General features: G+C 36.3%; 1 protein-coding gene across 1 annotated transcript; it reads left to right on the top strand.

Moving 5' to 3' along the window:
* Positions 1–26,206: 26,206 nt before the first annotated feature.
* Positions 26,207–124,785, top strand: ABCB5 (ATP binding cassette subfamily B member 5; the record flags this gene model as incomplete). Its single annotated transcript, XM_081079703.1, has 27 exons — positions 26,207–26,259; positions 28,895–28,952; positions 30,551–30,701; positions 33,318–33,372; positions 42,717–42,908; positions 42,993–43,164; positions 48,491–48,615; positions 48,700–48,877; positions 50,357–50,470; positions 51,054–51,164; positions 53,298–53,423; positions 54,829–55,032; positions 63,437–63,607; positions 73,195–73,356; positions 74,902–75,042; positions 86,640–86,783; positions 87,699–87,803; positions 87,983–88,060; positions 93,130–93,213; positions 100,837–101,040; positions 104,027–104,127; positions 104,974–105,114; positions 114,271–114,427; positions 116,162–116,359; positions 118,177–118,383; positions 122,991–123,137; positions 124,591–124,785. The coding sequence occupies 27 exons, from the start codon at positions 26,207–26,209 to the stop codon at positions 124,783–124,785; spliced, it is 3,774 nt and encodes a 1,257-aa protein (XP_080935829.1).
* Positions 124,786–144,179: the final 19,394 nt, after the last annotated feature.

Below are 144,179 nucleotides of genomic sequence, written 5' to 3'. Positions count from 1 at the left end.
TTACACTGTGGGGAAAAGGTAATGGGTTCCAAGCTGCACAGTGAAGGAGCAGGCAAGTGGGCTCAGGAACTCTGACTAATATATCTCAAAATAGCTACATTTATGTAGCAGTTACTATGTGCCAGCACCTTAGATAACTTTATCCTCTAATCCTCACAAAACATTATAAGCTGAACCTTTTGCCTCCCTTCACAGATAAGGAAAGGGAGTCTTGGATATATTTCTTAACTTGACTAAGTCCGTACAGGTAGTAGATGGTGGAGCCAGGCACTATGTGAGTTCCTGAGTGTACAAAGATTGATGAGACAAAGATGAGTAATATAAGGATGAATGCACCGAGTGGTATAAGCATCAGACATTTAAATGGATCCTGACAGTCCAAGTGGCTAGGATTGGTACCTAGGTTTACACAAATAGGCGGGACATTTGATTAAGGATTAGAGAAGACTTCCTATAGCAATTAACACTTGAGTTGATTCAAAAAGGGAAAGCAGGCAAGTTAGACAAGTGGGAAAAATGGGAGAGAAAAGAAACAAAAGAGTATTTCAGACCCAAGGAACAGAATCAACAAAAGCACAGAGGGAAGCTGAAACAGAATGGTTTACTCCCTATTTAGGACTGTTTCTGCAATTACCTACTGTTGTATAACAAGTTATCTGAAAACTTAGTGTCTTATAACAGCAGTTACTTGCTTATGAACCTGCAATTTGGACAGAGCTTTGTGGGGACACCTCATCTTGGCTCTTTCCAGCGTGGTCTGGGAGAGCTCAAAGGCCAGGGCTAGATTCAACCAAAGGCTCACTCATATGTGAGTTGATAACGGCAGTAGCTGGCTCTGTGGGCTGATAAACCTACCCCTGGCCTGTCCTGCGGCTTGAGTTTCCTCACAAAATGGTGGCTGGGCTGCAAGGGTGAGCATCATGAGAAAGACTAAACCAGGTGAAAGACATATCACATTTTTGACCTTGCCTTGTAAGTCATGCAGTGTCAGTTCTATCACATTGTCATTGTCAAGATAGCCACAAAGAGAGGAGAAAAGACTTCAATACTTGGTGGCATATGGCAAGGTATTAGAATGTAGAACTGGAAATATGGTTGTGATCATTTTTTAAATATACAGTGTGACACAACATTAAACAAGAAAGAACAACATAAAATGCAGCTAGCCATCTCCCATAACAATGCTCTTTCCTGATCTAATCACACTATTAGCTGCATGAGATCACTGATTGACTCATTATTTACTAGGAGGGGGTTACCAGCGTAAAGCCAAGAAAAGAACTTTTTGTTCACAAGGCTTCAATATGACTTACCCACCCAGCAGGCTGGGCACAGGAAAATCCTGTCATCACAGCACAAAATACTTGTTGTGTTATCTGGGCCACATGGTACAAACAATACATTCATGACCTGTCTGCAACAAAGACTTAGCTAAAAATTATGTCCAAAGGCTTCAATTTGATTCTAGCAATTGAAAAACCATTTCAAGCTATTTATCCCAGGCTGTTATAGATGCCTCTATTACTCTAGGCAGTCTTGACCAAGAATCCCTAAAGATTTTGCAGAGTCATTTCAGGAAAAGTCTTATTGTTTGTGGAAGTATCCTCAGAATGGCTGAAACACTTTTAGCTTCATCTCATTTACTGGGTACAACAATCAGAGCTCCATGACATTTAATTGTAACAGATTGCAAGACAGTAACATTTCTATGTCCTATAAGGCCCAGAGTGCAAGTGACTCAGGATTGCATGTCATGTTAATAAAATGGAAAGTTTCTTTCTTCAGGTAACTTGGAATGAAGCTAAAAGGATTAGAACCCTCTCATCTAGAGAAAAATAACTCTGAATTTTCAGCTTCTTAATCACCTCTCCACCACTCCCACAGGAGCATACGAAACAGAGTAGAGAAGCAATGATTTTTATTGTCTCTCATAGTGATTAGAGTAGAAATAATGGTGACCAAATGTAGACAGGGACCCAGTTACCAAAGAATTTACATTCGAGTAGGAGGGCCAGAGGTTAGTCAAATAGTCACACAGATATGGGATAAAATAAAGAAATAAATGCTACAAAGGAAAAGCACCTGATTCTATGAAAGCATATTATAAAGAAACTGACATATACATAGGGAAAGCTTCCCTGAGGAAATGACAGTTGAGCTGAAGAATGAGTATGAATTAACCTGGCGTCGGGAGTGGGAGGGGGAAAGGGATTGAGGGGAATTCCAGACAGAGAGAACAAACTGAGGAGGGGACCTCGCAGGCCAGAGCAGGGTGAACTCAAGGAAGCAACAGAAGAACAGAAGTACAGCACACATGCCTGTACTGATGCCCAGAAATGTGGGCCGAGGTGAGGCTGGCGGGCCTTTGTCCTGAGAACAGTGAGAAACCATCGCCAAGGTTTAAGCCTCTAGATTTTTTTCAGTTCATTCTGTTCAGAACTATGTAATCTAGTCAACTAGAGTAAACCAAATGAGAGTACTGCAGTCATTTTCGTGTTGGCCCTTATGTTTTGTGTCATAACGTGGTCCTCGGGCACTGCAGATCTTGTCCACTTTGTTTAGCAATTAGGCTGACCCTTTAACAACACAGGAGGTGAGGGGCGCCAACTGGCCACGCAGTGAAAACTCCGCACATAGCTTAAGTCGGCCCTCCGCATCCACAGATTCCCAGCCAGAGATCGAAAATACGGCGCATGGTCTCCTTACCAGGAACTCCTCCACTCATGTTTCCATCCTCCATACCGCTGTGAGGAAATTAAGGCCTTCCAGGACTGCTGGGCCCAGGTCGCAGTAGCCGGAAAGCAGACGCCGGAAATGACTGGGCGTGGCCGGAAGTGACTGTGCTCGGCCCGGAAGACGCGGATCTGGAGGACCGAAACCTCGGTGAGAACGCAACCGCGGTTATGAGAAGGGCTCTGTTATGCACTTCTGTGCATATGAGTCATTGTCTTGTCTTCTCCACCGTCTTGGTCTTTGGCAGCACCTTTGTGCCTTGTCTGCCTGATGACAGGATGCAGGCCTGGGCCCGCCGGGAGCTGAGAGGCTTATGAAGTACTGAGAGACCAATGGCCTCCCAAATTCCAACTGCTTCGCTGCCAGCAAGATCCAGCCGCCAGACGGAGGATGAGGACTGACTGGTTGCGGAAGGCAGCCTAAGAAGTGCCACCTTTTCACCCTCTGCCCACCATTCTGCCCTCACCTCAGAGCATCTGTGGGGACGGAGTCCCAGAGAGCAGTTTCCAGGCTCTCAGCCTCACGTCGAAAGCTGTTGACTCGGATAGTAGATGGCCATCAGCTGTGACTAGTTGGCCATCAGCTCTAACCAGTTAATCATTAGCCACTGATAGAACTGCCATGGCCATACTGGGAGATTGGTTGGTTGGTAGAGGAGGGCAGGTTGCAGACCATCTGGCTCCTGCTTCCTGTGTCTCCAACCCAGCCGCCAGCAAGAATAGAGTGGTATGACTCTATGGCTCCATGGGTGTTCCTTTTTGTCCTCACCATATCCTGCAGTCTTATGTGGGGAGCGGGACCAGAGACCCCCGCATGACAACACCTAATAAGGGTACTGAAAGTCTGAAAGTTTTTATTTTTGTTTTGGGTAGGTTTTTCTTTATGGGGGGAGGGGTGTTTGTTTGTTTTTATGCTGTCAGAACTTTATTAGGCGAGTTAGGGGCAAAAGAAATAACCCCTGAAACAGTCACTCACCTAGATCAGAACAACTGGAGTAGAGGACCCTTTGCTTGGAGACGTGCTGTCACTGAGGTGAAAGCATTTTATATTTTTATTTTCTTTAAGGGGAGCTGACTGGCAGAGCTTCTCTGAGCGCAAATTGCAGATTATTTTAAAATTGAGCAGCCAGAGGAAGACAAGTCTCTGAAAACGAGACCAAACCAGAAGTGGAAGCCGACGCCCCTGCTCTGCACGAAGACAAACAGGTGCCAGTTTTGTGTTGTGGAAGGGGTGGATATCTTCCTACAATTAAATTTTTGTCGCATCACTCTTTTGCTCAAAAAATTATAGAGGCAAATTCACGAGGGAGAGTAGGTTCCGATGCCTGTCTATGTTATTTCTGGTTCTATAAAATCTGTCTCCTCTACAACCAACCCTTACTCGTCTTAAAGGAATCTTCAGTTTCATCTGTACTCTGTATTTATGTCTGCCTGTGTGCTTGTGCTCATTTCATTCCTCCTCCTTGGAATGATCTTGCTCTCTTCCTACCTTGGCCATTTCTTATTCTTTCATTAGAGCATCACCCAAGTTCCATATTAGCAGGACCTTCCACAGCCATTCCAGTTTACAATTGTTGCTCTCTCTCAGATTCTATAGCTGCTGTTACCTCTACACTTCATATTTACAACTAATCACAAATAAATGCACACTCTGTAACTATTCACATAGGTTCGCCTTGTCTCCTACAAAGACAAGTTCCTTATCAGGAGCCATGTGTTTGATCTCTTTTATATCTTTCATAGCTCTTAGTTGAAGGTTAAATTTCAAGGAAGAGGATGGGAAACTTTCAACATACTGCACTTAAAAACTTGAGTTCACCTGAGAACGGCTATTCTATTTCATGAGCAACAATGACATCTAGCGGTTGAAAGGTTGCATACCTTCTGACTTTTTAATAGTTGGAAAAGGCATTCACAGAGTGCTGCTGATTATTTAATGAATCCAAATTATTCCTTTCAATTATGCTTGCTTTTGAAGGGATTTCAAATGTAGATTTATGTGCTCTGCCTTCCCAATGCCTTCCCCACCTTCCTGTGGTCCAACGGCCCACAAACTGCTGGTAAAGGGTCCCAGCGTGTGCTCCTTACAAACCACAGCTTCCCTTTCCCGTAGAAAGATCACCAGAAGCTTTCGTGACGATTATGCGATTTTTAATTCTCTGCTTCCTGTTAAGATAGAGGTTTATGTGCATAAATATTTATTTTGGAAATAAAATATGTAATTGAGGAAGAAACTTGAGATGATAAATATGATAACCAGAGTAGAAACTCATTTCAAAGCCAAATGGGAGAAAGGCAGTGTGGTATAGAAGAAAGCTGTGGACTTTGGCTTCCAAGGGACTTGGGATCAGATACCAGTTCTTCCCATCAAAGTCACGTAGTAGTTATGACAGGGTAACATCGCTTGGACTCAATTTCCTAATCCCAAACAATGATGACATGTTCCTTGCAAGACTGCTTTGGGAAGGATTAAATAGAATCGTGTACCATAAAATGCTGGCCCAGAATAGATAGTCAATAAATGATAGCTATTATTATTATTATTTACATTTTGCTAAGAATAATTGTCCTCGTGTTTCTAATTTAATATTTTTTTAAATAAAACAAATACTGGGTTTTAAATTTAGGATTGTCTTTAACTTTGATCCTGATTAAAATTACCTAATTTCTCTTGGTTTCAGATGCTTCAGTTGTAAAATGATGAGTTTGGGAAAGCTACTTTAAATCTTCGAAAATGAAATAGGAGTTATAATCTGTAGACAAAATTCGAATAGTTATGAAGGTTTAAAAAAACTTGAGGAGACTGATACTATCTTTATATAGGGAGCTTGAAAAATGACCTCCTTAACTCAAGTCATAAATTGTGCAAACAATCTGGATTTGTGGAGGAAGAAAAAAGTGTTAGGAATAAATATGTAAACAAATTTATCACAAGAAAATATTGTGAAGTACTGATTTGTGAGGCCCCCCTGTGGGCAGAATGTGAATCACAATTATCCTTTTAAAATATATATTATGGGGCCGGCCCGGTGGCTCAGGCGGTTGGAGCTCCGTGCTCCTAACTCCGAAGGCTGCCAGTTCGATTCCCATATGGGCCAGTAGACTCAACCACAAGGTTGCTGGTTTGAGTCCTCAACTCCAGCAAGGGATGGTGGGCTGTGCCCCCTGCAACTACCAACGTCAACTGGCCCTGGAGCTAAGCTGCGCCCTCCACAACTAAGACTGAAAGGACAACAACTTGACTTGGAAAAGTCCTGTTCCCCAGTAAAGTCCTGTTCCCCAATAAAGTCCTGTTCCCTCCCGCTCCAACAAAAAGATTACTTCTAAAAAATAAAAATAAAAAATAAATAAATAAATAAAATATATATTATGTTAGAAACATCTGAGTCTTATAAGTTTTATCCAAACCCTCAGGTAAAATGAGATCTTGTTTCAAAAGTTGATTTATTTTGCCAATTATTTGGAACTTGGCAAAATTTTTTCCATATAAGGAATGTTGTATACTGTGGTATCTTTACCAGTCAGTCCCACAGATTAATGCCACAGTTATGCCTCAACTGCATAACTCCACAAACAGGACCCTAAGTAGCATCGGTGGACAGTGATGTTTCTTTGGAAGTGTCAGAAAACAATAGAAGTTTGAGGTTGGAAGAAATTTGAGATCTCTATTCTAAATTCCAGTGGAGTATACCAAAAACACTCCTTCCGCCAGCTTGGGGCCCAGCAGTGGGAGTCAATAATTCCCTCCCCACCTAGGATAGATGTAGCTGTCTTTTTTTCCTATCGAGTATGATGAAAACAGCAAGGCATGATCAGTCCTGGATTCTAATTCTCACTCTTCCATCTGTTACATGAGAGGGAGTAGGGGGTGGGGTCTAGTTATCCCAAAATCTCAGAGGGTTAAATAAAGTTTTAACCAATTTTGTGCTCACATTAAGGACCATTGCAGGTTGGTCGCAGCTCTGTTCCAAGTCTTTGTTCTGCAACCCAGGCTGAAGTAGCTGCCACTAACTAACAGGGACATACTAGTCTGGTGACAGAGGGGAAAAATAATTGACCAGTGAGATGACTCAAAATCTAAGCTCAGGATTGCAGTAAAGATCAAAAAAGACTGTGATGCTAGATAGATAGAGACATGGATACATAGAGGTGTGTGTTATTATATCCTTTACTAGAGATTCTGTGCAGTGGGTCTCATGTGAAATCCTGGTTCTCATGTGGAAGCCTATATTGTTTAAATGCTGCAGGATTGAGAGACTTGGAGAGGCATAGTTCTAACCCGAATCTGGCTGTGCCTGAAGCTAGCAAAGGCCAAGACTTTGTTATTCGTTTACCTATTTGCCATTGGATTTCTGTCCACTTGTAACCTAAAGAGTTCTAATTAATACACTCCCCTCAGGCATAGTCAGTGTTGTTGCTGTTGTTGTTTAATACATACAATTTGAAGAAAAACCAGGTGTTACCTTATGGAGACTACTAGTACTGAAACAATTGGTGCCATCACTGTGGGCCTTCAGGTTGATGCCTTTCAGTCAGATCCAAAGTTTCTGTGGTACAGACGTCTAAGAAATTTGAAATCTTTCATAGATGTTCCAGGAAGGTAAAAGGAAAACCACCTTTCTCAGCAGATAAAGACATTTAGAAAATGGGATGATGCTGTGCTCCAAGAGCCTTCCTTCTAAGCATTCCCTGACTCCTCCCTCCTGTCCCTTTTGTCTACAGGCTGATCACTTCTACTCCAGAGCTGGGCCCTTTACCCAGCTTCACTTTTCTCAGAACTTCAGACAGCCTTGGCTCTGTCTGGGAAAGTATCCTTTTTATCAAGAAACCAATGGAATCTTAGCTAACCCCTGCCTCCATGCCTATAGTGGCAACTGTTGAGATGTAGCAGTTCAGATTTACAAGTTTCCTCAGGTCCCCTCACTCCCTAATTCATGATATGCAAATGCTAGGTATTCTAAAGAAGAAAACCAATTATTTCTTCTCTTTGGACACACACAGAATTTTTGAACAGAAGGACCTGATGCCAAATGTTGCTACAGAGTTTAAATTTTTTCTTGCTCTAAATAAAAAATGTCATTGTAATAGTTTATTAAGAAGTTAAAGCTATTTTTCAAAAATACCTTTTCAGTCTTTGAGATGTGATAGAACACTAACACATCATCTCAGAATAGTTAGTATATAAGAAACGACCCACCCACACATGCTACAAGTACATGTAATGTATGAATTCAAGAATTTGTCCTGTTTTATAGTCAGCAGAAGAACTTCCCCTATGTTGATCAGATTTTTTATTTTCTGTACTTTATTATGCTTTGACATCTTGGGGCCTTGCTGACTCTGGAGGGACTTCCCCTCCCAGGATTAGCTAATTCCTGGAAATAGCAAGCAATTCATCCTGGAGTGTTCCTTTAAAACCAACCAGTCCAGAGCCCATTCCTTCTGCCATCTCCTTTGTTAGGCTATCACATGCTGAGTAAGCCACTATCCCCCTGCCCTGATCAGTCCGAGGTCAGGTACCAGACAACTAGAGACGGCCCTCAGACCCCAAGTCCACTGAAATTATTCAAACTAGCCAATTCTAAACCTGCTTACCCAGCTTTGTTTTGCCTTTCCTATGGAAACCACAATAAAAGCTCTTGCACATGGTTTCTCCTGCTTCCTTGGTCTCCTGGCCAATCCTGGTACTTCCCTGTGTGGCCCGGTATAGAATGGCATACTTCGTGTGTCTAGAGATCTGTGAGTACAAACTTCTTCCTTCATGGCAATCATTTCTGTATCTATATGTCTTACCACATATGATTAAAACAAGTCCTGGGTACGTTTTAAAACTTTGGCAATCTCATTAACTACTTGGCAAAATAGCTTCTATTAGTGAATATACTACTAATCTAATATTTTTTACAATATTCAGAGGTTTCCTTGAGATACATTTTTCTTTTTAAGTAAGACTTCAGGGCCAAAGAAAATTCAACTCCATTGAGACTTTTAGAATGAATCACTTCTGTATATTTTAGGAAAAGTTCAGTAATAAAGTCAAAGCTGAATTTGTGGTCTACAGAAGTTTCTATAATATGTTTTTGATCTGAATAAAATACTGTGAGTCATAAAAGGAAAAGTAATTTTCCCTCTTGTGGATTAGAAATGATTTCAGAAATCTTTATAAAACTCAAAGGAGAAGGCATTGCTTCTAACTTGCCTAACTGTTCATTTAGATCTGGTGGTTTAATCTTGTGATTTATTTTCACACGGATCTATTAACAAGCAAGTAGCCCCCACATGTGACTGGCTGGTGTTTTTTCTGGAGGAAATTAATTTTATGACCTTCTCTTTTAATTATACCTTCTCTTTTAATTGATGTTTAAATAAGAAAGGAATTGATGGCCTGTTGGTGGACAAAGTACATTTATGAATGCCTTACTGCCAGGCTAGGAGATTTTACACACCAGATCCACTGTCATACAATCTTTCATAATTCATATTATGAAATAAAAACATAATTGTCCCTGAGAAGTTATTTTTTCTCCATTTAGAAGAGGAACTTTAAAAAAGATTCTGTATATAAAAACAACCAGAGATAGAGCCAGAGTACCCATTACTTTAAACAATGGATCTCAAGTTCTAATTTGAATAAAATCACTTGTACTTCTTAAAATACATATCCACGGATCATACTCTCCAAAGATTCTGACTCAATAGTTGAGAAGAGACTCAAGAATCTCCACTTTTATTAAGCAGTCTGCATCCTGACACAGGTGTTCCCAAAATCACAATTTAGTAAATAGAAACCAGTGGCCTACTTTCCCTGCTTCTAAAGGCTCGTTATTGAGCCATGTGTGGTGTCAGCTGTCAGCTTTGGGAGTCCTAAAGTATCTCCTAGTAGCAGTTTCTCTCTAAAAGTTGAGTTGGTCATATTAATTTCACACATATACAGAGGGTGCCAAAAAAATGTAAACACATTTTAAGGAAGGAAAAAAACGATTAAAATTGTAATACAATGAATGGCGCTCGCATTCATTTGATTAATGCCATCTTTTGAGTGAACATCATACTACACATTGCTACTGTAATTCAATTTAATTTTGAAAAGTAATACATAGGTAATGTATCTTAAAATGTGTACATTTTTTGGCACCCCCACTATATTATATATACATTTTTTTCAATTAAATTTATTGGGATGACAATGGTTAGTAAAATTACATAGTTTTCAAGTGTACAATTCTGTAATACATCATCTGTATATCACATTGTGTGTTCACCACCCAGAGTCAGTCATGTATGAAAATATATTTTTATATAGATAGATAAATCTAGATACAGATATGTTATTAATGCCCACTTTTCAGGTCCAGACATAAATGGGTAAAAACTCCAGCTCAGTTACTGATTGACTGTGTTAGTTAGGGCAAGTTAAACATTTTGAATCTCAGTTTCCTCATCTTTACAATGGGATTCCATTTCACAGAATTACAGTGAGGATTAAAGGGGCAAGTGTATATAATGCATTTAGCCCAATAACTAGCAAAGATAAGGGTTCAGGAAGTAGTAGGTAGTATTATTAAACTATAGGGGTCAAGTCCATGCAACTCATTGATTCTTAACATTTGTGAAGATTGCTAAATGGTTTCCAGAGCTCTTTCACACACATCATTTCATTATATCTTCACAATTTGCATGTGAGATAAGAGGGTATAAGATATTGTCCAGTTTACAAATAAAGTTCAACTTCAATCGGCCGCCATGAACATTTGCTCACAGACTCGGTGTGAAAATATCAACATCAAAGCAGCTGACAGGATAGGAGTTTCTTGTGCCTTTTGAAGCCAAGGCATTAGTGTGCCCCAGAATGCTCCTGTAAACTTCAGTTCTCACAGTGAATTTCAAATTTGTAGCACAGTGGCTAAGAGGATAGGTTTTGGCGTAAATAAATTCAGCTCTGCCACTTTAATGGTCGTGTCAATTTAAGTCTTCTGAGCCTCAATTGCCTCTTGTAAAAATGAGGCTAATAAAGCAATGATTAAATGAGATCATTTGCATAATAATGATAATATCTAATATTTATTGGAACTTCCATAAAATATTTTTCATCATGTATAGCAGAGTACTTTTCTGCTCAGAATAGATGTAATATATACGAAACCACCCACCTTCACATGCTGCAAGTAATACTAATGTATGGAAGCTATTATTACTATTGCTAACTGAAAGAACAAAGCAATACATTTTTTTTCCTAATGTGAAGAGATAGCTAATGGACAAATGATTAGTCACCATTATAATCGCTTACTTTATTAGGAAGCAAAGTAAACATGAAGAGACTGTGTAGCGAGGCCCAGGTCACAAAATGACTCCATTACAGGGTCAGGTTTCTGCCCTGTCCAAGACCTTGTCTCTTCAGAACAGACATTCATTCATTCGTTTCATTCAAAAGAAAGACTTCCACTCGGGGAATTCCCTTGTAGCGTTCCATGGGTTTTATCCCATGAGCATTTGGGTTTTATCCCAAATGCTCTTGGGTCTGGAAAATTACTTTGTATTCTTATGTTTAATATTCTGTGTTTCTGTTAAAGATGGAATTTTTGCTGAGTTAAAGGCCCACACAGTTGTTACAGGTTCCAATTTGGAACTGATCCTAAATCTTTTGTGGCTTTGAGTTAGTCTTGGCAGAACTCTTTCAGAGTGGGAGGATTTTTAATGGGTTTCTTTAAAGAGTCACTTTAAAGTGTTCATTTAGGCTTAAACCAAAGTAAACTGACCACTTTATTCCCATGGATTTTAGAGGAACAAGGGTTAGAATTCAGGGGAAATGTGGTAAGCAAGCCTACTGAGAATTTGGTTGGTACTGTGGACCATAAAGCAAGATCATGGTGTCACTAAAAGAAACTTTCTCACAAAGTCTTTTCTTAAAACTTTCTACTACTGTATTTCCTCAAAAATAAGACCTAGCCAGACTGTCAGCTCTAATGCGTCTTTTGGAGCAAAAATTAATATAGGATCTGGTATTATATTATATTACATTACATTACATTGCATTACATTACATCACATCACATCACATTATATTATTATATTATTATATTATTATATTATATTATTATATCATTATATTATTATATTATACCCGGTCTTATATTAAAATAAGACCGGTCTTATATTAATTTTTGTTCCAAAAGACGCATTAGAGCTGACCATCCGGCTAGGTATTATTTTCAGGGAAACATGGTAAGAGTAGAAGTGTTTTGAATACAAGTAAGTTGTGAAGAATTCTAAATGGGACTTTTTCTTGAGAGACCTCATGGCTCAAATATATTTTAAAGGTTAAAAATTTAATATATCTTATAATGGTGACATTGTTTAGTATTATGATAGATGTTAGTATCCAAAAATTCCATAAAGATTAAAATAATACTACTTTATTTCTACTGTACTCTCTTTCAAATCATGTAGTAATTATTTTTAATAATCTTCCTAAATCTATCTAGCTAAAATATTTTGTCTTCTATTAACACTCTATCAAATTTCTTATTTTGTTGACTAGTTAATCGTTTTTATTGAGATATGATTGATATAACATTGTATAAGTTTAAGGAGTACAAGTGTTGTTGGTTTGATACATTTATACTGAAATATGATTAGCACTGTAGCATTAGCGAGCACCTGTATCACATCATGTAATTATAATTTCATTTTGTAGTAGGAACATTTAAGATTAGTCTCTTAGCAACTGTGAAGTACATAGTACGGTATTATTGACTATAATCACTTTAGATTTCCAGAACTTATTCATCTTTTAATTGCAAACTTGTACCCTTTGACCAACATCTCCCCAATTTCTTCCACCTCCCAGTCCCTGGAAACAACCACTCTACTCTCTGTTTCTATGAATTTGGCTTTTTAAAATTCTATGTATTAGTGAGATCATGTAGTATTTGTCCTTCTCTACCTGACTTATCTCACTTAATGTAATGCCCTCAGGATCTATCCATGTTCTCGCAAATGGCAGGATTTCCTTCTTTTTCGTGGCTGGATAATATTCCATTTTATACGTATACCACATCATCTTTATCTATTCTTTCATTGATGGATACTGAGATTGTTTCCTAATCTTGACTATTGTGAGTAATGCTGCAATAAACTTGGCAGGGCAGATACCCTTCTGATATACTGTTTTCATTTACTTTGGATATATAACCAGAAGTGGAATTGTGGGATCCTATGGTAATGTGATATGATAATACAGGCATACCTCATAGATATTGTGGGTTTAGTTCCAGACTGCTGCAATAAAGCAAATATTGCAATAAAGCAAGTCACTCAAATTTTTTGGTTTCCCAGTGCTTCTAAAAATTGTTTACACTATAGTCTATTAAGTGTGCAGTAGCATTATATCTAAAAAGAACTACGTACATACCTAAATTAAAAATGTTATTGCTAAATAAAAACTTATTGCTAAAAAATGCTAACCATCATCTGAACCTTCAGCAAGTCGTAAACTTTGCTCATGGAGGGTCTTGCCTAGATGTTGATGAAAATGCAGTATCTGTGAAGCACCGTAAACCTAGGTGCAACACAAGGTATACTTGTATTTTTTTTGTCCGTTTTTTTTTTAATTTCCGGTGTACAAAATAATGCAATAGTTAGACATTTCAACCTCACAGTGATAACCTGCCTCCCCCAATCAATTGCCCCTCTGATATTATATATATCTATTACAATTACATTGACCCTATTGCCTGTATTTTGAGAAGCTCCGTGCACTTCTCCAAACAATTTACACTGGCCAAAACAATTTACATTCCCTTCCTTGTCTTGTTCCTGATCTTAAAGGGAAAGCTTTCAAACTTTGACCATTGAGCATGATGTTAGCTATGGGCTTAACATATATGAATTTTGTTATGTTGAGATATGTTCCTTCTATACCCAATTTGTTGAGAGCTTTTATCATGAAAGATACTCCGTTTTGTCAAGTGCTTTCTCAGCATCTGTTGAGCTGATCATATTTTTTATCATTCTATTAATGTGATATATCATATTTTTTGATTTGCATATGTCGAACTATCCTTGAATCCCAGGAATGGATCCCATTTGGTCATGGTGCATGATCCTTTTAACATGTTGTTGAATTTGGTTTACTAGTATTTTGCTGAGAATTTTTATGTCTCTATTCAAAAGGGATATTGGCCTTTAGTTTTCTTATAGAATCCTCATCTAGCTTTGTTATCATGGTAATGCCAGACTGAAAAATGAATTTGGGAGTGTTCCCTCCTCTTCAATGTTTTGAAATAGTTTGAGAAAGATTGGTGTTAATGCTGTAAGTGTTTGGTAGAATTTACAGGGAAACCATCTGTTTCTAGGCTTTTTGGGGGCAAGTGAGAGCTTTTTGACTATTGACACAATCTTCTTACTCATTATTGGTCTGTTCAGATTTTCTGTTCATGACTCACTCTTGATAGATTGTATTTTTTATCAGAATGTATTCATTTCTTCTAGGATTCCTAATTTGTTGGTGTGTTCATAGTAGTCTCTTTGTATTTCTGTGGTATCAGTTGTAATAAGTCCTCTTTCATTTCTGTTTTTCATATTTGAGTCTTTTCTTTTTTTTTCATTGTCTAGATAATGGTTTTCCAATTTTGTTTATATTTTCAAAAGACCAGCTCTTATTATTTTTGCTTTTACTTTACTATTGTCTTTCTAGTCACAACTTTATTTATTTTCATTCTGATCTTTGTTATTTCTTTCTACTAACTTTGGGCTTGGTTTTTTTCTTTCTTTCCTGTTCCTTGAGATGTACAGCTATTTATTTGAGATATTTTTTTTCTTAATATAGTCATTTATTGTTATAAACTTTTAGAACTGTTTTGCTACATCCTATAAGTTTTGGTGTGTTGTGTTTCCATTTTCATTTGTTTCAAGATTTTATTTTTATTTCTTAGGTCCATTGGTTGTTTAGGAGTGTGTTGTTTAATTTCCACACATTTGTGAATTTTCCATTTTTTCTCCATTTTTGATTTCTGGTTTAGAACCATTGTGGTCAGAAAAGACACTTGTTATCATTTCAATTTCTTAAATTTGATAAGACTTCTTTTGTGACCTAACATGATCTGACCTGGAGAATATTTTGTGTGTATTTGAGAAGAATGTGTATTCTGCTGCTATATACATGGAATGTTATATATGTGTCTGTTATGTCCATTTGGTCTAAAATTCTATTCCCGTGTTTCCTTATTGATTTTCTGTCTGGATGATCTATCCATAGTTGAAAGTGGGATATTGACTTACTGTACTATTTATTGTTATCTATTTTTCCCTTTATATCTGTTAGTATTTGTTTAACATATTTAGGTGCTCCAATGTTGGGTTCATAAATATTTACAAACTATTATGTTCTCTTGATGAATTGACCTTGTTATCATATAATGACCTTCTTTGTCTCTTATTACAGTTTTGACTTCAGATCTATTTTCTCTAATTTCACTACCCCTGCAGTCTTTTGATTTCCATTTGTTTGAAATATCTTTTTCCATCCCTTCACCTTGAGCCTCTATGTGTTCATAAAGGTGAATTGGATGTCCTGTAGGCAGCAGATAGCTGGGTCTTGGTTTTTTTTTGTTTTTGTTTTTTTAATCCATTCAGCCACTGGGTGACTTTTGATTGGAGAATTTAATCCATTTACCTTTTAGTAATTATTGATAGGTGAAGATTTACTAATGCCATCTTATTAATTGTTTTCTGGCTGTTTTGTAGTTCTTTTGTTCCTTTCTTCCTCTCTTGCTGTTTTCCTTTGTGAATAATGACTTTCCATAGGGGTATGCTCTGATTCCCTTCTCTGTACCTTTTGTGTATGTACTTTAGGCTTTCGCTTTGTGGTTACCATTGGGCTTACAGAAAACATTTTACAGCTATAACAGTATGTTTTAAGCTAATAAGAACTTAACTTTGATCACATACAAAAACTCTGTCCTTTTACTCCTCCCCCACTATTTTGTTTGAATGTCAAAATTTACCTCTTCTTATATTATGTATCCATCGACTAATTATTGTAACTATAGTTATTTTTAATACCTTTCTCCTTTAACCTTTACACAAGAGTTAAGTGATTAACCCACCATCATATTAGAGTATTCTGAATTTGACTTTATACTTACCTTTACCAGTGTATTTTATATTTTCATGTTACTACTTAGCATTTTTTTATTTCAGCTTTAAGAACACTTGTCAGCGTTTCTTGTAAGGCAGGTCTACTAGTGATGGGTTACCTCAGCTGTTGTTTCGGAAAGTCTTTATCTCTCCTTCATTTCTAAAGGACAACTTTGCCAGGTTAAGTATTCAACTTTGACTTTCCTTCTTTCCTTCTTTCCTTCTTTCTTTCTTTCTTTCTTTCTTTCTTTCTTTCTTTCTTTCTTTCTTTCTTCCTTCATTCCTCCCTCCCTCCCTCCCTCCCTCCCTCCCTCCCTCCCTCCCTTCCTTCCTTCCTTCCTTCCTTCCTTCCTTCCTTCCTTCCTTCCTTTCCTTCCTTCCTTCCTTCCTTCCTTCCTTCCTTCCTTCCTTCCTTCCTTCCTTCCTTGCTTCCTTCCTTCTCCCTCTCTCTCTCTCTCTCTCTCTCTCTCTCTCTCTCTCTCTCTCTCTCTTTCTTCAGTTTGAATATGTCATCCCACTCTGTCTTGGCCTACAAGTTTTCTGCTAAGAAATTTGCTCATAATCTTATGGGGTTTCCCTTGTATGTAAGGAATTTTTGTTTGTTTGGTTGGTTTGGTTTGGTTTTTTGTTTGCTGCCTTTAAAATTCTCTTGTTGTCTTTGATTTTAGACCATTTTATTATAATGTGTCTTGGAGAAGGTCACTTTAGTTAGAAATTGTTTGTAGACCTATGAGCTTCATGAACTTGGATGTCCAAATCTCTCCCCAGATTTGGGAAGTTCTCAGTCATTATTTCTTTAAATAAGCTTTCTGCCCCATTCTCTCTGTCTTCTCTACCTATGATTCCAATAATGCATAGATTGTTTCTCTTAATAGAATCTTATAGTTCATGTAGGGTTTCTTTAGTCTTTTTCATTACTTTTTTCTTTGTTTTCCTCTAACTGGTAATATCAAATGACCTGTCATCTAATTTATAGATTCTTTCTTCTGTTTAATCCAGTGGGCTGTTGATGCTTTCTATTACCTTTTTAAATTTTATTTATTGTATTCTTCAGCTCCAGGATTGATGTTTGGTTCTTTTTTATAATATCTGTCTCTGTTATACTTCTCATTTTGTTCATGTATTGTTTTTCCTATTTTGTTGAATTGTCTTTCTGTTTTCTAGTAGCTCACTGAGCTTTCTTAAAATAACTATTTTGAAATTTTTAATGAAGCAAATTACAGCTCTTCATTTCTTTGGGATCAGTAACTGGTAAAGTACTGTATTCCTTTGGCAGTGTCATGTTTCTTTGATTTTTTCATGTTTTTTGAAGTCTTGCAATACTGTCTTTACATTTGAAGAAGCAGACACCTCTTACAGTCTTTACTGGCTGGCTTAGGGAAAGCAATACTTTCCAACAACCCTGTTAGGGATTCTGAGGGATTCTCAGACTTTTTCTATGAATATGTTGCTCCAGATTATTTGTTCCCTCTTGGAGGGAAATTGTTGAATTTGCATGCCTGCTCTTGATCCTGCAGAGCCAGGCCATGTGTTGACAGGTTCTCATTTCCTTGCTTTTCCTACAGCAGTGCTCAGTTTTGTGTGCTTTCTCCCAATCCCACAGGGTCGGGTTAGTTTTCTACCTATGTGCATGCTCACTGGATATCTTCAAAGGCTTGCCTCCACTGCCCTCAGAGGTACACACAGGGAGATAATCATAAGGGGGTGGAGGTGAGGCATACAGAATGTTGTGGGGTGTCCATGGTCCAATGGGGAGGATCTGCAGGCCTGGCATCCCCAGAAGCTCATGAATAGGCTTTCTGATGGAATCCACCATGGGGTTGGTAGGATCTGCATCCCTTTGATATGTTCCATTCCACACCCTGGCTAGTGTTCTCCCAATTGCTCCCTGTCCCCCAATCACACAGCATACCTCAATATTATGGGTCAGATGAGAAAGAAATAGCTATCTTTAACAGCTTCCCATCCAGCTAGAAAAGTGAAACTGTTCCTCTTACCCTTTTCAATCCATCCAAATTGGAATATTTTGCTCCAACAGTGTGCCAAAACTTCTTTGCTAGGCTCCTGGACTTCCATAAAGGCACTCTTGTCTGTGAGTGATTGTCTGAATCAGTGTTCTTATGAGGAAGACAATAGAAAGCTATTATTTCACCATTTTGATCCCTGTGTAATATGACTTTGCTTTTTTCTTTTTAATAGTGATGTTACACTCACATCTTGTAGTTGATGTGGCTCATTTGCCCTAAATTGACAAAATGAAGCAACTAGTTACATAATTCAAAAAAGAAAAACAGGTATATTGAGTTGTAGTCACTGTGCTTAGTACTATACAGTAAGGAGTAAGTGGCTTGCCCAAAATTATATGTGTCATAAATGGGGAATCCAGAATTGGAGTGTAGGCAGTTTGATTCTAAGAACTGTGCTTTACAACACAATAGCCATTAACCACATGTGGCTACTTAAATTTTAATTAATTGAATCATATGAAACTAGAAATTTAGTTCCCTCACTCACTACATTGCAAATGTTCAATAGCTACACATGCCCACCGGCTACCATATTGGACAGTACAGAGAATATCTCATTTTTGCAGAAAGTTCTATTGGATAGCACTGCTCTAAAGGCAAAACTCTTGGGCTGTAGACTACACTACTTCACCTGTCCTTTTATATACCATTGTTAGATTATTAAAGCAAAAGTATTGTCCAAGTTTTAATTATTCCTTCTGTGCTGGTAACCATTACAAGTATGCATCTAGCTTGTCAGTTTTCCTAATTACCAGTGCCACATTTCCATCTGTGTCAGATATGTTCACTTGGACTTTCTAATATCAACTCAATCTTGTATTTTTAAACTGAATGTCACCTTTTCCCCAAAACCAACTTTCTCTCCTGATTTTCCTATTTCCATCTTTGCTACTCTTTTATTTCCAGTTTCTGAAGTTTATTCATTAAACTTTTATTTTTTTTAATTTCTTTTTTCTTGTCCTCTGAATCTATATCCTATCAACCTTCCTTTAGAAACATCTCTCAAATCTGACTTTCTTACTGCTATCAAACTAGACCATAATGGGTATACCTGAATCTTATCTTTCCCCAAGTCTTTCCAGTCCACTCATGACATCAGGTTAATTGTACCAAATACCAATGGCCCTGTCTCTGTCATTCTCAGAAAATTACAGTTGTTTCTCTAAAAATTGGATCAATGCGTTCTACAATCTTATCTACCTTATCTCTTTCTCCATTTCTGTGTGAACTGTCCGTTCTAACTAGACTCATCTTATTCTTCTATTGTGAGATAATTTACCTTTGCATTCCTGAAATTATGTTCTCGTTCCTCCTCCACATATCTTCACTTACTGAAATCTTAACATGCTTTAAGGACTAACCTCAGGGCCCTCCTCATATGTGGGATGAAACCATTTAGATCATAATGTTCTTTTCAGATGCTAGAGTAGTCACTCTATGTACTGTTCATCACATAACTTCCTGTCTTTCCAAGTGTATTAGTTAGGTTTCTCCAGAGAAACAGAACCAGTAGAGTGTGTGTGTGTGTGTGTGTGTGTGTGTGAGAGAGAGAGAGAGAGAACATAGGTAGGTAGGTAGATAGATAGATAGATCCATACATGGATAGATATAAATTTTGATTGATTGACTGATTGATTTTAAGGAATTTGCTTGCATGAGTGTGGTAGTTGGCAAGACCGAAATCCTCAGGGTAAGCTAGAAGATTGGAAATTCTGGCAAGAAGTTAATGTCTTGAATCTGAAAGCAGTCTGGAGGTAGAACTTTTTCTCTTTATAGAACCTGTCTTTCTCTTAAGGCCTTTAACTAATTAAATGAGACCTGTTCACATTATGAAGGATAATCTGCCTTACTCAAAATCTACTGATTTAAATGTTAATCACATCTAAAAACTACCTACACAACAACATATAGACTGGTGTTTAATCAAACAACTGGGTATCATTACCTAGTCAAATTGATACATAAAATTATCCGTCACATGGAGTACATAGGTATATTTTTAGACTCTTATATATAATTCTTAACTCTGCAATCTTGCTAGACATGGGAAGGGAAGAAGAAGACAGCATTTGAAGAGTTGCAATACATCTACCTGTTAATATTAGAGGGTATAAAAACAATTGGTGCTTGTGAAGAGTATAGAACACTCCTCCAATTCAGAAAGAATAGCTTTACAGAGAAGAGAGAAACAAAAACTTTTTGTGAAATTTGTCCATATTCAACAATGGTCTTCCTACTTCTAGTTTGTTCCTTTTAGAGCTTCTATAAAATTCATATCTTCCTTCATCTAATCAAAAATCCCATGCTTTCCATCCAACCTGTCTATCTTAGCTATGCATCAGATTACTCTTACAACCATGTTTCAAGATTAAGCAACTCAGAAAATTTCCCACAGTGGTAGTTTGTCATTTGACTCTCCACCTTGGCACATGAACTCAGAAATTTTTTAAGCAAGAATCATGGTAAACAAAATATTTCTAATTTTATATTTCTTTGTATCCTGTATAGTATTTGCTATTACTTCTACATAGTTATTAATTAGTAAGGACTGGCTGACTAACAGATTTTACTTAGGCCTAGTAAGATATTCAGAGTTCTATTCACATTACCTACATATTGTTGGGTATTACTGCCTGATTATCTCATCAGTATCTTACATTTGACATGTTTCAAGCCAAACTTATTTTCCTTCCAAAACACTGAATGATATAAAGGAATGAGGGGGTAACCATCATGACCAACCTATATCTTCCCATATAATGATGGGATTTTCTTTCGTCTTGTGTCCCTTTGTCTCAATGCACTTTTCCTCTCCACCATATAAAGCATACTCCCTCTGCCTGGGATACTCTCCTTGATCTTCATATGTCAACCTTCTTCTTCTAATTCATCTTTCATCCTAAACATTAGCTTCTAGAAGAGGTTTTCCCTAACTGAACAGTATAACTACCATATTATTCTTCATCATGTTGCCCTATTTTAGTTCTACTTTAGTTCTATACATAAAACTTACCACTATCTCATTTTTCTTATTTATGTACATCTTTTGTTAAAACTGACTCTCCCTAAAATTGAGTGTAAGCTCTAGGACAACAGGAACTTCTAGATTATTCATTGCTTACGATACCTGGCAAAATATACATTTAAAGAATGAAGAAATGAAAAAAATTGTTTAAGTTTGTTAAAAATGTAGGTTTCCCAGCACATCACCTTAGCTTCTCATTCAGTACATGCGAGGGTAAGGCCTAGGAGTCTGTTTTTCTAACATGCACTCTGGGAGATTCTGATGCCAAGAGGTCCTTGAATCATATTTTAAAACTATGCTTTTGGACAGTGTTAGCATTACACTGTATTTTGAACTTTATTTTTATATTCTTAGATTTAGCAGAAAGAAAAATAAAACTTCCTCTAGAGAATTAGTGCCTTCTGTTTGCCAGGACTTTGTGCTAGGTGCTGTAGACTTGTTTCTCAAATTTGATATGCATAGAAACCACTTGAGAATCTTGTTAAAATGCAGATTCTATTCAGTAGTTCTAGGGGTAATCCAAAATTCTGCATTTCTGGAATAGATGTTTAAGAGGTATAATCCAGTACAGTATGGAAAACAATATGGAGGTTCCTCAAAATACTAAAAATAGCGCTACCATATGATCCAGCAATTGCATCTATGAGTATGTACATGAAGGAAATGAAATCACTATCTCAAAGAGGTATTTGTACCCCCATGTTCATGGCAGCATTATTTACAATAGCCAAAACATAGAAGCAGTCTGAGTGTTTATCAGTGGATGGCTGAATAAAGAAAATGTGGCATCCAGTCATGCACCACTTAACACAGGTATGCAATCTTAGAAATGTGTTAGGCGATTTTGTCGTTATGAAACATTATAGAGTATACTTACAGAAACCTAGACAGTATAGCCTAGGCTCTATGGCACACAGCTAGGCTATCTGATATAGCCTATTGCTCCTAGACTACAAGCCTGTATGGCATGTTACTGTACAAAACAAGAGATTCAATCAAGCACAAGAGAAGTTGATGCAATCAGGAGATGCAGTAAATACAAGATGTATGAAGCTGCTACTAGCAAAATGGCACGCTGTTTTGAAACACACTTTTTTTATAAGTAGAGTACACTCTAAAATATAAAAATATAGTATAATAAATACATAAATCATTAACAGTCATTTATTATTATTATCGAGTATTATTTACTGTACATAATAACATGTGCTATACTTTTATTTGACTGGTAACACACTTGGTTTGTTTACACCAGCATCACAAGCACATTAAGTAATGCATTGCCCTATGACATTATGACAGCTATGACATCACTAGGCAATAGGAAGTTTTTAATTGCATTATCATATTACGGGACTACCATTATGTATGTGGTCCATCATTGACTGAAATGTCATTATGGGGCACTTGGCTGTATATACGTAATAGAGTATTATTATTCATCCATTAAAAAAAAGGAAATCCTGCCATTTGCAGTAACATGGATAAACCTGAGGGCACTATGCTAAGTAAAATAAGTCCGACAAAGACAAGTATCACATGATCTCACTTATATGTGGAATCTAAAAAAAAATTGCTTTTCTGTACACTAACAAGAATCAGCAAATAAAATTAAGGGAACAGTTTCATTCGTGTTATCAAAAATAATAAACTACTTAGATACAAATTTAGCCAAGGAGGAGAATGACTTGTACATTGAAAATTACAAAACATTACTGTAAGAAATGAAAGAAAACAACCTATGTTCATGGAGTAGAACACTTAATATTGTTAAGATGACAATATTACTAAAAGTAATCTACAGATTCAGTGCAATTTTTACCAAAATCCCAGTGACATCTTTTTGCATAAATAGGAAAACCCATCCTAATATTCCTATGGAATTTCAAGGGACCCCAAATGACAAAAACTACCTTAAAAAAGAACAAATTTGGAAGACTCACACTTTCTAGTTTCCAAATACATTACAAAACTACAGTAATCAAAACAGTGTTTTAGTAGAATAAAACAGACCTATAGGCCAATCAAATAGAATAGAAAGCCCAGAAATAAACCCTTGCATATATGATAAAATGATAATTCAACAAAAATGTGAAGACCATTCAATAGGGAAAAGACAGTCTTTTCAACAAATGATGCAGGCAAAATTGAATATCCACATATAAAGGTATGTACTTAGACTCTTTATCTTACACCATCTAAAAAAAATTAACTGAAAATCTGTCAAAGGCCTAAAATATAAGTGCTAAAGCTGTCAAACTTTAAGAAGAAAAATGGGGAAGACTTTGTGACATTGAATTTGGAAATGACTTCATAGCTATGACACCAAAAGTCCAGTCAATAAAAAAAAAATTAGATAAATTTGACTTCATTGAAATGAAAAACTTTTTTTTTTCTTTTTTTGAAATTAAAAACTTTTGTGCATCAAAGGACACTATCAAGAGACTGAGAAGACAACCCACAGAATGGGCGAAAATATATTCAACTTCTATATCTGATAAGGGTTTAATATCCAGAATATATCAAGAACTCCTATAAATCAACTATTAATAAACAATTAAAAAATGGGCAACTGACTTGAATAGACATTTCTTCAAAGAAGACATACGAATGGCCAATAAATGCATTAAAAGATGCTCAACATCACATTAGGAAAATGCAAATCAAAACCACAATACGAGTAAAAAATACCATTTCACATTTATTAGGATTACTATTATCAATACACCAGAAAATAAGTGTTGGTGAGTATGTGGAGAAATTGGAATCCTTGCATTGCTGGTGGGAATGTAAAATGGTACAGCCACTGTGAAAAACAGTATGGCAGTTCCTCAAAAAGTTGAACGTGATCCAGAATTTCCACTCCTGGGTATATACCCAAGATAATTGAAAGCAAAGACTCAAACAGATACTTGTACACTAATGTTCATATCAGCACTATTCACAATTGCCATAAGGAAACAATCTACATGTCCATCAACAGATGAATAGATAAACAAAATGTGATACACACAAGTGCACACACACACACACACAATGGATAAAAAGCCTTAAAAAGAAATGAAATTCTGATACGTGCTACATCACAGATGAACCTTGAAAACATGCTGCGTGAAATAAGTCTAAAACACAAAACACAAACATTGTTTGATTCTGCTTATTTAAGATACCTAGAATAGGCAGTCCATAAAGACAGAAAATACGGTGGTGGTTACCAGGGACTGGGGAGAGCAGGCAATGGAAAGTTATTGTTTGATGGGTACTGAGTTTCATTTTGGGATAATGAAAAACTTCTCTACTGGTGATCGTTACACACATTGTGTAGGCTTAATGCCACCAAATTGTGCCTTAAACATGGTTAAAATGTTAAATTTTATGTGATGTATATTTTTCCACAATTCAAAAAAAAATTTAATTCTGCATTCTAGTAAGGTACCAAGTGTTGCTGATGCTTCTGGTCTTGGGACCAGGCTGAGTAGCAAGGCTGTAGTATAGAGAAAAAAAATAAGTCATGTGAGCTCCTCAGGAGAAGGGAACATATCTTTTTATTTTTGTAAACTAGTAGCTGACACATAGTATAAGGTCAATACTTTTTTGAATGAATTCATGAAGGAATAGATAAATAAATATAACCTAATAGGGTAACTAGGGATTGTAATATAAGGCAGAATGTGTTAATGAACATAATACAGATATGAGTAAAGTGCAAAAGGAGGTGATTATTTTCAGATAGCAGCAATGAGGTAATTGAATGAATGCCTTGCCAATAGTAGTACTCAATGATTATTTGTTATGCAAATGTACCATTGATGTATTAAAGAGATCTATTTTAGTTATCATAATTGCTAATTCAGCTAACTAAAAATATTATGGGACTAGACAATAGAAAAGTGGGTATTTAGATACTACAGATCTTTAAACAGAGTGTTTATTTGGCTCAATAATTTTCTTTGCTTGCCTTGTTTCCCAAGTGCAGTATGACATGAAGAACACAGTGTGCTTTAATTGAAATTCACATAATATCTGTTGTAATCCGATACAGCATGATCAGAAAATAAGCTTGGTATGAAATTGCAGTTAATTATTTGTTGAGAAGAGACACCACATAGGATTTTGATGTAAATGAACAGATCATGCACTTAACCAAGGTGAGCTTCATTTTTTAAAATTTCTTTTTATGAATATATGAGTTTTATTATATAATTGCTAATTTCTACAAAATGCAAACTAATAGAGTCCATTCTATTACTTTTCTTATGTCGTATACATATGTCAAATAACTGGAAATGGTTTAAAGGTAGTATAGCAATTGTAAAGACTTCCTCTGTAGAGTTACAGCCATTAGTTCCTGAAAAAGGAAGACTATGCCAATGTATTTGTATCATGCCTTCTTTCTCAGGCGCTAAAAGCTGACCCATTAGAATTCATTTCTTCATGGAGAAGCTTACTATTTCAAAGTGTATTGGTTTGTTGTTGTTTTTTTTCAGATGTTTAGGTATTATTTAATTAATTCATAATTCTACTCTAGAATTTAAATATGTGTTCTTAATAATGATCTCAATATAGGTAATATGTTATATGGCCTAACAAATTAGATTGAGTCAAAACATCTCTATACATTTGCAATGAAATGATAACTTACATAAATAATTGGTATCTTAAGCTAAGATTCTGAAGTGTCATCCAAAGGAATCTTAATTATGCTTAATATACTTTTAGTGATGAGTGGGTTTTCAAATATTCTAATCTTTTTATAACTATTAATTTATAAATGGTAGAAGCTCTGACTTGCTTATCTTTGATGAACTAGAAAACCCTCCTCTGTCAAACTGCTGGCTAAGAGAAACTGCTTCATTTTTTTAAAGAGAAAACTAAGCATAAGATAGTTTAGAGATTTTAATCTATTACAGTCAAATCAGTGGTATAGAGTAGAAATATTCTGAAAAACAATGCATTGCTATCGACTCTGGCTTTCCTTCTTTTATTCCATTTCCAGAATTTTCATTAACTCCACATATAAGCCCAAAATGAGACAAAGAAGCTATAAATTCAATGATAGAATCTGAACAGATGAGCTACCTAACCAGAAACTTCAGTTGAGGTGGGGGCTTGGAAAGGCAGGGTGAAACTTAGCAGTATGATTTTTAGAAACTCTTAGGAATGTAAAAAACAATTTTATGTCAACAATTTTATATCACTTAAAATTCTAAGTGATAGAATTTTACATAAGTCATGATATATTTGTTACTATTTTATTTCAGAATAATTAAATTGTAAGTATGATGGCAAATTCTGAAAGAGCTGAAGACATGCAAGAAAATTATCAGAGAAATGGGTAAGCTTTGCCTAAATTCTAAAAAGTGTTATGCAACCTTATTTCACAACTATAGTAAAGAAGTTTATTTTTTTCCCAAAAATAGCAATGCTATTTTCATTTTGCTGGACTTCAACATAATCAGTGTTATAACTGGTTTAATAGTAATTTTATGAAGTATAACAACTACAGGATTTATTGATTTTTACTTCAGATATCTCCTCTTCCAAATTTCTTGTAGCTTACCAGTACATAGAGGAAAAATACCTGAATATTTCCATTTCAATTCTCTTTGGATCCTTCATTCCACATGGTACATTTAATAAAAGAAAATACTGAATTCTGGTTATTTTTTCACTGAAGTCTGTGTGTATATGTATGTTATAAAAATTTCCTACACCTGTATAATCCACTAATTTAGAGATTTAAATGGAAATGGTATAAAATCTATTTCATTTTCACTTTTACCATAATCATTGTGTTACATTTCAATGTATGAACTAAGAAACTCAAGAGGGCCCCTCTAGATCACTTGGTTCATTAAGGCAGGGCTACAGTAGCCAGACGGGGAGCTTCCACCATACCTGCCCATGTGCTTTTCTTCACTTTCAATTCTAGTAGAAAAGAGCCTTTTAAAAGATTACCCTACCCATCGTTCCAAGGCTTTCCATGAAGGTCAATGGGAGACATAAATGTTTTCATGAAACAGAATTTATCAAAATAGAGTTTACTAGGTTTTAGGCTTCAAAATCTGTGTTTAGGGTGGGAGAATGGCTTTATAATCTTAAAACATATTTTGTCATCTATAAATCATCTCTGAGCAAATTGGCCCAGTTACGTAAGTAAATTATTAACCTCAAGTGGAATAAAATTAAGTGGCTTGTTGTTTATCAAAACTGATGGAACAATATGTTAAAAAGCTGGAGAGAAGAGTCAGAAATTCATCCTTCTGTGACATCTTTTTTAGAAAACTTAAAAAATCTGATCCCTTCCAGTTTTCCATTAATGTTTAAGAATTGGGTGTGGATTTAGTTAACAAATTTCCCTGAATAAATAGATAAAATTTACAGTTTCAATCTGGACCTCCTTGAAATGTGAGTTACAAAATGAAATTTTCAGTGGGCGACAAAATTTGCATACACTTGTTCAATGTATACTTATTAGAACTCTCTTCATTTAAAGCTCAGAGTTGCTCTTGGACAATTTGTTACAAAAGGTTAAAAATTCTAATCAACCACGTCATATCCATTAGGATGACTGCTATTAAAAATAATAATAATAGGGTCAGCCTGGTGGCTCAGGTGGTTCCAGCTCTGTGCTCCTAACGCCGAGGTTGTGGGTTCCATTCCCACATGGGTCAGTGAGCTGCCCCCTCTACAGCTAAGATGGTGAACAACAGCTCTCCCTGGAGCTGGGCTGCAGTGAGCTGCCGGAGGTTGGCATGAGCTGCCTCAGGTTGCCTCCAGCTGCTGTGTGCTACAGTGGGCTACCCTGTGCTGCCATGAGCGGCTGGCAGCCAGTGTGAGCAGCCGGCATCTGGAAAGAGCTGCTGTGAGCTGCGGTGAGCGGCCGACCAACTGCCTCAGCTGGGGGGAGTGCAAGATTTATAACACCAGCATGGACCATGGAGCTTTGTCCTACACAACTAGACTGAGAAACAACGGCTTGAACTGGAGTGGTGGGGGGGAGGCGGCAGAAGGGGGAAAATAATAATAATGATGATGATAATAATAATAATAATAATATAATCAAACAGAAAATAACAAGTATTTGTGAGGGTATGGAGAAACCTTGTACATGGTTGATGGGAATGTAAAATGGTACAGTTCCTATGGAACACAGCATGATGGTTCCTCAAGAAGTTAAAAACAGTTACTATGTGATCCAGAAATTTCATTCTTCGTTATATACCCAAAAGAATTGAAAGCTGGAATTAAAGAGATATTTGTACACCCGTATTCATAGCAGCATTATGCACAATAGCCAAAAAGTAGAAGCAACCCAAGTGTCCATTGATTGAGGAATGGGTGAATAGATAAAATAAAAAAGTGGTATATACATACAATGGAATAATATTCACCCTTAAAAAGTAGGAAGATTCTGATATTTGCTACAACATGGGTGATCCCTGAAGATATTATGCTAAGAAATAAACCCATCAGAAAAAGACAAAATATTGTACGGTTCCACTTACATGAGGCACCTAGAGTAGTCAGATTTATAGAGACAAAAAGTAGAATGGTGTTTTGTCAGAGGCTGACATAGTTGCAGTGTTTTAAGATTCGTGTTGTTCTGTGGTGGTGATGGTAGCACAACAATGTGAATGAACTTAGTACCACTGAACAGTACATTTAAAAATAGTTAAGATAGTAGATTCTATGTTATGTGTATTTTACCACAATAAAAAAATTCTACTCCAGATGTGTATCTTCAGTTGTTACTTTAACTAATGTGGACAGGCAGTGACCACTTTCTTTCCCAGTGATTATGCCAAAAATTTTTATATTGTCTATCATTAAGTTTGTTTTTTAAATTTCAGTGTTGGTATAAATTTCTAGCAAGGGTGAAATTTGGCACTTCGGCACAATTATAATTGGAAAATGTTGTAAATTACATTCACATTGTAACCTTTACATTTTAAACATTTATTTTCCAGAAAACTGCAAGAACACCTGCCTAAAGTAAGAAACCAAGTTGTTGGACCTATTGAGATAGTAAGTGAAATCAGAATGTATGTGTATCAAAAAATTTTAAGGAATTGTCAGAAGTGCACAGAGATTGTTTGATAGTTTATACCTATTTTAGGGGGGAAAGGAATTTAAAACAAGTGATTCACCAACATATTATGTCCAATAGAAAAATATATAATCAACCCAACATTTCCACAATAAGCAATAAGAAAAAAACACAATATGCATACAATGATCCCAATTTTTCAAAAAAAAAAAAAAAAAGGTGTGTGTGCACACGCTGTGATGCAGAAATGTTATCAGAGATTATTTCTGAGTAGTGGGGAATTATGTGTGATTTAAACTATGCTATGTTTACATTTCAGTATTTTCCAATGATAGTATATTGATATGAGTTGCTTTTATTATTTTTAAACTGTTATAAATCCTTTTTAAATAAAAAATATTATCTAAATATTTTGTAAAGCCTATGCATCAAAAAGTGTGTCAGCACACTTCTTTGGGATTATGTTCAAGGAACATTTTCAGGAATGTGTTCCCAAAACAGCCTCTCCACCTACTCTAATCTCTAAATCAGCCTGGTTGCCAGTATCCCTAGAAATATACGTGAAATAATACTGTTTTTTCAAAAGTCAAATTGAAAAAAAAAACGAAAACCTGGGAAGTAACAGAACATGAGAAATTTTATCAAGGAGATAACACACTACTCTGGGGGAAGGTGTAGGAGCTGATACCCCCTTATAATCTATAGTGCTGAGTATAATGCTATGGCAGTTACTCCATAAATACATATTAGCTATTGCGCGAATGAATGGAAAAACATTAAGTTGCTTTTAGTCTCTACTTAAAAAATATGTACTAAGTTCCTCTTGCTGTTAGTCAAATCTAATTTCATCTCAATACCATTATACATTTTATCTTGACCTCTCTTTGGTAAAATAAATAATCTACATTTTTAAGTTCCTGTTTTAGTTTTGGAATAGTGCTGTAGGGACCTGCTGTAGCACAGAAGGTAAAGCATTCAGTATTTGACTTTCAGTTGTTTCTTATTCTAAACAGCCTTGAATTATTATGGACCCTAATTTACATAATAGATGTTGTCCTGGGTAGAAAAACAAACTAAGGAATTTAAAATAAGAATAAAAAATATAAGTCATACATTTGGTGAACTAATTTTTACTAGATGTTTATTATTCACTGCACTTAGTTTTATCATTGCTATGATGTTGATAAACCTAGGGAATTGAAAGTTTGTCTCAGTTGTCTGTAAACCAGTTGTCATTGCAGTCTTTTGCAATATCTTAATTTATTCCAGAATCAACCAAATGGAAGAAAGTTACTGATTCATACCCACATCTGACCTGACTGTGTCACAGATCTACAATTTGTACTGATTTTATTACTTTGTATCTTTCAACTTCTTCAAAATACATTGTAAATCCTTAGGATTGGGGACCGTTTCTTTTTTTAACTTTTTATATATATATAAATATTTATATATTTATTTAGTTTCCTCATTAATTTATAAAATAACATTTACTGATGATAAATACTGCAGGTTGGTTTTTGTTTTCCGTTTTTTTACAACTGTAATGCTACCATATTTTGTTTGTTTTCCTCAGTTCCGCTTTGCTGATAGACTGGACATCACTCTCATGATCCTGGGATTACTGGCATCAATGGTAAACGGAGCCTGTCTTCCTGTAATGTCACTGATTTTAGGAGAAATGAGTGATAACCTTATTAGTGGATGTCTAGCCAAAACCAACACAAGTAAGTATAATATTTCCTTTTCTATATTGCTGGAGACTCAAAGTGTTAAACAGTAAGCTTATAATACAGATTATTGTATTGTCAAACAATATCTATATAATAATTTAAGTCATTTATTCTTCTCTATTGCCAGGGACTAAAGAACCAAAATCTGTATTCATCAGCATTTTTTCAAAGAAATAATACCAATAGGGTGTGTGTGTGTGTGTGTGTGTGTGAAAAGAGAGATTTATTTTTAAAAATTGGCTCACACAATAATGGAAGCTGGCAAGTCCAAAATCTACAGGGTGGACCTGCAGTCTGGAGACACAGAAGAGGACTGTGGTTGCAGTTCAAGTCCAATGGCTGTCTGCTCGTGGTATATAAACATCATCTGAGACCCATTATAGCTCGGCTGGTCTCTCCAGGAATTCAAATAATTGTTTATCAGAAATGATGGTTATATCAGGATTTAATCACAGGTTTAGGCTATTCTGGACAATTTATCTGTAATTTACCCTTAAAAAAAAAAAAGAAATCGAGAATGGCTAAATCTTTCAAATAACTATTTATGGTTTCATTAATAGTGTATAGACATGCATGGCACTATAAAACATAATGCAGCAAAGAAGCTGAAGAGAACATGCAGAAAATTATAGTACTAAAGACAAATACCCTGAATAAAGATAGGAAGGGAACCTGGCAATCAGGTGTAGAAAATGAGTGCCCTTGTACTTCCCATAATTACAGATGTCCTTCATGTATCCTTACCTTTGTAGCATCCTATTTCACGGTCATGTCCATCAAGGTAACTATTTTAGATGTAAATTCTAGCATTTCTCCTATGCACTAACATAGTGACTATCCAGTCTTTTCTTTTATCTGGTAGATATTACAAAAATAATTCCCTGATTTTACATGTTCTCTCCAAATTACACAGTAGGAAGTATCCTTATAGCTACTTACTATAACTAGGATACATGTCTCGTTAAAACCTGACTGTCTTTTAGACATAAGCCTAGCTTTATACAGCGTACCTCCCTCTGTGCCCTATTTGACTTTAAATACTAATTTATACCCTCTTGTTTTCCACCTGAAGGCTTGTGTTTCAAGTATCCCAATCTTGTTTGAATGTAATAAAGCCATTGCTTCTACCTCTGTCTTCTTGCATGTGATGATCTCCTGTCTACACAGTTACTAATTTTTTGATATTTTAATCATTGAAGCTAAATTAAGGATGTGATTCTATTTGTTAAACAAATAGAACCGCCAATTCACTGAGCAAATATTTATTGATTGCCAACTATGTCTATCTCTCTAAATGAATGAGTGAAGGAAAGAAGGAGGGAAGGAAGGAAAATCCTAGCAACCTAATAAGGCATGCTTGGGAGTATTCCTTCTGTTAGATCTACTACATAATTGATTGCCTTACCGACTTTAGGTAGGAGAGGCCAAACATGTGTATATGATTGATACTGCTTTGAAGTTTAAGTTTTGCTTTTATTAACGGCTTCTTCTGTTTTTTTGAGTTTCATTGTGGAGTATAATGTCAACCTCCTAACATTGATTTTCTGGAGGATAATAGAAGGTTATTTGCTCCTACAAATGAAAATATAAATATAGTTATTATTGATCGGGGCCCATTTTTATGCCAGCATTGACCTTTCGCATGTGTTAACTCTATTAACATAATCTCCAAAATGAGATTATGTCATTTTTATGTGATTCTAGGTACCACTTTTAGAAACAATATTTATTTTATTAACTCAGTTAATTTCATTAAAACTTTTTACTAGGTTTTGATACTTCTACTTTGTCAGTTCTGATATTTGGAATAAGCTGCTTAAAATTTTTTTTCTGGAATAATTCCATAAATGGAATAAGGGAAAAATAATTATTTGCATATAAATAAAGATCATGCTCATAGACGTTATCATGTGTGATGATGTAGTGGTGAAGAATCAAGATGTTTGCAATTCATTTGAAATGTTTATTATAGAGGTTTAAGAAAGAAAATTATGGTAATGGATATTGACCACTGTTTGTGCTATTGGTGAAATCACGACCTTGGTATCCTAATTAATGTATGATGTATTTTTTACCAGAAGATATATAGAAAACTTTACATAGAAAGCTTATAATCCAGGGATTATTTTAAATACTGTTTATGTTGCTATTCTTATCATACTCAACATATTTCAGTGAGCTTCATTTAAAATTTTTCCATGACTACTGCTTCAGGAACTTTCACATGTGTTCTTGTTTTTTTTCTTGGACTTTCTGAATTATTCCCTGGTATCTCAAACTGAATTTTAAATGCATAATCTCAGCAGGAAAGGAGAGTTTTATTACTATTAATTACAAAATTGTTGCCTGAAGTCAGAGATGTCCTAAAAAATTCTTTCTGGGTATGAGCTACATGGTTAGTATTTCCCTGTAATTTTTCACGTTGCGCGAGTTTCTTGAGACTGGAAATAATTATTTCAAATTTTAAGTTACAGAATAGAAAATAAGTGATCATAAACTTGTGTGTAAGCATTGAGTTCATTTTCTTCAGAATGTACTATATTTGGTTTGGAGGACTATGTATGGCCAATTATAAATTAATTGCCTTTATAATTTAAAAAACTTTTACAGCAAATTATCAGAACTGTACACAGTCTCAAGAGAAGCTGAATGAAGATGTGATTGTGTAAGTCCAAATGAAATATTAATATCTTTGTTGCTTTATTCAATACTTATAAAGAAAACACTGAAAAGTTTGATCATTAATATTACATATAAGTGATTAAAACAAACATACCCTCCTATTTCATTAGGTATATAAAATATAAGTATTATGTAATTCTTTCTTCTACTTGAGAGGTATGTAGGCAGAGATATGCTTTATGTTGTATTTGGCAAAATTGTCATCAATCGAAAAGTAGTTTTGGGATTTGCATTTTCTATCAATTTTGCCTACTAAACCTGAAGGTGCATATCCTAGAGGCTAAAGGACTTGTGTTTCCTTTTTTTCAAATTATTTTCCTTACAAACCTTATAAAAAAATGCCACTTCAGTGGACTTTAAAAACCAAAAATATGTGTGCAACAAATAGTAAAAATAATAATAAAATAGTAAAGCTTTATTGACCAATTTTGGAGACTAATTATTCAGACTAGTATAGTTATATTCAGACTAAAAATTGTAAAGTCTGAAATGAATAATTCACAAGGACATTCTTATTTAGTAATTTTATGTATTAAACAGTATGCATGCTTTCCAGTCACATCTATTGAGTTTGTTAGCTAGAGAGATGGTACTTTACTGAGTATATTCATTGGATTTCAGTAGTGCCTTATTAAAACTATGAAAGTCTTTGCTATAGACTTAAGTGGTTTCTCATTTTTTACCCCAAAGTGAAGCCTCCATGTTGCAAAACCCCAAGGGTCACCTATCATATCACAGTGACACCTTCTGGGCCATAATTCTTGACTTGCACTGTCCAGTATGTTAGCTACAGCCACATATGCCTATTTAAATTTGAATTAATTAAAATTAAACAAAATTAAATATTTAGTTCCTCATTCTCAGTCACATTTCCAGTGTTCAAATGCCACATTGTCTGGCTGCTATATTGTATAATACAGATATGGAACATTTTCTGTTAGACAGTATTCTTTGGTACAGTGTGAATGGTACCCCCTTGAGTTGTGCTTTGCTGCAGCCTTAACTTTCATTGAGGAAAAATTATTTTTTTTAATTAAAGTTTATTGGGGTGATAATTGTTAGTAAAGTTACATGGATTTCAGGTGTACAATTCTGTATTACATCATCTATGAATCCCATTGTGTGTTCACCACCCAGAGTCAGTTCTCCTTCCATCACAATACATTTGGTCCCCCTTACCCTCATCTACCACTCCCCATCCGCCTTACCCTCTAGTAACCACTAAACTATTGTCTGTGTCTATGAGTTTTTGTTTCTCATTTGTTTGTCTTGTTCTTTCGTTGTTTTGGGTTTATATACCCCATATCAGTGGAAATCATATGGTTCTCTGCTTTTTCTGTCTAACTTATTTCGCTTAGCATTATAATCTCAAGATCCATCCAAGTTGTCACAAATGGTCCTATTTTGTCTTTTCTTACCGCCGAATAGTATTCCATTGTGTATATATACCACAACTTCTTTATCCATTCATTGGATAAATTCATTGGATTTATCATTCAATGGATATTCAACATATCCATTCAAGACATGTTTCCATGTCTTGGCCACTGTAAATAAAGCGGCAATGAACATTGGAGCACACATGTCTTTATGGATAAATTCTATTCGTAATATTTTGAGGAACCTCCACACTGCTTTCCATAGTGGCTGCACCAGTCTGCATTCCCACCAACAGTGTATGAGGGTTCCTTGGAAAAAATATCTTTTTAGCACCTTTTACATTTCTTTATATTGGGTCTTTTGAAAATTCGATTAGAATCCAGGATATTGCTTTCTACTGAATTGTATTCTAGCAGTATTAAAGCAGGGTTCAAATGTACAATTATGAAGTATAAGTTTCTTACAAAAAGTTTGGAACTTTTAAATATAGGGGCATCCTTTTAAAGAACAAATAATAAAAGGGAAAGTAGCTAAAAAGATACATATGTCTGTGTATTACAATTATTAGGAGGTTGCTAAATTTATAAAGAAACCTTGTTAACATTAATAATGTATCATTTGTTATGCTATTGTTTTCCAAACCAGTGTTCTGTTTTGGAAATATTTGAGATATCTAATGAAAAAAATTGTCATGATCAAATTGGTTTGGAAAACACTATATATGATAGCCTCCTCTTGTATATACACAGTACAGATAAGCATAGTAAAGACTCCGTTTAATCCAAGTTTTCCAAACCTATTTGACTATGGAACCTAATGTTTCCCCCTAACACCTAGTAACATTCTATGGAACTAATGTTTTGTTGAGCACATTTCCAGGAATCATTGCATTATGCAACTATTTTGATTAGGATAAATACTGCTTTCATCTACAATCATCAAGAACTGAAGAATTTTATTCTACCTACCGTGTTTCCCCGAAAATAAGACCTAGCCGGACCATCAGCTCTAATGGCATCTTTTGGAGCAAAAATTAATATAAGACTCGGTTTTATTTTAATATAATACAAGACCCGGTTATATTAAAATAAAACCGGGTCTTATATTAATTTTTGCTCCAAAAGACACATTAGAGCTGATGGTCTGGCTCAGTCTTATTTTTGGGGAAACACAGTATTATTTATATAATACTCACAGCTTTATAAAAGTATGTGATTCACAGCTTTATATAAGTATACTGTTTTAATGTTAGGTCTATTCCTTTGTTTTATTTATCAAACAGTTATTCTGAAAATAATTGAATCTTTTCTTGTTGAATCGGGTTATAATGACTAAATAGTCCCAAGACTATTGCTGGTGAAAACAATGACTCCTCCTTTGCTGACAAGAGTTAATTGATTCTATATGAACTTTTAAGCAACTTGTTCACAACTTTTTGCTACTTCTGATATAAATACTATAATCTACTTGAAAATGAAGGGCAAAGTTTGTGTTAGATTTAGTTTATCTGCATTTAATGTAAAACCCATCATAATACATAGTCACTTAACCATGAAAGAGATTTATTTATCTCACACATAAAAATCTGAAAGTAAGCAATCGAAGGATGAAATATGGCTCAGAAGTCATCAGGGACCTGGGATCCTTCTGTCTTTCTACAAGTCCTATGACCACATCCATTTTAACTAAGCATATTGCCACTTAAGTAAAATGAGGGTTCTCTTATTTAGGAAGAAGATATTTATCAGATATTGAGTGACAAAATAAGTAAGTAGCAATTTCTGCTGCATCACGTTGTAGCCTACAATAATTCACAAATTGTGTACAGTGGAATTGACAGATGTTAATAGGTGGTGCATTTTTGAAAGAGGAGGGTGTCTATGGTTAATTGGTCTAAAACATGCTGGGTTGAAGGAAATTAAAGTATTTCTTTGCTTTTGGATTTTTTCATGTGTATTATCATTAATATTTTCATGTGTATTATAAATTTTCAAGGGGAGATGATGCTAGGTATGCATTGTTTCCCAAAGCTCTTTGAGAACCCTACGTCCTCAGAAATATTGCCAAAGTGATTCAGATCATAAGCTTAGAATTCAGATCACAGATTCAGGATTCCGATTTTGGGCTCTGCCACTTTCTAGCTATAGAAGCTGTTGGCTAACTTTTGTAAGCTTCAGTGTCTTCATCTGTAAAATGTAATGTTGATACTTTCTGGACATTTAGTGTCACTCAGATATGTAAAGTGCCTGGCATAATATTTAACACATAATAAATGTTCAATAAATGGAGGCGTTAAATCAGTCTTAATTTGCGTACAGTTTTGAATTAAAAGCTTAGACTTTGAAGGCTGTTTCATTTCCTGATGCAAAATAAAGCCTTCGAGGGTTACTTCTACGGCTACTTCTGGGTCCCAGATAGTTTGGAAATCTGATTAATAGGTAAACAAGGAATTAATAAGTATGGTTCTTCCATGTGGAATAAATTGAGTGTTTTTTCCCATTGTTTTTAAGGGATAGTCTTTCAAAAAGTGAATCAGTGCTTCTATAAAAATTATTTTAATTACTTTTATGATTAAATATGTACTATCTTCATTGTAAAAAAATGTGAAAAGATAAAAATGCACAAATAAAATTAAATCACTTATAATCCACTAGTGAATAGTAAACATTAATTTTGGTTTATATTATTACAGCCTTCATGTATTAGTACACATATAAAATTTTAATGTAATTGGAATTATACTGTTTATATGATTATAACAGCTTTATTTAGGCATAATTTACTTATAAAACTCATCAATTGTTTTAAAAGTACAATTCACTGGTTTTTCGTAAATTTACAGAGTTGTGCAACCATCACCACAATGTATTTTTAGAACACTGCAAAGTGAAAAAATTTTCACTCTACAAAGATTCCTTCTTTGTGTGCAGTCAATTCCCATTCTCACCCCTAGCCCCAGACACTTACTTATCTGCTTTCTATCTCTAAAGATTTGAATTTTCTGGACACTGCTTGTGTATAGAAACATAGTATGTAGGGGTTTTGCACCTGCCTTCTTTTATTTGCCATAATGTTTTTGAGGTTCATTGATGTTGTAATAATATATATGAGTAGTGTATTCCTTTGTATGGCTTAGTGGTAATCCATTGCTAGGATCTGTTACATTTTGTTTATCTGTTCACCAGTTGGTGGACATTTGTATTGTTTTTGGTTTTTGGCTATTTAAGAATAATGCTTCTATGAACATTGATTTATGTCTTTTTGTGGACATATGTTTTATTTCTCTTGAGTAGATTACTTAGGAGTGGAATTGCTGGTTCATATAGGAAGTTTATCTTTTTAAGAAACTGCCAGACTGTTTTCCAAAGTGGCTACACCATTTTACATTTCCACCAACAAGGTATAAGGGTTCCAGTTTCTCTACATCCTTGTCAATACTTGTTATTGTCTGTCTTTTGTATTATAGCCATTGTAGAGGGTGTAAAGTTTGCATTTCCCTAGTGAATAATAATGAGCACTTTTTATGTATTTTTTTAATCATTCACATATTTTCTTTGATGAAATGTCTTCATATATTTTGCCTACTTTTTAATTGTGCCATTTCTCTCATTGAATCATAAGAGTTTTTGTAAATTCTAGATACAAGTTCTTTGTCACATATATGATTGGCAAATACTTTCTCCTGGTCTGTGGCTAGACATGGATTTAGACATGGATTTAGACATGAAGCATTTTCTTAAAGGCTTCTTTTGAAGCACAAAAGTTTTAAATTTTGATGAGGTACAATTTATCAACTTTTTCTTTTATGGATTATACTTCTGGATTTCAGAATTCTTTACCTAACACAAGATTATGAATATTTTCTCTTACATTTTCTTTTGAAATTGTAATATTTTAGCTCTTACACTTAGGTCTGTGATCCATTTTGAGATTATTTTTGTGATTGTTGTTAGGTAAGGACCTAACTTTTTTTTTTTTTTTTTTTTTTTTTTTTTTGCTTGTGGCTATCCTTTGTCCCAATACTGTTTCTTGAAAAAACTATTCTTTCTCCGTTGAATTGCCTTGACATCTTTGCTGAAAATAAACTGTCCGTAAATGTAAGGGTTAATTTCTGTTCTTTAAATTCTGTTGTATTTATTTATGTCTGTCCTTATGCTAGTAGTACGCTATCTTACTTCGTGTAGTTTCAGAAAATAAAATAAATAAAATATCAAGAAAAGTAAGTTCTCCAACTTTGTTCTCTTTAAAGTTATTTTGGCTATTTTGAGTACTTTTCATTTTCATATAAGTTTTAGCATCATCTTGTCAATTTCTGCAAAAATAGTCTGATTTTTGTCAATTTCTGCAAAATAGCCTGATTTTTAATAGGCATTGCATTAAATCTACAGATTAATTTGGGGAGATTGTCATCTTAACAACACTGCATCTTCCAGTCCATTAACATGGATTGCTCCTCCATTTATTTACATCTTCTTTAATACCTTCCAGCGTTTTGTAGTTTTCAGTGTACAAATCTTACATCTCTTTTTATTTGATATTATAACCCATTTTCCTCTTACAATATTACAAACATTTTCCTTACAACATTAAAAAAAAAACTTCAATAAGGTGATTTTTTTCCTAAATCTATAGTGTTCTGTGTTCTATGCTGTCCTTGAACAGTCCCACTTATTAGAAAACAGTCGATTCTCATTATTTGCAGTAGTTATGTTCTATTAAAGTTGTCTTGAACATAGAATTAGCAAGTACTGAACCATTGCTCCTAGGGTAAGTACAGGGTTAGGTTTCTGTGAGCCTCTGGCCACAGCATTCATCAGTCACTCAGTGCATAACCTCATTTTATTTGTGTATCTCTTTAAAGACACCTTATTTAATATATTGTTGATTCATTAACATTGAATTCACAGGCAATAACACTATAGCTCATGCCTGAACAATGCTTATCTAACACATGTATTTTCTCCATAGAACATATTACAGCCTTCTTATGCTTAGGAACACTAGACTGCACTTCAGTGTGCTGCTTGAGAGCCATTTTAAACAGTGAAATCATCAATAAAAAGCACAAAAATGAGGAAAACTTTGCACTACATAGACCACAAAAATCACGGTTATTTACAATATGAGAGTCGAGACAAAAAGGCAGAGTTTCGCCTTGCTTTTCTTTAGCTGGGAACATCTGTATTGGACAACTCAAAATTTTGGCCACTCTGCACATGTCCAGGAATGACAACAAAAACATCCCAAGTATTGATTTTGGTATTACAAATAAATTTTAGTGAATGGGCAAATTTGCCAACACAGAATCTGACATCTATAAATCTAGGATGGAGTGTATGTTCCTCTGTCTTTTCCTTAGTACTTCACTTCCTTGGCTTTCTGACTGCCTCATTGGCCATTCCTCAATTTTCCTTGAAGTCTCTTTCTTCTATCTCAAACTCTACCATATTTGGAGAGTCTTTGAACTCAATCCTTTGTCCTCTTTTCCTCTTCACAGGTCATCTCCTCTGTGGGTGGTCTTAGCCAGTCCTTTGTTTTATTTACCTCCTATAAGCTGATGACTTTCAAATTTACATCTCCAGCCTTGACCCCTCTTCTGTGCTTCTGACTTTCATTTTCAGCTTCTTACTTGATCTCTACTTTGATTTTTAATAAGCATCTTAGACTTATCATGTCTAAATCCAAACTCTTGATGTCTCCTGCAAATCTGTTCCTCGCCTGTAAATGGCACCCTATTCACCCAGTTGCTCAAGTCAAAATCTAAGAAGTTATCCTTAATTTCTCCCCATTCCGACATTTCTCACATCCAGTATATCGGCAGTTCCAGTTTGTTGTTGTATTTCCAAAATATATATAGAATTTGTCCACTTCCTTTTGTTAGTTTCAGGTGGACAAAGCAACGTAATAGTTAGACATTTACACCCCTCATAATAAAGTGATAATCCCCCCAATCTAGTATCCCTCTGACATTGTATAAAGCTATTACAATACCATTGACTATATTCCCTATGCTGTATTCCACATCCTGTGACTATGTATACTACCATGTTTCCCCAAAAATAAGACCTAGCCGGACAATCAGCTCTAATGCGTCTTTTGGAACAAAAATTAATATAAGACCCAGTCTTATTTTAGTATAATATGAGACCTAGTATAATATAATATAACATAATGTAATGTAATGTAATATTATATAATGTAATGTAATATAATATAATGTAATATAATATAATACCGGGTCTTATATTAATTTTTGCTCCAAAAGACATATTAAAGCTGATGGGCTAGGTCTTATTTTCGGGGAAACATGGTATACACATACATATATAATATATAAAATACATATAATATATAACATATATATATATATATATATATATATATAATTATAGTTAACATTCAATATCGTTCTGCTTCAGCTTCATATGTTGTCAGGCATCTACACGCAATATATGAAGTGATCCCCCTGATAAGTCCAGTGCCTATCTGGCACCCTACAGAATCTTTATAATATTATTGATTATATTCCCCATACTGTATTTCATATCCCTGTGACTATATTGTGACTACTAATTTATACTTTCTAATCCTTTCACCTTCTTCCCCATCCCCATCCCCCCCCATCTAGCAACCATCAGTTTTGTTTTGTTCCCTATATCTGAGTCTATTTCTGTTTTGTTTGTGTCCACCTCTTTGCACACCAGCTGCCACCATCTCATCCAAGCCCTAATCCTTCTCACCTTAGTTATTGTAATAGTCGCCTAATTAAAATGCCTACTATTGTTGTTGCTCCGTCCATTCTCCGTAGAAAAACCAGAGTGATCTTTTAAAAAGTTGAACATATAAAGTCATCCCATGCTTTACTCCTTCAATGGTCTTCTGTTTCTCTTGAAATAAAACCTGTATAAAAACCATGGCTAACAATCTTACAAAATTTGCCAAATTTTCCAGCCTAATCATTTCATACCACTTTGGACTTCTTTTGTTCCTGGAACATGCTAAGCTTTTTCCTGCTTCAGATGTTATTACTTGTTCTTCTTTCCTTAGAATGCTCTTCTTGCTCTTTTTATGACTGGCTCTATTTCACCTTTTGGATCCCAGTTATAATACCACTTCCTCAAATAAGTTTTTCTTAATCACTCTATTTATCTGCAGCTAGCTCTCCCAAGCCACCTTTACCTATCAGTTATTCTGTTAACTATCACTCTGTTTACTTTGTAGAACAACCTGAAATTCTTCTTCTTTGTTTGTTGTGTGTCTCCTTCTACCAGAATGTAAACCCTTCATGAATAGGGACTTCCTATCTTGCACATGACTATAGCTCTAAAAGCTTACAAACAGTGTTACTCAAAATACATTTATGAAATCACTACATTTCTTACTTACATTTCTTATCTGCTCTATTGTTAGGTGTTTAGATTGTATTCAGCGTTCCTGTATTATTTTTAATGCTAAAATGACCATCTTTCTAGATTACTCTTTGTATAGTTTTCCTTAGGAAAATTCCTTAAGCTGAATTTGGACTTAATGGTGTATATATTTTTAAAGCATTTTATACAATGCTTTTGACCACTATCGTTTCTTTACCCTCCTGTTTCACATACAGCTGTCTTAATAACTTCAATGTAACTTTTGAAATGAAAGCATTAAAAAATACTTAAAGAAGCTATAAATAGCAAATATGTTTTAAAATACTAATTTCTGCTAATGTAAAAAAGACATACTCAAGAAGTGCTATTAGAGAAACCTAGATTTTTACATTCAATGTACTTCACTTTATTGCATGGAGTTTTATTTTTAGTTATTTTATAGGTTCTAGAACAAATTCTCTCGAATATTGATAGGCTTGGAGGCACTTTGTTTTGCTTTGGTTTGGTTTGGGTTTTGGTAACAAGCGGAAAAAATTACTCTTCAGTCTCACTGACATTTCAAATCATCTTTTTTCAGGATGACCCTGTATTATGTTGGAATAGGAGTTACTGCCTTGATTTTTGGCTACATACAAATTTCTTTTTGGATTATGACTGCAGCACGACAGACCAAGAGAATTCGACAACAGTTTTTTCATTCAATTTTGGCACAGGACATCAGCTGGTTTGACAGCTGTGACATCGGTGAACTTAACAATCGCATGACTGAGTAAGAGGATAGATGTGTAGTACCTAAACTTTGTTTTCAAATATGACATATAAATGACTTAGCTGCATTTATTTACTGTTTCAGTGACATCAACAAAATCAACGATGGTATTGGAGACAAGATTGCACTGTTGTTTCAAAACATGTCTACATTTTCTGTTGGCCTGGTGATAGGTTTGGTGAAGGGCTGGAAACTCACCCTCGTGACTCTGTCTACATCTCCTCTTATAATTGCCTCAGCAGCCATGTTCTCTACGGTAGGCAATATGGTGCATGCAGTATTGACTAGAAGCAACAATGTGAACTGGGTTTTTACTGAGTTTGTCAAAAAGCCATTTCTTTTCAGTGCCTATGTCTCAAAACAGAAAGGAACATTATACACCACAAGTACTTTTGATTTTGTTCACCATTAATCGCCTTTCTATCCTCAAGATATTAGGCTACAATGAGGTTGGTTTTAGTATCTTACTAACGTTAAAAAACATTCCTCTTTGAGCTTCCAGTCAAGATGGCAGTATAGGTAAACACTGTGCTCACATCCTCCCATGACCACCTCAAATTACAACTGAACTGCAAAACAGCCATCATTGAGAATTGCCTGAAGTCTAGCTGAACAGAAGTCCTATAACTAAGCATATGCAGAAGAAGCTATGTTGAGACCCGTAGGAGGGGTGAAGACATGGAATGGGCTGGTCCCACACCCATGTGTGGAGGTTAAAAATCAGGAGGTATATCTCAACCTTTAAGGTTCTCCCCAAAGGAGGAAGAGGGTCCCAACCCCACACCAGGCTCCCTAGCCCAGGATTCCAGGGCCAGAAAGAGAAGTCCTCATAACGTCTGTCTGTGAAAACCAGCAGAGATTGTGGCTGAGTGAGACAGAGGGAAGCCACAATCTTAGGTGCTCCTCTTAAAGGTCCTATGCATGGACTTACTGACAGACTCACTCTGAGGTCCAGTGTTGGGTCACTGAATTTTCTGGCTTCAGAGTGAGGGCTTCAGGGGCAACTTTCTCCCAGACAGAAGTGCTGGCAGAAGTTATTGTTCCTTTGTTGAGTCCTCCCCCTTCCCTGCCTGCATGCATAGGCAGCCACCATATCTGAGTCACCATCAACCTAGCTAGCACCCTTCACCCCACTCTGGTGATTCCCTGAGATCCTGCCCCACCCAACTTGCAGGCCCACCCAAGCTGCTTCCAGTGGCTTTTAAATACAAACAGCCTGTCATGGCTCATGCTGCAGAATTTCCTAAAACCTGCCAAAGATTCTCAAACCTCAGACAAGCAACATCTGGCCTTGGCGTGCCCCATACCTCTTGCTAAACAGCCCCAAGCCCAGCACGAGCAGCAGTTGGCCTCAGCTCACAGCTTAGCCTCTCCCAGGCACCTCCAACCCCAGCACAAGTGGAAACTGTCTACAAAATACTTTTTATCTTATTCCAAATAGCTCCAGGCAGGGCACAGGCAGTGGCTGACCTTGCCCTGCAGCAGAGGCCCTCTGAAGAGGCCCCAGAACCAACACACTCAGTTGCCAGCTTCAGACACACCAGAGCACAACCCAACCACCTCCACAAACAACACACCCAGAGTGCTGACTCAGCAGGCACCAAAGCCCTGTTAAAGTAAATCCTGCTCCATAGAGTCAGCCATGCACACTAGTTCCTCCATTGTAGTCACAGCCAGTCCTCACAACATTATCAGCTTGAGAGCCAGTCCCTCCAAATGATGTGTCAACAACACTCGAGGCTCAACTACAAGAGGAGGGCATGCACAGCCTACACAGGGGACACACCTGAAGCACCCAGCTCAGGTAACCCCAGAGACTGTGCCACTGGGACCCACAGGACACCTACTACATAAGGCCATTCTAACCAGATGAGGAGACATAACAGCCCTGCCTGATACATAGAAACAAACACAGGGAGGCAGCCAAAATGAGAACACAAAGAAACATATCCCAAATAAAAGAACAGGACAAAGCTTCACAAAAAAAAACTAAACAAAACGGAGACGAGCAATCTGCCAAACTCAGAGTTCAAAACACTGGTCATAAGGATGCTCAGTGATATCAGGGAGAACTTCAACAAAGAGACAGGAACATAAAAATGGAGATGGAAAACATGAAAAAGAACCAGTCAGAAGTGAAGAATACAATAACTGAAATAAAGACTGTACTAGGGGGAATCAGTAGTAGATTAGGTGAAGCAGATGATCAGTGATTTGGAAGTTGAGGTAGTAGAAAACACCCAAAAAGAACAGCAAAAAGAAAAATCCAAAAATATGACAGTTTAAGGGGCCTCTGGGACAACATCAAGCATACCAACATTTGCATCAGAGGGGTACTAGAAAGAGAAGAGAGAGAGCAAGGAATTGAAAACCCATTTGAAGAAATACTGATGGAAATCTTCCCTAACTTGGTGAAGGAAATAAATATGCAAGCCCAGGAAGTACAGAGTCTCAAACAATATGAACCCAAAGAGGCCCACACCAAGACACATCATAATTAAAATGCCAAAGAGAGAATCTTAAAAGCAGCAAGAGAAAAGCAGGTATTACCTACAAGGGAGCTTGCATAAGACTGTCAACTGATTTCTCAACAGAAGCTTTACAGGCCAGAAGCAATTGTCACAAAATATTCAAAGCAATGAAAAGTAAGAACCTATAACCAAGATTACTCTACCCAAAAAAGACTATCATTTAGAACTGAAGGACAGATAAAGAGCCTCCCAAATAAAAAAAAAGCTAAAGGATTTCATCACCACCAAACTAGTATTACAAGAAATGTTAAATGGACTTATTTAAGAAGGAGAAGAAAAAATATGAAGATTAAAATGGCAATGACTACATATCTATCAAGAATTACTTTAAATGTAAATGGACTAAATGCTGCAACCAAAAGACAAGTGTGGCTGAATGGATAAGAAAACAAGACACATACAAAGTCTGACAATTAAGTTTGCCAACTTGTTTACAACGATGTTGCTAATCTTTTTTGATAGCAGAGGGATTATTTATTATGAATTTGTACCGACTGGACAAATAGTTAACCAAGTTTACTATTTGAAGTGCTGAAAAGGCTGTGTGAAAAAGTTAGACAAAAACAACCTAAACTTTTCACTAACAATTCATGGCTCTTACATCACGACAATGCACCAGCTTACACAGCACTGCCTATGAGGGAGTTTTTAGCCAGTAAACAAATAACTGTATTGGAACACCCTCCCTACTCACCTGATCTGGCCCCCGAGGACTTCTTTACCCAAAGAAAAAAGAAACATTGAGGGATAGTGGATGGGGGGATGGAGGGAGGGGGGTCCACAGTGTGAGGGATATAAATGATGAATGTCTAAGTATTACCTTGTCTTGTACACCTGAAACTAATACATTTAAAAATACATAAATAAATAAATTAATTAATTAATTAATTATATCCAAAAAAAAAAAGAAAGAAAGAAACGAAAGGGAAAAAAAGAAAAGAAAAGAAATTATATTTGAAAAAAATCCTTAAATACAAAAAAAAAAAAAAGAAAAGAAACATTGAAAGGAAGATATTTTGATGACATTCAGGACATCGAGTATAATATGATGACAGCTCTGATGGCCATTCCAGAAAGAGTTCCAAAATTGCTTTGAAGGGTAGACTAGGCACTGGTGTCAGTGCATAGCTTCCCAAGGTGAGTACTTCAAAGGTGACCATAGTGGTATTCAGCAATGAGGTATGTAGCACTGTTTCTAGGATGAATTCATGAACTTAATTAACTCAAAATGCCAAAGGTTAAAGACAAAGAGAGAGTCTTACATATGCTGCATACAAAAGATTCACTTCAGATTGAAAGACACACAGACTTTCAGGGATAGAAAAAGATATTTCATGAAAATGGAAACAAAGAAGCTGGGGTAGCAATAATTAACTAGACAAAATAGACTTTAAAACAAAGGCAATAGCAAGTACAAAGAAGGACCCAGAAATTGCACTTCTGTCTATTATTAAACCCAAAATACTAATTCGAAAAGACATGCATTGGCACATTCATTGCAGCATTATTTACAATAGCCAAGATATGGAAGCACCTAAATGTCCATCAGTAGATGAACTAATGGAAAAAAAAGTGCTTCATGTATGGAATATTACTCAGCCATAAAAAACAGAATGAAATCTTGCCATCTGCAACAACATTGATGGACTCAGATGGTATTACTCTAAGTGAAATGAGTCAGACAGAGGAGGAAAACTACCAAATGATTTCACTTACATGTAGAATCGAAAGCACAAAAGAAAAGAAACTTGTAGAAGCAGAGAATATTTTGACAGTTACCAGATGGGAAAAAAAGTTGGGAGATGGGTAAAAAGGGAAGGGTTTAAGAAGTACAAATTGGTAATTACAAAATAGTCATGGGGATGTAAAATATAGCATAGAGAATATAGTCAATAATATTATAATAACTATGTATGGTGTCAAATGGTTACTAGCTTTATGGGAGTGATTGTTTTGTAAGTTATATAAACATCTAATCACTATGTTGTACACCTGAATCTAATATAATAGCTGTCTTCAACTTAATTTGGCAAACATTTATTAAATACTCACTATGTAGAAGGCTTTTTGCTAGGTGCTGCCTCCCTTCCAGTGATGTGTTATAGAAATGGTTATCTTAAAATTAATTCAGAAAATAATGAGTATTTACTCAGCTTGTGCTACCTTCTGATTTTAATAACCGTCTGAGCATGTCTTACATAAAATTAGCTTTATTATGTGGAATGTACTTTGAAGGTGGATAGAGTTATATGAATAAGCAATAGTTAGAGACACAGCTCAGAGGACAATTTTGCTCTTGTTCTCTTTCATTGAACTGTTGTGCTAATTACTAAATTAAATCCTTTACTAATTGAAGGAGTAGTACATGCATGTATAATAGAGAAAAGGGCATGTTCTGATTTTAAAATTTTGAGAAATCAAGTAAATACTGCCTAATATCACCAAGAGTGGTACTTTCCTCTCTCTGTCTCTGGAATCTCACCGCTCAATATTTGGAGATACAGCATTTACGAGGCAGGCTGCATTATTCAGTTACAGTTTCATGGGTCACACCCCTGACATATGTAGGCTCATCTTTCTCTTCCTGCCACAGCCCTGTGACCAATATCCTCTGGACGCCTTGCTTTTCACATGGTAACAAATCAAATCAAATTAAATCAGGCTCACTCCTTTCCAGAGTGCACCCAAAAAGAACTGTGTCCCTAATCAAGGCTTTCCCAAATTGTATTACTATAAATACCCATCTTCTAAGATTTTAAAAATACAGAGAGAAAACTGTGAAGCTCTACTGGTAGAAGGCAAAATAGAGATTTAGATTCTAAGTTATATTAGGCTAAGTTTTTCCAATGTTATGAGGCTTTAAAAAGTCAATTAATATCTCTGGCCATTAACTTCTCATTTGCAAACTGACATGGTTAAATTAAGTGATATTAAATACGTTTTCCAATAATAAAATATTGTTATTCAAGATTCTACCTGAGTTAAATTCTCCGCACACTGTTACTGTCCCAGGGTCACTCTCTGAATACCTGCAGTTGTGGTTTTTTACAGATAGTCATCTCATTGACCAGTAAGGAATTAAAAGCCTATTCCAAAGCTGGGGCTGTTGCAGAAGAAGTCTTGTCATCAATCCGAACAGTTGTAGCGTTTGGGGCCCAGGAGAAAGAAATTCAAAGGTCTGCTCTTTTAATTTTGTCAATATATGCTTGGTTTTATTTTTTTTCCCCAAGGGCTATTACATTTTCTTGTGTCTTTTTAAGGTATACACAAAATCTAAAAGATGCAAAGGATGTTGGCATAAAAAAGGCTATAGCTTCAAAACTCTCGCTTGGTGCTGTGTACTTCTTTATGAATGGAACCTATGGACTCGCTTTTTGGTATGGAACCTCCTTGATTCTTAGTGGAGAACCTGGTTATACCATCGGAACTGTTCTTGCCGTAAGTCTTGTTTGAAAACAAAGGTAACTGTCCTAGGTAATCTTTTATTACCTAAAGTTTAGTAAAAATTTCTCTTTGAGTGACATTGAATATTCAAAGATGAATGTTTTTAATAAACAAATATTTGTTTCCTTCAAATGATTTGTTTACACGTTTAAATTATAGTTGTGAATGGTATCATGTTTCCCCGAAAATAATACCTAACCGGGAAATAAGCCCTAGCATGATTTTTCAGGATGACATCCTCTGAACATAAGCCTTAATGCGTCTTTTGGAGCAAAAATGAATATAAGACCCGGTCTTATTTTCAGGGAAACACAGTAGTATATATCCATCTAGCGTATCTTCTGAAAGCATCATACTTTTAGAAGAATTATAATTTAATTTTTCAACAGGAGATAGTTTTCTTAATCGAGTAGTGAAAAAGGCTAGTCTTTAGTGAGACTTTTTCCCTTTCAGTTTTGCTGAGATAAAATGGCACTCTACATTCACCTTGCTAAATGTCTTGCCTCTGGAAATATTCTACAGATTGGACTCTCTTGCCCTTCCTCTGTCCTTTCAGCATATAGTAATGTTTAAATCAGACTATATAAGTTCTGTCCAACATCACAATTTAGAGTTTTTAAAACTCTTAGCAGCTATGCATTAAATTTGAGTGTGTTGAGTTATCCTCTCAATTTTCAACAATAAACAGACCAATTCAGGTTTAAGAACCATTTGTCTTGCTGAACTGAATTGATCTGGTCTATATACTTCAATTCTTATTTGGCCCTCCCGTTCCATGTAGATTTCTTTTCTCTCAACTAAAGCCATATTTTAAATTTGAGACTATCATAATGAAGTTAAGACTTTAAGCTATTGATTTATTTCATGTAAATGAAACTTGAGCATGAGAAATTTGGGGCATATCCTTATTTCTCAATTTATGTGTGACTGTGGGCAAATGACTTGCTAAACCTCAGTTTCCTCATCTATAAATAGAGAAAATAGCACCTACCTTGTGGGGTTCTTTCCTTATTTGACTTTTTTGCAAAAGATGTGTCTGTCTGAAATAGACAGGTATCCAGTAATACAAGAATTCAGAAAAGTTTGGACAGACATAGTACAATGTCTCTAAGTTAGTGAAATCTAACACATACTTCTCTTTAAAGCCCAAGGGGTTGACCAGCAAGGAGGGTCACCTCCTCACTCAGCCAGGATCACGTATGGCCAGCACTCCTCAGTAAGCCAATTTTCCTGCTCATACTTCCCAGAAGGTGACGGCAACAAAACTGTGGAACAGTCAAAAGTTGTTCCACATTAAGAAAAGGCCAAATATACTTGGATTCACTTGTGTTTCCTTTATATTTGGCAACAGCTTCTATTCTCTCCTATCTAATTTTTCTAATACTTTTGTTTCTCAACCAAGCATACACTTCATTCTGTTGCCTCTCTTATACAACTGAGGAAGAGTAAATATTACTCTTTTTGTTCTCGTAGGTTTTCTTTAGTGTAATCCATAGTAGTTACTGCATTGGAACAGCAGCCCCTAACTTTGAAACCTTCACTATAGCCCGAGGAGCCGCCTTTAATATTTTCCAGGTTATTGATAAGGTAAGACTTCGAATTGCTTTGAAAGATAACTAACATTACTGCAAGAGGGAAACCAAAAAATGGGCGCAGTCATTTCTCTAAAACAAAAAGATGGGCAAGATCCATGGTGTGCAATTGTCTATAGACAGCGAGATTGGTTTTAATTCTTCTACAAAGAGGTTGTTTTATTAAAACCCTCATGTATAAATCAGTGCACTTCTAAAGCAAAAGGGAAAATATGTAAAAGAAAATATCTTTACACTATTTTTTAGGATATAGAGAGGGTCAACATAGTCCCTTAAAGATTTATAACATCCCCAAAAAGAACAAGACAAACAAATGAGAAACAAAAACTCATAGACACAAACAATAATTTAGTGGTTACCAGAGGGTAAGGGGGTGGGGGGTGGGTGATGAGGGTAAAGGGGATCAAATATATGGTGATGGAAGGAGAACTGACTCTGGGTGGTGAACACACAATGGGATTTACAGACGATGTAATACAGAATTGTACACCTGAAATCTATGTAAATTTACTAACAATGGTCACCCCAATAAATTTAATTAAAAAAAAAATTTATAACATCCTCTTTGTTTTTCCAAGAGGCCCACTATAGATAACTTTTCAACAACAGGATATAAACCAGACTGCATAGAAGGAACTGTGGAATTTAAAAATGTTTCTTTTAGTTATCCATCAAGACCATCTATCAAGGTAGGTTAAATTTAATTATAGAATTATACAGTTTTCTGATATTATTTTCTACTGGTTAAGATCTCCTCTTATGAGATAATTTAGGATCATTTTGACCAAGATTTGCCTACCTTGCTTAGAGACTTGCAGGTCTCTAAGCACGGGGTGGAGAGAGAGAGAGAGAGAGAGAGAGAGAGAGAGAGAGAGAGAGAGAGAGAGAGAGAAGAAAGAGGTGGTGGTGGGGAGGGAGGGAGGGAGGGCAGGAGGGAGGAAGAATCAGTAATGGACAAATAACTCTGTAACAGCTAGTTCCATTTTGCAGCCTCTTTTCTATATTCAGCTGACGAATTCTACTCCTGGAATTCCTTTACCCTGGATTTGGCAGCATACCAAAATGTCTTGGATTGATGGTGCCACCTATTGGTGGTCCCTGGATGTTATCCTTCTCACCTCCTAGTTTCTAACCTGGGGGAATTACACATACATTGTGCCTCTCGCTTCTCCCATTCCTATGGCGTTCACTGCACCAGCATTTGTTCCTCAGGTACTTCCTCTCTCACTACTACACAAACACACACACACATACACACACACACTAGCGCGCACACGCGTGCACACACAGCACAAAGTTTATCCTCCTCCTTCTGTCATTCAGCCTTTGACAAATTCTTGTGAAAATGTGTCTGTCTCTTCTATTGTCTTCCTGTTTTCATTGTATCATGCATTTATCCAAAAGAGTAGTTAGTAAAAGATTGCATAGAGTAATTACTAATAAACACCAGTTTCATAGAAAATGGAGGACATGATTTTAAGTGAAATTGATAAAATTGCTAATGTCATCAACCTCTAATGCCTTTTAAAGTATCCAAATGTCCCCTGCGTAATTTCCATCAAAAAAGATCTACCTACTCCTACTTCCTTATTTTTCTCTGTCTTTGAAATTCTCTTTTCAAAGCTATTTTTTTTAATTTCTTGTTACTTAATTACAAGCAATAGTGTTGTCTTTACCATTTTTCTTCACACAAAATATTTCAATGCCATTTTGCAACTACGTTTGGGTTGGCTTCCTGGAAACTTAAGGACCAATTGTGCTATTATATTGCATTGTAAAGTGCTCTCTGGATTTTAAACAACTATTTTTTAAATGAACTTTTGAAACACAGCCCTTTTGTTAAGCTGAAGAATGAACAAATTTAAAAAAAAAAGTCCACTCACTTTAAATAAACAAAACAAACTCTTCTAAGGCAAGAACAGAAATCAACTCTAGAGTGATAGTGCAGGTGGGAGAGGAGGTACTCCCACTGGGGGTCCCCAATTTCTCACCTCCTTTAGAGAATTTTTCTCTGCTTCGCCCTTTGAAGGTTTTATGTTTGGCTATTTAAAGAGTCTGTTTCTTTACAAATGGGGAGATCAAAGTGAGAGAATCCAAGGAAAGATTCCCATACTTGGCCTGAACACATACAAATGCAAGTAAAAATAGGTGAGAGTTTCTCAATGGGATTGCTATTGTCGTTTTGGGAGGGTAATTATTTGTGAGGTTTCTCTCACACTGCAGGTCCCTGGAACAATAAATGTCGGTAGCAACCCCTGATTATTGAGAAAATTTTAAAGTGCTGTTGACCCCAAGTTAAAATGTCCTCTTGATATCCACCACTAGAAGAGGGAGGGTTTCTACTGGGGGAATCCCACTCGTGGGAGTCTCTAAGGAGTTTTGACAGTCATTTTACTTTGGAATATACTTTGTAATGATGTTAAATATACTCTAAGAAAGAACTTCTTTAAATAGCTCTCAAAGGTGTATGGCAAGATTTCATTCAGTTATTGCAAATTAAAAGGTAAAATTTTCACTAACTTGGCAGTCATGAAATTCATATAAAGTATTTCACCTGAAAGTATAAACAGTTTGCTGTGGCTAATTAATGTTCAATGAGTACTCTTAGTTTAGATTTTCTCATTATATAGAAAGAATTGATGAAAAAGTCTTTCATTATCATTTTCCAAAATTATGTACGTGACATAAAACTAACAATATCTAAATATGTTTTTAAGTGCCACAGAAGAATTCGTTTTATATTAATTAAATTTCTGAAAATATGTGAACTATATTCTCACTTATCCTAGTTTTATGGAAATTCTTTCCATACATTCAAATAGATTTTGAAAGGTCTGAATCTCGAAATTAAATCTGGAGAGACAGTTGCCTTGGTTGGCCCCAACGGCAGTGGGAAGAGTACAGCAATCCAACTTCTGCAGAGGTTATATGATCCCGACGATGGCTTTGTAAGTGTACCTAGCAAAATTATGTACAATCCACATGATGGGGTTTGGAAATTCCACCTATTGCAAAGATTTTACAGCTATATGAACTTTTAATTTTTTTGTAAATGTACCTAGCAAAATTATGTACAATCCACATGATGGGGTTTGGAAATTCCACCTATTGCAAAAATTTTACAGCTATATGAACTTTTAATTTTTAACAGTGGAGCTGGGAGAGAAGCCATATTGTTTACTTTCCTATTATATTCATTTATTTAACAAATGTTTGTTATATTCATTCATTTAACAAATATCTATTGAGCACCTACTATGTGCCAGGCACTGTTTAGGTTCTGAGCCTACATTGGCAAACAAAACATAAAAACCTGCGCCCTCATCAAGTTTACATTCTAATAAGCAAAGACAGACAAAATAAATAAATAAGTAGATTAGAAGGTATTAAATGCTGTAGACAAAAATAACATATTAATTTGTAATACCCAGAACTTACCAAGAATTAAGGTTTCTCAAAACATCCCAGAAGAATATCTGTAAAGAATGCTCTCTCATTTTTTCTGTCCTTCATAATGTTGCACTTAACTTTCTCACCCTTGTACATGGCTTAGAGAATGAGACTATAAAGCATAATTCTTAGTGCATCTATTCAAATTTTTAAAAGAAAATCTGCTCTCCTATAGCCTGGTTTCACTTAAATTTGACTTCTTAAGTCTCCATTTGGAGTATACTACACTCATGTATCCATGCTAATATTGAATAAATAAATTATTGATAGCCATTCCATATATAAAGCATTTGCATAGAATACCCATGCCAGACATAATACCAGAGTTGGTGAGAAAGAGAGACCCTGTAAGTTATAATTGTCAAAGATTGGCTTTGTCATCAGAATATGTGGGGTAATGGGTAGTAGCACTATCTGTGGAGAGCATCCACTTACTATTATTTATAACAAGGTATAGGAGACACTTTTGCCTTTTGCCAGGGAGTGGGGTGTTAAAGAGAAATAAGGAAGTTTATTTCCTAGAAAAAATGCAAGGATCACATCAGTCTTAAAATAGTTTGTTACATGTGTCTACATGATAACATTTGTGGCTCCTAGGGTATGTATATTCATAATACTCAATTTATGCATCTTAGAATAAAGATGTTTAGGTGATGTGTCAAGATTTTAAGCCAGTTTTTTTGTTTTTGGTTTTGTTTTTTGAGATTTTGGAGGTTCCCATCTACCAGAAAAAAGTCTCCTAACAATACATTAATATGTGCTGTAAATATTTTATCAAAATATAGTCAGTCTTTGATTCCTGAAATTACTCTGCTTCTCAGCTTGTTTTCAACTAGTAAAAAATACTTTAAACCCAATGCAATGAAAAGCTTTGCAACATGATTCATTTCTTTGCTTTGGCAGATCACAGTGGATGGCAATGACATCAGAACTTTAAATGTGCAGCATTATCGAGAACATATTGGAGTAGTCAGCCAAGAACCTGTTCTGTTTGGGACAACCATTAATAACAATATTAAATATGGACGAGATGACGTGACCGATGAAGAGATTGAGAAAGCAGCAAAGGAAGCAAATGCTTATGATTTTATAATGGAGTTTCCCAATGTAAGTACCCTATGTAGACTATGTCCTTAGCTTAGAGCTAAAGCACTACAATATTCTAAAATGAAATAACAAAACAATAAGTTCTACAGAATAGAGGGGTGTGATTAATTTTCAGGTTGTACTAGATGAAACATCTGTAAATGAGAGAGCATGGTAACAACCAAAAGAAATACATCATTGAAAAGTAAATTTTAAAAATCATATTTAGTTCTAATTTATTCTCACTGTAAATGGAAAAGAAAAAAATGAAAGTTGTGTTAAAATATACCAAGATTATATGAGGTAAAATCATCAGTCAAAGCTGAGAAATGATGTCTGCAAAATGTTGATTTGCAAGGCCATCTTGTGGCTAAGAGTGGAAATGTCACACAGAATGTTAAGATTGGTTCTGTAATAAGGCAAAAGGAAAACTGATTGTTTTTAGGAGCACATGGAGCTAACATTGGACAAGAAATGTGAAATCTTACTTAGAAAGATATATAATAAACTAAAATTCTTGGTATTAGGACTTATCAGATCCTAATGGATATTTAGAATTGATAGTTGTAAAACCATTTATTTACATTTCCTTAAGTATTTGTTCATCAGTATCACCTGGAAATGTTGTGGGGAGCAACCTATGAAATATGAAAGGGAGGAGATCCAAGATGGCGGAGATAAACACTGTGCCTGCTTCCTTCCGTGAACACATTAAAATTACAACTAAATTATAGGACAATCAACCTGGAGGACCATCTGAAGTATAGCTAAACAAAAGTTTTATAAGTAAGGATATAAAGAGCAAGCTACGTCAAGACTGGTAGGGGCAGAGATGCAAAACAGCCTGGCCCCAAACCTCCGTGCGGTGTTTGAGAATCAGGAGGGATAGCTCGGCCGTGATGTTTCTTCCCAGAGTAACGAGGGACCCCAGCTCCATACCAGACTCCCCAGCATGAGTACTAGTGCCAGGAAGAGAAGCTCCCCACAACATCTGGCTATTAAATCAGTGGGGATTCTGACCATCCGAGTAGGACAGAAGGCTGTGGGAAACACAGATGTCCTCTTAAAGATCCCATGGAAAGGTGACTTGCAGTCACTCACGCTGGGCTCCAGCAAAGGGACAGTGATTCAGGGTGCCTTGGTGGCATACAGGGGGGCAGACTGAGGTGTGTAGCTTTGAGGCGAGGTCTGGAGGACAGTTGCCATTTTCCCTATGAGAGGTCCTTCTCCTGTGCAGCCAGCTGGTGGGCACCATCTTTTCTGTGTTGAGCCTTCCCCCACATGGCCAAATCTGAATTGGTCTGGTGACTCACTGGGACTCTTCCCTACCCAACTCCCCCAATACCAGAGGCACTTTCTCTGCAAGCAGTCAGCCTTGCCCAAATTGCACTATTTCTTATAAAGCAATCAGAGTCTGCAGGCCCCAGGCAGGCAGCAACTGGCCTCAATGTGCTCTGAAACTTTTGCTGAGTAGCTCCAGGCTCAGCACTGGCACCAAATCAGAATCTACATTAACATGGTGAACACAACTCTTCCCACTCTAGTAACTCTAGAGACCCTACGTCACCCAACTCACATACCACACAAGCTTTATCAGTGGCTGAACCTTGAGGGAGCTGGCAGGTGGTAGCAGACCTCGGGGTGTCCTGGCTTTTTGCAGAGCTACACCAGGCCCAGTATTGGTGCCAGCAATGCTCCGTTCACAGTTTGGCCTCTCCCACGTGCCTTCAGGTTTAGCACAGGGAACAAACAACTGCAGATCACTTTGTAGCCCCTACCAGATAATCCCCAGCCAGTCACAGGCAGTGAGTGATTTGGGGCTGCCCCAGAGGCCCTCCCAAGAGGCCCCAAAACCAACATACTTTGGGGTTGGTTTCAGAGCACAGCAAAGCACGGCCAAGTTATCCCCCAGGCAGCACACACAAATGGTAGTCTCAATAAGCACCAGAGTCCACTGGGGCAAATTCCACTCAGTGGGATAAGCCCACTACACAGCAGCCTGTAAGTTGTGCTCGTGGCCAAACTCCACAGCCTCAAAGTCAATCCCACCCACTGATGTGCCAATAGCAGTCAAGGCTCAACTATAACAGGAAGGTACACACAACCCACACAAGGTACACTCCTGGAACATCAAGAGCAGGTGACCAGGGAGACTGTGCCAGGGCCCTACAGGGTACCTACTACCTAAGGCCACCCAGCTAAGACTGGTAGACATAGCAGTTGTACCTAATACATAGAAACAAGTACAGCAAGGCAGCCAAAATTAGGAAACAAAGAAATACATCCCAAATGAAAGAACAGGAGAAAATGCCAGAAAAAGAACTAAATGAAGTGGAGACAAGCCACCTACCAGATACAGAGTTCAAAAAATCGTTATTAGGATGCTCAAGGAGCTTTGTGAGAACTTCAACAAAGAGATTGCAAGCATAAAAAGGACATAGAAACAATAAAAAAGAACCGGTCAGAAGTGAAGAATACAATAACTGAAATGAAAAATGCACTAGAAGGAATCACCAGCAGACTAGATGAAGCAAAGGATGGAATCAACAATTTGGAAGACAAGATAACAAAAAAAACCCAATTGGAAAAGAAAAAAGAATCCAAAAAAAATAAGGCTAGTTTAAGAGACCTCTGGACAACATCAAGCGTAACAACATTTGCATCATAGGGGTACCAGAAGGAGAAGAGAAAGCAAGGGATGGAGAACCTATCTGAAGAAATAATGACTGAAAACTTTCCTAACCTAGTGAAGAAAATAGACGTACAAGTCCAGGAAGTGCAGAGAGACTCAAACAAGATGAAGCCAAACAGACCCACAACAAGACACTTTATATTAATAATTAAAATGGCAAAGGTTAAAGACAAAGAGACAATACTAAAAGCAGCAAGAGAAAGGCAGCTAGTAACTTATAAGGAAGCTCCCATAAGTTTGTTAGCTGATTTCTCAACAGAAACTTTGCAGACCAGAAGGTATGGCACAGAATATTCAACATGATGAGAAGCAAGGACCTACAACCAAGATTACCCAGCAAGTCTATCATTTAGAATCAAAGGACAGATAAAGAGCTTCCCACACAAGAAAAAGCTAAAGGAGTTCATTGCCACCAAACAAATATTACAAGAAATTTCGATGGACTTCTTTAAGATGGGCAGGACATGAGGGAGAAGACCAAAATTATGAATAATAAAATGGCAATTGCTACATATCTATCAGCAATTGCTTTCAATGGATTAAATGCTCCAATCAAAAGACCAGTCATAGGAGGGCTGAATGGATTAGAAAACAAAACCCCTATATATGATGCCTACAAGAGACTTACTTCAGATTGAAAGATACAGACAGAAAGTAAAGGGATAGAAAAAGATATTTCATGAAAAAAAAAAAAATACTAGGGTAGCAGTATTTATACCACACGAAATAGACTTTGAAACACAGGCCATAATGAGATAAAGAAGAATACAGTAATACCACCTCTGGGTATTTATCTGAAAAAACCCAAAACACTACTAAGAAGGGACGTGTGCGGATGTAAGTAAATCATAGGGAATATAATCAATAATATGGTAATAACTAGGTATAGTGCCAGGTGGGTACTAGATTTTTCAGGGGGATCACTTCTTAAATTATATAAATGTCTAACCACTACGCTATTCACCTGAAATTAATATTAAATAATATTGAATGTCAACTGTAATTGAAAAATTAAAAAGAGTGGAAAGGTGAGGGTGAATAAGAGGTCCAAATTTCCAGGTATAAAACAAATAAGTCATGGAGATGTAATGTACAGCTTAGGAATATAGTCAATAATATTGTGATAACATGGTACAGTGTCAGATGGTTGCTAGACTTACCATGGTGATCACTTCTTCAGGTATGTAAATGTTGAATAACTATGGTGTACACCTGAAACTAATATAATATTGTATGTTTTTAATAAAAATCTTTTAAAAGAAAGAAATATGAAAGAATGAGATTAGAAATTAAAATATGAAGTTCCACCATCCCAGAAGGCAACAATGAGAAAAAAGGTCATTTTAATGGATATATTTTACAAACCACTCTCCGTGGGTCATAGTAATTTTTTTCTTATTTTTTTTATGTAAAAACTTTTGTTATGCCAGTAATTTCCTCCTGTCCCCATCACTTAGGGTCATAATTAGGACAGCAAACTCATTAAAGGCTTGAGATCATTCTTTGCCTTATTGTTTGGGAAAACAGCCTTCCTTTATTTGACATTTTGACACTTACAGTGATTTCCTTTCCTCTGAACACCAATGATCTTCAGTTTCCCTCTTGGAATTAGGGAGCTTCCTGGTGCCCTTAAATTATACCCTGTGAGTTACTACTTGCTTTTACTAAAAGTCCAATATTTACACAAAGATGTTCCTTGCTATAAATAGAATAGTAAATCCTAAAGATATAATCCAAAGAAGAAATTAAAGATACTGGCTTATGATGATGGAGCCTAAATTACAGAGAAATAAGAATAAACACAATAATAAATAAAAATTCCAAAAGTGGTTAACTCGTATAAGAGAAAAATTAGGGAAATCTGTGCTCAAAATTAAATACCATTACTTTTATGATACTTCTATGATATACACATATTTTTTAATTAATATATTGGGATTAACTGATACTCGCTAGCCTTTTCCCATAAACAACCATAAAAATGGCTAAAATATATGAAGCATAGGACAATTGTTCCCAAGCATTGAATGAAAGGTAGCACAAAACTGTGATACCTGAAAAAAAAGAAGCTCATGAAGAAAGTCTATGCGTTTGTAGCATTCTGCCTGGGAACAAATTTCTGACCACATCTCTCAACTAGAATCCAGACAGAACATAGCATCCCACCGAGCTGAAAGGCAGAGATAGAATTTCAGGACAGCTTAGGCCAGGGGTGTCCAAACTGCAGCCCGCGGGCCAACTGCTACCCGCGATCCAGTTTTAATTGGCTCACAGCAAATTCCAAACATATATTTAGTTTACTTAAAAAAACCAGGTGAGGCAATATGTACTTCACCTCGAGTGAGTGGCCCGGCTGTTTGTGTATTTTACTGCATATGGCCCTTGGTGAAAAAGGTTGAAAAAAGTTTGGACACCCCTGGCTTAGGCAGACAGACAGTGAGAGAGCTGTGGAGTTGATGTGGGGGCAGAAGGTCATGTAGGCATCCCTTGGAAATCTTTGTCTGAGGATAAGACTACCCAAGAGGATAAGAGTACCCAAGGCTTACCAGAGAGCAGCTGCTCCAAAGCTGAGAGTAGAACAGAGATATTAGAAGTCAAGTAGGATGGTGGGGATGTTGAAAGCACAGCCCAGCCAGAGTGGAGAAACCACATTAACCCTTTTTAATACCTCAGACATATAGCTGAGACACCATTGAAAGCTACACCTTAGGAGTAAAGACCACACCTTAGAGTAAGGCTGACTCCAGACCTGCCCTAACAAATCCTAGAACCAAGCCGTGACAAGATCCCCAAAGGAGACAGAACTTAGAGTTTGGGTCCTGACAAGTTTCAAGACTTCCTACAGATTCACCCCAACAAAGCATAAAACCAATTTTACATAAGTTCAGGATGATAACTCAGTATTTGAATTGCCTACTAGAACAAAACTCAACATTTTTTTAGAAGAAAAAACTTCAGAGTATCTCCAACATATGCACAGAATTCAGTACATATTTTATAATAACTAGACAAAGAAATAGGAATGTATGATCCACAGTCAAGAAAACATAGATATTTATATAGCCTAAATGTTTATGCAATTCAGAAAAGCTTCAAAATGCTTGAGGCAAAACCTGATCCATCTGAAAGGAGAAATAGACAAATCCACAATTTTAGTTGAAGTCGTTAGCTCTCAATAGAACAAATAGGCAGCACTAAAAAGAAATGAGTTTTCAAGTTATGGAGAAACTTTAAATGCATCTTGCTGTGTGAAAGAAGACAGTTTGAAAGGGCTGTATTCTGTGTGATTTGAACTGTATGACATTCTGGAAAAGGCAAAACTATAGAGACAGTAAAAAGATGAGTGATTGCCAGGGGTTGGGGGGAGTGGGAGGGATGAATAAGTGGAGCACAGAGAATTTTTAGGGTATTGAAAATATTCTGGGCGCAGCCGAATGGCTCAGTTGGCTAGAGCGCGAGCTCTGAGCAGCAGGGTTGCTGGTTCGATTCCCACATGAGCCAGTGAGCTGTGCCCTCCACAACCAGACTGAAGACAATGAGCTGCTGCTGAGCTTCCGGAGGGGCGGCCAGGTGGCTTAGTTAGTTAGAGCACGAGCTTTCACAATAAGGTTGCCGGTTCGATTCCCACATGGAATGGTGGGCTGCACCCCCTGCAACTAAAGATTGATAACAGGGGCTGGACTTGGAGCTGAGCTGCGCCCTCCACAACTGGATTGAAGGATAACGACTTGACTTGGAGCTGATGGGCCCTGGGAAAAAAAACACAATATTATTCCCCAATATTCCTCAATAAAAATAAAAAAAAAATTAAAACCTTTAAAAAAAAAGAAAGAAAATACTCTGTATGGTACCATAATGGTGGATACATGTCATTATACATTGTGCAAACTCATAGTATGTACAACACGCAGAGTGAATTCTAATGGAATCGATGGACTTCGGGTGATTATGAAGTGTCAGTGTAGGTGCGTCCATCGTAACCAACACGCCACTCTGGTGGAGGATGTTACTAATAAGGCCGTCTACGCATGTGTCAGGGCAGGAGGGGTATGGGAAATCTCTTTACCTTCCTCTCAATTGTGTTGTGAGCCTCAAACTGCTCTAAAAGAAAGCTTTTTAAAAAAGTATGCACTGTATAATTCCATTCATGTGAAGTTCCAGAACTAGTGAAATTCATTTACAGTGATTAAAGTCAAATCAGTGGTACCCTGAGGCGGGGTGTGGGTTTTGACTAGAAAGCGTCATGAGGAAACTTTCTAGGTTGATGGAAATATTCTGTATTTTTATTGGGGTGGTGATAGCATAGGTATAGTCATTTGTCAAAACTCAGAACTGTATCCTTAAAATGAGTGTATTTTATTGGGTGCCTAATGTTTATGGATGCATAATTATTAAATTATTCCTCAACAAGGTTTATATTTAAAAAAAAAATTGAAGGTCAGACCTAAAAATTAAAGGTTTTGATAGAATACTGAAATTTATATCCTTGAAGAAATGAACTTTGGATCAGGGACTTAATCCAATAGAATATTGCTAACCATGGTATATTAGTTCTAGAAGTTACCTCCAACCTTGGATATCTAAAGATACCGTGTTTCCCCGAAAATAAGACCAAGCCAGACCATCAACTCTAATGCATCTTTTGGAGCAAAAATTAATATAAGACCGGGGGGGTGGGGATGGGGACCGGCCCGGTGGCTCAGGTGGTTAGAGCTCCATGCTCCTAACTCCGAAGGCTGCCAGTTCGATTCCCACATGGGCCAGTGGGCTCTCGACCACAAGGTTGCCGGTTCGACTCCCGGAAGGGATGGTGGGCTGTGCCCCCTGCAACTAGCAATGGCAACTGGACCTGGAGCTGAGCTGCGCCCTCCACAACCACAACTGGAAGGACAACAACTTGAGTTAGAAAAAAGTCCTGGAAGTACACACTGTTCCCCAATAAAGTCCTGTTTTCCCTTCCCCAATAAAATCTTTAATTAAAAAAAAAAAAAATATATATATATATATATATATATATATATATATATATGTATGTATATAAATAAAAGATCGGATCTTATATTAAATTTTGCTATGTAAGACCGGGTCTTATATTAATTTTTGCTATATAATGTAAGACCAGGTCTTATATTAATTTTTGCTACAAAAGATGCATTAGAGCTGATGGTCTGTCTCACTCTTATTTATGGGAAAACACGGTAGCTCCATTGTTAAAGATGATTATACAAAAAAGTGTAAAAGAAGACCTAAAACGTCTCCCAAAATTGAAAAAAGTTTTCAGGAGAAGTTTGTTTTGCAGTAATTTTTCATAATGTTTTTCAGAATATCCAGGAAGGAGATTGTGGATAATACATTAAATTGCTGGTAAACATTTTGAATAATAGTTAAGTAGATGTTTGTATTATAATGTTCTTTTAAAGATATCGATGCATTCTAAAAATATCTTAAAATCTTTGAAAATTGGTTCAATTATTAATCTTCCTAACAATCCTTGATTATACATTCTGGTTTCTTTTAGCACTAGCCAAATTTTTCTTAGGTCCTCTCTTCACTAGACTCTTCTCTTTTTAAATAGTTGTTTGTTTTTACAAAGAATAAGTTAAAGGTCAAAACCAGGCAGGCTGAAGAGATTAAGCTGGTAGTAAAACATAACTGTGATTGTTTGTCATTTCCTTTTCTAATCATTTGATCAGTCCACCTTCTGTTTCTGCGCTCTTTCCTATGTTTCATTAGAAATGTAATACGTTGGTAGGGGAAAAAGGAGCTCAAATGAGTGGAGGACAGAAACAGAGAATCGCGATTGCTCGAGCTTTAGTTCGAAACCCGAAGATTCTGATCTTAGATGAGGCTACATCTGCCCTAGATACAGAAAGCGAATCAGTTGTTCGAGCTGCGCTGGAGAAGGTGAGTGAGCAGACACATTTCTTGGTTTCATATTCCTGGTTCAGCATTGTTCTTAAATACAAGAAAGTATAGCTACATATTAGATTATTTATTAAGTTTAAAGCCCTCCTTAATGTATGGGTTCAGGGTGTTCACCCTTGTTAATACTCAAGTGATGGTTATAGGAAGTGATTTGGAGCAAAGAAGAAGATGCTATAATTGGTGCTAAAAACATACATGAGGCTGCTATCCAAGCAGTCATCCCATATATGTTTGCATTCCAACTGTCTGCAATTTCTACCTCCCCATGGTAACCCCACACCACTACCACCATCATGACATAACCACATCCACCTTTGCCATGATGAGAATGTCATGTGTTGCCCATGATATTTCTTATTTTCATACGATGAACAAGTAATATGAAAATTTGTGTCTATTTTGGAAACTTTGATAATTTGATCTGTTCTCAACACAGTAGCCAAGTGATGCTATTAAAATGTAAATTTGATCATGCCATGCTTCTGCTTCAAATCTTCCAGTGGCTCACTCTTCATTCTAAATAAAAACCAAATTCCTTACAGTAAGCTATAAGGCTCTCTGGAGTTGGGTGCCACACTCCTTCTGGAACTTCGCATCCCACCACTCTCTCCACATTAGCTGCTCTTTAAAGATGCCATTACACTTTTCATCAGCTAACATACTACATATGTATTTTTTATTTTGTTGTCTCTCTTTCTCCACTGGAATGTCAACTGTCTGGTGGCAAAGGTTTTGAGTGGTTATCTGTGTGCCCCAGCACTAGAACAATGCCTGGCCTTTAGTAGAGAGCCAATACATATTTGTTGAATGGATTTTGCGTGAGTGTGATTCAGAATAGTTCCAAGGCCTGAAATGCTCTTTTCTGGATTTCTTTATTTAGGCTTACTAAAAACTAGTTTTGCTTCACTGATATTGATCAAGAGGGGCATCTGGGGTCAATGGATAAAGAGTTATGCCACAAGCTACAGGACTCCTTTTTGCTACTGGTTTGGACCTGGCATGCCGATATGGCAGGCCTCCAGGCTGTCCCACTAAGAGGAGGCTTGGCTGTGAACCTCTGCAGGTCACTAGGGAAGCAGAGAAAGCCCACCCTCATTTTGGAACAAAGCCTGTGAAAGCCCTTTGAAATGTTAAAAGTGGTATGCAAATCTAAGGAATAGTTATTATTAAGGGAATTTCAGCTATACCATATAAACAGGGAATCTTTAAAAAGGCACTTTGCTCATTATGAGGAAAGTCTTTCCATCACAGTTTTACTCTTTGAAGAAGAGACAACTGCTTTTGTTGAAGTGCTCGTGGACTTTCCTTTATCATCAGTGTTCTTTCCCACTATGATGCATTCTGTTGGTCTTCCTCTAAGGCTCCTTATATTATATTTATACTACTGGGAGAACTAAACAATAAGAAAAGTGGTATATTACATTAAGCTGTGGGTTACTTTATTAAATTAAACCCTAAGAAATGGTATTCCAAAGTTGAAGTTAAGTTATTGCACACACACACTTACACATATTTTGGTGTATCTATGTCAGTTAAATATGTCGCTCTCTCTTTATATATGGAATTGGGGATTTTTTAGATTTTTTTCTTCTTCTTCTTCCTCTTTTTTTTTTTTTTTTTTTACTATTTGTAACAACACTATAATAATTGGGAACAGAAAGGGGATTTCTGCAAGGGGATTTCCTTGGCTCTAATTTAGCCAGGAGAGCAAAGGTAACACAGACATGCCCTCATTCCCCAAACATCATGGGATATTTTATAGACCTGCTTAATCAAGCTCATATTTGCAAGGGATGGTATTACATTATAGGCCATTAACTTCTTTTAGAGTAGTGCTTCTCCCTCTTTGCTAGATCAAGGCCCCATTGAAAATCTGACTACGAAAGGGAAAAATGAACCACTATAACTCTTCAGAAAAATCTACAAATGCACTTACACACAAAGATTTACATATAATATTGAGAGCTTTATGGACCCCCTCGAAGCCATTCATAAATTATTATTTTAGGTGTAATAAAGGAATAAATGGATAATAATAGCTAATCCTTATAAGAACCCACCCAATGAGGTAAGAACACTTATTCTCCTACTTTATGATGTGCCCACTGAAACACAGGGAGGCTGAGTAACAGCTGGGCAACAGTGGCCAGAACCTGGACCCAGACAGTCAGCCCTCTAGCTCATTCACATAACCGTCATGCTATATTGCATCAAGATCATACATCTGCTAGGGATTGAAGGTAGATCTGAAGCCAGATCACTCTGCAAAACTAGCCTCTTATTAAACATAGAATTACTACATGATCCAGCAATTCCATTTCTGGGTATACAGCCCCAAAAATTGAAAGTAGGGACTCAAACAGATATTTGTACACCATTGTTCACAATAGCATCATTCACAATAGCCTAAAGGTAGAAACCCAAATGTCCACCAACAGATGAATGGATAAACAAAATTTGGTATACACACATACAAACACACACAATGGAATAGTACTGTCTTAAAAAGGAAGGAAATCCTGACATATGCTACAACATGGATAAATCTTGAGGACATTATGCTGACTGAAATAAGACAGATGCAAAAAGACAACCACTGCATGGTAACACTAATATGAGATACCTAGAATAGTCAAGTTCATAGACAGAAAGTAACACAGAGGTTACCAGAGGCTGAGAGAGAGGGGGAATTGAGAGTTATTGTTTAAAGGGTACAGAGTTTCAGTATAGAATGAAGGAAAAGTTGTGCAGATAGTAGTGGTGATGGTTGCACAACAATGTGAATGTACTTAATGCCACTTAATTGTACACTTAAAAATGATTAAAATTCATTTAAAATTTATTTTATGTATATTTTACTACAAAAAAATAGCAATTTAAGCCTGGGCATAAAAGAATAGTGATACAGAAGAAATTAGCCCTAGATCTGGGAGGACCCTACCCCTTAAAAATGGTTAGAATGGTAAATTCCATGTTATACATATTTTACCAGAATTAAAAAAAAAAAAAAAGAAAAGAAAGAAAGAAAAATCTGGCCTCTTCCCAAAACCACATTGCCCTCCTAGGAAAGAAACTCAAACTATACCCGAAATTGAGGATCTTATATAGGCTTTTAATAGACTCACTTTTGTCCCTTTATGCTGCTTGTTTTGATCCTATTAAATATATAGGTACTGGATTTTTATTTCACAAATGAATTTAAATTATTATTACTTAGCAGGACATTTCAAAGTTTTGAAAATATGATAAAAAGCGTTAAAAATATATGATTTTTCCATGATATGGATAAGTATCTTGGTGATTTTTGTAAATTTAAATTATTCCTAAGTTTTGTCCTCCCCCACAAATAAAGAAAATTCCTATATAAGATTGATTTTCATAATTGCTACCAAATCAGACATCTCTAATGTATTATTTATTGGTCAGCAATCTGGTGAAGATAAAATATTATTCCTTCCCGGAAGAAAGAGGAGCTAATTATTGTAGCATTTTCTCTCCTTGCCTACCATCATTTACTTTTCTTGTAACGTTATCCACAAATACTTGCTTGTCAATAAAGTTAAATGAAGAACAAAGGTATTAAATGACTAAATAATTTTATTATCGCCACTTGTTAACTTATTAGAAGTCAGAATGAAGAGATTTCAGGCTATAAAAAGAAAATGTACTATAGAGTATTATTCCTTGTTACTAATTAGACAGTACACGTGGCTTCATCTCAGCAAAGAGTTTAGATATTGAATGTGTTTCCCTTTCTAAAGGCTCTTAGCCTAAGCATATATATTCACATGAGTAGATTCCTGCAAGGTGAAAGGAAGGGGTCAAGGAGCACAATATCAGCCTTCTAAGTGCCTGATATTTTGCCATTTGTCATCCTATTTTACTAAAGAGAAAGTATTCTTGGACAGGTGAAGTGACCTGACAGTAATTTCACATTATTCAGCTATGGAACCAGTGTTGAGTCAGAAGAATGCCAAGCTAACTGACTTTCAGCATCATAATGAAGTAGTGAAAATGCCAGAAACCCTGTATTTCTCATATGACTACCATAGAGACCTTCTTATAACAGATGGTCAATTAAAATTTTGTAGCTAAAAGAGGTGGAAATCTATAAGAGTAGTGAGAGGTTTTTCAGACTGTATTCTTGGAGAAATGGGGGACTAAGGTTTTCCAGGAGCCTCTAGAGAAGTGGGAGAAGGTGGGGGGTGGGGTGGATGAACAGGTAGGATTCCCCCACTCAATTTAAACAAAATAGCTACCCCTTAATCTGTATGACTTATTTAAATAGATCAAGTTTCCACCTGTGCTTTCATTGGATGAAATTATTTTTCACCTTTAAAAAGAAAGAAAAAAAAACATTTGAAGACCATAGGACTGTGTCATCAAGCATATGTCATCAGTGGACCCCAATCCACGTGAGGCAACCGTCTAACTGGCAGTCAGTGGAAACTTGTGTTCTCACAGGTTTCCTGCCCACACTTGCTGTGGGACACTAGAACTCTGTGTTTACAGGCTTCCCAGAGGGTATATTATCCCTGATAATTGACCCAGCAGTCAAATGTGGGCCCTCTCAAGTGCTTACAGCTCTGCATAGCTCTTTCTTTTCCTGTTGTTCACCTTTATTCAAAGCTCATTACCACCACTAGTGAGAAGCTAGCTGGTCTCCTCAGCCTCTTATCTCTGCCCAAGCAATTCTGCCAGAGATGTTTTAAAGCACCCTGTATTTCAAAGTCCCAGCTAATTACCTGGTGATTTATGGTTGTGCGTGGAATTGTGAAGTAATCTGAAAAATGCTCGCAAAGTGACAAGCAGAGACCTATCTTCCTGTTGACCTTCCTTTGGTCAAAAACCTAATTGTTTAGCTTTTAGCTTTTTATAAACTGAAGGAGGAAAAGAGATGATAGGAAATTCTTTCAGATTTGTACTATCTAGAAGAAATAATAGCAACAAAGGCATATTAAAAAGTTACCACAAATGTTTCAGCATTGCTACTTACCTACTATGCAGACTGGCATCCATTACTTACCTTCTTTGAGCTTCAGTTTCCCTATCTCTCAGAGGGATATAAGCATACTTTCCCAATCTGCTCACAGGACTATGTAAGCAAAACCAAATGGGGAAATGTTAGTTATAGAACATTTAAAACTCTAATATTCTTTAAAATACAAGATATTCTCAAAAGTAACAATTATTTTTGCCTTCAGTAATTAATAATTAACAGTAATATTGTTTGACTGATTGATGGATGACTATTTCTGTGGCCTTAACAGAACTGACTCAGAGCTGCTGAGAGCATAAATAACTATTCTATCTACTCCATGTGACAGGAGATGTAGGTAAAATATAATATAAATTTAGATGCTTTGAATAATAATTTGAGTCTGATTATTAGAATGTTATTAACATCATGACAAGACGGGACCCTGCCTTGGATAGATGTTAAACTATCCTTTTTTCTTATTTTTTAATCCACCTGTTTAAAGGACTCTCTTAATATTCATGCTTGGGACAAACTAAGACACACCTACATGGAAACCTTTTTACCTTTACCAATGGTCAGCTACATAGTCTGTGGGGTCCACTGAAAAATGAAAATGTGGGTCTTCTTGTTCAGAAATGATTAAGAATTATAAGATAGCAGCAGCAGAGCATTAAGCCAACAGTGGGACCCTCCTCAGCACAGGGCCTTCAGTAACTGCATAGTTCATACATCCATGAAACTGGTCCTGCCGAAGGTCTCTGCCCTGCCAGCACAACTAGGGGGAACTTTAAACTGATTGTGATGCAGTGACCTAGCCTCACCTCTAAACCTCAGGCATCATTCCTCATTACTTACCTGAATTATAACATTCTTGTCAGCTTAGGCTAGTATAAAATGTGCATGCATGCACACAGACACATCGGGTATGTATATGTATATACATATATTGAATATGTATGTATATATGTATTTATGTATTCCTGACATAACTAGGTGTATGACATTACTGGTGACTACATTTCAGAAACCAAAATTGATGACAATATCTGCTTAACGCAGATTAGTTTTAATGAGTCATAATGTCTCCATCACCAATCCTATTAACCTAAGAAATTTTAAAAATTAAAGTCCAAGTAGAATGCCTAATTTAGGTGGTAACCACCTCTCTATTGTCATTTGTAACTTGAGTAATACATGACTCCTTTTTAATTTTCCTGACCCTAGACCATAAATTCAAAAGTTTTCAAGTTATAATCACATGGCCACATCTCTCAGTTGTCCTGAGAAAGTTCCAATTTGCTCCTTTTGTCCCATTCAAGAGTATCCTGGTTTGGATGATACTTTAGATAGTCACGCTAACATAAGTTAAATATATCAGAATGTATCTTTCATCTTTTTTTATTTTAAATAAGATGCTATAAAAATAATAGTAAAAATGACCTCTAATCATAACAATGTAACTATTTTCAGTTTTTTATAATAACCTCTATTTGTTGCTTGTGTGTGTGTACATACGAATATATATGTTATATATAATATATATTATATGTTATATATATTACATATAATATATATTCATATATACAATATATATTATATATTCATATGTACAATGTATATTATATAATATACATGTGTATAATTTGTATTATATGTGTATATATAAATATATTATATACATACATATACATACATATATATATATATATATATATATATATCATAGGAAAAAGCCATTGAAAATAGAACATACTTTTCCAAATTATTTTAACTTTCTTGCTTTTAAACAAAAATGAAATACAGGTACATTAAATAAAAATGAGAAACCCGAGAGAAGAATACAACTCATAGGTCCAATAATTAAATACAGGCACTATGAATATTTTGATGTATTTCTATCTGTATGTCTTTTTCTGTGGATTGATTTGTAACATAGTTATAACATGATGCATACTTTTTTCCTGCATTTTTCCATATAACATTGTATCATAAATATGTTTCCACATTATTATTTAAATTTAATCACTATTGTTTTGAAGTTTTCTCTTATAGATTTGCAACAGAGGAATTTGAAAGGAATACTCATCTGTTTCATTGAGAATATCTACTGCAATAGAGAGACCCTTTTCAGAAAATAGAGAGCATCATACCAGATTCTAGTACCAATCCTTCCAGTGTCTAGATGAAGCATTTGAGCAAGCCTCTTAACTTTTCTGAGCTCCAGTTTGCTCCTCTGTAATAGATAAGAATAAAAATAAGAACAATAAAACTAAATATCAGTAATATACCAGTACTGTAGTATTAATAGTTATAATATCATCTGTCTGTCTATCTATCTATCTATCTATCTATCTATCTATCTATCTATCTATCTATCAGTTCTTAAATACCCAGAAAGTTTTTAGTTTTCCTATAGCGTGTCAGAAGTATCAGTTATTGTGCTAGGCATTTACAAAAGCTACATAGTCAAGACAATCTTGTAGAATAGTAATAAAGCTGAAAGACTTATACTAATAGATATCAAGGCCTATTTGAACTTCATGGTAGTTAAGACTGTAACATTGGTGCAGTAATACACAAATTGAATAGAACAGTATACAAAATACAAAAACAGACATAAAACAATGGTCACCTGATTTAATGACAAAGACAGCTCTGCAGTGCAAAAGAGAAAGGATTATCTTTTCAAAAAATGCTGCTGGGACAATTGGTTATCTATACAATTGTCCCCTTATCTGCAGGGGATATATTCCAAATGAATGCCTGAAACTGCAAATAGTAGCTAACCCCATATATACTATGTTTTTCCCTATACATACATACTTATGATAAAGTTGAATTTATCAATTAGGCACATTAAGAGATTAACAATAACTAATAATAAAATAGAACAATTATAACAATATACTGTAATAAAAGTTATATGAATGTGTTTTCTCTATCAAAATATCTTTTGAATTATTTATTTCTGGAATTTTCCACTTAATATTTTCAGACCACAGTTGACTGAGGGTAACTGAAACCACAGAAAGCAAAACCTTGTATAAGGGGCTAATACTATATACATTGACTCCTACTTGACATCACACACAAAAATCAATTTCCCATGAATTATAGATCCAAATGTGAAAGGCAAAATGATAAAGATTGCAAGGTAAGAGATAGAAAAGCATCCACGTAACAGTAGAGTACGTAAAGATTTCTTAAATAGGACACAAAAAAGTGATAAATTGTAAGAGAAAAGTCGATCACTTGAACTCCACTAAAATTTTTAAATTATATTCATCAAAAGACACCATTAAGAAAGTGAAAAGACAACCTTTTTGATGAAAAAAATAATTAATGCATAGTGTCTGACAAAGCCCTCATATATAGAATATATAAACAGCTCCTGAAAATTGACAAGAAAAAGGCAGTTCTGATAGAAAATGAAAAAAAACCTACAGTTCACAAGAGAGAATATCTAGATTATCACTGACCGTATGAAAAGTTGTTCAACATTATCAGTCATCAGGTAAATACAAATAAAAGTCACAATATGATAGTACTCACCTACCAGACAAAGACAGAAAGGACCAAGTGTTGGTGAAAATATAGAGTAACCATAATTCTGCATTTTTGAAGGTTTATAAATTGGGACAACAACCTTGAAAAGCTGTTTGACAAAAAAGAGCTGAGCATATGACTCAGCAATTCTTCTCCTAGGTATAAAACTAATAGAGTTGTGTACATATGTTCACCAAATAAACATGTATAGAAATTATTCATTATAGAAAAAGCCCTGAAACTACCCAAATATCCTCAGGATTGATACATTGTGGTATATTTGCACAATCAAATATTTATTCAGCAATAAGAATGATCAATAATTTTATACAACCAAATAGATGCATCTCAAAAACATTAGGTTAAACAAAAATGCCCAGACATAGAAGGGTATATACTGCATGATTCCAGTGACATAAAATACCAAAAAAATTACACTGTTAGAAGTCAGGATGGTGGTTACCAAGGGTGTGGGTAAGCAGTAACAAATGATGGGAAGAGAGCCTAAGCGGGTTTCAGGGTTCTGGTAATGATCTCTTTCTTAATCTGGGTACTACGCATCTGGATGTATTCGGTCTATTAAAGTGTGTTGATCTGTACACTGATGTGTACTTTTCCATATGTATATGTTACTTGTAAAAAAGTTAAAAACATATATAACCTTGAATCTGTCCCCAACTAGTAAAGTAATATCCCTATTGCAAATATGAAGAAAATGAGAACTAGTGAGTGTAAGTTGCTTACTTAATTACTTTTAATTACGAATAGCCAGGCAGCTGTTAGGTGTCTCTGATTAAATGGTTTTTATTTTCCTTTCTGGTTCTAAGATACTGTGATTTTATAAATCCACCAATTTGGAATCTCATTAACTTTCTAACTCTTTTTATTTTAATTTCCATTGGGCTTCCTAATCAATTAACATTTCCAAATTTCTATGTGAAACATGAGATTTTTTGATATTTAAAATATGACAAGTAGTTTCCTTGAATATTGCAGAGTTTGTTATTTCTACTAATTTTATACTTTATTTTCTTTTTAGACAAGCAAAGTGCGGACTACGATTGTGGTAGCACACCGTCTTTCCACTATTCAAAATGCAGATCTGATTGTGACCATAAAAGATGGGATGGTGGTGGAAAAAGGAACACATGCTGAACTAATGGCGAAACAAGGTCTATATTATTCACTTGCGATGTCACAGGTAATGTTTACGTGACATAACATTATGTTAGCAGGGTTTATTTTTAACTCTTCAGAGATTATACCACACTAGAAAACAGAAGTCCTGAATTATAATCTTAAATTTCTAAATCTTAAAGTAACTAAGGTTTATTCATAGTTCCTCAGTGAAGAAATTCAGTATGTTTAATATCCTCAGCATTGTATTAGTATTTAGATTTACTGTTGGCATAAAAAATGTTATCATATCATTATTACTAGCATTAGCATTATCCAGTCAAATTTTTCAGAAAAATTCAAACCATGGAGATTAACACTGTAATTATTTGTCTTGAACATACACAATTATTTACAGATATATTCCTTTAGTGCGTTTCCACATGAAAATGAAATAAAAACAGGTAGAGGTATATACATACCAAAACTTGTTGTTGTTATTTTGCCTAGCAGCCTTTTTGGGAAAAGGAATTGTCTTTGTGTCCTGTTAAAGCACCTTCTTAGAAAAATTTATGAAGAGAAGAGGTCAAATTTTTATTTTAAACCTGCCACAAAGTAAATAGTTCCTTTAAAATGAGAAGCCAAATAAAAGATTTCTTTCTTGGTAGAGAAATGTATAGAAAAAAAAGTGATAGCATAAAAGAATGTCTGATTAAAGATGTTAAGATAGTATAAGGTTGGTTAAAGTTCATTGTTCTTTGAAATGACTGATTAACAGTTGTTAAGCTTGTCAAAGAATCAGTGTCCCTGGGAAGCCTTTCATGTGCATATTCTCCTTTGTACCTAAATCCACCGATGTCTTTCATCTCCATTCCCCACCCTGATCTGGGCCACCACCATCCTAAATGGGCTCTTCATTTCTGTCTTGTCCCCCTCCTCCCAGCTCTTCACTGGGGAAGTCACAGATTTATTCACACCACTCAGATGAGCAGAAAATATGTGGCACCTTTATTTCAGTAAAACTGGTCTCGTTTCTCTGGGGAGGAACAAAAACAAAAACTAGACTTTGAGCAATCTGGTTTAGAACTTTATCTGATCCTATGATTTCTTATTGTTTATGAGCTGGCCCCACCAATTTTACTTTTTAATCAGTTTGGAATGGGCGGCAGTGGCAGGCCTGGAAAGTATTGTCTCCTGAGCTCTCCTTCAGGCCCAGGACCAGCCTCACATTTAAGGGCCTAGCTACATGTTATAAATTTATAAGCTCCAAAAAATGCTAAGAAGAAAGGGTCAGAAAGAGAATGTTTGAGTCGTCTCCCTCACAAAGCTCCTTTTACTAAGATCTGCCCCTGCTAGTGGAATAATTGTTTGGGATTAAGGCATTGTTTTCTTCAGTTAATTATACAGATCTTTGGAAAAGGAGGCAAAGTAAGTTATTGACACTCACTAGCATTTCAGTGTGAGTTGACTTAACTAGCTTTTTATGAAGCCTGAAAGCTTCAGCAAGAACTGTACAAGAGTATACCACTTTCAATAAGAGAGACAGTACAGTTTTAGACTGATGTTCAACAAAGTTCCTTTGAATGTTTAAGGCATTATTCTCATGTAACACGTATATTCTTCATTTAAGGATATTAAGAAAACTGATGAACATATGGAATCAATGGCGTATTCTACTGAAAAAAATACCAGCTCAGTTCCTCTGTGCTCCATGAGTAGCATCAAGTCAGACTTTACTGACAAGACCGTGGAATCTCTTCAACGTAGAGAGGTAATGGTTCAACTACCAACATGTTTTCCCCACATGTTTACCAATGAATTTTGATTTAATCCTTACAGTATTTTGAATTTATTTATTATAAAATGTTACTATAGCACTAAATTTACGAAACAGAAGTCTTTCCCAAACTTCACTCTAGTATCACTGTGACACTATAAGAAAAAAGCCCTTAAATAAGACTGCTTGTGTCAGAGGTCATTTTGGGGGCAAGAAATCTCATGAGAATGTTACATTATTCTTTCCTATGAGGCAAACCATGGGTTAAAACAGTGGCTCAGGAAGTGAGGTACAGATATCACCAGTTGTCCTCAAGATCAAGCTGGGTCATATAAAGACCCAAATCCACTCCGCCACCTGGACAGAGATAAACACCAGCATGTATGGGATCCAGTCCTCTAATCCCAGGGTACAACCAGAGAGTGCTGAGGAAAAGGTTCAGAGTGTAGGTGGAGGCCCAAAGTGGGTGCTGGGCATGTTAAGAGAAGGGAAGCTGAATGGGGACACAGAAATGAGACGTGAGGTAAGATTGGAGATTGAAAAGAGTAGTACTGAGGAGTATGAGACGTAAGGAGGGTTAAAGCAGGGTGGTCTGAACTTGGGGAAAACCCAGGGTTAGGAGTGAGGAAGCAACCATGAGAACAAGTACCCCTTGCCCAAATGCACAAAGCTGTGTGGGGGAGGGCGCAGGCATCAGTGACCTGGCTGAAACATAGGCCTGTGCTGTTTGGGCTCCATGGTTACTCCTCCTCTGGCCAAGCCAAGAGCTGGAGAAAGCACCTGGTGGCCAAACACATGAGAAAACTTCACCCTACAGGCACCTAGCTCTGAAAAAAACTGCACAAGCAGAACAGCAGAGGAAAAAGCTCACCGTGAAGGAATCTCTCCAGTGAGCCACCAGAAAGGGCAGGAAGAAAAGCTTCCTCCTCTTACAGTGTCTTTCCAGTACTCTCTACTGATAGGACTTGACATCTTGCTACCTGGTAAAGGAGAACTATTTGTCAGGCAAGAGAATAAATTTGGACCTAAGAGCCAATAAATCAATAACAGGACAGAAGTGTCTTAAATACAGGAAGAGCAAATATCAGGGCAGAGTTGGGGGTCACAATGTCTAAAGGAGGAGAGGATTGGGCACAGAGGTGTGTGAGAGACTCAGGGACCAAACCATGTAGTGCTTTGTAGGCCATAATAACAGGTTTGGGTTCTATTCTCACTCAAACAGAAAGCCATGACGGTTTTTAACCAATGATCTGTGACCTACAAGGAATCTTTGGATATAATTCAGAGGCAATGAACCTGAGTGGGAAAACTATCACAATTTTTTTTCTACCTATCCTTGATAGAAATTTAATTTATTTTAATTATGAGTGTAAACAACAAAGTACAATAGTATTACCAATGCCTATGATGTCACCAATGAAAAATCATAGAACATTTCATATCACATTACAGTTATTACAGGTATCTTAGAATATATTTACACTTATCACTATTAGATCTTGTTATTTAACATGCTAATAATGAAGTGTATCCATAACTACATCACAACTTTGAATCTTTTATTAAATATTTTTAATACTATAATCTCAATATAATTGCCTTTCTTTGAGATCTATTGTTATAAATTCTTCTGGGAAAGAGTCCATAGATTTCACCAGTCTTCCAAAAGGGTCTATGAGAAAGCTGGTTAAACATTGTTGCATAAGAAGGTTCTCAGCAGAAGAGTGCATGATTTACCTGATTTACCTGATTTACATGATTTACCTGATGCGGTTGCCAGGTAGAAAATGGTGTTTGGGAGCCAGACTGAGACCAGGGAGAACAAGACAGAGAAGAGATGATGGGCCTGACTAAAGCTATCTAAGGAGAAATAAAGTATAGGTGAAGAAGCAAGTATGACAGGAGATTGAGACGTAGGACACCACAAAATTTAAATTCAGATAAAAAAGCAGTAGCCAGCAAAGGAGCTTAAAGAATGGCTGGAATATAAAAGGAAAGCCAAGAAAGTGTGGTACCATAGAAGCCAACTAAGAAAAGTATAACAAAAAGAGAAAGAGATCATTTGTGTCAATTGCTGTGAAAACCAGATGAAATTAGATTTCTCCTTCTAGCTAAAATAGGTTAACAGGTATTAGATTTTCCTTCCTGCTTGAAATGCCCAAGAAACAGGACAAAATATGTGAAATAGTTTTCTAACATTGGACATCAGGCAAAACAAGACAATGATCCCTAAGAAAGATAAAAATTAGATGAACCTTATCATTGACCCAGGTTAGTGTTTGGGTAGTTTTAAAGCCTCAGAACTGGAAGGGAAAACCCAACAGAGCCTAGGAGGCGAAAGCAGAAAGAGTCTTCAGAGCAAAGAACTGGAGAGGAGAAAGTTTCTCAGAGAGAGGGAAAGAGTTACAGAGATCTGCAGAGGTTTTTCCCTTGAGTCTTCATCTAAGTACTGATTCGTACATTTATTGAGAAAACTGGCAAAAGCAGTTTTGATCTACCAGAAAGGACGAAAGAGAACAATCCATGAAGCTCACATGGGGCCAGGAATGGTTCTTATTAAACCAGCCACAATGAGGAATCTCTAAATTCATTGGGTATTGAGTTGAATATTAAGCATAGTATTAACTCAGAGAGGGAAAAATTAGCCCCAGGATAAACTCAGCTCTGAGCCCATACAACAAAGCTTAAAAGCAAATTTCAAAAGAATCAAACCATTTCCAAGTAATTTAAATACATCCCAGAACAAGGTTCAATAATATATGTAAGAATTCACAAATATCCAGTGAGTAAAATTTACAGTATCTCGCATCCAATCAAATATCACTAGGCAAGTAAAAAAGCAGGAAAATAGTACTTAACATGAAGATAAAATCGATTAATAGAAATAGACCCAGAAATGACACACTTGATAAACAGCTATTGCAACCAAATCTTATATGTTCCAAAAAGGAAGGTGAGAAGGAACGAAAACACATTTAAACAAATAATGAAATTTTTGAAATTTGATGAAAATTAAAACCCTACAGATAGATCTAAAAAGCTCAATAAATTCCAAGTACAAGAAACATGAGGAACACCATGCCAACGAACATGATAATCCAGTTGCTTTAAAACCTGTGATAAGAAAAGAATTTTAAAGCAGCCAGATAAAATTGACACAATATGTATAAAGGAAAAAAATAAGAAAAAAACACAAACTTCCCATCAGAAACAGTGTAAATAAGAAGACAATAGAGCAATATCTTTAAAGTACTGAAAAGAAAAAAAAAAGCTCAGAGTGTTACATGCAGAAAAATACCTTGCAAAAATGAAGGCAACATACAAAATTTTTCAGGGAAAAAAAAAAGGCTAACATAATTTATCACTAGCAGACCTACACTACAAGAAATGTTAATGGAAGTTCTTCAGGCAGAAGGAAAGTGATATCAGATAGAAATCTGAATCTACATAAAAAAATAAAGAGTATCAAAAGTAGTAAGTAAATTGGTTAATATAAAATAATGTTTTTAAAATGTTTTAAAATAATTCACATTTTAAAGAAAAAACATTACAATGTTCATAACACAAGTATAAGTAAAAATGTATAAAAAATATACCCAAAGACTGGGAGGGAGAAATGGAAGTATTCTATTTTAAGGTTCTTAAATGATATATAATATTACTAGAAAGTAGACCATGATATTAGTGGTAGTCAAAGTATATTTCAGAACAAAAAAAAAGAATTATCAAGGATAAAAAGGGTTATTTCATAATTATAAAAAGATCAATTTATGAAGAACTGAAAAGAGAAATAGACAAATTCACAATTACATTCAATGATTTCAACACCCTTTTCTTAAATGTTGATAGAACAAACAGACAAAAATTTAGCAGAGATATATATTACTTTAATAGTGCTATCAACTTATTTGACCTAATAGACATTCATAGAAGACTTGACCTATCAACAAAAGAATACACATTCTTTTCAAATGTACCTGAAAAAAGATAAACCATATTCTGGGCCATAACACAAGTCTTAATAAACTTTTAAAAATTTATGTAATGCAAAGTAAATTACCTGACCAAAATAGAATTAAATCAGAAATCAAGAACAGAAAGTGGACTGAGAAATCTCGAGATATTTGGAAGCTAAATAACTCCTAAATAATGCGTGGATCAAAGAAGATCAAAAGAGAAATTCAGAAATATTTTGAACTGAATAAAAATGAAAATTTCAAAATGTGTGAATGAAGCTTAAAGTGGTATAGTACTGAGAAAGAAATTTATACCATTAAACACCTATATTACATAAAAAAGAAATATCTCAAATGAATAAACTAATAAACTTCCCCCTTAAGAAGCTAGAAAGAAGAAAAATAAGTATAAAGAAGAAAAATCAATGAAATCCAAAAATGGTTTGTGGTTTTTTTTTTTGAGAACATCAGTAAACTGAAAAATCTCTGAACTGACTGAGCAAGTAAAAAGAAAGAAGACGGAAATTACCAATATAAAGAATAAGAGTGGTGATATCACTACAGATTCTATAGATACTACAATAATATAATTTTATGAAAACATTTATACAAACAAATCCTACAACTACAGTGAAATGGACACAAACTACCAAAGTCCACTCAAGAATAAATTAATATCTTGAATAATCTTATATCTGTTAAAAATAAAATGAATTTTTAGTTAAAACCATTGTTCATTAAAAAAAAAAAAAAAAACACCCGGCTCAGGTGGCTTTACTGGTGAATTCTACCAAACAGAAAATTGAAGAGGGAGGACTCCCTATTCTATAAGACCAATATTACTCTAATATCAAAAATAGACAAAGATACTACAAAAAAATAAAAATATAGACAAATATCACTCATGAACATAGATGGAAAATTGCTTAACAAAATTTTTGCAAGCCTAAGCAACAATATATAAAAAGAATAATATATCATCACCAAGTAGGATTTATCCAAGGAGTGCAAGTTTGGTTTAACATTCAGAAATTAATGTAATTCCCTTTATTTTAAAAAAGAATCTAATCATCTCAATAACTGCAGAACACTCATTTGGTAAAATGCATCATCCATTCCTGATAACTCTCAGTGAACTAGAAATTGAAAGAAATCACCTCAACCTGGTAAAGGGCATTAACAAAAAAATCTACAGCTCGCATCATACTAAATGGTGAAAGACTGAGATCGGGAACAAGGCAAGGGTATACACTCTCACTATTTCTATTCAACATTGTACTGGAAATTTCACCCTGTGCAATAAGGCCACCAAATAGGAAAGAAAGATGTAAAACTGTATTTATTCACAGATAACATGATTATCTATGAAAATAATCCTATGGAATTTACAAAAAAAGGTACTAAAACTGATCATTGGCTTTAGCAAGGTTGCAGAATACATAATCAATACACAAAAATCAATTCTAATTCTATATACTAAAAAAGAAAAATAGGAAATTGAAATTTAAAAAATAATGTCATGTACAATAGTATCAAAACTATGAAATACTTAGGGATAAATTTGATGAAATATTGTAAGACCCATACACTTAAACATGCAAACCATTACTAAGAAAAATTAAAGGAGACCTAAATAAATTGAGAGATTTACATGAATAAGAAGATTCAATATTGTTAACATGTCAGTTCCCAAATTGATCTATAGACTCAAAGAATCCCAGTCAACATCTCAGCAGGATTTTTGTAGAATTTGACAAACTGACTCTAAATGGAAGTTTAAAAGGATAAAATAAGCAAAACAACTTTGAAAAAGAACAAAATTGGAGGATCTATACTGCCCAATTTCAATTCTTCACATGAAACTATAGCAAACATAATAATGTGCTATTGGCACAAAAATAGACAAACAGATCAATGGAGCAGAATAGTCAAGAAACAGACCCACACATATAATCTTATCAATTGACCACAGAGTATTATCAGTTGATCTCAACTGTATTTAGATAAAAGTGCAAAGGCAATTCAATAGAGAATGTATAGTCTTTTCAAGAAATGATGCTGGATCAATTAGATATCCATATACAAATTAATCATCCTCAATTCATACCTCAAAGAACAGATGAAAATCAATTCAAATTGTATTATAGATCTTACTGAAAAACGTAAAATTAGAAAAATTCCATAAGAAAATTCAATAGAAAAATCTTTGTGACTTTTGAGTTTAGCAAAGATTTCCTAGGTACAACATGAAAAGTACAATTCATAAAATAAAAAAGAAATTAAATTGATGACTTCACCAAAATCAAGAACTTCCCTATTTATAAAACACTTTTAAGAGATGAAAAGATAAGCCATAAACTCAGAGAAAATATTTGTTAAGTCACTTATCTGATAAAGGACTTATGTTCAGAATATACGAAGAACTTCCAAATAACAATAATAAGACCAACAACCTAATTGAAAAATGGGCAAAAGATTTAAATAGACATTTAGTCAATGAAGATGTGCATATGGGAAATAAGCACATCTTTTAGAACAGTTAAATCTAAAAATATTGACTGTACCAAGTGTTGCCAATGATGTGGAGAGACTGGGAACTCCACATTTTGCTGGTAGGAATACAAAATGGTAAACCCACTTTGGAAAACGGTTTGGCAGTTTCTTAAAAAAAATTAACATACACCTACTATATGATTCAGCCATTCAATTTCTAGGTATTTACCGAAGAGAAATGAAAGAATATGTCCACACAAAGCCTTGTATATAAATGGTCAGAACAGTTTACTTTATAATAGTTCAAAACAGGGAACAACCCAAATTTATGTCAACAGGTAAATGGGTATATAAATTGTGGTATACATGCAATGGAATAACACACAGCGATAAAAATGAATGAACTGTTGATTCATACAACAGCGTGAATAAATCTCGAAGTAATTATGTAGAGCAAAAGAAGCCAGTTGAAAAAGCATGTACTGTATGATTCCATTTATATAAAATTCTAGGAAATGCAAAATTATAGTGAAAGTAAGCATATCAATGGTTGTCGGGAAGGAGGACTGGCAGCTAAGAGGTGTAGGAGAAAGGGATTACAAAAAGCAGGAGAAATCTGCAGGTAATGAGTATGTTCATTATTTTGACTGGTGATGGTTTCACAGTTGTGCAGTTATGTCAAAACTTATCAAAATGTACATTTTAAATATGAACACCTTGTATGAAAATTATAACACAATAAAGCTCTAAAATATATTAGCTGAAATTTTAATTCTTTAAGAGAGTTTATTTTTCAACTTTAAAAATTCTTTTATATGTCTTTACAAAATGCCTATAATGTCATATATTTTTATATCAGATTCTCTTAAAACATGCTATAACCTGTAGCATATTTAGGTAGCATGGAGTCTTTCATGATTTCACTGAAATTTTTTATTTTGTCTTTGTCTTATTTGATTTTAGTTTTTCTATCTTGATAACTTATTTAAGTAATACTTATATTTTAACCTGTTATTATATATTTCCCCAGAGTCAAAAAGATAGATGATTCTATAGAAGCAAGATAGCCTTCTTATATTTACCAGCTCTGTAATTTACTGGATTTATCCCCTAACTCCAGTAAGAGACACACTAAGCCTTAGTTTTATTACAAAATGAGGTGATTTTTATAAAGAATTTAACAAAAAAATTTCAATGCTCAACAAAGAGTTGGTATGCAACTTTTTAAATTTCTGTATTTTCTTTTGGACAGTCAACTAACTGAAGTGAGGCTCTTTCTGACAATGATATTCAGAAAACTTCAGAAGGAAAGATAATAGTCAAATTATTAAGTGACCCAGTATAATGATGGTTCAGCCATCCTGAAAGTAGACTTTAAAGGCTTTAGAATTTCAAAAGTTCTGTTGTTCAAACAATACAGTTTACATTATATTGCCAGACTAAGATTAAAGCAAGAATTATAAACTAGTTTATAGTCTTTCCTGAAGAATTCTCTGGTTAATAGTTTCATAAATGTCATTCCATCAAGAGTGAATACCAGGAGGAAGCTTTAACATATGAAATGCCTAGTAGTTTACTGTCTACTTTCCTATATGAAATAATTACTCAGCACAAAGCTATTTACAAGATTTTTAAAGATTATCTCCCATGTTACCCTCCACGCATCCCATTGAAAGGACTGGCAGATACCAGAACAGCTGCTTACATTGTGTTTTCTCTGTAAAATATCTGGAATTTTGAATAATATAATCCTTTCTCTGTAATAATACCATTAGAAACAGCTAACATTTGTTGCGTACTTATTATTAGCAAAGACTGAGTTAATCTTAATTCTAAAATCAAACCTGTAAGATAGAAACTGATATCTTCACCCTTGGAAAGATGAGAAAACTGAGGCTTCGCAAGTCTAAGTAATATGCTCAGATACTGTAGCAATTTACTTGTAAATGGGAACCCCCAAACAAGCTTTTAACCAAGGCATTAGAAAAATGTTTCTGTTAATAAGTCATGAAACTGGAAAATTAAGCTTGAAAGTTAATTATGCTTAAAATGCCAGAAAGCTTTTACCTTCTGTGTCTCCTTAGTTCCTACCTAGATTGTGTCCTATCCTAGAGTACGATATCCCATTCAGTTTAATAGGAGTAAAGAAAAATATGCCTGGGCCCGAGAAGGGCACCGGCAATGGCTGACCTAGGCTTGCTCCAGAGCAAGGCTTTCCTAAGAGACCCCAAAACCAACATACCAGGTGACCAGCTTCCGACCATATCAGAGCACAAACCAACCACCTCCAAGGCCCCCAAGGGCAGGCTGGGCAGGCACCAGAACCTATTAAAGGGAACTCTGCTCTGTCGGGTCAGCCCCTGCACAACAGCTCCTCCACTATAGTCACAGTGACTTCTCAAAACAAGATCAGCCTAAGAGTCAATCCCTCCCATTGACATGCCAATAGCAATCAAGTCTCAACAACAGGATGCACACACAACCCACACAAAGAACACACCTGGAATGCCTGGCTCAGGTGACCAGGGAGACTGCGCCACTGCGCCCTGCTGGACACCTACTACATAAGGCCACTCTTAACAAGACCAGCAGAATAGCAGCTCTACTTAATACACAGAAACAAACACAGGGCGGCAGCCAAAATGGGAAACATGTCCCAAATGAAAGAACATAACAAAACTTCAGAAAAAGAACTAAACAAAATGGAGACAAGCAATCTACCAGATGCAGAATTCAAAACACTGGTCATAAGGATGCTCAGTGATCTCAGGGAGAACTTCAACAAAGACATAGGCGGCATAAAAATGGAGATGAAAAACATAAAAAAGAATCAGTCAGAAATGAAGAATATAATAAATGAAATGAAGAATAAATTAGAGGGAATCAAAGGTAGATTAGATGAAGCAATTAGAGAATCAAATCAGCAATTTGGAAGACAAGGTAGCATAAAACACCCAATCAAAACAGCAAAAAGAGGGGCCGGCCCGGTGGCTCAGGCGGTTGGAGCTCCATGTTCCTAATGCCGAAGGCTGCCAGTTCAATTCCCACATAGGCCAATGGGCGCTCAACCACAAGGTTGCTGGTTCAACTACCACAAGGGATGGTGGGCTGCGCCCCCTGCAATGGCAAGTGGACCTGGATCTGAGCTGCACCCTCCACAACTAAGATTGAAAGAGCAACAACTTGACTTGGGAAAAGTCCTGGAAGTACACATTGTTCCCCAATAAAGTCCTGTTCCCCAATAATAATAATAATAATAATAATAATAATTTTTTTTAAAAACAGCAAAAAGAAAAAGGAATCCAAAAAAATGAGGATAGATTAAGGGGCCTCTGGGACAACATCAAGTGTACTAACATTCACATCGTAGGGGCAACAGAAGGAAAAGAGAGAGAGCAAGCAATTGAAAATCTGTTTGAAGAAATAATAATGGAAAACTTCCCTAACCCAATAGAGGAAATAGACATACAAGCCCAAGAAACACAGAGAGTCTCAAACAAGATGAACCCAAAGAGGCCCATACCAAAATTTTAATCAAAATTAAAATGTCAAAGGTTAAAGAAAAAGAGACTCTTAAAAGCAGCAAGAGAAAAGCAGTTAGTAACCTACAAGGGAGTTCCCATAAGACTGTCAGTTGATTTCTCAACAGAAACTTTGCAGGTCGGAAGGGATTGACATGAAGTATTCAAAGTGATAAAAATCAAGGACCTACAGTCAAGATTATTCCATCCAGAAAGGCTATCATTTAGAATTGAAGGACAGATAAAAATCTTCCCAAATAAGAAAAAGTTAAAGGAGTTTATCACCACTGAATCAGTATTACAAGAAATGTTAAAGGCACTTCTTTAAGAAGAAAAAAATAAATTAAAAATATGAATAATAAAAGGCATTAACTACATACCTATCAGTAATTATGTTAATTGTAAATGGATTAAATGCTCTAATCAAAAGACATAGGGTGGCTAAATGGATAAGAAAACAAGGCCCATACATATGCTGCCTACAAGAGACCCAGTTCAGATCAAAAGACATACACAGACTGAAAATAAAGGAAAAGGTATTTCATGAAAATGGAAACAAACAGAAAATCTGAGTTAGCAATAATTATACCAGACACAATAGACTATAAAACAAAGGCTATAACTACAGACAAAAAGAACCCAGTAATTCCACTTCTAGGTATTTATCCAAAGAAATCCAAAACAGATTTGAAAAGACATATGTATCTATCTGTTCATTGTAGCACTGTTTATAATGGCCAAGATGTGGAAGCAACCTAAGTGACCATCAATAGATTAATGGATAAAGAAGTAGTGCTACATATATAGAATGGAGTATTGGTCATCCAAAAAAGGGAATGACATCTTGCCATCTGAAACAATGTGGATGGACTTAAAGTGCGTTGCACTAGGTGAAATGAGTCTGGCAGAGAAAGACAGATACCATATGATTTCACTTATATGTGGAATCTAAAAAACAGAATGAACAAACAAAACAGAAACAAACTCATGGATACAGAGAACATTTTGATAGTTGCCAGGTTGAGGGTGGAGGGTGTGGGGAAGGTGGGTGGAAAAGGGAAAGGGATTAAGAAGTACAAGTTGATAGTTACAAAATAGTCATGGGGATGTAAAGCATAGCATAAGGAATATAGGCAATAATATTGTCATAACTATGTATGGTGTCAGACGGTTACTAGACTTATCGGAGTGATCACTTCATAAGTTATGTAAATGTCTAATCACTGTGTCGCACACTTGAAACTAATGTACTAAAGTATGTCAACTATAATTAAAAAATAAAAAATTATTTAAGAAAAAAGAAAAATGTATCATTTCTTCTGTGAGTCTTAGCTATAAGAACATGTGGATTAATTTGTACTTTTCAATCATAGCAACTGAGTGAAATCCCAAAATGATAAGTTACACAAAGAGTCACTTTTGGGTAAGATTATTTCCTTTATGGTTTGAGGTCGTCGTCAGTACTGTGAGCAGTGAAATCTTTCTAAGAAAAATTCTACTTTCTACTCTGCCACCTATTATATTTGATATTTTACAATATAGTTCTGTTTAAGATGGCTAACTTCTCTAGGTTTCATTATGCTGTCAACCTGGATTTATAACCAAGGTATTTTATTTATAGAAAAGTCTTCCTGAAGTTTCTCTATTAAAAATTTTTAAATTAAACAAGTCTGAATGGCCTTCTGTGGTTCTGGGGACATTGGCTTCTGTTCTAAATGGAACTGTTCATCCAATATTTTCCATCATCTTTGCAAAAATCATAACTGTAAGTAAATCTAATTTGCTAATTTTTTTAAACAAATTTAAGTGAAGTGTAGCCTGAGAGAACAGACCTGTTTGTACTCTGATCCAGCAAGGGGAAAATTGAGACTTGTGGTGGGTCACCTCTACTGTGAGATCCATGATACAAAGGTCAACTAATGTTGTCAGGGAATAAGCCAGCCTCTGTTGTGAAGTGTTGGCTGTTCCTTGTTAACTGGGCAATCAGTAAAGAAATTGCTTTGTTTTCTAATTTTGACTCCTGTGCTGTATCAGTATTCCAAAGCACTGAAGCAATAAAACAGACAAATACGACTGCTCTTCTTTCAAGTAGTCCGAACAATGGCCATTTTTTATTACCAGCCAGATCAGGGAGAGGAAATAAGGGTTTGGGATTATGCCATGGAACCCGGGAAAGTTAAAGGGTTCAAAGATTTTACTAAAGCCTTGTTAAGTTTTCAGTCTCCCGGATTTAAACAGATATGTTTTGTCAACATAGGTGCCAATACATGTATAATTACTAATTTTAGGAACAATTTCTAGCGATATATATATATATACATATATATATAAAGGTCTCATATTGCAGGTACTGCTCTAAATAGAGCAATACTAGAAAACCTGAGTTATTAGAAGTAATAATTCAAACTGGTGGTTTCTTTGAAAATAATAAGAGAGGATTCATCTATCTGATTTCATATTTACATAGGTTAAGTGAGAGAAGTAACAGAAAATTATGTTTTTATCATACTTAATGAACATAGAAGATAGAACAATGGGGCACTTTTCCCCTAGAAATGTGTATACAATCTTATTCTTATGTTTAAATTCATTTTAAAAATCCTGATGAACAGACATTTTAGCTTTTTCTCTTCTAGATTTTCCTCCAACCACCTGATTAAAAAAATCTATTCCTTTTCAGATGTTTGAAAATGATGATAAAACCACATTAAAACGTGATGCAGAAATTTATTCCATGGTATTTGTCAGTTTGGGTGTTATTTGTTTTGTCAGTTATTTCATTCAGGTAAGCTTTCAATGAATTAAACAAGTTTGAACATAATTTCTTTTTATGTCATCCTCTATTTGAGTTAAAAATGATAACTAAATATAATAACTAAAAATATAAATAAGTAAATATAGTAACTGTTACAAAGAAATAGAAAAAGGTTAAGAATAAATCCAGATTTCCTTTTTGTTTTCCAGGGATTATTTTATGGCAAAGCAGGGGAAATTTTAACTATGAGATTAAGACACTTGGCATTTAAAGCCATGTTATATCAGGTCAGTGTTAAGTTGAATTTTTGTTGTTATTATTTTATTTAAAATGTGCTTTTAAATATTCTAGCTTTGAATTTTTCTTCATTCAATTTCTTGACATAATCTTTCCTTCGATCATCTAAAAGTATACTATTTTGTGTTCCTAGCAATGTCTGGCGGCAGAATTCTAATAGTGTATTTTTTCTAATAGAAGGAAATCCAAAATTGTTACGTTCAGAAACACAACTTATATAAAACAGGATTTAGAGTGTACTCCTTGTTCCTTGCATTTTTCTTGACAGGTCTTTCTTTTAATGTATAATATAATGTTCTAAAATCAGAATGGAAGATCACACTAAAACAGAAAAGGAGGCTTCAGAGCTACAATATCTTGGAGAACATATTTTAAAAGGAAGAGTTAGTTTCTCTTGTTCTCATCCACGAGCACACCTTAAGTTTTTTTCATTTCATACTTCTTAAAGCCAATCCCTCTTCCTTCATTGGAAGAATTCTGATTTCAGATAACATCAGTCTAGCTGGCAGGTTCACCAGCCATACACAGATAATCAATCAGTCACACCTGTGAAATAACTAAAATGAGGTGGATCAAGTAGTAATCTTGAGAAGTGAGTCTTGGGGGCAAATGGCAGGAATGTCGCAGTTTGGCACCTCTAAAATTCTTTCAGGTGTATTGGGTTACCCTGAAAGCCAGTAATCCCGTGGAGTCCTTCACCACACTTTCTGTCACCAGAGCTCACTGTGCAGGAACAAATAGCTTCCTGCCAGGAACATTTCTTTTCAGAAGTAAAGTTACTGTCACTCCAGCCGTTGTCAAAACCAGTTTTTACATCTTGGGACTTTTAGCAGTAGTGCTGAGGAGATTGCTGTTTAACAAAACTCCTCAGGCCCTGTGCTCTTGGGAAACTGCAATATACAAATGCAGCAAAGCAAGTGGGAGGTTTCCCATAGCAACCTGATGCTCCGAAGCAATTGGTGCCCGGCATTCAAAAAAAGGTCTGGTCAGAGACAATTGGAGGCTCTCTTTAATCCAGAAAAAACAAAATCCACTGGAGCGATTATAAAACGATTTATTGTCTGCACATCTTGCTCATGTTAAACTTGGTACTTTAGTTTAGTTTGGGTTGTTTTGTTTTGTTTTGTTTTGTTTTGTTTTGTTTATGAACACTTTATGTCTTTACCTCAACTTTTTGATGAAATAAGGTGGGGTTTTAATGAACTAATACTCCATTTTGCACTTGTTGACAATTTATGCTCATTTTTTTTCTTTATGGTTTTCCATATTTGAGCAAAATTTTTTTCAATTTCTGGGAATTTTTGAAAATGTACCCTGAATGTCTGAATGTTTTAAACAAAAGAGTATACATTTTAAGTTTTCCAAGCATTACTATGAAATTCTTCTCTAGAGGTTCACTGCATGCTTTTGCTGGAAGAGTCTCCAGGCCACGAGCCAGTTTAATCAGTGTATATTATTAATCCAATTTCCTGATTGTTCATACTAAATGTTAAGCATTAGCCATGTGAATACCAGGACAGTAACATTCTTGGATATAGTAGCTTCTGCCCATAAGAATACACCAGTCTGTAAGCTATAAACTATGGTCGTAGAAAAAACATACACATACAAAGATACACAGAAACTCTATGCTATTCAGAGATGTTATTACATTCCCCCATAAATTTAACTCAGCCCTTTCATCTTATCATGTGTTTTCCCATTTTATCCTTCAGCATTCTTTCTGCTTATGTTTGTTTTTTTTTAATTGGAGGAAAAAAAAGAATAGTATATTTGGTCTTTTCTTTGTAAATATCTTCCTAATTTCACTTTTATCTATAGTAAAGGAAGCTCCTAATGTTCAGTTTTGCCTAACTCTTATTATATGGTTTTTGTCCTAAGATAAGACTTTTTAAGGCTTAGAAAGCATGCTGAGACTTGCACTGCTTTTTATAACCATTTTGAAGCCTCATATCAGGTAGAAATATTTATGGAATCAGGTGTGGTCTTTTTGTAGATATAAAATTTATGTTTGATTTGATTACCTGAGATCCTTTCAGTTGAAAAGAATGTTCTAATTGTCGCTGACTTCAATGGTTGTAAATGATTTATTGCTCATTGTGGTTCAAAGCTAAATTGATATTTCTTTTTTAATTAAAGTTTATTGGGATGACAATTGTTAGTAAAGTTACATAGATTTCAGGTGCACAATTCTGTAATACATAATCTATATCTCACATTGTGTATTCACCACCCAGAGTCAGTTCTCTTTCTGTCACCATATATTTGATCCCATTAACCCTCATCTGCCACCCTCTGCCCTCCTTACCCTCTGGTAACCACTAAACTATTGTCTGTGTCTGTAAGTTTCTGTTTCTTCATTTGTTTGTCTTGTTCTTTTGTTGTTTTCAGTTTTATATGCCACATATCAGTGAAATCATATGGTTCTCTATTTGTTCTGTCTGACTTATTTCGCTTAGCATTATAATCTCAAGATCCATCCATGTTGTCGCAAAAGGCATTATTTCATCTTTTCTTATGGCCGAATAGTATTCCATTCTCCATATATACCACAATTTCTTTATTCATTCATCTATCGAAGGACACTTAGGTTGTTTCCATGTCTTGGTCACCGTAAATAAAGCTGCAATGAACATTGGATCATATATGTCTTTATGGGTAAATGTTTTCAGATTTTTGGGGTAGATACCCAGGAGAGGGATTAAATTTATATTTCTTAATGATAAATATTGACCTATAGATCTGTTACATTTATGAACAGATTTGAAGTTTACTTTTGCCCGTTACTGTCTAAATTAGATTGACTAGGGCTTCTGTGGAGGGGACTCTAAATCATAAAATGACATTATTAATGGTGATCACTAAGAGATCTCAAAAAGCCACTTCCAAAAGGATTTGAGGTAACACCCTTTACTCAAAAAAGATCTGGTCTGAGACAACTGGAAACACTCTTTAATCCAGAAAAACAAAAATCTACTGGAGGGATTATAAAATGATTTAATGTCTACACATCTTGCTCATGTTAAACTTGGCACTTTAGTTCTTCTGTTTATTTGTTTTATGAACACTTCATGTTTTTACCTCAACTCTTTGATGAAATGAGGTGGGGTTTTAATTAATACTATATTTCACACTTGTTGACAATTTCTGCTAGTACTGGACCAGGAGAAACAGGTAATGAAACTCAACTAGAGCTCTGCTTCAGCTAGATGGATACACAGGAGGATATTGGATTTAAAAATCTGGCATCTTATTGCCTAGGTTCAAACCCTGGCCTCAGCATTTGCCAGCTATGCTGAGTCTTGGGTGAGTTTTTCAATCTCTTAGTGTCTCAGTTTCCTCATTTGTAAAATATGGATAATCATAGTATCTACCTCCTAAAGTTGTGACAATTAAATGAAAAAGTATGTACCAAGTACTTATCATGGTGTTATTTATTTCTAGTACAATTATTAGCAGGAAAAAATGGATTTACTAGTATCAAAAAACCTGATAGCTTTACTTATAATCAGTTTACCATCAGGAATAGAAAAAGCAAGCTAATTTTCACTCAACACTAGCTATGTTCCAGAAACTCTGCCAAGTGTTTTAGCATATATTGCCTATGCTGGAAAATGATCCCCAAAATGATCCCCCAGTTGCTGACTTGCAAAGCAATTTTGGACATCTTGCTGACTGCACATCAGATAATAACTAAGACTAGTCATTCATGTATCCTGTGCCTGGTGTGTTGTAGCAACTCACCAGAGAATCAGGAATGTAATATTCAACAATAAATTCTCTTTCTACACTTTAAGTTTATATTGTATCGAAAAATTTTGTGTGCATTTCATGTCATGTTAAAACATAGAAATAATTAGAAAATGTATAGTATATCTTAAATGTTTAAATATACAGTAAAAAATAAGTAGTATCTTCCAGTTTAAGAATACTATAATATTATCACTGTTGATGTGAATTCACAATATGTTAGGCTCTTGAGTGGGGTTGTACTTCCAAAGTGACTGTAGTACAAATCAGATCATGATCTCTATAGGATGCCCTTTGGGTATCTAGGACCCTAAACTTTTTGGGACACTTTCCCAGTGCAGGGGTTTGCAGAGTAGCGCTGTTATGCCAGGTTGTACACACTCTGGCTCCTGCCATACATAGTCCTCCACGGGAGCTTTCTTCTAACACAACTTCAGGATTAATGCACAGCCCTCTGTCTGTTATGCTTTTGTTTCCTTAGTTGGAAGAAATGTGTAACCTGGACATCAGGGCCCTTGGCTGGGTTGTAGTAAGCCCACAGTTATCTCAATCACTAAAAATAAGTCATTTTCAGAGACAGTCTCCATATAGTTTTAATCCACAAGTGATAAAAGTGGTTTGAATGAGTGGGAGGAAACATTCAATAGCTAATAAAAGGAAATCAGAATTCCTTGGGTTGAGAAGTGCTGTCTCCATTTGCTGTTGAAATTGAAATTGGTTATAACATTATGTTTTTATTGCTTGTTTTTGACCGGTCTCCTTCTTCTGATTGCATGCTTCTTGGCTTCAGGGGTTTTATAGCCACCTGCCTGCCTCTTTAGCTTCTGACAATGGCCAGTGCTTGTAAAATCTAGGGGGGTAATATGAAGTGTCAGGGAAAATTTTGCCTATTTGGGTCCTAAAGAGAAGGAGCTAGGCTTTTTGTCATTAATTGGTTTAGGTAGAAAGATTTGAAAATATTTCTAAATTGTGGTGTTCATTGTCTTACTTTGTAATAGGATCTGGTCTCTACAAATTACTTGTGGAGTAAAACTACAAATTACTTGATGGTTCAAAATGGCCATTTTTAACCTTGATTATTATATAATATTGTAGCATGGTAATGTGTCCAAGCTGTTGGATTTAAGTTCTTCAATTTACATCTAAGTATAGATCTTTGTGAAGTAACAACCAAAAGTCATTTGATCCATAGTATTTATAAGAATTAAGTAACTGTAAGGGAGGAAGCAATTACATGCCTTCTGACTCACTAGCGCAACAGAGAATCTTTTTGATAACCATATATTAATTCCCTTTTTTTGTTTTTCAGGATATTTCCTGGTTTGATGATAAGGAAAACAGCACAGGAGCCTTGACAACCATATTGGCCATAGATATAGCACAAATTCAAGGAGTATGTATATTGTTTTTATTTTTAAATGGTGTATGTATGTGGTATGCATGTATGCACATACACACATGTATCTGTGCATATTTGTGAGCTATACTGAGATGACCCACATTGTTAATCAGACCAGGTAAGTCCCACAGCTAACAGAGAGGTCTCAAGGAAAGATGTGAGAAAACCTTTCAGTTCTGGATATTTTTAACCAAAAATAACTAAAAATAACGAAGATTTAGCACATGTAATAGGGTAATCAGTGGATTAAAAAAGATACAAGAATGAGGTAGCGAAAAGAGTTCAAAATTAAATAGACAAGAAAAAGTAATAAAATGAAAATACATACACACAATTTAGAAGTCTTAATAAAAGAAGAAAGTTTAGTTTATTCTTTCCCCAGAAAGCAAGATCTTATTTACCACAATGTCTAACAAGTTAGGTTTATCTGTACATCTAGAAATGATTCTGTGCTGGTTGTTATACAGATCAAATTAAAGAGGTACATATAATCATGACAGGATGCATTATATGTAAACAAAATGTTTATGTATCATATTCAAAATTGATGATGGAATTACCAGCACAATATGTGTCAAAGTGATGCTTAAATATGTTTTGGGAGTAGGGTACTATGGAAGAGATAAAGAGTAATTTATTAATTTTCTTCCAATTATTTTAATAAAATTAACCTTATATCACAAGTTGGATTTCAACTATGATTGAGAAAAGGAGTGCAGAACAAGCTTTCATATTTTTAAATGCAATAAAGCTGTCAATCTCTTTGTTAAACTGAAAATTCTAGCAGAGTTATAGACTTTCCTTTTTCCTTATCATTCAGGTGGGAGAAAAAGAAAGTCAATAATGCACCTCTAAATGACAGAAAAATCTTAAAAGTATTTTTTCTATTTAGAAATATTGAAACATCAATTATAGCATCACTACCAAAGCAACAAATTATCAGCTAAAACAGTCCTTCAAATTGCATTTTCTTTTGGAGACTATTTCCAAAGGACATAGCCACTATCCTAATTTTTGTAACTTCTGTAACACTTCTGTATTCAATATATACATTCAAGGATAGATTTATATTCCCAGAAAATACAACAAGTTGTAAACATTCACATGCTTCCGTATTGGTGTGGAAAACTAATTTTATGATGTAGAAAGAGGAAAGGGAACATTATCTTCATCTCTTCATGAAACTCCTTTTGATAATTTTGAAGGCAAGGCTCTAAATTTCATTAGATAGTATTTAAATTTTAAAATAGGACTGAGTAGCTCAAATTACTGGTATAAGTGGAAAGAAACTGATAGATAGAAATTCACTTAATAGTCAAGTAATAAGCATAGCATTAATCTTCCATAGTACAATAGCATTATGTGAATCACAACATCTGCATTTTTTGTTTATTTGTTTGTTTCAATTATAGTTGACATTCAATGACAAAAATCTGTGTTTAAACATTCCAGGATTCACTACATTAGGCAGAAATATTAATCCCTATAATTCCATTTGAATCACCATTCTACAAATTCACCATTTTCTTCTTTGCTGGGTGAATGTTTTTTTCTTACTTCCTATCAATTAGATCTTTTAAGAATTCAATGAAATAGGCATTCTTACTAGCAGCTATATTTTATATGTAAGCCATTTTCTCTTTTAGCAAGTATTTATTTTAACCAAAAGGACAAATTAGAACTAAAAAACAAACATTACTCTGCTTAGATTCATTAGTGATTTCTAATAAATAGTGTTGTCTCTCATTGAGAGAAATTAATGAGAATATTTGTGAGCCTGATTCCTTATAAGCATCTAATACCACTTTTCACTTGATACTTTCTCATTGCAATGAGTAAATGTTGTTCTCACAATAACTTCTGGGCAAGTCAGATCATTTTCATTGAATGAGAAGTAGTAGCTAAAGAATAAATGTTTGGAATACTGCTGGCAGATTTTAAAGTTGCTGGATTTAAAAAGCAAAACAATCAAAGAATTTCAAGAGTGAGATTCTGTCTACTAGCATGTAATTCACATAAACACTTGCTTTGCCATATAGAGATAGATTCATCTCTAACTTGAATGGATACTCTTTCTATTGAAAGAATTATTTACCATTCCTATTAGTCCACTATTTCTTTTCTCACAAAGACACACTACACTAGAGATGAATCAGGAAATAATAATTCATGGTCATATTTCCTATCATATCAATTTAAGTAAACATATTTCATTTCAGTTTTTTCATCATATAATTTCAGACACATTTTATTTTATCAAATGTACTAGGGTAAATGTTGATAAAATAGATCCTTAATAACAATAAATATTATTTTGAAACCTTTGCTAATGACCGAAAATATATGCCCCTGGCCATTTTTACAAGCTGTGCTACTTTAGGAGTCATAAGGAAACAATGTGAGTAGAATAAAGTCATAGGGCAACATGATTCTTGAAATAGCTGATTGAATACAACCAATTTAACTGGTACTATTTTGGATTAAGGCAATGTCTTATTGCCAGTATATCTGTCAACAGACTATTGTCTGTGGAATATGTAGTTTTATTAAACGTATAAAGCCATTGTAGATTCTTTGGGAGACCAGATTCCACAAAATTGCAAGACATTTCTGTATATTTTAGCAACCCCTTTTCATCACCCAAAAGTCTTACCTCATTTTTGTCCACAAGAAAGTGTGTTACTGATGTCACAGTGTACACTTGAGGTACCACTGACATAATGTTAGTTCCAAGAATTCTTCTCATCAGAACTGTAATTATATAAGAAGTCATAAAAATTCCATTTAGTAATTCGAAAAGCCCAATGAACTGATTAGGTAGAACTGGGATATCATTACCTGGACAAAGGTGACCTCATTTTTTTATTTAACTTTTTGACATGGGAAATGTGTAAAACAGCTTGGCATTACTTGTGATTCAAACGATGTTAGTAATCATCAAAATGACTTTACCATATTAGATATTGGGGACATAATTACTGTTTTGCCTTACAATTTCAGGTTGAATTCATTTAGAGACATTATCAAGTCTACAGCAAAAGCTAATATCCAAACCCATAGTGGTTAACAATTACCCTTCTTGTAACAAAAAAATTCAGTCTGAGCTGTGAACTCAAAATTGCAATGAAACTTGATGACTGCTAAGTCCTCAAAGTACTATGTAGTAAGGCAAATCAAGATAGCTTCCATTTTTGACAAAAATAGAAATAAAAATGGTGAAGTCAATAAGAGCAAATGAACTTTACCATTCACCATACTGGTCCAATGTGTGATAAATTCCATTTGATGAATGATACAATGAATAACCATAGGCTTTAAACACCTTATATTTTCTCAAACTTTGTAAATTTGTCCAATTAAGCATTTTTCTCTGCTCTACAAATATATTCACCACCATCAGTTGTAATACATCTTTGCAGATTCCACTTTAGGTTGTACTGACTTAGTTTTTTTTCTCAACTTCTTTGAAAATATTCTCACCTGTGACTGTTCCATGTGGACTTTTCATAGCAGCTGATTTTTTAGTCACTTTAACTCATCATTGGCTCCTCAAAAAACCAACAGTTGAGTTATCAGTCACATATGTCAACCCATCAAGAGCCAGGGGAAACTTTAAAATAGATTAAAATAATCTACCTTGTTTTTTAATTGACTATTGACGTTGCTGTCAAGGTTCTCCACTTTTTGAGCAACTGTTCTCACCAAAAGGCTAATCGTCTCATGTAAGTTCATGCTCTCTGAACACTTTTCTTCTGCTGCAGTCAAACATGATTACATTAACTCACTATCAAATGATTTCTTTGCTTATCTAATAAATGAGCCACTCAGAAACTTATTTTAATTTCAGCCTCATTTTCACTTTTTAGTTTTATGAAGAAATTCTTCTAAGATAAAATATTTTATTTTAAATTTTCTATTTTTTCTGAATGTCCTTTTCTGTGAATTAAGACTGTTGTGATGAGTGCTTAGTCCAGTAATGTTGATATATTTTGTATATTTTTAGTACTACAGAGTGTCACGGTATAATAAACACAACACTGTGGCATTTAATTAGAACACAAAGTAATCCACAATCCACTGTGCCTTAAAATTTGCAGGACATTCAGAGTCCTCTTTTCTCTTTCTTTCTTGTTTTTAGATGTTGGATATGCAATGGTAATTTGTAGCACTCAGTGTGCTGTCAAATTATAATCGCGGCACAGATTTGTAGCTCCCTGAGCAGTAATGCAAAGTGAGGAGAATGGCACATAAGGTTTCTGTAGCAACTACTCGACTCCATCATTATAGCACTAAGACAGCCACAGACAGTAGGTCTGTGGTAGGTAAAACAAAGAGGATGACTGTGTTCCAATAAAACTTTATTTATGGACACTGAAATTTTCATTTGTAGAATTTGATGTGGGTCTTTTTGATATCCTCATTATATCTTAACATCTTTTGTATATGTTACACAATGATAATAACTTTTATTGTCATTGTCTACTGAGTCTACATTTGTGTCAGTTCTGGCTCAGTCGCAGTTGGTTGATTTTTATGCTCATTATGAGTCCCAATTTGCTGCTTTTTTGCATACCTGGTAAATTTTGACTAGACACCATACATCATGAATTTGCCATTATTGAGTGCTGGATATTTTTATATTTCTATAAACTTTGTTTTGTTCTGGGATGCAGTTAGGTTACCTGGGATCAGTTTGATCCTTTTGAGAGTCTTGATTTTAAGGTTTATTAGGCTGGAGGCTACTATTAGTTAAGACCTTTCTACATACCCTACCTGGTGCTCTGAGAGTCATGAGGTTTTCCAGTCTGGCTTTTTTGTGACCAGGCACTATTCCTAGCCCTCACACATCAGATTTTTCTTACCCTACCTCATCATCAAAAGGCAGGGTTTGTGGCCTGTTCTTGGCTTCACTGACTGAATATTTCAATAAGTTTCTGGTAGCTTGAACTAAAATACCCTATAGAAATGTATAAAACATTATTTTCAAGCAGCAGATTAGTACACAAGTGGATGACCCAAGCTTGTTGAGGGAGCAAGGATACACAAGTGCAAGTCACTTTGTAGAAAGTTCTTACGTCCCAAACAAAATGCTCAAATACAAGAAGTCTCATCAAAAATTTGGCAAGTTATGCCGCTCACAGCCTATCGCTGGGGTCGCTGCCATCTTCTCTCCCACTCGCCCTCACACATTCCTTGGCCAGAGATCCCAGCCAGGCCCCCGAAGTCTGACAGCCTCTCTTTCCCAGAGCTGGTTCCTCCCTGGGAGGGTGACTTCAAGGCTTGCCACCCGCCCTGTTCTCCATACTCAGCTGAAATTTGATGAATTCAAATGGGCCTCTATGCCAACCGGTTTCTTTGTTCTCAATAAATGTTAGGTTAGATTTTTAAAAAAAGGCAAGGTTCCACTTAAATGTTTTGAGAAATGAGGTTAATATGCATAGTCCTTAAACTTAATTTTAAGGGACTCTAAGTTCATCTAGTGTGGCTCGGTTAGGTATCTCTACCTGTTTCTCTAACACACTGTGTAATATTACACATAAAAACATTTATCTCCTCGTCATCCTTAAGCTCTCAAGAGACAGAGTGTAAGTCAGTATTAAGTACCAAATGACATCCCTATATCAGCTTCATAGGTCTTAGAGTTGGTGTATGATGCCCTAAGACACTTAAAATAGTCTATCTGTCTTAGTTCTCAGTATTTGGTGGTTAGTTTGGTGTTTGCTGTTATTTGATTTTCCTTTTTTTGGAGTTTTCTTTTATAACTTATTAAGAAATTGGGAAATAGTGGATCATTGCCAAATGCAGTCTTGAAACTGAAGCCACAAAAGGCTTTTTAGAAATATGGCAGAACCCTGGGGGGATAGGGGACTTTTTATTGTTGTTATTTTAATGACAATACTAATTTGTGTGTACTTTAGTGAAAATTGATATAATCTTTTAGAGAAGCAATAAGGCAATATCTATCAAGAATGTAAGAGTATATACCGTTTAACATATAGCTCCAGTCTAAGAATTTAACATTAGGAAATAAAACATAAGCACAAAGATTTTGCACAAAGATGCTCATTACATCTTTATTTTTAATAGCAAAACATAGGAAGCAATCTAAGTATTTTTTGAAGACTATATAATGGCCCATGAAAAAGCTTATAGTATAATACACAGGGATAAAAGCAAGATAGAAAACTGCATACACATAATAACCCCAATCTGAATGTGTGTATGTATTTATGTCTGGAAGGATGTAAATTTTAGCATTACCTAAACCTTTTACAATGGTTACGTTTTCATAATCAGAACAAAATATGTGATTTAGAATGTGAATTGATATCTTTGTTGATTATAGCTATGTTCTTAGGTAAATAGGAGTCTCATTTTTTTATCACAGCACTAAAGGAATTTAACATTTTGTTTATTACTTATATCACATGTACCACTGAAAGTTGATTGATGAGACATGTAGTTCTTGTAAAACGGTTATAAACATATGTCTACTTATTTAAATGTTTTCCTAATTTATTTCATTACATTACACCATGATGTTTCCAACCCCTTTTCTATCTTGATATTGCTTTTTTATATCTTTGCTTAGTGAAAGCAAATTATAAAGTGCAGAAAAGAAAATCCCAGATATCATATCCAAAACATACACTTTAATGAATATTCTCAATCGTTCAGTTCAATTCTACTATGGCATAGCGGCTACGGGTGTTGGCCTTCCATCAGTGTAGAGGGAAGAGGCAGAGCTAGGTTTGTGGTGAGTGGGAATCCATGTGTGGCAGCAGCCTGTGTGGAAAAGCCAAGCCACAGCAGGGTGAAGAAGGTATCCATGCAGAGGAGAGACAGGGACTGTGATAGCAGTCTGGTTACATCTGGAGAGATTGATTACATAAATCTGTTAAAGAAAATGAGAGCCAGGTTTCTCACTGTTGAAGAGGGGACAACAAATACTGGAAGGGAGGAAGAGGAAGCTGGAAATAACCTTGTGGTGTTGGATGGAAATTGGAGGTATTGACACGAACTTAATGCATTTCAATAAATATAAATCGATAAAAAAGTATAGAATTCAATGTGTGCAATCTATACACACACATTCTTTCTGTCTCTCTCTTTGTCTCTCTCTCTCTCTCTCTCTCTCTCTCTCTCTCTCTCTCTCTGTCTCTCTCTCTCTGTCTCTCTCTCTCTCTCTCTCTCTTTCTCTCATTCCCCAGTTCTGCCCACTGACATTCCACATTCCACTAGTAATGAGCACAACCAGAACCATAGATTGACTTCTAAATAACATTATCCACTAAAAGGAACCAAGACTCCTTGGACAAATGACAGATTCCAGGGGTAGGGTCTGGAAAATCAGTTTGTGTCAGAAAGTAAGGACATGTTTAAAGAATGATGGGGACATGTCAAAGGCCAACAGTATCTGACATAAGGTAAACAAATAAAGCATAATGACTTTAATACAGGACATTTTTAAAACATGGATATTATTTAATCTCCAATTATAAATTCAAAGTTAAATACTCAAAAACAAAGCCTACCTTATTTTGCAAGAAACTGTAACAGCAATTTTTGTATACTTTAAATTAACTGACTTTTTCTCCAAAATATGTCTTCTTATAGGCAACAGGTTCAAGGGTTGGTGTCTTAACACAAAATGCAACTAACATGGGACTGTCAGTTATCATTTCCTTTATCTATGGATGGGAGATGACACTCTTGATCCTGAGTATTGCTCCAGTACTTGCTCTGACAGGAATGATTGAAACCGCATCAATGACAGGATTTGCCAACAAGGACAAGCAAGAACTTAAGCATGCTGGAAAGGTAAAATAAAGACTGTTGTTATCATCATAACATTTTAAGAGAAAACAATCAGCTCCCATCTTTACAATGTTAACTTCCTTTCTTACTGTGTTTCCTCGAAAATAAGACCTAGCTGAACCATCAGCTCTAATGCGTCTTTTGGAGCAAAAATTAATATAAGACCGGGTGGAATGGAATGGAATGGAATGGAATGGAATGGAATGGAATATATAATACTGGGTCTTATATTAATTTTTGCTCCAAAGGACGCATTAGAGCTGATGGTCCAGCTAGGTCTTATTTTCGGGGAAACAGTACGAATCTGTAAAGTGGTGTATATGTATTGAAATGCACACAGACCATTCAGGATGGGGTGTAGCTGTGCTACAATAAGATGCAAGATTTAGCACATGGGCTCTGAAGTCCAATCGGCTGAATTAGAGTCCACATTCTGTCACAAACAAATGTGTGATATGAGCAAGTTCTGTCAACATTTCTGGACTTCAATTTTTCCCTCTGTAAAGTGGGAATAATAATGGTATCCACTTACAGATTTTTGTATTACACAAAACACTTAGCATTATTATATGCAAAACACTTAGAATAGTGCTGGAAGGCAGTGAGCACTCAATAATGTCAGCCATTATTACTGTTACCGTATCATGGGGGGATTTTATAACATCGTGATTTCCCATTCTCTGATTGCTCAATCATTAAATTTTCTTGAACAATTCTGGGTATTTTATTTTTTTAAATAAAGAGGAAATGTAATCGTTACTGAATACAAAGCAATGCATTTCTTTTTAATTGATACTACCTAAAATAAGATTTAGAGACAAAGACCATTTTTGTACTGATCAAAATGAACAATTTATTTAATTTCTTGGAAAATGTTTTGACATATAATCTCAGGATCATTCATATTCATAAAAATAATCATTGTTTTTGGGACTTAGAGAAACATTAGTATTGTAGTATCATAACCTCTAAGGATTGAAAGAGATGTCATTTGATCCAATCACTCACCCGAAGTAGGAATCTCTTGTACGACATTCCTGTCAACCTGTCATGTGTCCATCCATCTTCTACCTACCGTTTCCCTCCAGTGGCAGGCAGGCCATTACTTTCCCAGTCTGCCAACAGTTTTGATTTTTTGTTTGTTTGTTTGTTTGTTTTTTCCTGTGGTCTTCTATCCTACTCTTCTTGGCTTTTATCTTGGTAGAAATCCAAAGCCTGACAGCCTTTAGGAAGCTGCACCATGTAGACACTGAGCCTTCTCTTGGCCATTTATCCCTGAGTCTTTAAGCTGTTCTCACGATACAGTTTCAAAGATCTTTATAATACGGGTGGACACCCTCTGAATATGAAAATGATTTTAATATTACTTATGGTCTTTATCACTCTGACTGTATCACAGCTGACACATAAATAGTGTGACTACTCATGAAGAGGGATTCCAAGTACATGACTCATTGAAATCTGGTTTGGATGATCTTTGGACCTTTCCACCTTTCTTACACTAGATAAGGACCCCGGGAATGTCTGCTTGGGCAGTACAGACTGAACTACTTAGCATATATTTATGTCAGAGACGGTGAAAAGTTGTTTAGCCCTTTTTGTGTGCAAATTATCACAATTTCTAAATTAATGGTGCCCTAAATAATTATATTTTACTCATCTTAATTTTCATATAATGAGCTTTAGTTGTATATATGCCCTTTGATTTTTCCTCTTTGTACTAGTAGAAACCTCAGACTATACAATCAGTAATTCCAACTAATTAGGCAATCTGTGTCCTTTCCCAGTAGCTTTAAATCAGTCAATTTACCCAATTCCAGAACTTAGAATATGGGCCAATAAAACATATTTGGTCCCTCTTTGGTTGCATATGTAAATTTTGACATATCATCAAATGTTTTATTTTTTATACTTAAAATGACAGTATTAGTAAATTAAAAAAAAGACTATTTTCTAAGGTTCTTTAATGATAATAGTCCTTTTTCCATTGTGAAAAATGATCACAGATGTTTTTATTCATTCCTTTTTTTCCCTCAAGGTTTCAGCATTTCTTATCCATTTTCCTTACATACCACGGAATGCTAAAAATTGAGTTTTCTTTGAGTTCATTTTGAAATTAATGAGAATTTAGAACAACTCAACATCAAAATTGAGAGCAGAATCCAGGTGTCCTGACCACAGTCCAGAAATCTAGTTCTATCTTGTAACCCAAGTTCTCCTTCAAATAACACTTGGTGTCCACCTAGGCCTTCTTCTGTCCCACAATCCACTCTGGCAGTCTGGAAACAGAAAGTGAAAGCTGGACGTTTCTCTTTCAAGACGACATGTGTTCTCATGTCCAAGAAATTATTCTAAGCCAAAAGTTTCCTCCATTTTGGATTCCATGTGATTATCCCTTTTTTTAAAACTATATAACTATGGGGAAGCATTAATTATATTGGAATTAAATATATTTTTAAGTTCATAGACATCAAAATGAGAAACAGCTATAGTTTATCCAGAATTCTATAGCCATACCCTGTGTCTCTTTACTGTAATGTTCCCGACTCCTTTGGTTGCTATTTGCATTTCTGTGCTAGAATAAAATAATTATTTATTTGATCTTCTCTGCTGTCTTCTCCTTGAATTACGTCATAATTCATAAGACAGTTCCTTCGCATAATTCATGTGAACGTAATGCTCACTGTGTTATCCCTCTGCCTATGGAACCAGTTTAAAAAGAAGTTCAGTGAAGACTTGAAGGGGGCTATATTTAGGTCAATGGACTAAATATTTTCAAAACAAATGTTCCTTGAGCCTATTATCCTGAAATGTTATTTTCCTGTCTTATTTTGGGGGAAGAAAAACGGAAGCTAAGAAAACTCGTTAGGAAAACTTACTGACTTGATGTACTTAATATGTCCTCTGTGTAAATGGCTGAAATGCACAACCAGGAGAAGTTTAACCATTACTAATTTTATTTCTATATTGTGTTGTCCTGTTTTATAAGATAGCAACTGAAGCTGTGGAGAATATCCGTACTATAGTGTCATTAACAAGAGAAAAGGATTTTGAGCAAAGGTATGAGGAGACTCTTCAGACTCAGCACAGGTGATTGCAGATTCATACTGACTCCATTAATGATATTTGTTATTGTAAAGGCAGTTCTCCTGGATGACTCCAGTGGTTTTTCTGCCAATTCATTTGCTCTGAAATCGTTCCTAGTAATGGCATATCATGATTTCTCACATGACTTCACCAAGAGAAAACTAGAAGAGGACTCTAGAGCAAGCACTGTTAGAATGTAGTTTTAGGTCCTCCCACATTTCCTTGTAATATTACTAAGTGTACACATTTTTCTTATTTTCCTGAAACAAGATTGAGAAATAACATAGTCAAGAAAGAAAATAAGAATTACTAAAATAGTTCACATTTTAAAATGACTATATACACAGTAAATGTGTTCACCCCTTTTCATTTTAAACTAGTCCTCCTTATCACATTTACTTAGTGATACTCTGTATTACTGTATCAGAGAGATAGGTTTGTACTCTTTTACACTCATGCTTGTGGTTTGTACTGATCTTTCATTTCTGCTATTTATTCTCTTAGTTCAAGATTAGGATAGAATATATTTCTAAATACTTCTAAACCAAATTCCTTTAACTCTTTCGTTAGCTGTCCTTTCACAGACCTTGTCCATTTATTTGAAAGTACATAGAAGTAACTTTGTTACACTGAACTATGGAGTGTATAGCTGTAGAGAAAATAATTATATTTTCTGTTTTCTCTATAATAATTCTCAGTAGTTAAATAAACCACTTTCTCTTTAATTCTTAGGAAACTGTACCTCCCCTAAATAACACATCTAGTCTTCTATGTTCATTACTCTACGTTTATTAAAATGGTCTTGCTATACTTCATGCCCCATTATTTAGTAAACTGTGTGCATTACAGAAATACCTTGAAGAAAGCACAGATCATTGGAAGCTGTTATGCATTCAGCCATGCCTTTGTATATTTTGCCTATGCAGTGGGGTTTCGATTTGGAATCTATTTAATTCAAGCTGGACGAATGACCCCGGAGGGCATGTTCATGTAAGTTGTACAAATACATAAATTCTGTAAATGGGTCAGGTAATTAAATTAAGCAGCAAGATGTCTAGTTTATAAGCATTATCATTTAAACTATGTATATGGGAAAGGCATACTGTGGAAATTTTGTTATTTAATATCTGTGAGTTCAATCTAACTGGTAAAATACTGATATAATACAGGTAATCTAAGTTAAACCCCTATGTGAATTGCTCTCTGTTATAGTTTATTAGAATGTAGGAATACAAGGATAAAATATACCTTCTTGTCATCCATTCCTTATGGAATTTGTGAGGCTTCATGGAACTCCCAAGGTGGAGATGGCTTGATCAAGTATGACTAAATCAGTGAGGTTGAGTTCTTTGCTAAGCAAAAGTTCCAAAGAAACACATAAGTTACTGTTTCCCTTCTGAAAAGTCGTATTTGGAGTTGATCATGGCAACCCAAAGAGGCTGACTCTTCCCCAAGCATTTGTTGGAGCTTTTATTTTGGGGTTCCATTTACACAGTTACGAATTTGGGGCCTCTGCCTTCCTTTGCAACCTCATCCACTGCTGCCTTTTTTGTGAACTGCCCTACACAGCAGCTCCACATGTGCCATTTCTGTCCCCAAAACTTCCATCTCAGTGTCTTTGCACTTGTTTTTCCCTCTTCCTGGAATGATGGTTGCCCATGTCTCTGCCGAGCTGCCTCTTCCTCACCATCCAGGCTTCTGCTCCTAAGTCCACTGCTCAGAAGGAGTTTTGCTGATGGACCAGAGTAGTCCCCCCGCCCCCCGTCATCACTCGCCATCCTATTACCATGCATCACTTTGTATAGAGCACCTACCACTGTAATAAATTATCCTTCCTGTGTCTGTGTTTATTAAGTGCATAGACTTTAAGCTCAGGGAGGGCAGAGCGTAACTTATTCTGGTCACTAATGTTTCCCTAGAGGCAAAAACAAAAGCTTGGCACATAGTAGGCCAAGCTTACTAGGACAATCAATCAGGCAGTCTGGTCATTCCTGGAAATGTGCTTCTAGAGTCAACTTCTCCACATTACTCCTGTTTTTCAGATTCTTCTATTTTTCTTTTCTTCTACATCCACATGTCTAACATCAGGTGCTTTGGTAGAAGGACTAGGTAGGTCTAAGTCACAGACAAGCATTTATATAAAAATAGTATGTCTGTAATTGGGAGTCTACTTCTACATACTTAGATTTTTTAGCTTAATACTAAGCAAACAATTTCCTTGGTTAAAAAAAAATTATACAACCTCAAAATCATGCCTGCAAGTGATAGCAGGCAGGATGATTCTTAAAAAGGGCCTTTAAAGACTGGGCCAACCATTCTGTTTCATATGATAATCACTATAACAACAAAACTTGATTAAACTCTTACTAGGTGTTAATAATTTGTCATGAATTATCTGGTTAAACCTGTGAAATGTTATGATTCCCATTTTACAGATGGGAAAAATTAAGACTCGAGGAAGTTACCTAACTTGCCCAAAGTCACTTAATCAGCAAGTGGCAGAGCACTGATTCAAGTTCATGATTCAATTTGCCAGAAGCTTTGCTTAGTAGATATTTTTTATTATTATTGTCATTATGATTACTATTATTACTAATTCTGACAAGACAAACTTTCATAGAATCTGTAAAATAATTTAGATAGATAGATAGATATAGATATATCTATCTATATATATTGCTTAGTTTTCCAAACATTTGAATGAGAATCAGCTGGGCTGCTTCTTAACATAAATGGAACAAATGACTTGCTTATTGTTATTCAATGACCTTAAAACGTAAGAGAATCAAAAGGTCCCAATACAAAAATTCCTTTTCCTACTGACCTACCCCACTTCCTGAATTTATTTTTATTAATTCATTAACAAAGGTCATTTCTGGAGACATAAGCATTTTCGCTATCAGAACATATGGAGGATATCAACACAAGAGCAACGATTAATGAACAGTAACCCATTGGCATTTCCCAGTGTCCTGAGGGAAGGAAAAAACAGGAAGCACCTGAGCTAGGGCCACTGGTATCACTTTTTATTTGAGTTTCACTCAACCTGACTACAGATATAGTAAGGATACCCATATTTTTATGGTATAGACAAAGGAGAGAGTCTGTGGGGAATATGGGTACAGGGCATGAAAAATGTGAATAGATGAGATTTGTCTTCAACACCAAAGTCTCTTTTGACTTAGAGACCCAGTGTGGCCCCCAACCACCATTGACTATGTCACAAGTGACGTATTGAGACACACGAAATTATACCTGTTCTAGAAGACTCTGCTTTCTAGAATCTCGGGTGACAGCTTTCTAGCTAATCAACTAACTGAATGGAAGAGGTTTACAAAGAAAACCCTTCTACTAGAACCCTCCTTAGGTAAAAAGAAATTTGTGTCATTCTCTAAATCAGCGACTTCCTAACTCCCCAATCAAAGAGCTGGTTAAAGATGCAGATTCCTGGAGGTCATCCCACAAATCTAACCTAGAGATTTTGTTCAGGGCCAGGAATCTACATTTTGCCAAACATCCCAGATTATTCTCAGGCACAGAATCTGAGGTTCACACTTTAAGAAATCTGAGCACAGAAACTGAATCCCAGGCTGCTCTTTATAGTTGCTTAAAACCTGAGGGTTTCATTTTGGCCACTACCAGAAACCTCCTATTACTATATAAAAATTGGGCAAGTCATATTTTAGTTTATTGTTAAAAATAAAGATGTTTTGTTCACCCTATAAAATGTGAATGTATTTTCATACTTTGTAGCTACAGGGATGGGTAAGCTATCTCTCTTTCAGAAATGACAGTGTGCCCTAGAAAAGGAGATGCACAAAGGGAGCTGTAACGGCAGAATCCCTTCATGTGCTCATACTGTTAATTTATCAGCATAACTATTACTATTATCAGCCTTAGCATTTTCCTTTAAAAAAGGCAACATATATTTCTTATGGTAGGAGCTGTCTCCATCCATCTCTATTATTGTAGAAGTTTCTCTGAAATGAACATTTTTTAAAAAGGTGATGACATTTTTACTCTGCTGCCTTGCAGCCAATGCATAGGCATTTAGAAAATCTCTTGTTTAGGGTCTCATACACATATACCGGGGGTGCCAAAAAAATGTATACACATGACTTGTATTTATCTTTTGTTATCGGTCTATATTGAGTATCACAATTTTAATACAGTTTTTTCCTTTCTTAAAATGTGTATATTTATTGGCACCCTCTGTACATAGTAAGATTCTCCCCCTGTGCCTCTGTTAGCCCTGGCAACACTTTTGATTCACTTCACTATATATGTGCAGACTTTGAGAACTACAGAATTATTTTCTCCTATTTGAGTTTTAGTGACTTTAAGGTTAGTTTCTAGCTGACTTGCTTTTTGCAATATAGTCTAGAAACCATTAGTACCCAGCCAAGGTTTCTGTAACTCCCCATACCTCCACTCCAGAACTTTCTTCTCTCTCTGTTTCTTTCTTCTTTGCTACACGTATTACCAGAAAGCTAAGGAGAGTGCATGGCTAAGAAAGAATCAAGTCATAACAGCCTTCAGTACAGTAATAGCAACAGCTGCAGCTTTGAACACTTCCTGAGAAGCAGAGCCGGGCTGCTTATGTGTTGTGGTCTACTCCTCCAAAAATCCAAGTGCAGCTCGTGCCAGGAACTCATATAGGACTTTGAATATTCAGTGTGACTGCTGGCCAAAGAGTTATATAGGCGGGTTTTCAATGAATAGTAATGGTTGGTTGATAGCTTGAAATAATAATGAGTAAGAAGAAGCAAGCATGACCTCCACCACTGTCTTTGCTCTGGTAAGCTGGACAGCCATGGAAGAACTGCACGTGTCACCATTATAATTAAGAAAGCAACCTTAGTTAGCCAAAACAAGGAAAACAAGAAAGTCTTCTTTTAGTGTTCACTGCAGTGGCAGCCACCCAGCTTCCGTCCCACGCCTCCCCCGATGTTATCCAGAAGAGAGGAGGACAAGATAAGGAGACTAAAGGGATCAATGACTGAAGGGATCTAACAGAGACAAACCAAGATTTGATACCTAGGGCCCTCTGGAGATTCTAATATAGGAAACAAGTGGTAACAAACTCCAACATGCAGAGAGAAAGAAAAAGAGAGGGGGTGGGGGTGGGGGTAGGAGAGGGAGTTCAGGCCACATTTCCACTGGAAAGAGCACCATGTAAGGAAAAACACAGTGAACAAGGAAATTCAAATTGCAGTCCTACAGTTTCACCGCTACGTGATCCTAGAGAAATTGCTTAATTATCTGGGCTAGTCTCACTTGTTAAGTGATATGAGTTCCTGTCTTCCTTATCTCGTAAGTGATCGAATGGTATCATGGATATGAAAACATTCAAAGTACCAAATAAATGTAAGTTGTATACGTTCCATCTTCATCTGTTGAGGAGGGGATTTGGGATGAGAAGAAAAGGATCTTTGGGTTATTATATGGATGTTTGAAGAAATGAGTATGTATATGGGAATAATTGTAATGGCTACCTCTGTGAGGAAAGATACTGTATGTTCTAATCAAAACAAAAAGAAACTTACTGAGTGGGGATTTCAAAAGTTGTGATTTGACCTGCTGTGCTAGTAATCTATATTCTATACCTATAAAAGAGCTTATTTCCAAGAGAAAGTATGCTATTAACTTTCAATTCTATGAGGAATAATAATAACTTAAATATTTGTTGAGCACTATACTAAGCACTTTATAATATTAATGTATTTAATTGTCACAACAGCCCTATAAGATGTAAATAGTCTCATTATATTCCATTTGCCAATAAGAAAACAAGCACAGAGAACATGTATAAGGTCATACAGCTAGTAAATAAATGGTGGAGTTTGGATATGGTCCTAATGGTTTAGCATCAGAGTCCAGGCTCTGAACCCCCTCCCCAGTGTACTCCTCTTAGAGTAAGTCACCAAAGGTGTACAAACTGGCTATGGTTAAGGGGAGACAACTAAATCTCAACCAGTCACTATGCAGGGTATTCCTATTTGGCAATTGAAGGATCATCCATTTCTATGCTTTTTAGTGTTGTTCCTAGCCAAAGGATCTTTTTTAAAATTCCAATTTTGTTTCAGCAGCAATGATGAGCAAAGGGATTTTGCCATGGCTTGGACGTCCTTGAAAAGATCAGTGTAGTGAGAATGCAGTGACAGCGGCCTCATGAACCCATGGAGAACTCATAAAACTAGGCCCAGCATCTGAAAATCCTTCCCAGACCTTTACCAGTGCTCAATATTCTCCTCCCTCAGCCTCTACCAAGCCAAAGATTTTTGCTATAAATTCAGTATAGCAGTATAAATTCAGTATAAAGCCACATAAGGATAAACTATAGGTACAATTTCTTCTTCCATACGCAATTTAAGCTTAAGAAAATTACAGAAGTTGAATTTTAGGGGTTTTTCTTCATATTTTACATACTTATGCTTCAAGAGTTAGTAGTTCAACATGAAAATCATTTTTGAACTGTGCAATGTTACTTGTAATCTTATTTACAGGCATGAAAGGGATATATAAGTAATTATTATAGATTAATACTTTAACAAATGTGTTATTTATGACTTTAAAACACTTGTTGTTACAGCAAATTATTCCTTTTTATATATCCCAGATAGGTAAAATTCCCAAGACAAACAATGGCCTGGGAGGTTGGCCTGAACATTTCTCTGGAGTAGGCTCTCAGTTAAAATGCCTCCAGGAGGTTGGACCAGATTGCAAGGATCTGGTTTAACTCTGTCGTGGAGTTACAGCACTCATGGTTGTGCAATAAATACTTTGTGAGTGGAAGTGCATTACAATTGGGCCAGACTAGGTTAGGACAGATTCTGTAGCATTCTAGCCATGGCCTATCTTTATACAGAACCCACCCAGGGCAAAAATAGAAAGGAGGTTAATGTCCCAGACTCAATCCCCAGATAGTCCTGTAACCACAAAGTTAGGTTCCTCATTGTAATCCTTATCTATATCCACTCCCATCCCACTTATCTTCCCCTGACACATAACCCAATAAAGAGAGCAACGGGGCTTTTAACTGGTACTCTCCCTCCTCTGAAACTTTTCTTCTTGCTCTATTGTGCATCCATTGGGTCATTTACCTCTCAAAAACAGACACAAGTTCTAAATGGATGGCTTATCTCCCCTGTGAGGTCAATTTCCATTTTAAGAGGAACCTAACAGAGACATTGGCCTCTTTACTTTTATGCCTAACACCTTAACTGACTTCTAGTGGTGGAAATTTTAGAACAGGTAGATGATAATTTGGCATATCTCACATCAGAGAAGGAAGGTATTTTCTCAATTGTTCTGAGAATCCTCTATCCCTGTGGGACTAGAATCAGGATCTCCTGACTCATAATCCAATTATCTTCTCATCATCTCACCTGCTGACTCCTGTATTAGACTGAGGCTTAAGTCTAATTCAGTTTGATTTTTTCCTTACATTAAAAACATAAGTAAATAAATAAAAATAAACCTCCGATGTGTTACATAAATTCAATAACCACTTCTGAGATTTATAGTTGGGTACTAAGAACTTTGAATGGCATTTTGAGCTTTAAACAGCTCTGTAAATATTAATACTATGTTTCCCCGAAAATAAGACCTATTCGGACAATCAGCTCTACTGCGTCTTTTGGAGCAAAAATTAATATAAGACTCGGTCTTATATTGTATGAGACCTGGTATTATATTACGTTATACCTGGTCTTATATTATAGTAAAATAAGACTGAGCCTTATATTAATTTTTGCTCCAAAAGATGCATTAGAGCTCATTGTCTGGCTAGGTCTTACTTTTGGGAAAACATGGTTCTAAAAATCACAGAACTAGTGGTTACAGTACTTTTAGCATCCAGCATCCCAGTAAACTAATATTTCATACTACGTTTGATCTTTGTAAAGACAAGAGTCAGGATCTGAAGTCTAGATGACTGAAGACATTGCATCAGTATGCCCATTTGGTAGGTGCTGCTATCTCCAGAGAAACAATGCGCAGACCACGTATGTTTACCTTCCTGTGATCCAGCACGGCAAACAAGCCATGAGTTCTGTGATGTCCTTTTACTGATTAATGTTTCAATATCACGGTGAAACTTGTCCAGTCTTAGCTGAATTATACCTTTAGCTCTGCTACTGAAATGCATTATTTTTCATTCTAGTAAAATGTTTTCATGTCAAAAATGTAAAAGAAAATGAGAATAATATTTAACCATGGCCATATGAAAGGCTACATTTCTGTGGATATTCTGTATGCTTCCAAATATCAATTGCATACTTACCGTTTTATAATTAACATGTTTTGAAACTGAGATCATAATCTATAGCAAACCTAAAAGATCAAAGCATTTTCTTCTAGTCTTGCTAAGGTGTATTTTTAGTCAGGTTTTGTTTTGAGGACCTTAATAAAAAGTACAATCTCCATGCTTTGTTCTCTTTAAATCATGGAGCACTTTAATAAAATGATCAATCATTTGGCATCAATTATCTGTCCTAACTACATTACAGTATATGCAAAACAGGAAAAAAAATCATCCATATGTTCTGAGATCCATTCAGATCTCACTACAGGAAACTCATTCTTCCTACTGTCAGTTGAAATTCTTTCTCAAATTTCTTTTTTTTTTTAAATTTATTGGGGTGACAATTGTTAGTGAAATTACATAGATTTCAGGTATACAATTCTGTATTACATCATCTATAAATCCCATTGTGTGTTCACCACCCAGAGTCAGTTCTCCTTCCATCACCATATATTTTATCCCCCTTACCCTCATCTCCCTCCCCCCCACCCCCCTTACCCTCTGGTAACCACTAAACTATTGTCTGTGTCTATGAGTTCTTGTTTCTCATTTGTTTGTCTTGTTCTATTGTTGTTTTTGGTTTATATACCACATGTCAGTGAAATCATAGGGTTCTCTGCTTTTTCTGTCTGACTTATTTTGCTTAGCATTATACTCTCGAGATCCATCCATGTTGTCACAAATGTTCCTATATTATCTTTTCTTACCGCCGAATAGTATTCCATTGTGTATATACACCACAACTTCTTTATCCATTCGTCTATCGAAGGACATTTTGGTTGTTTCCATGTCTTGGCCACCGTAAACAAAGCTGCAATGAACATTGGAGCACACGTGTCTTTATGTATAAATGTTTTCAGATTTTTGGGGTAGATACCCAGGAGAAGGATTGCTGGGTCATATGATAATTCTATTTGTAATTTTTTGGGGAACCTCCACACTGCCTTCCATAATGGCTGCACCAGTCTGCATTCCCACCAACAGTGTATGAGGGTTCCTTTTTCTCCACAGCCTCTCCAACACTTGTGACTATTTGTCTTGTTGATGACAGCCATTCTGACTGTGGTGAGGTGATATCTCATTGTGGTTTTTATTTGCATTTCTCTGATGATTAGTGATGTTGAGCATTTTTTCATATATCTATTTGACATTTGTATGTCCTCTTTGGAGAAATGTCTCTTGAGGTCCTCTGCCCATTTTTCAATTGGGTTGTTTGTTTTTTTGTTGTTGAGCTTCATGAGTTCCTTGTATATTTTGGATATTAGCCTCTTATCAGAGGCACTGTCTGCAAAAATCTTCTCACATTCAGTTGGTTGCCTCTTTATTTTGTTGATGGTTTCTTTTGCTGTGCAGAAGCTTTTAAGTTTCATATAGTCCCATTTGTTTATTTTAGCTTTTACTTCCATTGCCTTTGGAGTCAAATTCATGAAATGCTCTTTGAACCCAAGGTCCATAAGTTTAGTACCTATGTTTTCTTCTATGCAGTTTATTGTGTCAGGTCTTATGCTTAAGTCTTTGATCCTCTCAAATTTCCAAGCAAGTGAGCCTTATATCAAAGTGGCTAAGGAGTTTTATATTCACTGGTTAGGGCCTTTGACTTGTGTCTCTAGTTGGAAGATAAATTTTTAAGATTACCCAAGCTTCAAAGTTTATTTTGCTATACAGAGCAAGAGATGATCATTGTGTGGTAGAAAATTATGAAAGAGATATCGTTGTTGGGGCTTCAGCATTAGTGGTGTTGTCGAGAACAAGATTATATTCCTGTGCCTGTTTTTTCCTTTACTTTTAGAGCTCCATTGTTTGAAATGGACCTAAGATTCAAATGCTTTATCTTTTTATAGAGTTTTTACTGCAATTGCATACGGAGCTATGGCCATTGGAGAAACACTTGCTTTGGCACCTGAATATTCAAGAGCCAAATCTGGGGCTGCACATCTGTTTGCTTTGTTGGAAAAGAAGCCAACTATAGACAGCAATAGTCAAGAAGGGAAAAAACTAGTAAGCATAACGATGTTTTTAAATGTCTACTTACTGTTAATTGTCCATTTGCAAGCTCTCTAATAGGCACTTAAGGCATTATTTGATAACTTTGCAAAGAAATAGTGCTATACAGACTTTAGAAAGTTTATATAAAATAATTGTTATGGCTACAAAGGAAAAAAAGGTGTCTTGTCTTAATCAAATTTTCACCTCTGCTACTAAAACATACATATTTTATATTAAACTATGTGTTTCTAGTTTATTTATTTGCCTGATGCCATGAGAATGTTCTTCAACAGAGAATTGATTTACATAATTTTATTTAGACACAAAAGTTTTAGTCTTAGATGAAGATGTGCATTAGGGTTTGTTTGTTTCTGTGATAATATATACAAAGTAAGTAACGCTCGCAGCTTCCGACACCATATTTCATGCTTGATATATCTGCAAACAGAAGAGAGGGGAAAAGGGGAACTATATTTATTAAATTCACACACAAACACACACGCGCACGCACATACTTAGCCGCAAACTGTGAAAGACTGTGAATATTAAAAGAGAAATAGTAGGGATATTGTATAATTTCAAAACAAGCCTCTCAATAGTAGTCTTACACAATAAATATATATTCAATTTTAAGACCTTTCTAGACAGTTTAAAATTAAGAATAGCCACTAGGTATATATGCTTAAAAGAAATTTTTAATTTAAAATTATTTCCCTCTAGAATTTTAACAGTATATTTATATGTATGACAGCTTAAAATAGTACATTATCACTAGAGCCACATAATTATTAAAAGTAATGCTAGTTGTTAGTGATAGAAATAAAAAGATCTGGAAATTCTCAAAATAGAGTGCTCAAAAATACATCAGTCAAAATAACATTTCATACTTGTCTTTTGTAAAGTAAAGGATGAAGGAAACTCTCTTTTAATCTTAGGTTTTAGATGTATAATAATACTGCTACTCTTATTTCTTTGTAAACATTACAATACAGGGATTGAGTGTCTCATTGATAATGTCTTCATAGAACTATGTACATGGCATAGAATATAGAAATGTTTCTTTTGAAGACTGAAACTGTAAAACATGGTCCAACTTATAAAAATAACAATTAAACGGGCATCCAGATGGCTCAGTTGGATGGAGCTCGAGCTCTTACCAACAAGGTTGCCGGTTCAATTCCCACATGGGCTGGTGGGCTGCGCCCCCTGCAACTAAAGACTGAAAATGATCACTGGATTTGGAGCTGAGCTGCGCCCTCCACAACTAAATTGAAGGACAATGACTTGACTTGGAGCTTATGGGTCCTGGAGAAACACACTGTTCCCCAATAAAAAGTTAAAAAAATAAATAAAACAACATTTATACATATAGTTTATGAGGACTCCAGCTATTCTGAATTAAGCAATTAAAGTCTGTAAAGCACAAACTAAATTTTTTTTAAAAGATGTACTCATTCAGAGCAGCTGGTCAAACAGCTAATCTGCCAGTGGGATTGTGTCTGGGTAGTGAAGCTGAAGAAAACCAGTGTTTTTAAGCAAATTTGTGAGGTCCAATAGTGAAGACAGCAAGAAGTACCGGTATAAAATCTACACAAAATTGACAGAAACCTATGTTCAATCAGCAGCTCTACAGATAGGAAGGAATGCAACGTTTAAAATTAAAATGGTTGTTCACAATTTCCAGAAAGGGCTCAGCCAATGTAAGGTGTTACAACCTTTCTAAATGCTGCCAACTTTCTTTCACAGGACACATATGAAGGGAATATAGAGTTTCGAGAAGTCTCTTTCTTCTATCCATGTCGCCCAGATGTTCTTATCCTTCGTGGCTTATCCCTCAGTATTGAGAAAGGGAAGACAGTCGCATTTGTTGGGAGCAGTGGCTGTGGGAAGAGCACATCTGTCCAACTTCTGCTGAGATTTTATGATCCCGTGAAAGGACAACTAGTAAGACTTCCTTTAAATACAGTGTATCTGGGGGTTAGTGGTACTGTTCTTAAACATTCTCTTGGGGTTAAGCTTCCTCATCGGTTTGGGTAGGGCAGACAGCACCGTAGTTAAAAGGAAAACAAAAACCAAAAAACTCCGTCCCTTAAGACTAAGAGGACAAGCAAACCATAAGAGCAGTGATGGATAGGACTTTGAAGCCAAGTACAAACACCCAAAGATCCTTTAGTCATTCTGGAGGTAGAAATTCAGATCTTATAATCCATGAAATTCTTTTACAATACAGGTGTTGGAGGACTGGTCTGATATCCATATCTGGGCTCTTTCTTTATTCTGTTCTGCTTTAAGACAGAGAAAACAGTTTCCTCCGCCTCCCTCAAGCTTTCTGCTGTTCCCACTGGCCATCTTCACCTGCCCCTCCCCAGTTCTTAAAACCTGCCGCATGATTGGGGCTTATGTGAATCAGCTCCATTAAGTCCTGCATTCTGATCTCCAAAAAATGCCGCCTCTCCCTCCTTTGAACTCCAACTTCTGTTGGTCTCACCTGGCACTTGCCTTACTCTACCTTATCTTCAGGTTTTCAGTTACACTCTCCACCCCACCCACCACATCACACACATACACATACACAAACACAACTTCCTAGTCTTCCTCCTCCTCCACACACAAAAAAGAACAAATCTATAAGCCCCTAAAAGTCAAAGACTGTCATATTAGTCCTTATTCTCCTGCAATTTACAGTCTTCTCCAGATTCTCAGTGACTATTTCCAAAACGTTATGGTCAAAAATGTCTCCCTTATTACCAATGACGAGAGTCAACAATAGATAACAAAATTAGGTGACACTCATCTGTTTGCACACAGCATCTGACAGTCCTCCTCTAACTCCTCCAGTGGTTTCCACCGCAGTTAAAATAAGCCATCATCAAGGTCCTTCATGATCTGGTCCTTCATGATCTGCCTCTCTCCAAACCCCTCTCCTGTCACCACCCCACCTCGTGGAGCACTGTGTGTCAGTCTTGGTGGCTTCCTCGGGTTCTTTAAACACACTTTTGGGCTTTTGTTCTTGCTTAGAATGTTCTTGCTCTAAACTCTTTGCTGGCTCCTTCTCATCATTCATGTCTCAGTCTAAATGCTACTTCCCTAGGTAGGGCTTCTTACAGACGCTACAGAAAATAACGCACCTGCCCACCCCCTTCCCACAGCCACTCTCTATCCCACTCCCCTGTCCTCCAGACACTTTCTCTGTCTGAGTTTATTGAGTTCTTAGTAGTGTGTTTATTGCCTGCCTCTCTCCGCTAGAACATAAGCTGCAGGAGGGCAAGAGCTTTGTCTTGTTTACCACTATTTCCCCAGTGCCTGAAGAACCCCCTCACATAGTTGGTTGGCTGTTGCTATATGTCCATGTAGATAAACATGGCTATGTGCAACCTGACATGTTTCTACATGTAGACTACTATATCCGTCTCTCTTTGGGCTTTAGTAAAGCAGGGTCCTGTTACCAGGAAGGTTGGTCATTTGCATTGGATTTCAGTGCAGAGCAGCTGGCTTCACTGTAGTCTCCGGGTAGGTCTCTAAAATACATGGCCATTCCTAGAAACATCAAGTAAGTTTAGGAGTGGGCATTTTAGTCAGGGACACGCTGTCCGCTTCTATAGAACATATGATTTATGAGCCTTCGTTGGGTAACATTACACAACTAAATAGCTTGAATGCCTAACCTTCTTGTTATGATTTGTATATGATGGAATACAGTGAGCTGAAACTTGATACAGTGTTGGATCTTCACATACCATTCTCCATTCTGCTTTTGGCAGCTGTTTGATGGTGTGGATGCAAAGGAGTTGAACGTACAATGGCTCCGTTCCCAAATAGCGATCGTTTCTCAAGAGCCTGTGCTCTTCAACTGTAGCATTGCTGAGAACATCGCCTATGGTGATATCAGCCGTGTTGTGCCGTTAGAAGAGATAAAAGAAGTAGCAAATGCAGCAAACATCCATTCTTTTATTGAAGGTCTCCCTGAGGTAAGAAAATATCTGAAATCTTGAACTACAAAGCTGCCAAGTAAGCCCAAGTAATTTTCTGGGCATAGTGGCTGTTTTACATGCTCCTTGATTATACAGTTTATTTATTGCCAGCATCTAATGTACAGTTAGATGTGAAAAAAGCAAAGTTTGAGATGTTTGTGTGACTATTTTTTCCAACACCAAACTATATAACTATTCACTGAATTAATTTTCATATTTTGATTCTTCACATTCTATCCATTTATACTCTATTCATGTCTACACCACCATCATCCCCCCCCCCACCTCTGGACTCTGGTAGCCTCTTAATCTGTCTTCCTGCTTCTAATCTTGCCCCTTTATAATTCTTCTTCCTCGCAGCAACTAGAGGGATGCTTTAAAAATATAAATTAGATCCTATCCCTCCTCAGACTTCCCACTGGCATCCCGTTGCACTTAGAATAAGGTCCAGACTCCTTGTGTGGCCAGCCAGGCCTTCTGTGATCTGGCCCCACTGGCCTCTCTACACCTTCTTCACCACATGCTCACCCTGCTGCAGCCACGATGGCCTCTCTCCTGTCTCATGAACATGCCAAGTCCTTTCCTAGCTTGGGACAATGCCATTTGATGTTTCTGCAGCCAGGACCTCCTTCCTCTGGCTCCTTGCAGAACTGGCTGCTTAACTTTTAAGCTCTTTCCTTTGTCAGCTTCGCAGAAGTCTTTCTAGCCACCTTATTTAAAGAGTCCCCACCGCTCCTGTCACATATGACATAGTCTTCAGGATACTTATCACAGTCTAAAATTACCCGGAGTGCTTACTGACTTGTTTAGTGTCTCCTCTCCTCACTAAAGTGTTAGGTCCCTGCCTGTCATTTCTGTCTTCTCTCTGTATTGGCTGGAAGAGCTGATGTAAAATCTCGGAAAAGTCAAGTCTTGGCTAACCATAGAGAAGACTTTAGCATAGCGAGCATTGATACAAATCCAGAAGAAGCACACAGAAATGGGTAATTGTAATTTAAAATGTTTGTAATATCTGAGTGTTTATACCTACATACAAACTCACCCCCAAAAAATAAAAATATAGATACCTACTTTTAATTAGAAACACATTTTTATAATGTAATTTTCTATCTCACTTTAAAAGGAAATGTCCAAGTTTAGTAATAGTAGCTTCAAACAACTAATCTAGTGCCCTGTTTCCTGGTGGAGGACAATGTCACCATACTCTCAACCTGTTACACTACTGCATCTTCCCTCACCATCTGCTGTCCACACCAAATAGTACCTATGACTAGAAACAGGCCTTTAAGACAATTTCCCTTCCTCCACTAAAGTTCTGCAGTACTAACTGTAATAAAAGGATTACCACATTTTTTGATTGTGACCCTTTGTCTTTCAATGGCAATTCCCTTTTTTAACTAAGGCACTCACTGCATTGTTGATTCCTGGTCAGATGATTATCTACACAACCCTGACAGTGTTTTTTCTTCAATTTATGTAGGATGAAACTCTATATATTTTTATCTTTATACCATTTTTCTTTTATTCTTAAATTGTTTAGCTTTCATTCTTTTCATTGTACTATTTCTCAGATTTACCCAAAACTACATACTGCAGAAATTTAGCGTGCCAACTTTTTACAATAAACTTCAGAACCAAGATGGTGTCATTTCCTAAAAGAATGACTAGCTTCCAATTCAAGATGACAAAGTAGAAAAACCTCACCTCCTCTCTCAGACACACTGAGTCTACAGCTACATGTGGAACAATTCCCTCTTTAAAAAGCCTAAGGCTGACTGAGTGATGACTAAGTATTGGGCACATGAGAAGAAAACCACCTCAAAGTGGGTAGGACAGGCTGGGACACAATCTTTCCTAAACCCCATCCCCAGTGCAGCAACCTGGAGAAAACTCAAAACCCACAGCTTCTCCCCAAGGAGTGAAGGGCTCAAACTCCATTGAAGTACAGGCACCTCAATTTCTAGTATCTGCACCTGAGAGATGAGCCCCCAAAACATCTAACTTTGAAAACCAACAGAACTCATGTCCAGAGATGCACAAGATTGTAGCTATCTGTGAGAAAGCCCTAAAGTGCCTGCCTGCTCAGACTGATCCACCCCAGGGCCCAGCTCGGAGGAAGCCAACCCCCAGTTCTGGTTTCCAAAAGCTCTTAAACTCCATGCCCCCCCGCACACGCATACACAAATTTTGTATGTTTGGTGTAAATTTGTTTAGTGGCCAAAATGATGTGAGGATATATGTAGTCTTCATCAATCCTACTTAGGATGAATAATCAAATATTTCTGCACAAATATTCATGTGTTTGATTACCAATTGCTTCCCCAGCCCCTTCTGGCAGTTTTAAATAATATATATCATATGTTAAATATATGTAATATATAGTACATACAATTTATGTAATATATATGTAATATATAGTACATACAATTTATAGTATAATAGCATATTTTCTTCTAAAGTAAAAATAACGGAATTCTTAAACAGATATAGCTCTAAGAGTTTCCAATAAGGGATTGCGGACCTGTCTGGCAGTCAGACCGAGAGGGTGAATACCAAGGAATCGATCTGGAGTGGGCGAAGGCTTATGCATTGTGGGGACAGAGCCAGGAGTGCAGTTTCCAGGCTCTCGCCCTCACATGGAAAGGTGCTGGCTCAGGTAGTAAATGACCATCAACTGTGATTGGATGGCCATCAGCTGTGGCTAGTTGGCCGTCAGCTGTAACCAGTGAGGCATTGGCCACTAATATAACTGCCGTGGCTACGCTAGCAGAAAATAGGGGGTGAGCAAGAAGATGGTGGCTGAGCTATCAAGCTCAGATTGCAGTTAGTAAGTGGGGTTGGTTGGCAGAGAGAAGTGAACGGCAAGTTGCAGATAGTGTGGCTCCTGCTTCCTGTGTCTCCAACCCAGCCGCCAGCGAGGATACAGTGGTGTGACTTCCCTATCTATGGTTCTGTGGGTGTTCCTCTTTGGCCTCACCATATCCTGCGTTCTTGTGCGGGGATTGGGACCACAGACCCCGCATTACAGTATATATCCACATTTATAATCTGTTCTGCTCAATGACAGGAAAAACCATCTGAATTTGGTTTTCATCCAATTCATTCTTGAGACTTACATTCCTACAATCTAGAGTAAGTCAAGAAATACAAAGGGATTTCTTCTTCAGCTACATGAAGAAGCCATATACAACTGAAGCTAGACTGGCAGAAAGAGCTGCAAGCCCATGTCATTCCCGTCCAGTCCTCTGTTTTGGGCTTAAAATTGGATTCTGTAATTTTGATGGGAACTTTGCAGTGTGTGTGGAAATGAATGACATGGTTTTATTTGATTATCCTGCCCTATGATTCTGAATTTATAAAATGCATTTTAGGGGCCCAGCCTCCTGGCAGTCACAGAGGCGATAGCTGAAGTCTGTTTTCTTTGTGGAGCATTCACTTCAGAAAAGACACTTCACTGGGCTTTAGTAATTCAGGCATCCATTGCTTTATATAAAGCAAGCAACTGTGTATTTTAAATTGAAAAATGAACTTTGAATGAAGTAGACACATTTGTCATAAGGTTATGTGTCAGGCTTTCTCAGTACCTACTCTGCCTGAATGGCACCTTCTGAAGACAGATGTGGAGGGAAAGGCAATTCACTCAGCCTTCTCCATGGTAGTAATACAAAATGAACAGTATGTAATCATGTGCTGCATCTCCTCTGTGATGCGGCTACAGGACCCACCTTTAGAAGCTTGTACACTTGGACTTGCTTTCCAGTGGAACTGATCCATCCACACACGCTTGTCTGGGTACCAAAGGCAGGTGTTTGTTAGGTAAACAGCAAGGCTACCAGACAGCAGTGTGGAACCTTGGAGGGAAGTAGTAACAGTGGGACAATCTAGAAAGCAAGCAGGAGCCTGCTTGCACCAACTGAACTGACTAATCGTGTTTGAGCAAACTAGGAAGGCTACAGGATATGAGACATCTCCTTACCCTTCTATGGAGGGAAACACTGGAGAAGGGGTCATTAATAAGGAGGAGGGCTGTGGAAACCTTGTGAAGTACTAAATGTCACTGTTATTGCCTGAAAAGATGAACGGACTATCTCAAGGTGATAGCCTAACTTATATTGCCAGGAAGATACCTGCACCACTGAGAAAAGCATCCTGGCATCTGGAGAGAGGTGCCCATAGAAATGTAACAAGAACCAAAGTGAAGGAACCCCATGATTGCCCTTGTGTTTAGACTTTGAGTCATCTTGACCTGAAAACAGAAAGGAATGTAACTTAGTGGAAAAAGATTTGTGTTTACTTAGAACTCTTTTGGGTTTTTTGGCCAATACTTTTTTTCTTATGCTTTAATTCAAATAATTCCTTTGTAGGAAGGTAATGGCAAAAGTCTGCTGTGTGTGATCAGATTAGAGATGTAAATGAGACGGTAATGTTTACTGCTTGTTTAGCATTTATTTGCAACAAAGCACAAGAATAGATTTCAGCACTCGTTAGGACACAAATTTTCCAGAGTAGCAAAATATGAAATATTTAGATGGTTCTCACCCACACTTGCCATGCTAATTTAAATAACAAAGCCTTGCTTTCTTAATTACATGTTCCTGTAATAGAAATACAACACACAAGTTGGACTGAAAGGAACACAGCTTTCTGGCGGCCAAAAACAAAGACTCGCTATTGCAAGGGCTCTTCTCCGAAAACCAAAAATTTTATTGTTGGATGAAGCCACTTCAGCCCTTGATAATGAGAGTGAAAAGGTAACATCCTCTTCTTTTATCTCAGAATGTAATACCGAATACCAGAGTGGATTACCATGGAAGAAAGAAAAGTTAGTTTACAGAAAGAAAGGTCTGGAGAGAATTGTAATCATAGGGTAACCAGTTCTAATTAAGGTTTTGGCCTTTTAAAAAGAATAGAGGTTGGTGGGGAGGTGGGAGAGAGTTGGGCCACAGGGCTTCTCATATTCTAGAAGGTTTTCCTCTGTTGAATTTGTCTCATTATCAAAAAGGGGCCCAGTACTTGAAATGTTTCTCCACTCAAGGAAAAAGCCCAGGAAAAATAACTTTCCTATTTTATCATTATTCCAATGATGCCAAACAAATTAATAAGGTACTCTATATGTGTAACAAAGTGATCTACACTGCAGTGTCAGACCCTACGAATTACTCCACCTTCTACAGACTATTGGCTCAAGTTGAGAAGGAAACAAGGAAGCAGACGTGTGATAGTAGACCTGCACTGCAAACTCTTTCTGATATTTAACTTTGCTATGCCCTTGTCCCCTAGTAGTTTCTTACCTTAAGTAGGCACTTATTTGTTAAATGAACATTGGTTAAATAAATGATAATCATTAATATTTATCAAGTGTTCATTATATGCTATTATCTCAATCCTCACAACAACTTGATGAATTAGGTTATCTTATTATTGTGCTCATTTTACAGATTAGCACACCAAGGCTTAGAAAAGTTAAGTAATTCCCTAAATTCTAATAGCTGGTGTCTGACCTAGGAGTACATGTGGTTAACCCCCAGTTGATAGCTGTTTGTAGATGGTTATCATTCTTATTTCCAAGGAGAGAACGTGTTATGAAAGAAAAAATGTATTATTATTTTTTTGAATCAAACAGCTGGACTATAATCTTGGATTCATCAGTTACAGGTAGTATGATCTTGGTCAAGGGACCTGGACTTTTCAAATCTCGGTTTACTCATTTGAAAAATGTAAATACCCCCACCTTACGGGTTCATTGCAAATATTGAAATAAGATAGCCATATTGGAATATTTTATATATTCCACAAATATTGGTTTTCACCCTCTAGTCTCATTTCCTTTATACAGCATTATAACCTCATTGTAGCTGAGATGCTGTCTCAGTCAGGAAAATTTTACAGCTAAATTCTACAAAAAATTTTAAAAATACTATCAAAGTCAATTAGATAATTCTACTTGGATGTGGAATACTACTTTCTGGCTTTGAGTTTGGAACCACTTACTTAGATACAAATAACATTTTATTTTTATTCATTGTCACAGAACTTGTGCATAATTATTTTTTCTAAATTTCTATGGAGTAGGGTGAAAGTAGGGCAACTTCCTTGGACATGAGCAAATAAAGAATGCTATTAGATTACCTTTACTGATTTGTTTTAGGCAAGTTTGTTAGCAGCTAACCTGAACTAGTGATCACAGGTCCTTCTCTCTTCCAGGTGGTTCAACATGCCCTTAACAAGGCCAGTAAGGGGAGGACGTGCCTAGTGGTCGCTCACAGACTCTCCACAGTACAGAACGCAGATTTGATAGTGGTTCTGCACAATGGAAAAATAAAGGAATGGGGAACTCATCAAGAGCTCCTGAGAAATGGAAACATATATTTTAAGTTAGTAAATGCACAGTCAGTGTAGTGATGCTGTTAGCACATATTTTGATCTTTGTGTAATGCAAAGAAAAAGTACTTACTAATTATTTGGCACTCTCTTTTATTGCATGATCAATATCTAGAATCATGCTATTCAAGTACAGACATGTTCTGTTTACACAGCATCTTCCCTTCAGATTTTTAAAAGGAAACAAAAATTTTCTAAAATTCATGTAAGATAATGCCTCTATCCCTCACTTTATAAAAAATATTCTAGCACATTTGCTTGTAAAGCAGGCTTCTGCAAAGTGAATCTATTTTCCCATCAACTTCTACTATATAACTGGGAATATGTTCCCAGAAGGAAAAATTGTCCAGGTAACTAAACTGAAATATTTTAGCAAAGAGAGAGTAAGATGTAGTTGGACATTGCAGGAAGAATGATTTTAATTCAGAACTTCCAGCGTTTTGTAGCATACTTTAGAGTACTTTGACCTAATCCTTTTCTCCAAACCTTAGGAGTTTCTCTCATAATATCTTCCTCAATGTTTCTCTCTCAAGGAATATCTACTGTTTTTCCAAATTACAGTGTACCCTGTTTCCCCAAAAATAAGACCTAGCCGAACCATCGGTTCTAATGTGTTTTTTGGAGCAAAAATTAATATAAGACCTGGTATGACATGATATGACATGATATGATGATGATATGATATGATATGATATGATATGATATGATATGATATGATACCTGGTCTTATAGTAAAATAAGACCGGGTCGTATATTAATTTTTGCTCCAAAAGACGCATTAGAGCTGATGGTCCGGCTAGTCCTTATTTTGGGGGAAACACTGTATCCCTTTGTTAGGGGGATAGGGAGGATTACAGTGTAAAATTCCTGAATAATTAGGTAGTTGTCTTTCTCTTCACTGGGAAGTGAAATGCCTCACATGATCTATCCTAAAAATGCCATTATTCTGAGCTTTGGTTTTGTCAGGTTAAATCATAGGCCTTCCAGTGTATGAACACTTACTTACTTAAAATAAGAGCTACTTTTATTATGGGTGAAAAATTAAAAATGCCTTTATGATTATTCAATCAAGTACTTTGTTTAAATTTTATATGTATCTTATTTTATATAACATATGTATGATTTAAAAGTTCTGTTAAATGACAATATTGGTAAGCTGACTCATGTTTTCCACTTACCTAAATATGTAATTTTCATCTAACGATTTTTATTTCTAGTCTTCATTGTATTTTCTTTCATTTACAGTGACATTTACAGCCCGCCTATCTAAAGTGCATTCCGCTAGTAATCTAAAATCTTGCAAAAAAAAAAGAAATTAAAACCCCTGTGTATTACGAGACTTTTTTTTAATGCAAAACAAAAGTGGGATTGGGAGTTTGGGAACCAAATGTATTGTTTAGAAGCATTGGCACTGAAACCCTTGTGTCCACTTTGCTATGCATGGATAGAGAGCTCTTGGTTTCTCTTCCTAGAGCAGGGTGGGCAGGAGAACGGGCCGAGTGGTATGGGTGTACTTCATGCCTCCGAGCAGAACCTCAGGCTCCAATTCTGTAGTCTGGTCCCTCCTAGACTAGCAAATGCCTGCTGCTGTGCTTGCTTTCCCCTTGAACCTATCAACAGCAATTCCACGGTCACATCTCCAGATGTCAGTAAAGCACGCTCTAATTAATAGCACTACCTAATTTGTATTAGCATTATATTTCAAAAGATTTTAACGGATGCTTGTGGGGACAGAGCCCCAGAGAGCAGTTTCCATGCTCTCAGCCTCACGTGGAAAGGTGCTGGCCCGGGTAGTAGATGGCCGTCAGCTGTGGCTAGTTGGCCATCAGCTGTAACCATTGAGCCGTTGGCCACTAGTATAACTGCCGCGGCTGCGCTGGGGAGTCGAGTCGAGGAGAGTCGAGTCGGTCGGTTGGCAGAAAAGCAGACAGCAGGTCACATGTCGTGTGAATCCAGCCTCCAGTGAGACCATAGTGGTATGACTTCCCTACCTATGGCTCCGTGGGTGTTCTTTTTTGGCCTTGCCTTATCCTCTGTTCTTATGTGGGGAGCGGGAGCAGAGACCCTGCATGACAAATGGCACAGTGAGCAGGATCCCTTGCACGACAATGCTCCACAGGTGGCATTCTCTTAAATGAAGTCGCTGCCTTCACTAGAATAAGCAAATATGCTGAGCATTGGGGTCCCAAACAGTTTACAAGGATCTGGGGGGAGGAATTAGCTGACGAAGGCGGAAAGTATAATAAGTAGGGGCCAGTTGCTTTATCAGCTATGGAATTACTTACTTTGAGGAGTTCAGGGTTTGAGACAAACCTGTAATTTTTTTTTTCAAAAGAAACAATCACTTACAGATACCTCACCAATTCTATAAATCTGAATTTTTAATCCCTATACTTTTTCTTAAAGCAGGATATTCTATAACTGAAAAAGAAGCTAAATTTGGAATTGAGATTTTTACCTTTAAAAAAACAGAAGGAAAAGGTACTAGAGCAAATTTAAATCTAGGTTTTAAGTTTTAAACCATGCATTAAAGCTCCTATAAATCAATTATTAAATAGCAATACGTTAGGTTTATAGCTCACAACGTGGTATTTACTTAAGGGCTTTACGCAATAAAGGCCAGATTATTCCGGCACCAAATCAATGAATTTAAGATATGTTGTCTTCTTAAAGTACTTCGGATATGGTAGATGTTCAATAAAAACTAGGAGATTCGGTCCGAAAGGACAATTATCATAGCAGGTGTGCATTATTGATACTAAACAGAGGCACACACATTTACTGAACAAGTGACCTGCTAAGCTGCAAATTGTTTTGGCTTCAACAATCACATATAGGTTTCCCCCACTATCTGAGAGCAGAGTGTTCCTATAAAACCTTTCTTAAGCCAACGTGGCATGAAGTGAAGTAGCAATTACCATTAATTTCTATGGAAAAATTGGGGGGCATTCCCAGACCCAAAAATAACCTACCAAATCATACCAAAGAGGCTTAATTACATTTGGTTTTGCAGTAAAGCATAACTCCCTGACAAGCTCACTTAGGCTCTTCTAGTACCTTAGGACACATCTTGCTCACGGATACAAAAAAGAAATCGAGACCCAGCAGCAATGCTCACAGACACAGCTGGAAGCCCTGGCGGCCTGAGGCTGAGATGTGAGTGTAGCTCCCCGGAAAGGAGTTTGGGTGGCCCCTCTGCTCAGGGTGCGAGCTGCCCCCGTGATGGCTCGCTGCAACACAAAGCTGAACATTATTTACACTTTAAACCTGTTTTTGTAAAATCGAGAATCCCCTTTGGATTTCTTTCCGTTAGTGAAAACAGGTAGTAATGTAGGTCTTTCCTAAAAGTGAAGTGGTCTAATATGAACTTTTGGAAAGCGGGAAGCCTGTCTTATCATCCCCTTGTCATGGGCATGATCAGTCATTGTTGACCCATTGGATAGTACACTTCCAGGCTCACTGAGGTCCATGAAAACTTCTTTTCATTCACGTGGTAATTTTAATTAACCTCATTTTAATTTAATTAATTTTAGTCTTCTCTAATAGTTCAAGTTGGTTTTATTTAACTTTGAAATAATTTGGTACTTGAGCCTACTTTGCCGAATTTCATATATTGCCTAATTTCCCACAAGACTCTTATCTATAATATGACACATTCCCTAGTCTTGAGTACTTCCTGCTCTCAGGAAGACACTGATTTCTGCCAGTCGTGATTCATAACCTAACACCCAGACTCACCTCAGTTCAAACTTGTCCATGCATCCTTGCCCTCTGCTTCGCTTTTACCTTTGGGTTTGTATATATAGTACAATAGAGACAGCATGGGGGGGGGAGGCGGGGAAGGCAGGGAGACTGAGGGGACCTGTAAATACCTGGCCTAGAAAATCCTACATACAATGAAAACAGCTAACCACAAAGATGAGAATCTATCAGAGAGTCATCCTCTACATGTTAGCATGTTACAGTAGCCCTCAGCCATCACCACGTCTTATCCTTTGCAACACCCATCCTTCCTAGTTGGGAGGGCTGTTCAGTGAGTCTTAAAATAATTGAGACATCAATGAGGGCACCAGTGCAATAGAAATAATTTAGCAAGGATAAGTTATGGCCCAGATGTGAAAAGACAAAAAAAGAAAGAAAGAAAAAAAACACCATTTCACACCTGTTTTATAACTAACCCAGCCAACCTACTTTACATCTTGCCACTCCTTAAAACAAGCTGTGGTGTGTTTTCAGGTTAAGTCAACTTAGGTCAGAGCTAATCACCTGGTTTTTAGCCTGCTTCAGTGTGTCACTTTCATAGTATGCATTGAGTGCTTTGCACACATATTGGTTGTCTTGTATGCATAGGGTATGAACAGAAGCTTTGCATAGGACCCATTGTATGAAAATATTTCCCATTAGTGTTGACCTATATATTCATTGTTTTAGTTTGAGCTTATTCCAAGTGGGTTTGTGAAGTGGAATCATAGATTGAGTGGAAAGTTCACTCCTAAGGTCGCGTCCCACGCAACAAGGGCAGTGAGGAGGCGAGAAGGGGCAGTTTGGGTTAAGTTTTTAAGAAAGAAACAAACAGAGACTTAATGCTGTTAAATCTCTCAGAAGTCCAGGGGTCTCTCAGTCTCAGAGGACTGGAGCCCTGAATAAAGCCGACTGGAGGCTTTTATTGATAAGTATACAAGGGAGTAGCAGTGTTTTTGGCACGGTCTGTGAGACTCACTTATCACGTTATAGAAACATCCCAAGCCAATTATTTTAACCTTCAAACAGCTGAAGCACAAGTTCCCATGATGTCTTACCTAAAGTCTGTACCTTCTCAGGGTCAAGTCTCTCATATTGTAACAGCTCTGTTGAGATAAGTGAGAGAACTGATCTTTGTTGTCCTCATGACTTCTCTCACAAACAGGTGCAAGGGAAAAGCCAGGGCCGGCAACAGACTTTCCCAAGCAGGGGGAAGGGGAGGCAAGGCCCCTTCCCTTATTCTTCTAAGGTAGCTCATTAGGGGTCCACACTCGGTTCCTCCTGGCTTAGGTTGTATCTCCCGTGAGATATCTTACCCGTCTTTGGCTGCAAACCATCTTTTGGGGATCAGACAGAGAGACATAAGGTGTAAACACAAGGATGGAACAGAGTCCCAGAAAGGCACAATCTCACAGACTCTTCTTTCCTTAAGGAAAGACATGGAGGGACAATTGGCTAGGCTGTTGTGCGACTATATCCTAAGACTTAGTCAAGGGAAGAAACTGGGAAAATTGAAGTAGAAGAATGAGATAGAGAGATTGGGAGACACAGTAGCTTTCAAGCTTTTATTTCTCTACCATTAGTAATAATTGCCATAAGTTAAAAAGTTCATTTAAAAGCCTTTTTTTTTTTAATGTATGAATCACCAAACATGTCTGCCTAGTACCTGTAGTAACACAACTTCCCTCTTTTTTAGCCATACCACACTGAATAAGCAGGTATTACTTTTCTATTGCTGCTTTAACAGATTATTAGATTTGGTAGATTGAAACAACACAGATTTATTATCTTACAGTTCTGGGGGCCTGTGGGCTCTGGGAACAAATCTCTTCCTTGTTCTTTTCCAACTTCTAGAAGCTGCCCTTGTTCCTTGACCTGCATCACTCTGATCTCTGCTGCTTTCGTCACATCTCCATCTCTCTCTGGCCATTACCCAGCCTACTACAAAGCCTATCCATAAAAACTCTTATTCCATGGAGAAGATAAGACAATTCTTCACATATTTGCACTGAGTAAAAGCTCAAAGAGAACCCTGTAGACATCCAGTCCAACATCATCATTACATATTGACCAGAGAGCAAAACTTCACTTTTCTTGCCCCCCGGCCCTGTACTTTTCTATTGCAGCATGCTACCTATCTTCATCACTAGCCCGGGACCTGGAATGTGATGGCTTTCTCTCCACTTGTGCCATTGGATGCTGCTGTTACTGATGTTTCCTTTTCATCCTGACACAAGATTTACTAAGTAGGAATTTATACTAAGTTCTAATGTTTTTTTGTGTGTGTTTTTTAAGATTTTATTGGGGAAGGGGAATAGGACTTTATTGGGGAACATTAAAGTGTGTACTTCCAGGACTTTTTTTTTCCAAGTCAAGTTGTCCTTTCAATCTTAGTTGTGGAGGGTGCCGTTCAGCTTCAAGTTGTTGTCCTTTCAGTCTTAGTTGTGGAGGGCGCAGCTCAGCTCCACGTCCAGTTGCCATTGTTAGTTGCAGGGGGTGCAACCCACCATCCCTTGCGGGAGTCAAACCAGCAACCTTGTGGTTGAGAGCCAGCGCTGCAACCAACTGAGCCATCCAGGAGCTCAGTGGCAGCTCAGCTCAAGGTGCCGTGTTCAATCTTAGTTGCAGGGGGCGCTGCCCACCATCCCTTATGGGACTCGAGGAATTGAACTGGCAACCTTGTGGTTGAGAGCCCACTGGCCCATGTGGGAATCGAACTGGCAGCCTTCGGAGTTAGGAGCATGGAGCTCTACCCGCCTGAGTCACCACGCCGGCCCAAGTTCTAATGTTTTAATCTCCTTCTCTTTCCACTAAATAATGTGCAAGTAAAAACGGCATCCTGAATACTGTAAATATGAATTTCACATACTTCCAACCCAAAACACTTTTGAATTTTCCTAAAATCATTTTAAACCACTCCTAATGAGTGCTAACATTTTTTGTGAAATTTTTCACATAGGCCTCAGATAAGCACTTTATGTACATTATCTCTTTAGTCCTCACATCAACTCCATAATGGCACATATTATTACTATTATCTTTCTTTAAGGAGAAGAAAACTGAAGCTGAAGGAAATTAAGTAACTTGTTGAGGCTTGGACTCTGGGATTCATACCCCTGTCTAACTTCAGAGCCTATGGTCTCAATCATAGCTTCCAGGATTTCTGTCCGCAATTTATTCAGGAAGATGGCTGGCTGAACTGAGAGTACAGTCATTGAGTACGTGAAGTCAATGTGAGAATAAAACCAAACTTTTGGCGACCAATTCCATGGTCCAATAAAATTAACCAGCCACACACTTAAAATGCTTTTTACATCCACACTACTGTAATAAGATTGAATTCAGCCCAAGGTATGAGATCTGTTTTTCCTTGAGTGTTTATGTAACCTGTATAAGTGTTGGATTTACACACTTCTTACATGGGCAATATTGCAGAAATATGAGAATTCCAAGCTAAAAAAAAAGTTTTAAAGGGGCACATTTCTCAGAGAAAAACAGCATTTGTGATTATAATGTCTTTGGAAATATGCCAAAGGGCATCACTAATGTAATTGAACTTATTAGGGCATGTTTTCTTAATGATTTATACTTAACTATCAAGATTTAATTTAATGCTCCTAAAAATGTTTTCCTTTTTAAAGTGCTTGAAGATGTTAGTTTATTGAGATTTCAGAAAAAGCAAAAGTTAGACAATTAGATGTGAAAAACTATAAATGAATGCAACCACTGCTGCATTACTAGACTGAAGGAAAGAATAGTCTAGTAAACCGATCTGTGTTTTTGTGGATGTAAATGGTGAAATGCGATTCTTTATAAGCCAAGTAAAATTTGCTGTTGAATAGAGGTATTTTGTTTGATCATCAATTTTACTACATCATATAATAAATGGATAAAAAATGTTCTGCCCAGTTAAAAGTCAAGAAATTGTAGAAAAAGATTTGAAGTTGTTAAATTACCAGGATATTCTGGATAATTGTAGCAAAAAAAAAGAGAGATAAAGAAAGAAGAAAGAACTATTTGAAAACACTCAAACAATTACAAATGTAATACACTCTAGCAATTAGATTAGTACTGGTGGAAAAAATATTTCACCATCAAATCCTCAGAAAACCTAAGAGAGGTATAAATTTAAATTTAAATTCCTGGTCCCATGGCCCCAGTTCAGGTAGAATCACACCTTTGCCTAACCTGGTTTCATAAATTCCTTAGTCCCCAATGTCATAGATCTTAATCCCTTGAGAAGAAATTAATGAGCGACATATTAGCAAAAAAGAAAATGCCTGGCTCTCACAGGATGGTATGTGCAGGACACCAAAGGAAAGCAGGAGCAAGAGGGGTCATTAAGAATTAGAGCAAGGTCAACAGGGCTCCCCAGAATAGAGGAAGGAGAAGACCATCAAAGTAACAAAGAGAAGGTAAATTCCTTCCATTATATAGTAGCAATAATACGATCAGTAATAGAAAATAAGCTAGAACTACTAAAATTAAGTACATATGCATTGAGCATTCATTCATCAAGCACTGTGATTGAGCCTTATAAGCATTAGTTAGTCAACAGTAGGACACAATCTATTATTTTTCATATTTTATCAAATGGGGAAACCGAGGCATAGAATAATTAAAGAACTTTGCCAAAGTCAAACACCAAGGAAGGGATAGAACGAGAATTCGACCCAGAGAAGCTGACTCTATAGCCCACACTCAGCTTATCAATTATCCCTCTAAGATGGAATTGGAAATGATAAGGTACTTTTGAGTTGTTTGCTTAAAAAACAACTTGCTGTTGGCCCCCTCATTACACTGCAAAAACACAAAACTATCCTACATAGTTTCTCTTTGTTTAATATTCTGGTGTGAAGCTGGATTTTTTTCTGCCCACCCACATTGTGAAAAACAAAAAATCTTGTATAAAACCCAATTAGAACTTGGAAGGGTTAGAAATACAGCTGTTCTGGCAATCTAATGTTTTCTCCACAACTCCAGTCTTTCCTTCAAACACACACACAAGTGTAAGGGAAGATTGGACCCTGGTATCTACATAGATTGTCTCTCACTGTTGAATCATCCCTGCTATCTATATTTTCAGGGTGTTTATCATAACTCTCTTGTTCCATTTGCAACCCACTTGCTGGTGCATCATTCCTCTCCCTGGTTAAGATTAAAAAAGATCTTGATAGCTGTATCATGCAAAAACACAGGTTTACAAATAGAACTGAAGAAAAGTAGTAACATATGCAGTGGGTAAAGTGGTGACTAAGGTGGAATCATCAGAAGTGCTTCAGGTTTACTTAACTATCCAGAGGCTCCTATTTATATGAAGGACTTGCCAAATACTGTAAAATGAATACTTCTCCAAGTATGAAATTGTCTTAAAATTAGGGTGTTTAATGATGGACTATAAAATTCTATATATTTTCATATTGGCAGGAGGCCTATGACATTCACCTAGAAAAAATTAAAACAATTAGAGTGACCACTAGTATGTTATATTACAAACTCAGCAAGTACAGAAGTACAAACATCACAAAATTTTGATCCTATACTTCTGAAATGTGAGGGACAACACCCTCATGTTTTTTTTCTTTTATATATTTCAAGCTGCTCCTACAATAAGAATTGGAATTGTCACAGAAACTCCAGTCTGTCAGACAATAGTTAATTAACTCTTCTTTCTCCATGTTAATTTTTATCAAGGTACATTATAGAACCAAAAATAAAAAACTATTTGATTTGCTCAAGTAAAAGTCTTCTAAAATGTATAACATTTTAGCAGAACATACAAATTAAGGACTCAGGAGACCTCTAGCTCTAAATCTAGGGACCATTTATAGACTTCAGCGAGGTATTGAGTGAGATGAATATTTTTATGGTAAGACCCAGTAGCCTGCATCAGAGCCTCAAAGGGCTTTGTTAAGGACAACAGAAAAAGGTTGAGAAGCATTGTTCTAGACAAAATGAAAAATCTGTCTCCAAAACCAGTTACTTTATATAGAATTCATGAGTAAAAGTTGTAAACCTAAACATGAATAGAATGATTAGTGAAGTCTAGTAAGTGTTAACTTATTTCGTATGTCACAGTATAGTTTTAAACAGGCATGGCTCTTGTGTCCTTTTTTTGGGGGGGAGGGTCTCTTCAGTTTCTGTGTATTCAGAATTTCTTGTATACAAGTTAAAAGAAGGAAGAGCTGTTACTTTTCTAAAAGACTATTAACCGCCATCAGTGAATTCTCTTAGTTTATTATACACAGTAGAATATTTAAATTTACTTAATAATCAAGTAACTTTATTTGGAGAACAAACTAACCTCTGTCCTCTTGTAAAATTTTTAGATATAAAGACCAAGGTTTAATTTATTTTAACACACTTAGAGTATTTTAAAATTATAATACTATACTGCCTAAAAATTGTTAAATTTTTAAATAATTTAGAGTCATAAGAGCAAGAAGATGGATGATTTTTATTTTGTTCAAACAATAAATTTTTTTCCTTAAAGAATGCCAGAAATATTTAACTTTTGTTTTACAATAATAAGTAAGTTCTCAAATTATGACTGTAATTCATGATCATGCTCAGGCTTATTTTTAACCCAAAGTATGAACACAAGGTAGGCATGCAGTATTTGTTGATTTGATTTTCAAACTGAACAAAAGCAAAAGTATCATTTAAAATATCACTGTCAGATAAGCTATTATGTCTACGATAAGCTGAGGCTATATTAAAGATATGATATCGTATGTCCAATCTACTCACCATCTTCTTCCCTTCCCTCCTCCCAACAACTCAAGAGTTTAAGCATTTCTTTCAAGTGCTAATGAATAGGTCACCTAGGTATTATAAAACTTCAGGTTCACTAAAGAGCAACTCTTTAAATTACATATAATTATTTAAGAAAATGTAAAAACTTGGAATTATTGATTAAGTAGAGCTGATTTTACTCTTGGGCACAATTTCTCCAGTGTCGTAAAATATCAAAATTTTAAAATAGATCTTTTTGTCCAGTATGTAAGAGCTGATTCAAATCAGACTGTCTGTGGTGGCCACAAACGAATGAACTCTTTAAAAGTCAGTTCTGTGGTTTCTTGCAGCCAGAGACCAAAACATCTAGCTAATTCAGTTAATAAAGTCATTTATAAAAATGTCATTTTCTTTTGGTATCCTACAGACTCATTGATTGAAGCTTTTCTTAATTTTTCAACCAGTTACAGATAACATGTTCATTTGAATCTATAATTTATTATAGTACCATGTGACAGTGTGAAACAATATCCCATCTCAATTGGGAAATACAACTGGTTGTTTTCCCAAAATTCTTTTGTAAAATGTTAGCATAAATAAGGTTCCATTCTGCCCACTCACTGTAGTTAATTTATTACTAATAAAAGGAACACAATTTGTGGGTCCCAGTTGAAGGAAACTGCATGGTGGGCACAGAGGCATGAAGGGAGTTTCTGCTTCCAGAGCCAGCAGTACTTTTTCCCCAGAATGCCCTCCATTGGCCCAGATTATTTGCCTCATTTTGCAAATAAGTGGACTCTCATTCAGAAAACTGCATGGAAGGACAATTCACAAAAGAGGAAATGACAATGACAAATAAACATCTGGAAAAAAAAGGTTAGCAATGTAAAATTTGCAACTTAAAGCAATAATAAGATTCATTTCTTATTAAATAAACAAAGATTAAGAATTCCGTGCCTTTAAGGCTGGTTCTCTTAACTGCTGTTTGCTGGAATATAAATGGCCTAAATCTTCCAGGATGGTACTCTGTTAATCTCTGTCTGTAGCCTCTCAAATGTCCTTATCCCTCAAGAATTCTTTCCTCTTTTAGTATCCTAAGGAAATAATCAGAAATTAGAACTAAAAGTCATGCATAAGGATGTTCGATAATTTGGAAACAACTAAATGCCCAGTATTAAGGAAGGAAGTAAAAATTTGATATATCCAGACCATAAGTATCTTATAAACACTTAAAACTATGTTTTCAGAGAATTTTTAATAGTAAGGGAAATTTATTTTAATATTAATGGGGAGAAAGCAGGTTACCTTCTTGTATGTACTTGTATGTGTAAGAAAAAAATCACGTAGAGAAAAGATTATGAGTAAAAGCACAATTGTTGTATCTCGGAAGCGGGGTTAAGGTAATTTGTTTTCTCTGCTTCTTCATAATTTCTTGTACTTTCCAGAATATCTTCAGTGAGCATCTTATTGTCTCCAAAAAAAAAAAAAAAAAAAAAATGAAGTTTAGAAATGAAGAAATGGAAAGTCTTTGGATTAGGATGGAGGTAATATGACTTGACAAATTTGCACTTGTATGTGAATGCCTCCCTTAGAATTCACAGAGGTAATTATATTTTTTAAATATTAATCCAAATGAATATCTAATTGAGTTTATAAAACAAAGTAAAATAGAAAAAAAAAAAGTATGGCAGTTTGTGGGAACCTGTTTATAATACAATTTACTTTTTCCAGAGAGTATTACCATCAAGCCAGTCTCCAAAATAAGTTTTCCTAAACTTCCCACTTACTAGCTTCTTCTGAACCCTGGCAGTAATAGCTATAATGCCTATATTGTGAAAGCAGAACCTAAAGCGTGGCTGCCTTTTAAGCCCAGGTCCTTGATAAAGTCCCTTTTTATGGGTATAAGACTGCCTGTATTGTTAATGATTTATCTGATTGGCATACATGGCCTATTAATATTGTTCATTCACTCTTTTGAGCTGTGTGAAGAAGGCAAGATGGGTAAACCTTAAATGCCAGGTTCATTCTCCCCGCCTGACTCCTTAGTAGCCTGTATTACATATAAGCTACACACAACTTTATTTCTGAGAATAATCACAAACAGTAACTATCAAGAAGTAGGAAATTGTTAGAAAAACTAAATTAATGGCATAAATGAACTACAAGAAAGAAAACGGTTACATTAAAATAATGGATTGCTTTTTGAGGAAATGTCATGAATAAATGAATGGCTATTACTCTATTTCCTATAGCAATACTTCCACAGAGGCAAACAAACTCTCCTGGGTTAGAGAATTTTCACTTCTGATCCTTTAGTCATAATTTATGGAATACCCAGCAAGTGAATTTCATTTGCAGTACTGCTGCTACAACTTATACATGACTTCTAGAAAGACAAAAGTCCATGTTTGTGCAGTGTAAGAGCAATTAAACCAGAGGGTGGGTATAAAGTGGAGTCTAGAACTGGAAGGAGCAAAATTTCAGTATAGAGACTCAACTGAATATATCTAATTAATAGAAATTAGGGTTTAACACCGTTTTTACGGTGGTAATAATAGAAAGAAAGGTGAAGATGCTGACCAGCAAACATCAACACAATATTACTTTCTCGAAAGCTAGGTAAATGTAGTTTCTTATTACGGCAGGGTAGTACTAGTATTCTAAATGTGTAAGGATAGCCCGTAATGAAGCCAAATATAGCATCGGGTATCCTTATACTAAGAATTATGGTTTATCTAAAATTTAAGTTTAACCATTAGGTTTTAAAGCTTTCTATACTCTGACAAACTCAGTTCCTTAGCAAAAATAACCCTAAAACTTAACTTGAAAAACATGAAGGAACTAAATATAATTATTAGACTATTTGTATTTTGTAGTTACTACAATAAGGACAATAATAATGAGTAAATAAGCCATTTTAAATTACAATAAAAAACATACCTAGGCTACAAATAGAATATTGTTGTTAAGAATAAATTTTGGGGGGGCAGCCAGTTACCTCAGTTGTTTAGAGCACGGTGCTCTTAACAACAAGGTTGCCAGTTCGATCCCCACATGGGCCACTGTGAGCTGCGCCCTCCACAACTAGAATGAAACAACTACTTGGAGCTGATGAGTCCTAGAAAAACATACTCAAATAAATAAAAGTTTTTTAAAAAAGTAAATAAATGTTTGATAATTTGCAGTGAAACTATCAAGCATTCAAAATTCAATCTGATGCTTCTGTACGTGAAATAAAAATGAAAACCAAACTAGATATATTTTCTTAGATATTAATTAACTATAAACAAAATAAGAATTTTCCCTCTAAGAAACTATATTTTAAAGATGTATCCCAGAGGAATAGCTTTCTAAACAACTTACTAAATTAATACATAGTCTCTGCATAGGCAAGCTGACCATAACCTGACTAAAAAGAAGTCAACAATTTGCTAAGCTACAATTTACCACTGACTGATGTGCAATCCAACATTTGTTGCCTTTAGTTCTTTATTATAAACAAATTATACACCAATATTGATTTCTTAGATTTCTTAGACAAATATACCATTATAGTGTAAGATGTTAACAACAGGGAAAACTACTGGAACTAACTGTATTATTTTTACAACTTTTCTATATATCTAAAATTATTCCAAAGTGAAAAAGTTTACTTTAAAAAAAATGAAGAAAGCACATCTCTGTTTTGGGAGTATAAAATAATAAGAGTAGTTCTAAAACCACTTCACAGACATAAGTACCATTTCTCTATATCAGGGATTACTGTTATGCCCTTCTTTTGAAACAAAAATTTTCTCTGTAAACAAGTAAAATTTTAAGAATGTAACACTTCACTGATTCTGATTTTCCTGGGAATACATATTAAAATATTCAAGTGAACATATTACTAAGCAAAATATGTTCCCGCTAATAATTATACTGTATAGTAAATTATATTAGATGCTTTCTATTATACAAAGTATATGCCACTGAAGAATATATAATGTTCTTTTGCCAAAATATTTACAGGGCTGTTTTACTGCACTCTATTAATTACCAGTACAACATTCAGTTGTGATAATAAAGTGAAATACATCACTATCAACGTCGTAGAAAATAAATCATATGTGTACCTTACTAGAACTTAACCACTGCAGTTTTAAGCCAAATAGTTATTTATCGGGAGAAAGAGCAAAACTTTTTTGCTTCATAGTACAAAGGCTACTGAACTGTCATCTAAAATAACCTTATTTTTTTAAGTTTTGGGAGAAATATAATTTAATATTATAAAAATGATTATTTTCCCCTAGAGAATTCACATATCTATAGACAAATTCTGTTAAAGTATATAACTTGATAATATTTTTAAAACTTTACTAAATCAATGTGAATATCTTATAAATGCATCCCCTCCTGGCACTAGGTTCCCCCTCCTTTATAAAAGCCATTGTTTAATTGAAAGAGGGAAGAAACTACTTAGGGGGAGAGAGAGAGAGAGAGAGAGAGAGAGAGAGAATAAAAGAAGAAAGAATCTGCCAAAATAAGGAATACAAGTATGTAAGAGAAACGAAGCATTGATCAGTGTAGACGAAAGAGCACAAAACTTCCTGAAATGAGGGGAAACCTGATGATAGGCTACCTGCATAATTAGGGGTATTAAATTGGGTGCAAAATTGGGCAGTACAAATCTTTTGTTTTCAGTTGAACTAGACAATCACCTGAATTCTTGGTGGGGGAGGGTGGACTTCTACTTTCTTTCTCCGTTTTCTGCTTAAAATGGAGTGGCTAAAAAATCTTAAAGCTTGGAAGGATTGGTTCTCTCAAAGACAAAGATAACCCTAGGTGAATTAGTGAGGTTGTTTCCAACGTTCTCTTAGAGTACAGGGTGAAATGAGCACAATGTTGTAAATCAACTCATTGTTTGGGCCCTTTCAAATTAGTTGCCAAGAGAGGAGTGAAAACTTGATAAGCAGGGTCCAGTTTCTATGTGTTGATTTAGAAATCTTAAAGCTTGTGGGAGCTCAGTTTATTTAATGGAAGAAATTTAAAGAGAAGGAAAGTAAACAAGGAAAATGCTATGCAATGAAACACTCATGTAAATGGAGTATAAGGGTTTTCTTTAAATAACAAAACAATAAAGTGTTCCATTATGCTTTTAAATTACAAATTTAGATTTCTTTGATTTAGGTTAAGAGTTTGATTTCCTTTTCAGTTTCAGAATATCATGATCTATTTAAATATTCAATTCTTAATACTGTTTCTTATCTATCTTGGGGGAAAGTTAAATATAAATCAGAATCTTAAAGAATTAACTCCACGTTTTTCTAGCAGATAGATGACTGTTTTGAATGAAGCAGCAAATGCATTTTTCCTTTTAACCTCACTCCATAGAAAGTCCATCTCTGAAATGCAAGCCAGGTAGGTTCAGAAAACTGACTGTTGCAGCTCTAGGCCTTGACCTTTCTACTCGGGAATCAAGCAAAAAAGCAAGAATTCACTAAAAGAAGAGAGGGGTGGCAAGACTGAGTCCAGGTATTCGGAGGCAAATCCCGGTGACTTATCTGCCTTTTTTCAGGAAAACGCGGCCCAGCTTTCATCAATGTGTACTTTGTCCGGATAGGAATGCATATTTAAGCATCAAAGCAAAAATTTTTTTTACCTCCAAACAAGATCTTTCAGTAGAGGTTTTAAAAGTATTTTTAAACCACAAATAAAACTTAAATGAAAAAAGTAACGACCAACTGCTTTGCAGGGACAAGAAAGGTGAGAGCAGGAAAGGACTAGCTTATCTGCACTGAGATTTGAGACACTTGTAGCTTACTTGTGAAGCTTCATTTAGCATTGAGTGACCGGGAAAATTCTGTTCCTGGTGACAGCGCAGTGGGAATTCCCACTCCAACAACCCATGAAATGTTACTGCATAATTATTCACCTTCTGAGGCCCATTAGAACTTATCAGCAGAGAAAGAAATTTAATTTAAACTCACCCCTCTGTGCTAAACAATGACTGGGACATGAGATCAAAGCGAGAAACTGTCTTCCAGTGGTTTGCAACACCTAGGCACAATAGGGTGGGAGAACGAGGCATTTCAGCGCTTCCTGGCTTTCTGGACCCTGAAAGAGGGGTGGGGACAGGGCTAGAGTCACTGGCTGGTTTGAGGGAGGAGGCTGGTGGCAACTCCGGAGATGGACGCGTCAAGTATATCCTGGAGCTCCTGGCGGCCAGGCTGCTATGTGAGGCTGCAGGAGGTAGGGGCGGGGCAAGGGGGGCGGTTGGCATTCCAGGCCCTCCTGCAGACCAGGAGGCCATCCCCCTCCCTTCCCGCTACGGGATGGGAGTCAGTGGAGCCCATGGATTTAACCATAGGCCAGCCATGCCCCGCGCAGGTATGCAGCTCTAAGAGTTCTAAGAACTCCCTGGATATGTGTTGAGGAAGATGTTTATGCTGCAGCGTCGTCACAGGGTGCCCTAAATACCTACAGAAGGTGCGTGCACAACCATCAATAAGTGCCAAGGGTAATCCTTGGCGTACCTGAGAGTACAAAGTAGAACCATAGCTCCACAGTTCTAGAGGCGCAAGGAGAGGTTTCCCAGGAGCTGCTGCTTCGGCACCTTCTTCCCTGAGCAGCCAGTAGATTTTCCAAGACCTTGCAAGAGAGTATGGCGCTCTTTTCCCATGGGGTTGATCCATCCTCACCTCTCTTCAGATGTCACCAAAATATGAGGCCTGGAGAACGCTCCCAGTGCTCCCCATATATGCAGCTTCCCAAAGGGTCGAGAGGCAAGGAGGGAGAGGAAGAAAGCCCAAGAGAGGTAGCTGGGGTTAGGTACAACGTGGTAAAGAAAAAGTGAGTTCTATTCAACAGGTACAGTGATTCTACAGCTCTATCTATACATGTTCCCTTAGGAAGTCATCCTAAGTTTAGATGGCTAAACTGTTCTTAGGTTCCTGAAACCGAAAAAGGCAAAGAGTTTTCACAGCCAATCAGACTTAATTTTTCTTCCTTTATAATAACAGCGTGGGAAAAGGTGCCCAAGTTCCTTCGAGTCTGGCAAACCCATAAAAAGTCAAGAATAAAACTTCCCACCAATGGAGGACGCTGCAGGTCGTTGAACGCCTCCGGGGAGGAGAGGCGGGTGCAAGTGAACACAGCAGTTTAGCCGAGAGAAAAGCACAGGAGGTGAAGGAGCACACACAGTCGTTGCTGAGACCATGAGAGAGACCCAGAAAGGTTTGGGGGAAACGACCTTGGCCTGTCTACGCCAAGGCAGGCCGGGGTGACACCTCAGGACGTAGTCCGGTGCGTGCCACCCTGGGATAGGGTGGTAGAGGCCCGACGTCCAGTGCTCAGATGGCCAAGGGCAGCGGGAGGATGCTGGGGGTTTTGGAGGGCACGGGATGGGAAGGGAATCCCCACCCCGGTCCTGCCAGAACGTCCTTGAAAGCCGGGAGGAGAGCGCGTAGGAGGCTGACAGCCGCGATGCCCACGGTGGCTTTGCCCAGAGCCCAGCGCTCCGGGAAGCGCAGGCAGGTCCGGCCGGCGTCACCCGCGCGGGGTCCTGCAGAGCGGGCGCGGGGCACAGGGTGGCGCTCGCTGTCCGCGGAGGCAGCCACTGCGCCTTTGTGTCCGCGGGCTGCTCGGACCGCAGCACGAGGGGCACGGGGGGCGGGCGGGGGCCGTAGCTCGCAAGGAGACCCCACCCTTCGCTGCACCCCGTGGGCGGACGGTGCAGGTCGCCAGATCCGAGCCCTTGGGAGATGAGGGGATGGGTTTCAGGGGTCTTTCTCGGAGCAGCCGGCACGTCTAGGAGCGGGGCAAGAAAAGAAGTCGTTTTTTGAAAGGCTAGGAAATGCTCCAGGGCTCAAAACCTCGCCCTGAATTCACTGAAAAAGAGAATGAGGGAAACTTTGGGCATACAAACTTCAGCTAAGAGCCCTGCAGGAGACTCAGAGGGCGCCCCCACCGTTCCCTCCCGTACAGCCAGAAGTGCTTGCTTGAGAAGCAAAGTTAGGAATGGGCTTTAAAGCCCCAGTAGATGGAATTGAAAGAACGACGTTCGAACAACAGTGAAAAGCCGCAGCTTCGAGCGGGAGCTTTAGTCCTCGTTTCTTAGTCACCCGCAAGCTCTCCGCTGTCCCCAGAGGTCTTGAAGCCTGACGGTTGTTAGGAACCACAGCAAAATGCAGAAGGCTGCTGCCTCACCACCAAGAGACTCCACAGAAAATTAAATTAAATTAAACACGCGCCCAGGGACCAAAGAAAATAGATCCCCTCCGCCCCCCCCCCAATAGGAAATCAACACTTGTGCGCACAGGGAGTGCAACGAACCTAAAGAGATGCCCACTGACGCGCATCCCCTTAAACCGCCGCGGCTGGAGCTCAGGATGGGAAGGAATTACCGACTTTCCTTTAATCCGGAAGCAAGGAATAAACAGAGCGCGAGCAAATTCTGAATCTTATTTTTTAAACAACAGCAACAATACAATTGTGTATCGAGCAAAGTCTTCAAAAGACGTCACCCAGAATACAGTCCTCACTTAAAATTTCGTCTACACTTCACTGCTTTTGATTAACACGATATCCTTTACATATAGTGATAGCATTAACCTACCGGGCTATTTTGAAAGAAAGAAAATCAGACAAGTGTAGAAACCATATTTATTTTTTTAAAAATTGATCATACCTGTTTTTCTTAGGGGTGTAAGGAGAAATAATGCCTGCCTGGACAGAAGCTGCAAAAAATCAGCAGGAAAATTAAAAACCCCAATTTATTCAAAATACCTGCATCAAATCAATCTCCCTTTGAGGCTATTTATATGAAAAATTGAGCAAAATGTAGAACTTCTTACATTATAATATTTACCTCTATCATCTCAGGCAACCAGAGAATAATCAAATCCATACATTTATTTCCCCTCTAAAGTTACTGCTTTAATTTACCAGCCTAAAAGATA

The sequence above is a fragment of the Rhinolophus hipposideros genome (assembly GCF_964194185.1).
Source record: "Rhinolophus hipposideros genome assembly, chromosome: 18".
Lineage (NCBI taxonomy): Eukaryota > Metazoa > Chordata > Mammalia > Chiroptera > Rhinolophidae > Rhinolophus > Rhinolophus hipposideros.
Note: the sequence above shows the minus strand (reverse complement) of the source record. Positions and strands in the feature narration are given on the sequence as shown.